General features: G+C 31.4%; 9 protein-coding genes across 9 annotated transcripts; 3 read left to right on the top strand and 6 right to left on the bottom strand.

The window, feature by feature from the left end:
* Window positions 1-3,842: 3,842 nt before the first annotated feature.
* On the bottom strand, window positions 3,843-4,100 carry LOTGIDRAFT_70106 (hypothetical protein; the record flags this gene model as incomplete). The annotated part of the gene is made up of 1 exon (XM_009068147.1): window positions 3,843-4,100. A coding segment is annotated over one exon (258 nt), but the record flags the coding sequence as incomplete, so codon positions are not given.
* Window positions 4,101-45,299: 41,199 nt separating this feature from the next.
* LOTGIDRAFT_184477 (hypothetical protein) lies at window positions 45,300-48,198 on the top strand (the record flags this gene model as incomplete). Its single annotated transcript, XM_009068252.1, has 9 exons — window positions 45,300-45,359; window positions 45,527-45,604; window positions 45,740-45,855; window positions 46,118-46,187; window positions 46,434-46,563; window positions 46,797-46,894; window positions 47,105-47,264; window positions 47,559-47,713; window positions 48,007-48,198. Coding segments are annotated over 9 exons (1,056 nt in total), but the record flags the coding sequence as incomplete, so codon positions are not given.
* Window positions 48,199-55,455: 7,257 nt separating this feature from the next.
* On the bottom strand, window positions 55,456-57,797 carry LOTGIDRAFT_108713 (hypothetical protein; the record flags this gene model as incomplete). The annotated part of the gene is made up of 5 exons (XM_009068251.1): window positions 55,456-55,494; window positions 55,797-55,954; window positions 56,839-56,992; window positions 57,315-57,417; window positions 57,742-57,797. The coding sequence occupies 5 exons, from the start codon at window positions 57,795-57,797 to the stop codon at window positions 55,456-55,458; spliced, it is 510 nt and encodes a 169-aa protein (XP_009066499.1).
* Window positions 57,798-58,752: 955 nt separating this feature from the next.
* On the top strand, window positions 58,753-63,884 carry LOTGIDRAFT_211338 (hypothetical protein; the record flags this gene model as incomplete). The annotated part of the gene is made up of 5 exons (XM_009068250.1): window positions 58,753-58,790; window positions 61,498-61,631; window positions 61,847-61,991; window positions 62,487-62,664; window positions 63,265-63,884. The coding sequence occupies exons 2-5, from the start codon at window positions 61,504-61,506 to the stop codon at window positions 63,882-63,884; spliced, it is 1,071 nt and encodes a 356-aa protein (XP_009066498.1). The 5' UTR covers window positions 58,753-58,790; window positions 61,498-61,503.
* Window positions 63,885-66,177: 2,293 nt separating this feature from the next.
* LOTGIDRAFT_229754 (hypothetical protein) lies at window positions 66,178-67,262 on the top strand. The gene has a single exon (XM_009068249.1). It carries the CDS (start codon window positions 66,247-66,249, stop codon window positions 67,168-67,170), a length of 924 nt encoding a protein of 307 aa, XP_009066497.1. The 5' UTR covers window positions 66,178-66,246; the 3' UTR covers window positions 67,171-67,262.
* A 3,253-nt stretch (window positions 67,263-70,515) lies between these two features.
* On the bottom strand, window positions 70,516-95,028 carry LOTGIDRAFT_211332 (hypothetical protein; the record flags this gene model as incomplete). Its single annotated transcript, XM_009068248.1, has 23 exons — window positions 70,516-70,649; window positions 71,064-71,205; window positions 71,406-71,501; window positions 71,703-71,850; window positions 72,095-72,211; window positions 72,572-72,640; window positions 72,847-73,013; window positions 73,226-73,374; window positions 74,275-74,445; window positions 74,737-74,893; window positions 75,061-75,165; window positions 75,472-75,561; window positions 75,691-75,783; window positions 76,456-76,553; window positions 76,764-76,888; window positions 77,212-77,354; window positions 77,566-77,634; window positions 79,243-79,398; window positions 81,926-82,034; window positions 82,166-82,227; window positions 86,748-86,783; window positions 87,870-87,959; window positions 94,786-95,028. The coding sequence occupies 23 exons, from the start codon at window positions 95,026-95,028 to the stop codon at window positions 70,516-70,518; spliced, it is 2,769 nt and encodes a 922-aa protein (XP_009066496.1).
* Window positions 95,029-101,916: 6,888 nt separating this feature from the next.
* LOTGIDRAFT_211330 (hypothetical protein) lies at window positions 101,917-107,525 on the bottom strand. Its single transcript, XM_009068247.1, has 11 exons — window positions 107,407-107,525; window positions 107,029-107,232; window positions 106,003-106,069; window positions 105,308-105,551; window positions 104,805-104,960; window positions 104,438-104,553; window positions 104,035-104,200; window positions 103,698-103,884; window positions 103,179-103,404; window positions 102,767-102,927; window positions 101,917-102,582 (listed from the first exon to the last, which is right to left on the bottom strand). Exons 4-11 carry the CDS (start codon window positions 105,516-105,518, stop codon window positions 102,399-102,401), a joined length of 1,407 nt encoding a protein of 468 aa, XP_009066495.1. The 5' UTR covers window positions 105,519-105,551; window positions 106,003-106,069; window positions 107,029-107,232; window positions 107,407-107,525; the 3' UTR covers window positions 101,917-102,398.
* A 7,877-nt stretch (window positions 107,526-115,402) lies between these two features.
* On the bottom strand, window positions 115,403-117,943 carry LOTGIDRAFT_108799 (hypothetical protein; the record flags this gene model as incomplete). Its single annotated transcript, XM_009068246.1, has 7 exons — window positions 115,403-115,490; window positions 115,691-115,800; window positions 115,972-116,076; window positions 116,287-116,443; window positions 116,688-116,871; window positions 117,469-117,580; window positions 117,848-117,943. Coding segments are annotated over 7 exons (852 nt in total), but the record flags the coding sequence as incomplete, so codon positions are not given.
* Window positions 117,944-124,947: 7,004 nt separating this feature from the next.
* Window positions 124,948-128,246, bottom strand: LOTGIDRAFT_96385 (hypothetical protein; the record flags this gene model as incomplete). The annotated part of the gene is made up of 5 exons (XM_009068245.1): window positions 124,948-125,016; window positions 125,345-125,432; window positions 127,468-127,574; window positions 127,811-127,869; window positions 128,120-128,246. Coding segments are annotated over 5 exons (450 nt in total), but the record flags the coding sequence as incomplete, so codon positions are not given.
* Window positions 128,247-144,179: the final 15,933 nt, after the last annotated feature.

Genomic DNA, 144,179 nt, shown 5'->3' with positions numbered 1-144,179 from the left:
CAAATACAGTGTTGTTATTGTGAAGAAGTATGGTGATCTCAATGATTTTATAACCAGATTATAATAAGTAATAACTATGTTAAAAATTTACACTTAAAATAGCATTAAAAAAAACATCAGCTTTGTAACAGAACCAATGACTTATCGGTTGTTTCTACCGCCAAATTATAACCACCCTTCATTTCATTATTTTGAAATACTTGTTAAGCTAAATTTAGCAGCTCTTATAGTTATTATTTTGTGCCATAGGACGTTTTATTGGAATTTTATTCTCAAATCACCTTAACACCAACAGCTCTAACATGGCAGTAATGCAAGTCATTGGTCAATTATGAAGATATTCTTATTGGTCTTACCTTCAACAAGGTGCAAGCTGACACACATGTGTATTTGACCTACGAATGTGGTCACTTTTATAAATATGTCATGCCAAAGTACCCCTATGATCAGAAATGGTGACCATTTAGGTAATAGGAGTTAAGATTATGATTATATAAGTAAAAAAGATATTGCCATTGATATTATTAACTTTTAAGGAACGGTTCAGACCATATTTAGCGTAAATTTAAACCTTTATTTAGCATATTTCTAAACCAACCATTTAAAAGATACGATTATGTCGACTCAAGAATACTCACTAACAATTTAACTCTAACGCATGTCATGGCATGTTTCTTAGTTTTTTTTTTATTATTATTTGAATATGTGTGACATAAAAACATAGATACAGTAGAAATCAACCATCATGCCTAATGTTTATAGTTAAACAACCTTGCCTTGCCCTCCAGAAATATTTTATTGTAAAGGATTGCAATTCACAAACAATTGAATGAAATGTCTATTTCATATGTCTTATTCTTACTCAAAACTAATTTCCGATCAAATGTATTTATATAATATTTGGTTGCCGTTTTAAGACAGGTAAGACTGTGCATGTGTTTTTTTTTATCAACCACTGTGTAGTTTGAATAATCTAAACGATTCATTTAAAGATGGGTTTCCTTATTTTTTTATGTCAAATTAAGCAAACCATTTGATAAATTATTGTTTTTAATGAATCATCATGTGTTCTAAATCATATTATGTTCTTGTTGCATATTAGAGTTTTAACTAATCAAGAATATCTATGTGTTTACTGCCTAAAAAAACAAAACAGACTTTTTGACCTTTCTTGATCGGTCACTCATAGGAATTCTTCTAGTAATTCTCTTCTAATTTAGCTAATTATGAATTAATTATGGACATATAAGACAAACTGGTATTTTTCCATGTCACGAGAACACCTCTACTTTCTATTCATATAAGTATTAGCATTTTCATTTTCATAGATGAAAATAAGGGAACCCATCTTAAGACGATTTTGAAAGATACCAGCAATAGAGAATGGGTCCTCTAAATTAACATTTCTAGTATAAAACATATCAGGTCATACAATTCCAAGAATTGTTAACCCACTTATTTTCAGCAATAGAGAATGCATGACAAAGGTTGTTTGAATTTCTGATAAAGTATAGGGATATTGTCGACCAATTCAATCATTATTAATTACGCGTAACACCATGTTACATTAAATGTTTAATTTCAAGTTTAATTATTAACAAATATATACATCTCATGTCAAAACGACAACTTCATACTTTTAACAATAAAACAATGTTCACACGATATCATCATAATGTTCAATAAAAATTTGAATATTACTCGATCAATGAATAGAATTAGTCTATTGAATGCAAATGAGACAGTATATAAATAAACACAATAGGATTGAAGAAATTATATATTTCTACACTGGAATAAATTATGCATAATTCACGGATTCTTCCAGATGGGTATCTGTGCTGTTGTTATTATGCTTTGAATTGTTACTTTTCAAAATGACTCCTCATTGGATCTTGAACCTCGAAGTTCGTCGAATGCCTTGCACCACATTATACTGTCATCCCTTATATATTGGTTAGGAATGATGGTATTGAAATTGGCAGTTATCACAGTAAACCAAATTGAATTATTTAAATATTCAACTTTCATCATTTTCAGAATCTGCAATATGAAAAAATTATCAAATTTAGTTCCAAGCGTTTAAAAACAAGTTTAAATACTTATCATTCTTTTACTGATAGAAATAATCAGTTAACATTGATATGTCAGAAATATTTTTATATATGATCTATCATTACTGTTGAAATTATCATCATAAATATTATTTTAGAGTATAATTACCTGAAGTTTGCTGAGTTTCTGGTCTTTCAGTTTTCAGATTTAAAGCTTCCTCATGTTCGGGGGTTGCTGCGTTGAGTTTTATAGGTGATATGATTTCTTTGGTTGAAATTGAAAACGGTGGTGTGTCTGGTGGGGTATCTAATGTCGGTCGTGATGGCAGTTTTTCCTGATTATAACCTGGTATGTGCATCTGGAGACGAGCACCGTAAGGATCAACAAAACTAGGAAATCTGGAACCGGTATGATGTAAACCATTATAATGTGTAAAGACAGGTTGCTGTGGAACTGGTTTTGGTGTGTCTTTATCGATGATTTGTGAAATTGACCATATTTTAGGTTTTGAAACGCCGTTATTATTGGATGTATTGACAGGTTTATTCACTAAGATATTATCAGGTATTCGTAGTTGTGATGAGGGCAATAATCGACTTTGTAATTTAAAGTTTTTGTTATCGGTTGGTTCATTTTCAGTATCTGATATATCCGATAAATCTAATTGATTATCACTGTCTTCGTCACCGCTCAATCTTTTTTCCAGTCCTTCAACATCTGAAAATACACAGAAAGAAAATATGAAATTTCCATTGAATAAACTGTATTTAAACTTGAATTGTTTTTTATTGATTAGAAGAAAAAAACAGAACATTGATTTTCAGACAAGATATCATAATTACAGACCACAATTATTTATTTATCTTTTTATTTTAGTCTGTAAAACTCTAAATACTAAATTGGAACAATACTCAGAGGTAATATAATTATCTATTTTACAGATAATCTTAGAAAAATAAAGGCATGTGTTGGAAATACAAAACCAGATTGAAATTTACGAGTGTCTCGAATTTCTCAGGAGACAAAATCTGTCGTTTTCCTTGTTTTATTTCATTAAATATTAGGCAGCCGTATCCCAATATGACGTCATAAATAGCAAATTTTATCGTTCATATTCTGTGATATCGTATTACAAACATTGATGAATTATTTCAATTATGATAATAGAATCTTAATTAGTATTCAAATGTAACCAAACTGTTCTTAATTTTAGAAAAGCTTGAAAATACTCAGATACTTTTCAGATCATATAAGATAAGAATAAAAGGAAATTCATGCCATGCTCTTATCAATTTGCTCCACGTGTATACACTGACAATAGTAATGTTTTGTTAAGTGGTTCCTAACGTAATTTTAATGAGATCTCGAGCCTTTTCTAAGTTGGAGGTGGAAATAAGTGGATTATATCAACCAGTTAAAATTTGATAATAGATCTCTCACACTAAACTTTTATTCGTCATTGATTTTTTGAAACTGTTATCTACCTAATGACGCGAAACGAATATTTCAGTCTGAAGTCATTACATGCATGGTTGAAGGTTCAAAATCAAAGTTAAACTTTTAACTTTTATTGTGCGTATTTTTTTTTATTTCATGTGTACATCTCCGGTCTTTAAAATGCGGTCATTGACATTATGATTAAAAAAATTACAACATCAATTTATTCTGGGTGTGTGAAGATATTCTACCCGACTCATGAAATAATGAAAAGTTGAATTACCTATTTCTCTGTCACTATCAAAACCACGTCTAGATTCATCATCAATATTTTTTATATCATCCTCATCATCATCATCTTTATCATCAGCAGAATCCCAACATAACTTATTCTCTTTCTTCAGTCGTCTTCGAGCATTAGCAAACCACGTAGAAACTTGAGTTAAAGTCATTTTGGTGATGATGGCCAACATGATTTTCTCGGCTTTGGTTGGGTAGGGGTTTTTACGGTGTTCACTGAGCCAAGCTTTCAAGGGACTTGTCGTTTCTCGTGTCGCGGCTTTACGGCGTGCAGCACTGTTGAGATCTAGTCCAGCATAACTAAATAAAATATAATTAATTATAATTAATTCTCCCTTTTATATCAAGCTTCATTAACTTGTGTATTGATCAGTAGAATTAAAAGAAATGACAATTTATAGTGAGATGGAACTAAAGGCGATCAAGCAAATGATTTCATTCTAATATCAATCATATAGTCATTCCATTTACCAATTGCCAAGTTCAAAAACATTTGTTAGAAGAAAGGTGACATTAAATAAGGGTCTATTTCAGGGATTTAAGCAAACGACAATAAAATTCAATTGAAATAGAAGAATAAGCACCACATGTCGTGAAGTTCATAATAAGAAATAAAATGACGGTTAGAATGTGTCGCACTGTGTGAACTTATTTAATGAATGAAGGTAACTTGTTTCTAATATTAATACTTTTAATATGTTTAATAAACACTTTTTATATTGAATGAATATCGAGGGTTTGATTGACAGGTATATAGAGGTAACAATAATAACATAACCTGTGTATTCTATCAATATCATTCAATAATTCTTTAAGGAAATGGGTGTGATTTATTGCCACTCACAAAATTTTACCAGATTTTAACCAAAAACCTTTTAAATGAATTTTTAATTTGATACTTTTCAAAGAGAAGGACTTGAAGCCATTGTGACAATCATGACCATAGTCGGCTAAAGCATTATTGCATACTACATTTTCGTTAAGTTCACAGAGTAAGTTTAAAATATTATTCAAAATTTGTTTAATACTTACAAAGTGTTGTAAGGATGGAATGCTAGTGAAGGATCATAAGGATGAGGAGACATAGTTGAGGGTAGCGCTTTCCAAGATTCTGGTCGATCTGCCCTTATTCCACTTAGTCCACAATTCTGAAAAAAAAAATAGAACAAATCATTAAAAGAAAATCTTTTTTAAAAAATCTAAATGGTTTTTTGAGAGTATCCATCTGATAAATATGATCACATTCAATGTAATTTTCTTCAAACTAACCCGAAATGCTTTTTGTAAATATACAATACACAATAATCTAAAATTTCTTGAAATCATATAATTAAATAATATTATTATATATGATATATCAAAGTATTCAGAAATAGTCTAAATTATATCAAATATATAATGTTGTTTTGCTCAGCATTGATCAGTAATTAAATACACTTTAGGCTTTTAAAATTAGAGAATTTCTTTTTACAATATTACACTTCAATATAAATCAAATGGTAATAATGTTATTAAACATTATTGGCGTATTTAATAAAGTAATCAATAATAATGTGATATTTATTGATACCAGTTACACCGCATTATAACAATATTATTATTATTATTGATAATAAATCGGTTATTATTTATAAATTATAGACCAATAAAACCAGTCATTTAATAACTTAATATTTCTATCATAAACCACAATAATTGTAGTTTTATTAATCATAATTTATTGAACAAATTAGATTCATGGAAATCATTACAATTTGCATTAAATAATATTACAATATCATTTATTTATATTTTTTTTGTTTCAAATATGAAAAGAAATTGATTTATTGTTTGAATTAACTTAATTTTTAATGCATTCCACAGTGGAAAAGAAAGAAAGTGTTTGTGAATTATAAAAATCGTGTGAATAATAACTGATCTCAAATAGAAAGGGTTTTTAGAATTTCTGATGGAATAATATGGTAATATTTTACCATGATCTGATAATTATTTTGTTATTATTTAACCATAATTACCAATGGTGATTTGAATGCTGAAGGTTCGGTACCCATTGGTAAACCAGATGGATGCTGCATGTTTCGTACATTTTCTGGACCCCCGGGAACAGTTGAATGAGGTGTGGGATCTCCACTGAGTTGGCATAAACATACTGCTTGTCCTGTACAGGGATCTGTGACGTAGGGGCGACCATTTTCACAAACTGGGCTAGCTGGTAATCTTATCGCTCCTGGATTCTGAAATGCACAATATTTGTAAAATTAAAACTCTGTCTACGTTTAAGTGATACCATTCAACCACAAAAATTTACCGGATATTAAATTTAACTGAACTGTTTGTAACTGGTGTTACTTGATAATATTGAAGCAAGTCATGTATCTTCTTTATTTAAATTTTCATCAAATATTTCTGTAAATTTTTAAACGTTGTAACTGTTATCACTCCAAAATTCTACCACTGTGAAAATTACTAAATGAAGTCATTGGTGCGTTAAAAGATATTTAAAATAACACGATGAAGCCCATTATTTCATAAATATTTCATAAATATTACCACAAGTTGATTTCACACCCCCACTTTACTTGATTTACATTTTAATATTAGCCCTTTATCAATGTTCATAACACACACGATGTAACATCTGAATTTTGAGAGTATAATTAAAGTTAAATTGTAACCTTTGTGAAATGTTTAATAAGTTTAGTCAGTGGAATAATGAACTATTGAATTATGTTGTAGCTTCAACAAGAATTAAAATGGTTCGTGGTTGCGTAAGTTTCATGACAATATAGAGTATACATTTCATAGGTGTCTTTACATGATTTCCCGTGGTAGCATTTATGAAGCTCTCATATAGGCAGTCATTTGATTTTATCTAATAAACGAATGCATAACATTTGCGCCAATAGCATGTATAGCTGATACTATAAACCAAGTTTTGTTATGCTTACTGCAGTTACTTAAACATGTATTTGCAGCCTTTGAATATCATAAGTAACTCTTACCTGTGTAAGAACGGAAACACCATCAGCAGTAATTCCTGCTGGAAATCCACCAAGACCAAACGGTGCTCGAAACATGTTGTTATTGTTTTTGAGCAATATATCCAATAGTTAAACTCAGTAGATTAATTAGTAAAAATATCCTGTATTACAGCTCATTGAAATAATATCATAACTTGAGCGAATATCCTATTTCACTAAACAGATGATGTGCTTGTTTTCCGATGTTTGTCAACTGATGTGATGTCTTAAGATTTTGTGTGTTAATATAGCCTATTTTCACCACCAACCATGTCACTATTACTATAGTACAAATTGTTAGATACTTGTATTTGATTGGCTGAAACTGAACAATAGAAGTCTTGACTTGAGGCATGTAATACGGCTAATGATTGGCTGATAAAGAGTGGGATAACACCCATATACCACAGTTCGTGAATCGATCAACCACTAATAAACCTAGTTAATCTTAATACCTTTTTATTGTCATTACTAAACAAAATGTTATTTTTTCCATTTTAAATTTTGTCACCTTTGTGAAAATCCGTGTTTTGCCTTGGCTGATCTCAATTTAGGAGGAGAGAAAAGTAAATTTGAGGTCTTAGTATGTCACTTGATGCCATGACCTCTGTATTATTAATATTGAGAAATAAATAAAATGGTATAATTGAACTAGATAATTGTAAAAATCTAAATTTTCAGTGTCAGAATATTAGAACAGATTTCTGTCTTGTTTCTACTAATTGACTTCATTTATTTCTTCACGATAAAATATTATTTTGAATTTATTGTCAATTCAAAATATTCTCGAAACAATGTTTTAGAAAGGAATGGACGCAAGAGCTTATGTGTTTTAACATTCAAAAAGCATATTAGTCTACTTCGATATGCAATATTTTTTATGAAAATTTGATTAAATATTGAAAGAATAGTCCTATGTTAATAAATAAAAAGTGATGGTTTCATTTTCTGAAAGTAAAATTGCTTGTCAGTTATATCGTTCTAATGCTCTTAAACATTTTGGGTGCACTAAAAAAATATTGCTAAGGTTTTTTCTACATATAGTCTAAGAAAATATCCTTCCAAAAGAATTATTTCAATATGAATTATGTAATAATTATTGTAAATAATATGTTATTTTAATGTTTCGCGTTTGACATTATTATGAGGAAGACTGCATGGTTCGCAAAAGATGAAGTTATTATCAAGAATGACTTAATATGCGTAAACTGATACGTCATCAAAACTCATATTGTAAAATATGCTTTGTGGCACACGTTTTTAATAATAGGATGGAGTTGAAGAAAGTCCCGTCACACCTGACCCCTCGGGCCTTTCGGTGATACTCACTAGAAAAATTAGGAGTAAAATGGAATGCCGTGAAATATATCTTTCGTTTCGCTTTATAAACAGAATGTAATGTGTACGATGACTAGTCACGTCTGTACAAGAATAATAGAATTCTAATCGAGATTAAGATAGTAGTTTGTGAGTGGAAACATAGAAGAGAATATTATTTTAGCCTCACACGATGATCTTTAGACCTTTTATAGAATTAAATTATTCTTGTAAACAGTTGGAGAATACATGTGGTGATTTGACTAATAATATACTACACAGATGTTCCTCAAATTTAAAAGGATATTAGGCTACCTACAGTATGACACAATCGAGATAAACTTGATCACATAATATATACATATTACGCCTTCTTCATTTTCATCATTAATATTTTTTTATTGTAAGTATAAACATGAATCCCTTCATCAGTACTAGTTGGAGACGGCATAAATCTTTATGTTCAAGATTTGTAAAAGAACATACAGGCCTACGTAGTATTGTTGCGCAATTATTATATACATTTATTCTGACAATCTACAATATAGGTTTGTTCATGTTACAAAGTGCACGACCTCTATCATACCAAGAAACTACAATTGCCTAGCTTCGTATTGATGAAAATCATACAAATCGTTCATCGCATACAACTTTTAAAAACACTATATTTTTGAAGTATGAGGGGGTTAAGTACTGATATTTACTTGAGAACTATTTTGTAACCTGTTCATGTAAATCTTCTATTAATTTGAAGATGATGTGTCAGTGATAGGAATTGTGTTAAAATACTGATATTATCGATTACTGACACGACTTATACCCGCTCTCAAGTGGGCCCTTGGACTCAAATCATCCAAGAGTCACTGTTAGGCAAAATACAAACATCATAATACATTTTTAAGTGTCTTGAAATCATGTTGCTTGGAGCAAAAAATACAAAATTTGAAATTTGACACAAGGAGTTGTTGACATTTAAATAAATTCTGCAAATGGACAAATTTTAATCTATGTATATGATACGTTTATAACTTTTATGGTTCCAAAATAACACCTTGGCACAATAGTGACTACTATATACTCACTTTAGGCTCGAAATAACACTACAATAAACGAAATAAAACAATTATTCTTAATTTTCAATTGATAATTTAATACCTCCTACTAAAAGTGCCTAACAATAATTCTTTCACTTTTTAATGAAAAATTATAATTTTAATCATATAAATGTCGTGTTGTTCACAAATTTAGGAATAAATATAACTCTAAAATCGAAATGTCATTCTCAGCTTGTCAAACAGTTGGTGTGACTTCTAAAGAAATAAGGTATTTATATAATTGTACCAATATATGCTTTTATCTATTTTAATCAAAAACATGTTTTCCAATACTGATGTAATTCTGTTCGTTCTGAATTATTAACGGCGATACCAGCAAATAGTGTCTAAGAGCTGATATTACTGTGAAGCAGTATTCATTGGAGGTCTATGTATCATCATTATTTGATTATCTGTCTCTATTTTATAAAGGTGATCATAATTTCGTAAACAGAACTTCCCATAATTTTCTTGTCCATATTGATAAATGATGACCCTTATCTCACGCCCTTCTCCCCTCCTCTTATATTTATCTCTATCCTTATCCCTCAAGTAGTTTGGTATTAAGATTTGCCATTTTCTAATTAACAGAGCATCAGATAAAATATCATGTCATATCATTATCGCGAGATATCACGAGAATTATAACGGCAAGTGGCATGTTGTTGAAGAGCAATAAACTCTCGTTAAGATAATTCGTTTCATCGAGATTTGGCGAGATTAAGAAATATATCTGACAAAAACCTATGACATTAATCAAAATCATAATCATATAATGATACTTTTAGATTAAATCAAATTTTGGTGCACGTCATAGGGCATTATTACTAATAACGCCCTTACTTATTCAGAAATTTAGCTAAGGGCATCAACTAAGTTATTGTTATCTATGTAACAATAATAAAGTTTATTGTATCCTATTGTTGTTTAGATAAAAAGATAAATCGTGAAAATATGGTTACTCATGTCTCGAATTTCTAAGCAACTCACTGTTAATGAATTTGGTTACTTCCTGCATTGTTGCGGTTTTTTATTCAAGTACTGAAAAAATTAAAGTCCGTCATCTTGAGTTATATATTCTAGCAGAAGTCTAGAAGTATTAGTATGATGAGATTAAATTAAGTTGTTATGACTAAGTTAAATGCTATCTGGAAATGTAAATTGGTGGATTTTTGTAGGAAAAAAAGTTATTGATGGATAAGATAATTCAGTAAGAGATCACCAGAGGAAGAAATAAATGTACATTTTAACTTTTGGACAGTTATTGTTATGATATACATATAATATATAGATATTGTACATAAACCGAAGTTGGTTTTGTCGACCCAATTTGTAAATACATCCTTTCCAAATGAATTCTTCCCAACATCATTTGGGTCGATGCAAGATTTGTGAGTTATATAGTATTGTGGACAATATGAAAATAAATGAAGCACTTATAGATTTATATATCACACATTAATCTGAAAATTAACGTTTTAAGGAGTTATTTGCAATTTTATTTTAAATTGAACCTTGTGTTAACATCTTTACGACTTAATTCTAAATTTCTTAATTTAATCGTCAACGTTTAAAGGTATTATGCACGTGTAGTTCAACTTTTATGGTATTCGTTACGAAATCATTTTGTTGTCGAAAGTTTATTCCTATTCTGTTTTAAATGGGCATTTAACGGTAACGGATTTGACTAATACATAAAACTGGCGGTACTGTATTTGAAGTCAAGACATTTTATATTTTTATACCGTGTAGACCCGGCTTACATCATGTCGCTTCTTCTGTCTAACTAATAAGATTGGTGTATCCCGTTAGGATTCGCCCCACCCCCTGTAGCTCACTAATATACTCCATGTAAAATTATATACGTTATTCCCGAAGGATATGGGCTTGCACCCCGTTAAAATAATATATTCTTCCCAAAGGCTGAACCGATTACTTTAACTATAGTTTATACCTTTGCCTAGGGTGATTGTGTTTAATGCTTTGCCGATTATATACGTATTTTAAATCCTACCCCGTAGAGCGTGCGATTAGTGTGCCGCCATGTTTGAAAGTTAGCCGTCTAGTATTAGCCGCGAGCAAGTATAATGAATCCATTTAAAAGTAATATCTCTAAACTCAAGCCGTGATCCAAACACTCGATTTATAGTCGTTCACTCAACGATAAAACACCGAAACATACGAACAATAATATTGTCGCGAGGCTACCGACCCCCTTGGGAGATTGTCTACAAAACTTGGATTTGACTCCTAAATCATGGTGAAAAACTTGGAAAAGTTTTAGTAGAGTTTTTAAGGAGAGTAATAAAGCGTTGATAAGCTCGTTTAATACCATTGACTTGTTTTAAACGTGTATTTATCTCTTTTTTAAAAAGGTGTTAAGACTATTTTTCAAACTACTGAATTTCATCAATGGAAATAATGCCTTGGCCGTAGGCATTTTAGAAATTGAATTCGATAGCTGATATGCAGCACTGCATGTGATCAGTGTTTTAGTTTAAGAAACTTTGTCGATATAATTGACATCTTTATTGTGTCAACTTCATACAATGATGTCTTTTTATTTCATTTGTTTGGTTGCATGTATTTTGACTTGTATCTTTACTGTTAGTCGTAATTCTGATTTCTGAATAAGGAATTGGTTGTTCGCACTTACGAAATAATTACAATTCCTCCTAACTGCACCCACTTATTACAACTATATTTCATTTTCTTTAAAATGCAAAAACTTTATAAGTTGTATGCGCAAAAGAGCGCAACATAATAAGTTTATGTTTTTTCTAAAATTATTAACCCAAACCTACAACATGCTCGTAATATATAGAGGTAATAGATCTATCTAAAAAAAAATTAGATTGATCAACGATTATAGGTTTCATATACTTTGAATCCGCTTAAAGACAAGAAAATTTGTTAAGAACATTTTCTTATTCCAGATTAGATTAATTTAAGAGTGAACACTTTACCGATATCACCTAAAAATATTAAAACAAATAAACATGCCACTGTTAATATCCTGCGATTGAAAATGTTGTTTTGGCACAGTTAATAACTTAATTATAGTCTTAGTAAAAAAAATAAATAAACAATTATCAGATCACTTCATTATCATTAATAATCATTATTAGTTTATTAATCTTTTTATGGACATGGACAAAATATCAACATAACTAGTAAATAGAACATAACACCGATGTCAGTAGTAGTTGTCTGTTTACCAATCTATTAGATTTCAACAAATCAACGCCATAATAATCAACCTATAATACAGATTATAACAAATAAATGTCATAACGTTTGTCTCGGACAAAGTGAGAAAAGTCGAGAGTTTAAATGTAAAGATAACGTTGGCACCAAGTTGTAAAAGAAATAACATTGAATACTTCGTAAATAATTTCTTAAAATATAATTATCCTCATTTTCTTTCTTAGGGTATTCATACTCAAAATCATCACAGAATTACAATACAATGAATTATTAAAACGCCTTCTTAAATCTTCAAACTAATACGTTATTAAAAGCGCAAAATTCTCCAAGTAAGTAAGGACATTTCGCCCGAACATAGCACTTTTTCCATTACCAACTTCCTAAAGATCATGCAAAGCATATAGAACAATAGACCTTGGTTTGTTGGTCCTCGAAGCCTTTTTAATGTCAATCCCTCCAAAGGTAGCATTTTTTTGGTTACAATGTATATGGCGCGAGGGATTCAAAAAGTTTGGGAGGAAATTACAATGTCTGAAATAAAAGTAATCATGTAACCACTATACATCTTAGGTCACAATATCATAAAATTACGGTATGTTACTGAAGTCTACAAAATTACTGTGCAAATTTCCAAATCAAAATGTTTGACATTATTTTATTTCGGTTCAGTGATTGGAAGAGAGATTAGCAAGAAATGATTCTATGTTATATCTCACAGGGCTACAAAAAGATCGATGTCGATCAACAGATTATATAGACCGTGTTAATCTCTTAAACATTAGATCAATACGTAAACAACAGAAAGTGATGACGTCAACACCAAACTATTAATCCACAATTCAAAACCAATCAAAAGCGAATGAAAGAAATTAACGTCACATTAAACATGGGATATGTTCAGTGTTTTATTAGAAATCATGATAAATGCTGGTTAATTTCGATTACTTGTGGTTGATCAATAACACCCTGGTGTCTGGTCAACAATTCTGCCACATGGACTTACTCAAATAATTCACATTGCATCTCTTTCCGTGCTAAATCACGAAACTCAACCTTTCTAAAGTTCCTAGAAATCAAGCAGAGAGCCTGCGTCACAGGCTGATTCAATGCTTTATAGGCCCTTTCCGGTCAAAACATTAAGGTCTGATGACCACTGATATTATCATGGGTATGTACAAGAAACGATATCACAATGTGTTTTAAAAAACAACAGATACAACAATTTCCTAAAGTGTTTATTTTCGGAATAATGGAAGAAAATGGAAAAATAAGTAATAGAAGTTCTTTAATTATGTGTTTTATCACCTGAAATTGTAGTAACTCGATTTCCCAATTTTCACCAGTTACAACATTTTTGCTCTCAACCAGCGACATGATATATTGTACATGCAAAAGAACGCACATCTCAATCTTGTTGCTAGTTCAGCAAACGTTACTGAAGAAATGCGTTGGTAATATTTCTGGCAGATCATATGAACAACCTAAATGAAAAAATATCAGTAAAGAAGCTATTGACATAACATTTTATTAACAAAATATGTCGTATCTTTACTAATTTCGATAAAAACACAGTCATCATTACAGATTTCTTTTTAGACACACATCAAAGATCATGTCTTGCCATGGGAACATGTTTATTATAAACTTTGATAAGCGCCAACAAACCTTAAAATATTAAATACCCTATTCATGTTTTTCTATCTTGGAACATGGCTGAACTGTGTTTAAACAAATTGTAACTGCCCAGTAATAAGTATGACATGTATTTAATAATTGATAGTTATTGATAGACATGAGGGTAGTTCATCCTACTTTTTATTTTAACTGACATATTTCAACAAACCCCGACCCTAGATTTTGTTAATTTTAACGTTTTTATTGTCCTGACGATGTTTATCATGTGGTCCTTAATCTCCAACTGACATTAGCTGCTCGGTAAAAAGACACAATTACCAATTTGGTACTTTGATCACTATCACCCTCCTTTCAAAACGATGGATTTTGGTGAAACTTAAGACCGAAAAAATATTTCATTGCCCCTCACTTAAACGCATGCCAACACTGTAACGGATTAGCACTGGATCATTTGACCCGCATATCAAGACTGCCTCCACATTGAATTCATCAACATTCTGGTTATTCGAGAGTACAAGGATTAAGGAAGCAGACGTTAGAGGGTTAAGGTCAGATGATATTAGTTTTTATATACGAGGCTTTTGTATTAAGACAAGATTAACAAGTTTCTATAAAATGTATCAATATTTCATGTTATCACTGTGTGAAATCAGAGATTTGAGTTTTACAACCTTTTCTTTCTTTTTAAAGTCTCCATTCTTCCTTTCGCATTGACTGGATATATCTGACACCCATACTTCAAAATATCTACAAAAATATGACACGAAACAAACCTTCTTGATTAAAGAATTCCTGTGATCCGTCAACGCAAACTGTACATTTAGCGCGAAAATGTTAGATTTATGAATGTATGTACTGCATTGTTAACTTTATTTTTTATAACTCGAGACCCAATTTGGTACTCTTATCAATATTCTATTGTATAGAAATTGAATAAAATCAGAAAAAAGAGATGCTACATTGTAACATATTTCAGAATGTACACTTGATGTAAAACCTGTCACTTCCGTGCCTGTGAAAATATCAGAATAGCAGAGAGTCGGCTGTAGTTTATGAATGTTTTTCCTTTGTCTACCAAATGCCGATAAATTGAAATGATAAAAGTCAAACGTTGGTGTTGTGTCAATGCGACATTTCGCACAAGAGATGCAAACAATGCTTGGATATACTATATGATTTGTCCATGAAATAAGATAGAATTTTCGCACGTGATTATAGAATAATTAATGAAATCAGCGAAAGTATCAACCTTCAACACATGTTATAATTGTGTTTGTTCATACATATCATACAAGTTTTTATAGCTTACTTTGTATTAAGCTTGAGAAAACCCACACTTGTGAACTACTAAATGTGTATTCTGCATGTTGTTGAATGTTATCCAAAATGTTTCATCTTTGCTTATGATCTCATGAATAAACAATAAGCTCGATAAAAAAAGAACTCTTATGCTCAAACGACACTTTTTACTTGAAAAATATTTTGCCCATCCAGGACTACATTTACCAGACTTTAGATAATGTATTTTGTTGATATACCTGGTTTTCCAAATCATTTATTGACAATTTCATTAGCTTATTCGGAACCATATATGGTATTTTTGCAAATATAAATATCTTCAAAGTATCAATACTAAATTTACATTATGCTATTGAGTAACAATGGAGTTTTCAGCACACAACCACGTAATAGGCATTTTATTTACTCTTTGGACGTATTGGCAGAAAACAAAAATTCTTTAAATATTCTAATTTAATTATAGACAAGTAGTATCCACATCTATGATTAACTAAGGAAAAGAATTTATAGAATGATGACATCTTGTTGTTGTCAATCAGAACATCTTTGACCATCTTTAAAAACCAATCAAATCATTCCGTGTCATCATATTCAATCTAAACCTTCTTCAAAACCCTCTTACATCGAAATAATAAAACCCAGTCTTAAAGACTTCATACAAAGAGACAAAGTTAATCGCTTCAAACATTAACTATTGTAGTCTTGTTTCACCAGCTTAAAATACTCAAAGCGAAACAATACAGGCACAATAACAATCAATTACTGGATGACCAAACACAATGGCGCCATTTTCAAGATGGCTGCGCATGAGTAATGTCATTCTCACACCGGAAGAGGGGGACAATAGTATCTATCCATAATACTTGAAGATAATTTCCCAGAAAAACAAACAGAATATAACTTGTAAGTTTCAAACAAACCTAATTCAAAACTATTTGAACATTGATAAATAATTTAAATAGCAAGAGCCATAGCATTTGTGTGACAATTTGACAAATCTGAAAAATCAGATCTACCATAATGCATTCAATTGGAGAACATTTATGGAAATTTTTTTGAACTGACTCCCATGATTGAAAAAAATTCATGGATTGAAGCGCATAACTTTGGGCGTGGTTAGGTATTCTTGAAGACCTACGACAAAGAATATTGAAAAATGTTCAGAAAATATTAAGCCACACCAAAAAGGCCCTTTCTAAAACAGTCAACCATTTTCGAAAGTTTGCTTGAGCAAAATAATCAGCCCTCGAATAGATTGTGCTTGTGTCTATAAGTTTGTTCAATGGACAAATGACCGCGGGTTTAAGGAAACAACCTGTGTCCTCTAGGAGAGAGCATGGCACATTTTGCTACATATATATATATTCATAATAATCTTATATAAACTGCCAAAAACACCTTACTAGATACGACAGAATACAACGCAATGGTATGATATAGTCACCTTGCATGTATGTAGTTTATGTTGAAAATTAATATTTTCGTGACAACTTGAGAAATTTACCAATGTAGGCTATTAGAATAAAGACAGATCTGTGAAATAAATGGTCGACGGATGACCTGTGATTAAAAACTCTTTTGATTTGTAAAGCACTTCTTCTATTGATTTACACACGAATTAACCATTAATTTAAACCTTTCAATGGCGTAATATGGACAAACACGTCGTGTTTATGGTTTAATACCAAGGTGGAATTTGTTGTGTGTGGTGAGAAGAACAGAAACCGAAATAAAGGCAGATGTTTAGGTGTGATATATTGAAATAAATGCATCATTTCTTTACAACTGTTTATTTACATTTCAGATTTGCAATCCCTGATGAGCGATTAAAAATCGTTTTATCAAACCGGTCTGAGCCGATAAAGCCAAAAGCCAACACCAACATAGTCTGATCTCAAAATACCATCCACAGAATAATACATCATTACGTTAATAACACGTGTCCCTTGGGAGGGATTTTTATACTTGTACCCAAATTTCATCCGAAAATCCTACACTGACTGGCTCTGAGGATTATCTCCCATCAGCATTCTATTGACAAAACATGCGTCACTTTCCAGTAAACATGTATTTTCAATTTCTTCTAGCTTTAAAGGACAAGAGTTCGAAAATTTGTATATGAGACAATTCGAGAAATCTCACTAATTTCCCAATTTCAACCGATCTTCCATGAAGGTTTAAGATGATAGTTTTATCTTTTTGACAGAATTATTGGTGAAATTTAAATAATTTGGGAAATTTTAATAACGGCAACCATTTTGTTAACCTGAAAGTGAAAATATCTGAAAACAGTATAATTTATTCATCCCTAATATCTACATAATATGAGAAAACCTTCACGCATAAACTTCTAATTCGCGAGTCATTTTCTTTTACATTTTGTAGGACAAAAACTAAATTTCCTGGAGTGTTTTTATTTCCTTAGAATATATTAATAAAGATATGATCAACTAGCTTGAGGAAAGAGGGGTAATATAATGGAAGTTCTACTGTAAAATTTGCATCAAGATCTTGATTACAAAAACACAGTTGTTTAATGAAGAAGAAAACTGGGTTTTGGTTAAGTCATTAGGATAGCTGGTCATTGTGAGTAATAGCAATGGCATTTCTCTATAATTATTATAATACGACTTGGTTGTCGACTGCCAAATATATACAGGATGTTGTCAAATGTATCAAGTTCCAGGGAGATAATTGATACAGGTTTTAATTTAATGAAAATCCCAAGGTAAGCATAATAATTCAGGCTTGTTCGGAGGGGCAATGGGGTATGGTGTTTAGTTGTCAGGATAAAGGTAGGAAGGGGGGGGGGGGGGTTAATCCCCTCTCTGATCATTTGGATATTGTGAAGACCAACTTTTACTGGCACTGGCAGCATTGGATTTCCGGAGGAGTTGGAGTAAATTGTCGGTTTGCTTTTGACTAGAAATGCAAGAGTATGGGGAGTGAGAAAAATACCTATCCGACCAAAAAAAAATCAAAAGGACAAACGTGTGGTGAAAAAACGTTTGACCAGGGTGAGGACCAACCACTTAGCCCACAAAGATCGATTTCTGAGCCATGGCAAATAAGCATGTGGGGGGCACCGCTACTTTCCATCCCCTATATGTGCCCTAAAATGTTAAACTCTGACAGCGGCGAACGCAGCATGTGAAAGTCATCTAGGTAGGCGTCTGCGGCGGGAGGGGGTTTAAATTCCAAGAATGTTTTGAAAATCTGCAACCGATTCGGCAGATTGACGTACATTTTAAGATCAACTACCTGGTCAATGATCCGTGAGAGGTTATTACAGGGACCCATCATTGTTTTACATTGTTAACGGTTTTTGACATTATAGATTTACCACTCAAAATATTCTCAATTTGAAAAATATAAAAAATGGAACACCTTACTAATATAAGGATAATATCTTTAGATATACTAAAGAGTATTTTTTCTGTCACATCATACATACTCTAGAAGTTTCTTTAAACTTATCTGACTAATTTGCTTATTCAATAAAACTTTCAAGTATTTATTAAAATTCTACATCAAATGTTGATTTTAAAATCCAAAAAGGTGTCGTGTAAACTGTTTTACCCATCATCATGTCTATTCGTGTCCTTAATTGTTGAAATTTCATGTCGACATCATGATTTTATTTTCTTACTTTTGTATTTTGTAATGTTTTTAGATTGAAATGAAGGATTGGGCGAGTCAGTATGTATTTATTAAGAAGTATTTTGTACTTAATTTCTTCTACGGATGTTAAGAGATATACTAATTGAAATCTTCATATTGCCTTATTAAATAATCTGGCAAGCATTTTGAATATCAATACTTTAATGGAAGTAATGCAAGAGACACTTGTATAACCAGCAGCTGTTTGAAGGAGCCTGGCGTTTTACATTTACAACGAAAAGTATGCATATTGTTATGGGCATTCTAAAAAAAATTTAAGAAAAAATATAATTCCCTTCGACTGATATCAATTGATTGAGACTCTCAGCGTTATGCTATATTTTGCCTCTAGATATATTTCAATATCGGATATTTCAACTAAAAGAGAATTTACAGATCAGCTGTTGAACATAAGCCTTACATTCGCAACACTATTACAACATATGTGCTTCGCTCCCATTATATCTAAACAAAATTACACGTAAGAAATCTGTATCAATCTTTCTTCTTTTCTGTATCAGTTTTATCGATTTCTGTCGTTAGAAATGTCTTTATTTCTTTCGGTATGTGTCTTAAGATGGATTCGGAGACATATTAATACTTCATTTTTTGTCGACTTAAATCATAATTTCTCTTCATCTTCATCATTTTCACCAGGTGTATCAACATAGAAACAAATTTTTCTCATCTTATATTTACCCATCAAGCAAAACCATGTTACCGAACAACACGTGACAACCCTGAGTTTTCTCTCAAAATATAGGCGACAAAGACATCTATCAGTCTTAGCTTAACCCTTCTCCTTATTCACAATCCTCCAATAATATATCTACAGTATATCAGACTTGTAGGGCCAATATAAGACATTTCCTCTAAATATACATCTTATTACCTACTATTCAAGTGAACTTGGTATATATCTACACACCTGAGCTTTAGAGCAAAGATCAAAGCGAGAGATCAAAGCCCTCTACCGCCCAGAAAGAACATACAGTTGTAGACATATATCTCAGGTGAAACTGATGAGTTAAATTGATTTTTAATCATTCTATTTATTAAGAGGAATTATTTGTTGCTATGTAAAATGTGAAGTGTATAATTATGGCTTGTCACTTCCAGCATTCTATTTCAATGTGCTCATTATTCGCTAGCTTCCTGTATTGATGAGGGGGTTGGACACAGAGGGCGTGGCACCATCTATTACTTACTAATGATAGCGAGTTTTTAATTATCTTACCCCTCTCTGTCGGTCTTCTAATGTCTTTAGAATAATGTAGGATATTGTCTTACAGTGGTAAATTATGTTGTTTTTAGTATTGTGCCTGTAAATTGCACATATCATGAACATAAAGACCAGAAATGAATATTGTTCCACTGAGGTGGTCACTTTCTTCTATTATACAATACAGAAGATTTTTTTTGAAAGAAATTTCTCTTCGAAATGTCGTTCTTTTTCCAAATTATCTTTAAAATACGTTCAAAAAAGTATCTTTTTTCTTTTAAATGTCAATTCAACCATTTAACAATTTTCCCATCGAGTTGAGTATGTTAGATGTTTACTGGATTGCCGTCATATTTTTTAAGAAAAAAACAGAGAAATTTAATGACGAGAATATGGGATTGTGAGGTGTTTACAGGATTGCCGTCACACTTTTTTAAGAAAAGAAAGAGAAATTTAATGCCGAGATATGGGATCGTTCAAGCAACGGATAGATATGGATAATATCTACCGCTTCTAAAGGAACGAAAGTTAAAAGTCTTGAAGAAAGGTTAATATCCATTAGAAAGTTTAAAATCTTGAAGAAAGGTTAATATCCATTAGAAAGTTTAAAATCTTGAAGAAAGGTTAATATCCATTAGAAAGTTTAAAATCTTGAAGAAAGGTTAATATCCATTAGAAAGTTTAAAATCTTGAAGAAAGGTTAATATCCATTAGAAAGTTTAAAATCTTGAAGAAAGGTTAATATCCATTAGAAAGTTTAAAATCTTGAAGAAAGGTTAATATCCATTAGAAAGTTTAAAATCTTGAAGAAAGGTTAATATCCATTAGAAAGTTTAAAATCTTGAAGAAAGGTTAATATCCATTAGAAAGTTTAAAATCTTGAAGAAAGGTTAATATCCATTAGAAAGTTTAAAGTCTTGAAGAAAGGTTAATATCCATTAGAAAGTTTAAAATCTTGAAGAAAGGTTAATATTTATAAGAAAGTTTAAAATCTTGAAGAAAGGTTAATACTTATAAGAAACATAAAAATCTTGAAGAAAGGTTAATACTTATAAGAAACATAAAAATCTTGAAGAAAGGTTAATATTTATAAGAAAGTTAAAAATCTTGAAGAAAGGTTAATATTTATAAGAAACATAAAAATCTTGAAGAAAGGTTAATATTTATAAGAAAGTTTAAAATCTTGAAGAAAGATTAATATCTATAAGAAAGTTAAAAATCTTGAAGAAAGGTTTATACTTATAAGAAAGTTAAAAATCTTGAAGAAAAATTAATATCTATAAGAAAGTTAAAAATCTTGAAGAAAGGTTAATACTTATAAGAAAGTTAAAAATCTTGAAGAAAGATTAATATCTATAAGAAAGTTAAAAATCTTGAAGAAAGGTTAATACTTATAAGAAAGTTAAAAATCTTGAAGAAAGATTAATATCTATAAGAAAGTTAAATATCTTGAAGAAAAATTAATATCTATAAGAAAGTTAAAAAAAATCTAAAAGAAATGTAATTGTAATTGAAAGTTAAAAATCTTGAAGAAAGATTAATATCTATAAGAAAGTTAAAAATCTTGAAGAAAGGTTAATACTTATAAGAAAGTTAAAAATCTTGAAGAAAGATTAATATCTATAAGAAAGTTAAATATCTTGAAGAAAAATTAATATCTATAAGAAAGTTAAAAATCTTGAAGAAAGGTTAATTTCCATTAGAAAGTTTAAAATCTTGAAGAAAGATTAATATCTATAAGAAAGTTAAAAATCTTGAAGAAAGATTAATATCTATAAGAAAGTTTAAAATCTTGAAGAAAGGTTAATACTTATAAGAAAGTTTAAAATCTTGAAGAAAGATTAATATTTATAAGACTGTAAAAATCTTGAAGAAAGGTTAATACTTATAAGAAAGTTAAAAATCTTGAAGAAAGATTAATATCTATAAAAAGGTAAAAATCTTGAAGAAAGGTTAATATTTATAAGAAAGTTAAAAATCTTGAAGAAAGATTAATATCTATAAGAAAGTTAAAAATCTTGAAGAAAGGTTAATACTTATAAGAAAGTTAAAAATCTTGAAGAAAGATTAATATCTATAAGAAAGTTAAAAATCTTGAAGAAAGGTTAATATTTATAAGAAAGTTAAAAATCTTGAAGAAAGGTTAATACTTATAAGAAAGTTAAAAATCTTGAAGAAAGATTAATATCTATAAGAAAGTTAAAAATCTTGAAGAAAGGTTAATATTTATAAGAAAGTTAAAAATCTTGAAGAAAGGTTAATACTTATAAGAAAGTTAAAAATCTTGAAGAAAGATTAATATCTATAAGAAAGTTAAAAATCTTGAAGAAAGATTAATATCTATAAGAAAGTTAAAAATCTTGAAGAAAGGTTAATACTTATAAGAAAGTTAAAAATCTTGAAGAAAGATTAATATCTATAAGAAAGTTAAAAATCTTGAAGAAAGGTTAATACTTATAAGAAAGTTAAAAATCTTGAAGAAAGATTAATATCTATAAGAAAGTTAAAAATCTTGAAGAAAGGTTAATATTTATAAGAAAGTTAAAAATCTTGAAGAAAGGTTAATACTTATAAGAAACATAAAAATCTTGAAGAAAGGTTAATATTTATAAGAAAGTTAAAAATCTTGAAGAAAGGTTAATACTTATAAGAAACATAAAAATCTTGAAGAAAGGTTAATATTTATAAGAAAGTAAAAAAAAAATCTAGAAGAAATGTAATTGTAATTGAATTATCAGTTGAATTATAATAATAACTATGATTGATAATATAATAATATAATTAATAATAACGGTATACTAGTCTATATTTAAAACATGTCATATCTAATTATTACCCATTTAATAACATCAAAGAAAACGTCGGTTGTATAAAAAGAACATTAAGTTTATGTAGTTGATCATTACCAAGTCAATAAACGTGAAGTGAATTAATATATACAGTATATATGACAGGTTTATGATTATATTAAAGACATAGTTAATTATAAAAATGTTAATCCACGTCTAACCTTTATTTTATCTAGCTTTGAAGATCACAATTTCTCGCCTATCATGACGCTTTGTGAATCGGCTCGGACCAAGGTTCGCCCCAAGGTTTATTTATGATTATTAAATCTACATATAGACAAAGGAATAACAATGTAGGAAGAGATTCGGCTTGAGGCGTGGCGCTGCAGTTCTGATTCAGTTTCTAGTTATTTTATCTGCAGGCAAAGGTTCGTCATAATTATGATTCTTTTGAAATTTTATTGTCTTTAGCTCATATTAATTTAAAGACATGTTATACTTTAAGGCGAAATTGGACTGGCCCTATTACTCAAATTTACGGCATTGGGTCGTACAGTCATTCGGTTTTCCATTGTTGCAATTTCACTTTTTAGTATAAGGAGTCTATGAATGACTCTTTATGAATTCAATGCGTGAGGTTCAGACATCTTTTGGCGGAGACATTCAAAGGAGGGAAATACGGGGATTATGATTTTGTATCTGCTTGATAGACACGTAGGCTATCAACATATCCTATGTTTTTTTGTTAAAATATCTATAGAAGACTAATATTTATTTCGGTTCAGAGGTACAAATTGGATTCTTTCTGGTTAACTTTCTGTAAACTATTGAAAAGATGCCTCTAGGAATATTCACCAGTGATAAAGTTAACGGTTTTAATGACAAGTTTAACGTGTTGCCTGTGGGTATAGGTAGTAGGGTAAGGAATAAACCACGGTAACAAAATGAAGAAAGTAGAAATAATTTCAACAATAAAACTGTCATTGTTTAATTAATGTTTCACACTTTTCTTCTTCCTATCTCTTTCATCTTTTTGATATTTACACTTAATTAGACAGTTTTACAGGTTTTTAATGAATTAATCAATCTTCAAATCGACTGTGATATTTTCTTTTGATTTTTTCAAACTGTTATAAAAAAAAAAATCACTATTTTCCAGTTGTATTGATATCAAAAATTTCGTTAAATCAGAATGGGATTCAGATAGTCAGACTTTTCGTTACTTTACCTAATAACTATTTTTTTCATTTATTGAACAAGTGGCAGAACTGTAAAGTTGATGTCTAGAAAAGGCAACGAATACGAAGTTAAGTAATCTTAAATGATATGTACAATATAGCAACCATATCTGAAAACTATCAGGTAGTTAGTAGTTGACAGTTGTTTTTTCGATTTGAATATCCATATAAAATCAATACAAATACTATCTAAAATAAATTATTCCTAAAGGTTCGGGCCTTGGAGAGATAATGGGTAATCTTAATACGATTCTAAAAGGACACGTATTTTCAAAACAAAATTGTTTATGTCAAGCGAAATCTATGCAGTTTCTAGACACTTTTAAATCTGCTTAAAATGCAAACCCCACCTTATTATTAGTCGTATTTCGTGTCTGAAAGATTGTCATTTGAAGTAACTTTCCTGACAAAGGGTTATGTAGTTTTCTTTTAAAAGAATCTCTTCACAAAAGGTAATTATCTATACTGCAATAAAAAAAATATCGATAATAAACATATCGATCACAAGTTTGATCAGTTCAAACTCATTCAAATCAATAAAATCGATGACGTCATCAATTATTGAGCACGACACCTGGCTCTGTTTACTACCTTTGTGCTCCTTTTGATAGGTACAGAGATCAGTCGAATAAAACTGAATCTTTGATTGTACATGTTGGTTCTCTCTTGAGAATATTAATATTATTATTCGACATTCCCACCATTTACTTTAATCTTTACCGCCAAATTTAAAATTGTTTAAAATTGTTCTTCTTTCTTTCATATCATTTCTAAAAGAAATTTCGACTTGTTCGTTTTTTCAAAAAGGTGGAGGGTCTTTGGTTATTCTTAATCTGTGTTTAAAAAGGAAGTACGGTGTCACCTAGTACATAAATAAGGCCTTACTTGTGTGGTGTCACGTGGGAAATGAACAAGTTTAATATCAATGTACATTATATATACATTTCGAGCCATCAAACTTCAATAGAATATGATTGCTAGTATCTTGTTCGACTAAATACATCGCTAAATATAATCCGATTGAAAAGTTTTTTTGGACCTGGTGGCTTTTCGCTCTTTAAATAATTTCTATTGAAATCTATTCATGACACATTGAAGAGCTGTTAGGCGAATAAACGAGAGAACAAGGCTTTAAGAGGATTAATAATGATTCAATTCAAAAGCTACTGATGTTTATAGAAAAAGTGTCTTTTTATCAATTTAATATAATCTAATATGTGCCAGAGTTGACAGTGATTTATTGACAATATTGGGTGGATAACAACAGGGACATGGTCGACGTAAATGTAGCGAACATCACTTATTGAACTGGCTCTTATATCTTTTATTGCAAGAAACCAACTCAAGTTGAACCCATTGCCTACACCAAGTCCAGCCAAATATAACTTGATTAACGCTTTACCCATGAATCAATCAATTTAGCAACATCACAATATTGTACAAAAATACCCCCAATTATGCGACGTGGAGCAACCAAAAAGGTATTGAAAGAGAGGATCGTTTGTTTGTAATTCATTTATAAAGCATTGGCGTAAGGTAAACGAAGATGATAATTATACCATCAATGCCATATTGATTTGAAATCATGCTGGTGTGGATTATGATGATACAACTCTTGAATATTGTTGATGTGTCTGTTGTTACCATCAAGTCTTAATAATACTGTGACTGAGGATAAACTCCTTTATATCATTTTCACACACCTGTCAAAAGAAATTAATAAACCAGAAGATTTCCTCTTTAAAAATACATTTTCAAGGTGTGAATAATAAAACATAATTTAAGGTCACTGAGAACATCTTTAGACCATGTTTGTCATTTTGACTGTCCAGGTAGAAATGTTTCTAGTAGAGGTTGTAATATGTTAAATATGTATTGTATAGTGAATTCTATATCATGTAGTCATTATAAATACCTATATGTATTGAATACATACAATTTATATTATAGACATGTTTACATATATTGTTATATCTTCATTCAAACATTACCAATCACTGAAAATCCGTGTTTTCGTTTTTCAGACTTTAGAGTGTCAAGAACAATAACTCTGTCAGTTCACTTGGTCCATGTATTTGAGTATGATAGGTACAAAATGATCGAGTATATAGAAGAATAGGTTTATAACACGGGTTTGAATAAAAGCCTTTCTTAAGGTATTGTTAAAACTGTTTGAATCTTGTACTCTTTACATGTTAGGTTTCTAGTTCAACTTTTTAATAGTCAATAATAGTACTTTCTAATCCAAATACTATCCATTAATACTATTTATTAAAACTAATATGAAAAAGTCGTTTGAGTTCACTTTATTCATCATTCTCACGGATTCCTGCTCAATAAGAGATAGTCAAATTATTGCCAAGCTTTGAAAATGAATTTATCAATAATCTGAGGGATCGAATGTGACTTGTGTACTTTTATGATAAAAGACACATTTATTAAATATTTGTTTCAATGAGTGTACTTATAATTATATTATCTGCAAAATGATGCATTTAGTTGTGAAGTTAACGTGTTCTGTTTCCATTTTTGTCTCCCTATTATTTAGTTTGGTCACGCTTCTTGACTCTTGCCACTTTTTATCATTAAATGATTCCTCATTGTTTTCATCAGTTATTTCCCTTGAACTATTAAAATTGGCCAGTCAAGTCACTATTTTTTGTGCTTGCCTTAATCTGTGTCGACAAGCAAAGACGGGTGTGGCAACAGGCAGGGTATGCCTACTCTTACAGACACAGCTTTTTTTAACGACTCATTTATGATTGATATATAACAAAAGTTAGGGAATAGTTAATAGTGGAAGCTCTGCTTAACTGTACATTTTAGAACCAAATTTGATTAAGTTACCTGTATTAAGGTAATACATCTACCATTAACTAATAAAAACATATTATAATCCATGTATCGTTGAAACTATGGTGGACGTTTTGCAATGTGACTTATAAATGTTTATTCATATAGTATGTATTAATAATATCGTAGATAATATCGAATAGATCTAAATAAACTGAATCATATTCTATCTTGTGATCACATTATTATAATATATCATTTCCCCAAGCTCGTTTCTCAATGACAAAATCACATCTTGCCCAAATATCATATCACGAAGTACAAAAACCCTCATTGTAAAGTTTAATATGACAAAAACAAGAGTTTAATGATGTTACTATAATACCCTAAAGATAAAGGTTTAATCAAGTATAAGTTATGATAATATGTATTGAAATTCAGAATGTTTAGAAGATAATTATGTAGAAATGACTGATTTTATCATATATTATTGACAATGTTTACATATAACTAACAATACACAACAAATGTACAGATAAATAAATCATTGATCTGTATGATTCCGTCAGAATTTTAGTAATTCAAATTCTTTATAAATATTCATGTAAACATTGTAGAGTATTCAAAATGAGAGAAAGCTACATTTCTACATTAAAAGTTAACTTGTCAGGAAGGTAATATACGCCCACTGGCAGCTTTGATTTTAAATAAAAATATTCAACCTTCAGACATAAACTTCTTTTGAACTTTTTGGGGCGATACTACCAAGTTTCGTCAAATCTGTCAAGAAGAACAGAACAACGGCAAAAACTCATACTTAATATATTTTGATTTTCTGATTTTCAAAAGGGTTTCATCCCTGGGTGATTACAAACACTCACATCAAATTTTCTTAAAATCTGTCAATAATTCAACCTTCTGGAGTGCTTAGGAGCTAAAAATTGAACGCGTTTTTAAGAACAAGGGCAATAACTCATAATAAATATCTTTTTACTTTTCTGATTATCGATTAGGTTCATCCCTGGGTGGTAACGAACATTTACACCAAATTTCGTTAAAATATGTCAATAATTGAACCTTCTAGAGTGATGAGAATTACCAGCAGAATTCCAATGAGTGACCGATCAAGACAGGTCAAAATGTTTTTTTTTTTTTGTTTATCCAGACTGTACATGAATTGACATTAATGATTGGTTAAAACTCTTAATTATATGCAATAAGAACAAAATGATATGATTAAGAATACATAATAATTCTTTAGAAACACTAATTAATCAAATAGTTTGCTTAATTTGACACTAAAAAATAAGGAAAACCACCATTAAAGATCAAGTCAATAATTCATACTAAATATGTTTCGATTTTTCCGATTTTTAATATTTCATATTAAACACTTCATGCGGGCGTATAAAAAGACTCAGTTATGCTAATGCGCTCGGAACCAAACAATATTTCAAATTGCGCAGAATATCGGAGTATTCAGATGACGATGACGCAAGTATGCTGTTCTATTAAATGTTACATCATACATTTTAATCAAGACTAGTAGCAAGGAAATAGGAACATCAACCCATTTTGAATTATAATTCAAAGTCCAAAGATATATTCTTATATTATTAAAAAAAAAGTTTATAAACAATTCTATTATAGTATTATTTCATGCAATTTTGTTATTAAAGTTAAGAGCGACTCCAAATCTGCATACGATTTCCCGTAAACCCAGGCAAAAATTACCGTTGTCAAAGGAATATTTTATTTCAATTCTTATGAGTTTCTCTAAATCATTACGAAATAAAACTTTTAATTATGTTAACGGAATTATGAAATATAATTTTCTTGGAACTAATCAAAAGGGCAATTTATTACCAAATACAAACCTCAACCCCTCATAATGTTATTGTTAATAATATTATTATTATTAAAAGTCAATCTGTTCTGGATTATATTGAAATTTTACGGCTAATAATGAAATTCATCAATAATATTTTGAGGATAATTTTGCGGAAAACATGAAAAAGATCAAAGGGTTCAGAAGTTCTGAATTTGTTCATTTAAAACTTAATCCTATTACGCTTCATTATATTAAATTCAACATTATTTGGTTATTCTGAAACTTGACATATGTCCAATTTGATTTGAATATTTTTCTTTAGAAGTAAGAGAGACAATTGTGTTCAATTAATTGTTAAGGAATAAACCGATTTCTTCCCATTCCTTTGACCAATTTTCAACATATCTGAATTTTGAACAGATCAAATAGATTTTGGCGCTCAGATTACTTGACCTTTGATTATTGTCGAATTTTCCTGGGTTATTATTGCACATTAAAAATGTACAAATATTATTTAATTTAATATTTCATTTAACATTATTTTGTTAAAAAAAATAATTAAATGGAAGTTGTTTCTTTTGCAGTTGATTTTTTACAATTGCAATGGGTAACGATAAAGGATGATATTAAATTTCTGTCTTGTAAGAGGGATTCTTTTTTTGTATCCATGTATAATTTATTTGTTAATGATGTATCATATTAATTATGTGCTACTGTAATATTGAATGAATTTAAATACTACATCATGAGAAATCTTTATCGTTTCAAGTTCTGTACTGTTGATCCTGATGAGGCTGCATATAAGGCTACGATATATCTTATCTGATTGTTGTTCAATAAGGTATGGAATGCTCAATTTTGTTTTTGTCATGACCAAAGCGAGTATTTCCCAGTTTCGACGCATTCGCTTAAACATATAAGAAAGAAACCTCCTTCTAACTTAACTTTCCGAAACACTCGATGTCTCTCTGTGCCTCCATTTTCAAATTCCAAGACTCTACATATCTATAATAAAATTAGATAAGCATTATTTTTAACGGACACGTTAACACAATTTAACAAATACAAAAGTGTTTGACGTATGTATCATTTGATTTGCTGATCCGAATTAGAAACATCGATAAATGATGTCATGTTTCAGTTATTTTCTTGGTCCTGTAAGATTTAAGCGGATTCGTGTCACGGAGAAAATCAATTGAAATCGTCACCTAAGGTCGAACAACATCATGTGTCCCGTCCAAATAAAGGCCGTATCAGCCTAATGTCAAAATGTTATTTGTAAAACATCAACAAAATCAGTCATAATGCATTGCACTACCGTGTTAAACAGGACGTTGCCAGAATAAAAACCAGCTGTCCACCTTTTCTTTTTACCATGTCAATCATGTTGTCAAAATAATACCAGAAGACAAGATGGCGGCATTGTAATTGTGAATGATATTTTGATACAAATGTCGATTTGACGATCACCACAGTCTAAATTAACGATTGTCCAACAAAAGATCTATTTTCTTAATCCTCTTATACTGCTAATAGTCGTTATTTCAACAAACACAACTCGTTTTATCGAGAAACAGCCCATAATGAGATGCAAAACCACGTTTCTTGGACTTAATGGCTATAATGTCCATCTGCAAGTTTCAATTGTCACAAGAAAAATTATATTTATCTAGCAATTTAACCTCACACGATGAAGGAAGAGAATTTGAAATGATAAAATATTGAAATTGTCTAACGCTATTGTTTGCTTGTCAATCAATGCTAGATTCTGTTCACCAAAAGACCGCCAAGATTTTGGGCCTTGCACCGGAAATGGCAGTTGACCTGCTCACCTGTCTTGCAAATGACGTCATACAAATGATGCTCATCCCATTCTTTAGGTTTTTGAATTTAAGATTCAAGGTTCAGTGTTTTGTTTTCAGACAATTCAACATTATAGTTGAAAGTATTCTTTTTATCCTCCCTTTCTAATAAAGATGATCTTTTGACAGTAAAGATGAAAAGAAAGTTTGACTACTTGGTGAGAAACACTTGTTTCGTTTTTCAATTAATTCACAAAATGGCGACTACAACATAAGTAGTTTGCACGACATGTTTTTGTAATTTCGATTACTTATTTGAATGAATAGAAGTACGTGTAAGACTTTCTGTTGTAATATAATGAATAAAAAGATGAGAATGTTTGCTAGAAGTAATAAATAAGGGTATAAAGTGTTTTGGTTTGATAATAATAGGAGAAAGAAAATTAACACAGGTGGTATAACGAGGTATTAATCATATATTTACCTTCAATTCTAAACAAAACATCTCTTTTATTATATAGATATAGAGTTGTGTGACTGGGAATACATTTGTATATTCTAAATTTGAATATGTGCTTGTATAAACAACACAGGAATGATGAGACCTCTTTTAAGAAAATTTTGAGCCATTGACGTCAAGAAAAAAAGGCAACAAATCTTTACGTTCTAGATTAGCTAAACAGGGTCTAAACAACTGCTGCTGATAAACGATTTCTTCCGGATATCTTATTATTCAGTTCATAGAGACCCTTCATATCATTTAAAAGTTGATTTATATGTGGGATATAATTGTATTTCAGTTCAATAGATCTGCACCACTCAGCGACCAAAACATTCTTCAGAAGCCTTGTTTAAAATTTTCAAAGATAAGTAAAAAGACAGAAGCCTATTTTGGGGGTTACCAGCTGTGCATATGTACATAGCGGACGATGTGTGGGTTCTACAAGTTGACAAACATGATTCATCTGCAAATTAAATACTTGTTACAATAACATTTCACTACAATATAATAGCAAACAATACACGATAATTAAACGATGGCAGATCATGTAAAGGGAGATAATTTCTCCAGTGTGTTGCAGGGTCTGAAAAATTAGATTGTATCCAATGCCTAGTTTAGACAGTAAACATGTTAATAAAGGCATTAATTCCTCAGCACGACTAGCCTATTTTCGTATAATTATTGCTCGTTTATCCCACCGCTATTTTATGTACACGGAGCTGGTTGTCCGTATCGCTGTGTGCGGTTAACGACAACATCGAGAAAGTTGTTTGCTGAAATGAATATTAGTCGGTATGATCAAAGAGTTGAGATGTAGTGATGAGGAGTAAGAGAGGTAGTAATTGTTTACTATAAACAAGATAAGGTGAAGCTAGGTCTCACTAGTTATTAATTCTGTCCTTACAAATTATTCCAACCCACGTGGACATGTTTATTCGCAAATCTTCGTCAACTCCTTCATTTCTATTCATTGTATATGGTCAATATTGTTTCATCGTCATGTTGCCTCAAACGGAACACATATTCTCTACTTTCGTTTTTTAATTTACACGCCAACTGACAAATAATACAACGTTAATAAGACGTTAATAATAAACGGAAACGACTTGACGCTATGTCGTCATTGATGTTGGTAGTGTAAAGATGAAATGTAATCAAATCAAAAAATCTCAAGTCAATTGGTAATCATCATGGTTAACAACAAATCTCATTTACATCTTAACTCATCAAGTTCAATCATGGCAACTCCGGAACCAACAATCTCCTAGGCTGATTAATTTCTTACAAAAATTTATTTTTTCAATTACTACTATTTTCTTCACTTCTGTTTTCTCAACAAATTCCAATCAAATAAAATTAATTTCAGATCACCAGGGTCTTACATCAATCGTTATTTAATTTCTTGAAGAACATCAAAGAACATCAGCAATAAAATTACTAGTAAGATGCAGTGTTTTCGTTTTTCCAGCAATTTTGACACATGGTATAATGGTTATCTTGTGACTTCAATCGTATTTCTGTTATTGCTCGTTGATGTGGTTTTTTTGGCAAATAGCAAATTTAGCACGGTTTTGTTAAAATTGGTATGCTTTGGGTAACTTCGTTTAATTTCAAATAGATACTTCCCTCACACACTAAAAACCAATACGAACAAGTATCAGATGTGGAAGCTCCTTATGTAATATATAAATAACTACCACTTTGAATGAGATAAGCAGAATGTTTTACAGTCATATGATGACAATAACTGTTGGATGGCAAATTTGGAACGTATTTTTAAAAGAAATTCGTGTGTAGTACATTTTAGAATTGAATAATTAAGTAAATAAACTAAGTTCGATCCGAACCACAGAACGAAACCCGAAATCCAAGAACAGCATAAAATGGCGAAGCATGGGAGCAGCTAATCAACTTTTCACGTGAGTAATTATATCAATCGTGAGTAAGTATTTCATAATCAGCAGGTGTCTAGAAGAGTAAGCAAACCCTTTTTGGCACGGCACATTACCCACTATTGCTGCTGAACAAAATTAACAATCACAACAAACACAACGCAAAACCATGTTCAAGGAAGGTAACCGATGAAAATATTCTATGCAATTTTATTAGTTCAAGGGAGGGAACTGATCTCTAAAGTTATATTATGACAAGAATTCTTGTTTTAAAACACCATGAGGGAAAATTCGAGTAGGCATACCCTGCCTTGAACCACATCTGCGATTGCTGCACAATGCTACAGACAAAATAGAGAGGCTAAAACAAAGCCTAGTGCTAACTAAAATTATAGCAGAAACAGACATGTTATGTTGATAAGGTCATGAAGACGACCATAAAAACTCTATCCTGTCGGTTTGGAAAATACTCCCGTAGTAGGCCTAGTAGGGACGCCGGTGCGCTCGGGTCCCCTCTCCTTCCGTCAGTAAAATCCTCGCTACGCCACGGGCCCACTGTTATACTAAAAATAATTGCAAAATATAGGCTATCTGTGATAAAAACCATAGGCCTAAAGTTCGTGGGTTTTTTCTCTTTTCACTATATGGAGGTTTTCGTCGATTATAAATATCTGTTATTCAAAAGCATTGCATGAGGTTTATCCTGGAATGTTTTCTGAACAATCTAATTGAAAGTCTTCAAAATTTCCCTGTTTACGTTTTCCAAAAACGGTAATGGCCACCCATAACGTAGACCAAAACCTGCCTCCATTCCAGCCTCTGATAGCTATTTTGGAAGTTGTCGACTGGTGTAGAGAGAGAAAAACTAGGCCCTGATTTGTGGGGATTTTCTGCATCTCCGAAGGTGCGAGGGGTTTAAATCGGATCCGCCAAATCAAGATATATTCGGAAGTATGGATATTTTTGTAGTTCAGTCATACAATCATAATACCCCTATACAACATTTATGTCACGTCTGCGGTTCCATCAAGGTTTTTTTTTCTCATCTCTCGTCGGCCAATTAAAACTGTGCACGCAGCCAAATTTTTCTTTTTCTGACTCTGCTCCAGCTGATAGCTGTCAAAATCCTTAGCAGAGGCTCGTGTTTCGAACTACTCATAATCTAGACTTAAATTTCATTTTCTAACCTCTCGCTTCTTATTGCATTCTAGACATAGGCCTAATGTAATGTGGAAAATCAGATGCATACAATGGTGAAGGAAATAAAATCATGAATAATAACTCTTTGTACATTTATTTAATTAGGCCACTCCAATACTGTATTTGAATAAGCAAAAATCAAAGCAAAATAAATAACATTATAAAACGAGATATTGATATTCAAAAACTCAAATTATTTTACAGTCAAGTTACCTAATTTCGTACAAAACCTAATTTAGTGTATCTCCGGAAATGATAAATAATTTATTCGTGTAATCTCCGCATTTGCATGTTTTGATAAACATTAAACATGGGTTAGGCTTATCTCTATAACGTCAACCTGCAGATTTGTTCTTATCGTTTCAAAGCAAATTCATTATTTATTTCTAACATGTAGAAAATGGCGGATTTCAGTTATTACCAATTGTCACAATTTTTTATCTTTCAAATTTCCTAGCTGTAATCGGAATTCCATGTGTCGCATGCTAGAATATGTTCCAGTGAACAATGTCACGTGACAAACTAGTGGATTCCATGTCAGTAGAAAATTCTATGGAACACAATGTGACCCATATTCTTAATAGGCCTATGTTGTTTTTTTTGACAAATGAATTATTATGAGTTATATATTGTCAGTTTTACTAAATATATATATTTGTTGTTCTGTTTCTATCATTATTATTTTATTCTTGATAAAGATTCCTGTATGTGAATTGAAATGTTGCAGAAATTAAAGAAAGGAGTAAAACATGCATATACATAATAATGTTCTTATTTATTTAATGTTCTATCTATTTCCAAATGTCATTTAGAGATTATATTTAGGGATTATGAATTATTTTGTCAGTCTTTGTAAGTCACTATTTTTTTTTAAATCATTGTTCTCAATTGATAATAGGGAGCCGCGGTGGCTCAGTGAGTTAGACGCTTGCTCGCTAACCTGAGGGTCCAGGGTTCAAACCCGGCATAGGTCGAGATACTACCTTCGGATTTTTCAACCCGGTTTCCCCTGTCAGTGATGTAGGTACGAGGGGCTGACATGGAAAAAGCTAGTCTAGTCGTTCGGATGGAACAATAAACCGAGGCCCCGTGTGCTACAGGCTGTGCACGTTAAAGATCCCTCGACAGTTGGAAATCGAAAAAGAGCAGGCTAATGCCGCTGTCCTAGCAAAATTTCCCTCGTTGCACCCTGCATGATGTTGCCCGTCTTCATTAGCCCACATTGTGCAGAAAAGTAGGACGTAAAACTCCATTCATTTCATTTTTTTAATTGATAATAAATATAATAACTAAGAAATGATAATTATACCACTGGATATCCATACATCATATTTTCTTCACTTATTGATAGATCAAACCTTGTACACGAAAATAGGTGACACCATTTGAAATAGACCTATGGATCAAAGTAAGGGATTCCTAAAGAAAATCGAAACAAATCAATTTTAATTAATTTAATGAAGAAACATTAAAGACATAAAAACTTGTTTCCTTTTTGTAATTTTGTCGATATTCGGTGTTGAATCCTTATTACACGAATATAGGTTACACCACTGTAGTTATAAAATGAGTCAATGAAGATCCAATCACTGTTTGCGGTCAAAGGGAGACAACTCGCTAAGATGTACAAAAAAAGGAGTTATCTCTCCCCTACTCGCTACTTACACATTAATGCGCATGACCGAATTCTCCAAACAAATCTTAAAAAAATAAATTTTGCAATGTAGATATGTGGTGTTTACTCATGATTTTAACCGTGTGGTGATTTTATTACGTCGATGAGGTAATAAATGTATATTTTCTGCTTCTTTTAAGTTTAGTTGCATAGACAAATTTCTTATAGATAACTTGTTTTTGTTGAAATCCTTCTTAAGTTTACCTTGGTTTCACTTGACTTCCTGCAATTTGGTCTTCTTGGATCTTCCTATTCATTACCGGTATGCTCAAATGTCAAGACAAATCCTTGGTCTCGTTTAAATCAAGAAGATGTTTATCTTGTTTCTGATTTGTGGTATTTTATACTATATCAGTTCTGTGTACGAGCATTGTGACCCACTAACCCCAACTATTTATAATTTTACAAATAAAAACTTGTTTCAACATGTTCAATATTTTTGTCCCTATCCCTATGGCCTATCTGTCTTCATACTCTTTGAACTAAATTGAATAACTTACTACATTATAATGTTGATGAATTTGTGTATTGAGTATATCTTTAAAAAACTCAAATTAATTATTTGAATTTGAAAAATTTCAATCTCCAGGTTTAAGCAGTTCTTAATCTGTAAATAGTGAAAATGGCAGACCACGATATGATTCCTGTTCGAGACATGAACAGAGCAGATAAAAATGATCCAGGTATGACTGTTTAACTAAATTATGAATATTTATTACGTTGGTCCCAATATGAAGCATCCCTAGAATAGACTGAAATACTGTGGAAATACCATTTGAAATGTCTTATTAAATATTAAATCAATGCTGAATGCCTTTCTCTTGTGACGTTACTGTTGAGAATACCAGTCATCTCGGTGACATGTCAACTCGGAGACAGTTAACTCAGCGACAACTTCTAGTTAACTCTGTGACAAACTCAAGTTAACTCGGCGACAACTTCTAGTTAACTTGGAGACAAGATGGTTTCTTTCTTTCCGTACAAAATGGCCAAAACTTTCATTTTGGTCAAGTTAATTTCTTATTTAAAGTCTATCAATGTATAAATATATCAATGCCGCTAACATAACTTTGTCAATTGATATTCCTGTAGTTTAAGCCTTCTGCAGACGAGAGGAAAGAGCTGAGCTGCCTGCCTTGAGAAGCTGTCATCTGAGCAACATTCTCACTATTTCTTTCATTGCTTAGAGAGCTCTCTCCTGAGCTATTGTCTCACTAGAAAATTTTCGGCCAATTCTGGATCTCAACGAAAACAACGGTAGAACTTTTGGACTGCATTCGTATCAAGTGATTGATCAAAATGGCCTCATTTCCCTGAATTCCACAGAATCATAGTCCATGTTCAACTAGTTGTTCTTCTAGAAATGTATTGTTTACAAAGTCATCGATGGCCGCACACACTGATTTTCTTGCCTCTCTCAGCAGAAAATATCATACAGGATAGATATTTTTCTCCCAGCCCCTAGAGGCAGAATTTCCTAGGGGAAACAGCTCAGCCCCGTCCTTGTTGAGGTAGTCAGCTCAACTAGTTACTCTTGTCTGTGGCAGATTTTATTTACTTCAAACTAAAGCTGCAAATAGATATGCTAAGCTAAGATTCTGTACTAGTAAAAGTAAGCCTTGAGTTGAAACATATTTTCAGCTGGTCAGATGAGGAGAATGGTGAATAAATGGAATAGAGATGTGTTGGAAGATAAATATTTAAGGAATTATGAAGAAAACATCATATTAAAGAAACATGCAAGAAAACAAGAAGAGAAAATTAAAAAGTAAATATTAATCTATGAAGTTTTATATACCAGTGATCATGCATTGTAGTTTTAATTTTAAAGGGGGATGTTTTTTTTAGATAAAATTCCATTTATTAAATCAAATCATATTTTATAGAATGGCTACCAAGTTATTAAGATTAGTAAATGACAAAAAGAAGAATGGTGGGGATGTTGGTAAGTTTTTTTTTTCTTTTTACAATCCAACAAATAGTGTTGAAACATTTGATATACATGTATTGAGGTCCACTAATGTCTGTCACAAAATGTATTTCACCAGATGTTTATTTTTGGACATTTTAGGTACATATATTTCCCAAGATGATGGTAGTTATGAAAGAATTAAAGAGTTAGAAAAACAGAATCATGTATTAAAAGAGAAACTAGCTGTCATGAAACAACAGATAGTAACTATGAGCCAAAGACCCACTGGCTATGAATATGTACAACCTAGAATTGACACAGTGAGTCTGATCAATCATTCTTACCAAGTAACTTCTTGCTTTCTTGTTGTTATTTTTCAATCTGCATTAAAGTCACATCCAAAATTGTAAGGAGTATTGAATTTAAAGATGACCAATATATAGAAAATATGAGATTTATTTATTGTCTTTTAAAGTGTAAATAAAACAATTTCAAGCTGTATTGCTATTTTGAAATCATTGATATATACAACTATAAAACATATTATTCTTTTGTCTTTAGGGAATTCCACACAGGCCATCAAGTCCCACAGCTCATTTTAGAATAAATCGTAGTGTGAGAGTTGTTGGCCCTTCTCCATCTAAAAGGTGAGTTCTTTGAGTTATTGAAATGTATGTGTCTTATAAATCTAGGTATTATGGTCTAAAATAGTCCGAGTCATTTTTTGGCCCTTACCTGAAATTGGCCAAATATGAAATGTTAGCATAAGGAAAAAAAAAAAACATTGTTTACTAAAGTTCAGATATTCGGATTATGATGATTTATTTATCTGATATTCTGATAACCAGTATATTATTACAGAGTAACACACAGTCCTACCATGTTACAACAACATCATTCCATATTAGAAGAATCTACTAGAGCGAGTAAAAGATTATGGTAGGTGATTTGTATTAAATAAAGGGAAGAGGCTGTAAAAGACTGTAGTTTCTTACTTGCCTTTTGACTATCAAATGCTTGGAAAGGAAATTGTTATTTTTTCTAGAAGTTTAACTATTTACAATGCTCCCAAACTCTAAACTAACATGGAGGCTCAAAGCTGTAACAATAGAGTTTAATGCATAGGTATTTCAGGAATATTTGTAAGATACATGTACTTTTAAAGGAAAGTTAGTTAAAGATGGGTTCCCTTATTTTCATTTATGAAAATGAAAATGCTAATACTTATATGAATAGAAAGTAGAGGTGCTCTAATGACTTAATAATGAGCTAAATTAGAAGAGAATTACCAGCAGAATTCTAATGAGTGGTCAAAAAGTCTTTTTTTATTCAAACTGTACAAACATGGACATTTATGATTGGTTAAAACACCTAATCATATGCAATAAGAAAAGTTTGATATGATTAAGAATACATGGTGATTCATTAGAAACACCAATTAATCAAATAGTTTGCTTAATTTGACTCAAGAAAAACAAGGAAACCCATCTTTGACAATTGTTTTAATTAGGGAAGACAGAAATGAGCAGCAGAAAGAACAACTTCAGTCTAATCAAATAGAAATAAAAAGGTTACAAGAACAGGTAGGCAGTGTTAGATGTATTAGTATGTTGGAAAATCTTTTCTTTGTTTGCAGTATGTTTATAATATTCAAGTAATTGTCGAAGTTCATTCATTTATATTAAGTGAGACATTTTCTCATTCTTGGTATCTTTAGCCATTGTATGTATATTAATTTCTTGTATTTAGATGAGAGTAAGAGAGACAGAATTTCAAGATGATATGGCCAAAATACAACAACAAATGACTGAAGATCATAGGTAAGGGCTAGGTTCTAGTTATGTGTATTTTTGCTCAGATAGTCTTCTGATTGATGTCAAGCATAATTAAACTGCCCAGAAAAGATGAATATCATCACTTATATGAAGAAAACTGTTTTGTTTATATTCATATATGCAATCCTAACTTTAAAATTAAAGTAGTGTAGTACAATAACTTTGCTAGATGATTTGAGATACAAATTGATAAAAAGGCAGTTGTGATGATATTTTTCCTATCTCCAGACAGTTATTGTTCAGAATATAGCATAACAGTTTAGAAATTTAAAACTGAGTTACTTACATAGCTTTTTAGCTTTTCGCAAGTTGGACACGAATGTCGTGTTGACAGCTATTGGTAGCTATATGATGGAGTTGTTGTTGATATTGTAGAATGACTATGAAAGAGAATGTTGATATAATAAAACTACAGCGTGAAATATCTACTAAATCATCTAAACTAATAGAACTAGAATCAAGATATCATACATTAGAAGAGGTATACAATTTTTATATTAAACTTCATATTTTCAAATTTGAAATTTAGGTCACATTCATGTTTTACAATAGGGAAGCACAAAAAATGGTACAGTTTTCTGTTCAGCAAAGATAAAGATAAAATGTTTTGGTGGCATGGTCAGATAATACTACCTCAAAGAAACAGAAGATTTCTCTTGTTTGTTTAAGGGTCTGCATAAACATAGTTGGCATACAATATGGTTGCAAGTGTGTCAAGGCTTGAAATAACTCTAGAAATTGCGTCGGACATTTGAAATTTTGTACCAGACATATAATATGCAATGTTGATATCCCATTCAAAAATTGCATGTAAATACTGTAGTTACGACTGAAATTTGCTGTTTTCTCACCTGCACTATAGAGTTTACAACTAGCTAAGAATAGTTTATTTCATTCAATATATTTCCGATGCCTTTTGTAATGGTATTGATAAAGCCATAAAAATATATGTAATTGATTTAAATCATATCTTGTTGAAAAATTCTTGGACCAGAAAAAAGCCATTGGAAATAATGACTTATTTTGTTAGACAAGAAAAGATGTCTATTTACATCAGCCAATGGATTTCTTACTTTCTCATTTTTTTTTTCTACTTTTGGTTTTGAGAATACTAATCAAAACATCCGGCAGTGTTTTTTTTCCAATGGTGCCTGATAAATTCCTATGGCTCAGAGTATATCTTTGTATCAGATTCTTAAATAATATTTGTAATAAAAGTATTAGAGCGTGATTTTAAATGAAAACTATAATCTACAGTATCATATGAAAGATGATCTATTGTTTGATTAAAATAATTATTGAATTAAGATTATTAAAAAAATTGGACAAACGACTTAAACTAATTGTGTCACTAATCAATTTTTTAGTTACTGGATTATCCACACCTTCCTAGTCTTCTCTAAGTTTCAGTAATCTGGATGATCTAGACTATGTTATTGTCTTTCTGTACTTTTTGCGTCCCAGGGTGAGAAATGACATTCCTTTGTGTGAAAAGGGACACAACCTTGACTTCAGTTAGCAATTTTAATGATTAGAAACGCTGATAATTCACGTTCTTTCCAAGAAGAAAATAATATTTTCATATATTTGGTACCGGACAAAAATGTCTCAAACTAGATTGAACCGGACATATGCCGAAATTGTACTGGACAATGTCCGTTTCAGGACGTTAATTTCAAGCCTTGAAGTGTGTTCTTGATCTTATTAAGCAAAAAAAAAGTCATTTGCAATGAAAAGCAATAAGAGTGACATCAAGAAGACTTATCTTGTTGCCCATGACACACAAGATTTGGGATACAAAATCAAAGGCAAAATGTAAACTAACTAATTGTTTTAGATTCTTGCCTATTTTTTGTTGTCTTGTATCTGTTATTGTCTTAGTTTTGAATACTATAAAAAGCAGTGGTGTTGAAATGAAAGTAAATTTCTTCCAGAAAATCCACATAATAAAAAGTAATCGTGATGAATTATTAATGGAGATGGAAAGTTTAAATGTTCAACTCAAAGAAGAACAAAATAAAGTGCTAACATTACAGAACCAAATCAGAAACTTTAGTGCTAAAGAAAGAAAAATATTTGAAGTAAGTTGTGAAAAAACAATGTGTTACACAGAAAATTACATTATATCTTCATAAATATGGTCTAAGACCCTACAAATTCTTTTGTAATTATTAACAGTATTGAGCACTTGATATACTTTGAACACAATGATAGTTGAATATTTAAATTAATATTTTAGAGTGAAGAAAAAGTGAAAGCAGCTGAGAGAGAAAATGAAATATTGAAAGAAGCCAATGAAAAACTTGTATCAAGGTATGCTAAGAAATGTTATTATTAGATCTGTCTTATCATACTATGAGACTGATTTCAAATTATTGTATGTAATGTTTTTTTCTATCATATTTTTGAGATGCAATGTTAGTAAATACATGTTATTATTATTTCATCATCTTATTCTATATTTTATGTCTACAGTGCCTTTGATTTAGAGAGAGAAAGAGAGTGGCGACAGAGAGAACAAGCATTGAAAGTATATATTGCTCAGTTAGAAGCTACAATAAAGGCTGATCTAGGTGAAAAAGGAAGTATTATAGATAAATACAGTTATGAAAGAGGTATGCTTCTATGTGATTTCTTTTTTTGATGTTTTTCAGCTTGAAGTAAGATCTTCTGAAGGTGATCTTCAATTACTACAAGTATAAGAATCAATTACAGTAATTCTGGTATTATTCTATAAAGAAAGAAATAGGCAAGATAACTTGTATAACCATTTATCTGTTCATAGACATCTATTTAGACTTTAAGACATCTAGTTAAATGTTACAAGGAAAAATATTTGAAATTAAAGAACGTCTCATGTGTACGGATAAAAATATCATTTACCTAATTTTGTGTAAAAAATGTGACAAACAATATGTCGGCGAAACCCAGAACGCGTTGCGAACTCGATTTAGCAGCCATCGCTTTGATATAATTCATAGCAAAAATAGACCAATTTCTCATCATTTTAATTTACCTGACCATTCCATTGAAGACCTTCTTATCATGGCTATTGAATCAATTCCTGACTCTGATCTTGTCAAACCAAAAACCAAACGATTACAGAGAGAAAGCTACTGGATGGACCAACTCCAAACAGTGGCTCCAAATGGACTTAATATCCAGCATGATAATCAAATGATTCCATTTGTTGCCACCTTTAATCATACAGCTGCCAAAACCTCATCCATCGTCAAACAGTATTACAGTGAATTACAGAACAGATTTCCGAACGTATATACCAAACGACTTGTAATTGCCGATAAGCGCAATAAAAACCTTAGTAATTTTCTGGTCCGTGGTAGACTCGATCCCATTGAATCCAATAATACTTGACCCCCCTCTCTATTTTCTAGCTCATTAAGTATAATATATTCTAATCCTTATATATAGATGTTTATCTTTTCAGAACCTATTCATACTCTTTTCTTTTAGAACTGGTAACAAGAAAACTTTCATATTATAGACTTTTGTTTATTGTAGATTACTCGTGGTTGTTTTTTTTAACTTAATACTAACTATGCTAACTTCACCTTATCTTGTATTGAACATTTATCTCTTTATTTGATACCTTGGCCAGTGCTTTACATAGAAGTTTTTAGGAACTTCTTCACTCTTAACACTAGCCTAATTTAATAAATTTATCTGATATGTCTCTATGATGTATGTTACAGATTCTAAAGAGAAACTAGAAAGTGAACTACGAGAATCTCAGATTAATTATTATCAAGTTAAAGAACAATTTGATGATTTACAAGAGAAGATGAAATTTTTTACCAGAGTAAGTTTGTAGTCCACAATTTTTTTTTTCTCCCCAGTTTTCTGTTTGTTTTCATCTTAAAGGCTAGCACACACAAGAGCTGAGCAAAATTTCATTCGTGTCTCCCAGCTCAGCTTGCAGCTTTCGTCAGTTTTCCCCGCACACGCTAAGGTTAGAGCTTTCGTAAACGGGGTGTCGAGTCATAGACGTCTAAAAATAACTAGATCATGTGACATTCTCGCCTGACTTAAATTTTACTTCTTCTTTATGTCGTACAGGCACGGATATTCCGGCCATATGTCCACCAACTTGTCTTCGATAATTGCTTCAGATACAAACTCGCATTCGCCGATGGGCGCAGCCATTTTTGTTTGATCACGTGCTAGTGCATGTGCCCCAGTTCAAAGTTGAAAGCTAAGAGCTTTCGAGTGCCCACCCGGTAAGGTATTTTTCATTCGAGGAAAAAATTATCGAACACGACAGATAATTTCCTTAACGCCTCGAATGAAAAAAACATACGTAAACTGCGCACACAAGAGAGCTACGAGCTGAGCTGAGAGGCACGAATGAAATTTTGCTCAGCTGGTAGTTCTTGTGTGCGCTAGTCTTAATATTAGAGAAGTTTCAGCATGTAGGAGCTTTCTAAAGTTTTAAAGGAATGAAATGAATTAGATTGTTAGTGATGTTTGGTTTCAGATGTTAAAAAATGGTGCAATAAAAATATATAAGGACTATGGCTGTTTTGTGCCAAAGAATTTGCTCATTTAATGAGCAAATGAACCATAACACAAATATTCTTAAGATGGTCACATGAAATGGATATTTGGTTAAAATTATTTGCCTGAAATCCTGGTAGAAATTGAATTGATCTTTTCAAATTAAAAATCAGAGTCTAAAAGTTATTTGAAGTTCTATAAATTTATTTTGAAGGAAAGTGCAGTAGATTTCAGTGAAATTGAAGAAGCCTTAGTTCTAATAAAACAGCGTAAACAGAAAAATATTAAACAACCTGATTTCTTACAACAAGTAGATGATGAGAAAGATAAAGGTTTGTGTGTTTATTTTTATTAATGAATTTAAACTTCCACCAACAATTTTCATGAGGATATCTTACCATGATTACAGAATTTTTATTATTATTTTTATTTTTAATGAAAGTGATATATTTCAGACTATAAAAAGAATCTGTTAGAATTACAAGCAGAATATGCTGAAACTGTACATGAACTAGAGAAAACTAGGAATATGTTAGTTGTACAACATAAGATCAATAAAGATTATCAACAAGAAGTAGATTCATTTAATCAGAAAATGGATGAATTTAAGAAGGAATATGAAATGAAATTAGAAGAATATGCCAGATTATTGGATATCAGAGCTGCCAGAATAAGGGTAAGGTTGTTTATATGGTTTATTTCTCATATTAAATTTAACCTTTGACTCGTTTTGGAATACTTTCATATGACAATCATGGTTAGTTATTTTGAAGTGAGAAATACATCAGTGTAGTTGATGATAAAGGACTAGATTGTCTTATAGAAATATTGTATTATGGATTGTTTTCAGAACAAGAACACTATGTATAATGTTTTATTTGTAAACCACTACTCCAGCAATCAGTTTTTATTCAGAATGTCATAATATACTGAACTTGTCACACATTGTATGTTGTTAACAAACATGTTGTTAAACAATGACCAACTTATCTAATGGCCCTCACCTGTACATCAGGTCATGTCTAAGATAAATGATGTATTATTTTGACAATTATAGAAAATGGAGAACCAAATGAAGGATGTAGCTTATGGAACAAGACAATATAAAATACAAGTTGGAGATGATGATGTAAGATTCAAATTCAAATGAAATTAAGATTATTGTGTTATTGAACATTGAAACAAATATGATTCAGTCAATTTTAAACAACTCTTATTGCTATATTAAATGAATATTTTACAACAGAAAGTTTTTGCTAATATACTTTTATAAACTTTATATATTTTGATTTGCAGGCAGAATCAACTATGGATTTTGATGAGACAGTGGCTTTAGAAAGAGGACAGAATTTGTTTGAAATTCATGTTCATAAGGTAAGTTGTTACAGGAGTTCTCTATTATTCTATTAATTTTATGTTAATACCCATTGCTTACAATCTGAATGTCTATGGTCCCAGCATTTATAAACAGTATAAGTAAAAGATTTCCAAACTTTATTTTCATTCTAGTTGAACCTGTCTCAGGAAGCTTTGAAAATTATTGGTGATGAAGAACCATCCACCTTCTGTACATGGGAATTCTTTGAGTTTGAAACTCAGTCAACACCAGTTTGTAGAGGTCCAAGGTTAGTTTCATCTCCACTGATATAAAAATTTAACTGTTCTCAACTTTCTTTTATGTTGTGTTTATTGTCATAATTCATATATGTTGGACTATTCTTGGTCATTGAGAGCCATAAATATATTTAAAAATAAATTCAAAATTTTAATTTTGAAAAAATTGTGTCTGTACCACTGAGCACCTGCATTTTTTCTGAGAAAAATTATTTTGCTAGTGATCTAAGGGTTTTAAGCCATTATAAACTTATTAATTTATATTAATTTCAGACCTGTTTTTGATTTTACATCACAGTATGTTGTTAAAGTAGATGATTTCTTTTTACATTATCTTCAAAAGGTAAGCATAAAAGAAAGTTCATATTTCACAAGGATAGCAACTTTTATTGGTTCTTAGCATTGGTCACTTTTGAACCAAATATCACAGTAGTAGTATCTCCAAATAATATCAATGGACATGTGGAGAAAAGACAACTTATTTGAGGTCCTCAGATTTTCAATAGATATGTGATCAAATTATATGGATGTAGCTAAAGTTGATGATAGTAAATTGAGTTTACTTAGAACATTCACAATTGTTTTGTAGGAAACTTGTACACTAGAATTACATCAATCATTTGGACAAGATTTCCGTACTATCTCAGCCTGTCAATTGATGTTTAAAGATATATTTGATAAACCACATGGTAGAATTCATGGTGTGGCTTCATTAACAGGTTTGATTAGATCTTTTATAACCTTACATCAGTGCAAATTTTGGTTGAATAGGTACGAATACTGAGACTGGAAACCTCAGTTAGGTTGGAAATTAATATATCTACCGGTATTTTTGCTCAGGAACAATGGACACATTGAAGCATAAAACTAATAATAGATTATTATAAAGAGCTGTTGTAATGTTATAGTTTTAACAGTATTTTTAATAATGAGTTGATTATTGTTTAAAAAGGTATAGAAGATGGTGAAAATCGTGGTATTGGTTATGGAACTGTTGAATATTGGATCAGATTGAGAGTACCTATGGAACAAGCTCTTAGACTCTATAAGGTACACTGGCTTTTCTATCTTTCAATGTTCTGGGCCTTTTGACAATCTGTTAAAGTTTATTTCTGTACGAAAATTATTGAATATTGTAGTGTCTTCCAGGTGAGAAAATCTCTGTCAAATGTACAACCAAAAATGTACTGAAATTTCTTTTACTTAATGACATGAGTAGATAATATTTCATTTAACTTATTATTTAACTACATACTCTAGGAAAGAACCAAAGCTCTAGGTTATATAACACAAAATGATAGAGCTACCAAAGACCAACTACAAGCTCTAGATGAAGCTGCTAGGGGAAGACCTATGGATAATGTTAATGAACTACATGTTAAGATAAGACAATGTTCTAGATTGAAATCCAGAAGAAGTGGTAAGTTGAATTTCTAACACTAATGTTCTTTTCTGAAGCAATAATCATGACATGAAATTCTTCACCTATTTGCATGGAAATGAGACTATTTCATCACAGCATGAGCTTATAAATCAATCCTTAATAACGTGGAATTGTAAAAAGCCAACATAGTCTTTTGTGTTTCATTATGGGAAGAGTAAATCAATTCAATATGGCTCTCATCTCACACAGTATTTCATAAACTTAAGGTGAAGCAAATTAGGACTTCAAACTCATGTGTTTGTCCTTCAATTCATAAGAATTCTTTTCTAGGTGTACAGCCATCACCATACTGTATGTATAGTTTCTTTGATTTCGGTGATCATGATACAAAGATAATAGCTAATTCTAATCAGCCAGTATTTAATGATCACATGACTTATCCTGTACCAATGACACTTGAATTAGATCAATATTTAAGACAAGAGGTACGCTATTTAACTATTTTCATTCAATGGTTTGTTTCAAATTTTTGTGAAGTTTCTCATACACAGATTATATATCTTAAGTGAAAGTTTGATAGATAAATTGGAAACACTGTAGTTTCTTTCTCCACTAGCAATAAACAGTGATAGAACATATGTATCTAGGAGAAATGCTGCTCCATCTTTGAGCATAAGAACTTGCAACTTAAAAAAAGTTAAATCAGATAGACACTAATGTTAAGTTTTGATAATATATCAAAAATTAAATTATGGATAACTTTTGGTTTAATTTACAGCATCTTAAGATATTTGTGTTTGATGACACGGACCCAGATGAAACATCCTATATTGGTGAGGTAGATATACCCTTGTTATCATTGGCTAATGGTAAAAATATAGAGGGACCATTTGACTTGAAGAATGCTGATGGTACTAACAGTGGTATAATAGAACTAGATCTACATTGGCAGTATTCTTATTTACCACCTAAATCACCACGTAGAGTTAAATATCAGGTTAGTTATATACTTTTATTAATTCACATATCTGTTGTTGATAATTTGGTTTAAATTCATTTTATTTTAGGTGTTTTTGTCGGTCGATTTATTTAGTTTAGTGTTGCTAATGCTATTTGTTTCAATATAGATAATAGTATAGATATAGATTATGTCCTGAATTGCTGTTACCAAAACATATTTTATTTGGATTGTTTATAGTCTATGGAAGTAACAGAGGAGAAAGATGAAGCTGATCAGGTATCGCCACCAACACCCCCTAAAGTTAAATCTCGAGTTGCTGCTAAATTTACCTCCTCTACACCCATGCCTAAACAACCTGATATTAGATCAGAACCTGAAATATTTGAGAGTGAAATATCAGTAGTTAAAACTGAATCTTCAGTAAGTACAATTTTAATATAATTTCAATAACGTTAAAGTTACTTAAGACACTGTGTATCAGGACAAATTCAATTCTTTATCACTCTATTCAAATTTCCTGTTAAACATCTGTAGGTTCAGTAATTCTAGGAAAAACTCTACCAGGTTATCTTAAAAGCCATTCAAGCCAAATGGTATACCAGTTTGATATGATATTGATGTCATGATCTAGAAAATATAAACCAGATGATGATCTATGTTGTTATTATTTATAGCCAAAGCCAGTAGCTAGAAGAAGATTAGAAAGTAGTAAACCTGTACATCAATCATCACAAGATTCTATGGTAGATGACACGGTGAATCAAGTTGTATCTGGTTTTATGCCGAATAATACTTGTACGACAGAATCTGTATCATCAGTTACTATGCTACGACATACAGGTAATATCATACAATAGTTCATCTCATAAATAAATCTTACAGTTCTTTTATTTATTCCGTCTGGACACACTTGCTTATCATAATTGTCAACTACAAAGCTCAGAAGGTGGAAGCCAAAGAACATAATTTTTGTCCTATCCATTAAAATAAAGTACAGAAAAAAAGGGTTCATGAAATTCTTTGGCTTTGTCTATCATGACCGGGAACCATCTTTTTAAACAGTTACACTGGCATCAACTTTTATGAATTTGTCCAAAATCTATTAATTGCATATTTTATGATAATGAATAACTAATCAACCTTTAAAACTATTATATGTGTGTTATGGTGTCGATTTCAAATTGTAACCTATTGTCTGAGCAAAGTAAAAGGTTTTTTGATTTTTTTCTATATTTTGTAAGAGAATAGGAATATCAGCTTCAAAATAGTACTGTTAGTCTTAAAATGTCTGATAGAAGTATTATTTTTTTGTAAGTTTACAATGAAAAGAAACAGATTTGCCTCCTAGAAATTTCAAACGAAAAAAGTCACAAATTTGGACTGAAAATTGTCCTCTGTAAAACAATGTTTTGAATTTATAATGTGTGTTCATGTTTATATTTTCATCAAAGCAAAGACATTCTAAGACTAACAGTACTATTTTGAGGCTGCTATTCCTATTCTCAGAAATATAATGTAAAATATTCAAAAAACTTTTCACTTTGTTAAGACATAATACATTTTTATCCGCCCACATGGAAATGTGGACGTATATTGCCGTTGCCCGTGTCCATCGGTCCGTCAACATTTCTTGTGAACACAATAGAGACTACAGGCTTGGACAAATTCGAATTTGATAATATTTTGATGAACGATCTTTGAGTTATTGCCCTTGACTTAGGAAAAACGTGTCAAAATTTGTTTGTGAACACATTAAAGACTACAGTTTTCAATTGATTTTAATGAAACATTTTAATGATCATGTATTTTGATGAGATAATTTGATGTATTTGGGTTATTGATTGATTTTTAAAAATTTGGTGGAATTTCTCAATATAAATAAATGGCAGTAAATATATATATCATTGAATTCAAACTATTAAAATTTCTTTAATATGAAAAAATTCGTACTTTAGTCCCTAAATACTGTTTTATCACTTCTGACAGCTGCCAGTGGGCGTATGTTACCAAGCTATTTTTTTTTTATCAGTAACTGAAGAAGTTACAGTACATAAAACAGAAGCAGAAATACCAGGTAAAAAAACTAACCTATTAATATTGTCTTGTTTCACTGATATATTTTAAATACACATATGATGTGCTACTAAATTTTAGATTTTATATTAAGATTAAAGATGTGAGAATTAAATTTGAGCCAGCCCTTTGTTTGGTGGTGAAGATCGGTTGCCTGTGTGCCATAGGTACATTGGTCCATTTCGTAAAAATTCTAATAACTTATATATTTGGTACACGTACTTAATAACTATAATAAAAGGAGAACTGCAGAAAATGTCATTGTGTTATAAATTGTCAATGACATTCCCTTGCTACTTGCCAATCTATTTTTGAAAAATAATAACATATAAAGCCAGTATGGTCAATGATTGGTTGTAGAATCTGAAGAAGAAGAGGTCATAGAAGAAATATCAGATGAAATAGAAGAGGAAGAGAAAGGATCAGATAATAGATCTATGATAATTCATCCTTCTTCTCCTTCTCAATCATCTAGAAACGAGGGTATAATACTTTATACTCCATCACTGTGTGTTTTTATTAACATCACCTACAGTTTTATTTTACACCTTTTTGATTTAATTACTACAGTTTTATCTCCACCTCAGTTGGGTTCTACTTTCAGTTTTTTGCAATGCTATTTTTCAGCTTATCCCTGTTTATTAATTTATCTGTTGCAAAATTTGCAATTTTTCATGAATACTTTGAATCCCAATCGAGTCAAAACTTGATAGGATATTTATTGAATTTAGGCACATTAAAGGTTATTTAACAATCTTTTGTTTGCATATGATGGATGAAAATTTTCCTTGTCTTACCAAACTCTTACCAAGTGTACACATAATACTGTAGACCACTATCATTAGAATTTAGATTGCTAGAGAATTTCACTTTTTTTTTACTCTGTTTTTTTTCTGTACCAATGATCTTTTTTTATGCAGACAACACAAGTGTGAAGAAACCGAAACCTAAGATGAGATCTTTAAGGTTTTATGGTATGACTTGGTTAATATTGCATGATTTGATAGTTAATAATATTTGGTGATTGGAATGCCTTGTCATATTGATCTCAATATTTATAATCATGTATTATGTCATGTTAATTGTTAATTTGATAATTTTCGTCTATTAATCAAAATTTACCCTCAAACTGGGGACCAGGGCAACCATATACAATTGAAAACATTTATTTGTGCATGCAGCATCATCTCTTCCAAGATGTATTGATTGCTGTAAATAAATCAGAAAAGTAGATTTTGGAGCAGCCTCTCCCCTTAAATTGAAGTGTTGAGTCTAACTGAAGACTTTAGAATTAATTGTTCAGCATAACTGATTCAACTTATACAGCCTTTTGGAAAATGATTGGTCTTTATGTACAGATATCTCTGCAGCTATATGTTTTGTGTCAGTTTATGTTATATATTATTTGTCAGTCAACTATAGATGCATGTAGTCTATTATGAGTATAATATATTAATATATAGTTTTAACAAAAAAAAAACAAAATGTGTTATTGGATAATGTGTCAGCTCCAAAAGTATAGAATGAGTAAGATAACAGTATAGTGCATGATGCATGTGCCTATTAAATTATGAATATTCATATTATACTAATACATATTTATTGTATACAATAAAGATTCGAATTTTGGTGCAGTGGCATTTCTGGAAAACCCTCTTTCCACAAACCACCCCCCCCCCCCTTCTCCTCCTACAAGCACCACTGTTTAGGTGTCATTAATTATAAGTATGCTGTCTTTTCTATGCTTGCCTAATGCTTTGGCTTTTAACATATTTTTTTTTTGTATGTCCTCCTTAGATTTATGTACTTATATTTTTATTTTTTATTTTATATTCTAAACTTATCAATATGAAATATATTCTTCCTAAATACTTTTATCATATTATCCTTCTTATAGGGCCTCAAATAAATGAATTAACATCACTTTTACTTTATATATTATAGAGTCTCCAATGGAAGTTAAGATTAGTCCTAAAGCGAGTCCAAGGGTAGGTGTAACTATTATAAATATGAATCCTACACTGGCTTACTTCTTACTATTATACAACAATTGAACTAAATGTTGTTTATCTGTTAACAGTATCCTATCTTTGCCTCAAGTCAAGAGTATAATTAGATTTTTTATTATAGTCTGTTAGCAGTATGAAAGATACATATTTTGGAGATAAAAAGAGTGAAGATGAAGAAGGTAGGATGTCATCATTATATTTGAAGTTTAAATTATTAATGATCATGTCACAGAACCTTTAACCATTTCAGAACAGATTACTTTTAATAGGAAACAGCTGACATAGATAGGACAATAAACTGTGGTTCAAGATCCCCTGTCCTGGTTTATTTTTTTTTTAATTTCATTGCCCATCTTCATAGACCATTCCTGCATGTCTAAAAAAAACTTTTAACTCAATAAAATGTAAAATTCAACTTCATTCCATTTCATTTCTAGAATCTGTAGTTGAAGAAATAGCTATGGAAAGTGACAGACAATCTAATACATCAGTAAATAAACTAGTATCAGAATCAGAGTCTGATAGAGGTCAACGTGAGTCTGATAGTGAAGGAGTTGTTATGATTAGAACTATGACACAAAGAAGACGAGTAAAAGATGTTAAAAAGGTATTGGAATATATATATATATAAATAGTTCACCTACATTCTATAATTTTAAACCTCAATGACTTATATAATTTTTTTTATTCTAATTGAGAAAAGAGTTAGTAAATATATTGATATATCAAGTAACTTTTAACTTATAGCCTTAAGAGATCTGGGAAGCATGCTACCATTAATGACTATCATGAAACTTTTAATTGGATAGGGATTAACTAAGCAAGTGGTTTTTTTTTATATGTACCAGATGATATTTAGCCCGAAGTGTAATTTTAACCGTATTATGTATTATTTTGTATTTCAGGGTAACATAGTGACTATAGCTATATCTAATTTATCGATAGAACCTGATTCTTCCCTAGCCAAAGATGATAACATTACAAACCTATATGTTGAATATAGTTTCCTTGGTTTACCAACTAAAGAAACTGAAACACCTTATTCCTTACCAAAACCACGACCTGGCAAACAGATAGAATTTAACTTCAGTAAAAGTTAGTATTTGATATTGGATAAACCTTGAACAGTGCACTCAAATCCCAAATTGACACTTTTGAAGTTATTTTGTTTCACTAGAAAATAATTTCAGATTAAGTTGTATGATCTCTATTTTGTTATCTCATCGTAGCTATCCAGGTTGATTTAGATAAACATTATGAAAGAAGACAAGAACTAGCTGCTATGTTACTACCTAAAGCACCTGATGAGGGAAGGTTAGTAACTGTTACAGGTGTATTTAAGATATCAAAAGATGTGTGCTACAATTGATAAGAGCTCATCATAGTGTAAGATTCCTAACAAATAATTAGGTCAGGGTAGTATGAGGTAATCATGTGACCTCAAACAATTCATATTTTTTACATTTTTCTGTGACTAGATGAAAATGGGTGTATGTACACATTATCTCAGAATGATCAATGCCAGGAATTGGTTGGTAGAAATGATGATGTTTCTCATATTTATATTCCTACATTTTTGTAGAATCCGGTTTAATGTAATAAGTGAACCAGCAGAAGGTGTAGATGGAGAATGTGAGGATGTAGGTGTAGCATTTGTTAGTATACCACATATACTCAAATCAAATACTAATGTTAAAGATGAAGATGTTGACAGTAAGTTTTCACTATTTACTATTCGGTATTTACTATTCAGTATTCCCCATGGGACTGCTCACTTTTAAACAAGGTTAATGTGCTCAAATTGGTGTCTGGGATCTTACAAAGACTACAGTTCTTAATAGATTGTAGTTCCTAATGAATTCAGATAAGAAGGGGTAGTGTGATTTTTTGTACCTTTGGTGCTTGAATTAATGAAAACTATTGACCAAAATTTATGTTAATGTTTTCCTTATCTGGAATTTTGACTTAAAGTCACTTTGTTACCATTTGGTGTTGAAAGGATAATGTTTAGATTTAAGCAAAATTAAACACCAAATCGTAGAGAAAAATATTATCTCCTACTTAGTCCAAAGTTTTACTGAAAATATTGAGCTTTTAATGCTCTTAATATGAATGTTTTAAATAATGAACAATTTTTTTATACTGCACCCATTAGAAAATGAACGGAGGGAGAAATAAGATTTTAAATTTTATTTAAAGATATTTTTAAAAGGAAAATATAATTCATGTAAGGATACTTTTACTACAATTAACTGAAAATATAATTAAAGATAAGTTATAGGTTTAGTTATGGTATTATATTTTCTAGTCTATGATGTAAGAGATGAGAAGACAGTTGTTGGTTCAATGAATTTAACAGTAGATTGTTTAGCAGCATTAAAAGCTATAGACAAGGAAATGGTAGAAGGAACCTATTAATTTAGTGATGAAGACTTATTTCATATATTTTATTTTAGTATAGTTTCTTACATATGCTTATGAATTAATTTAACTTTGAGTAGCACATATAGTTCATAACACTCATCTCCTGTGAAACATTTCATTATAAAGATTTAAATAGTTTTAGCCTGTATCTTAAAATTTAGTTTTGTATTTTATAAATTCTAGAGATTTTAACAGAATCTGTGATATATTGTCTAAGTGTATATGTCCGTCCTTTATTGTATTGTCTTATAGATATTTGTTATTTATTTGTATTATGATAATAAATCCATTTAGATAATAATGTGATTATTTCCGCAACTACATATAAATACAAGATTCATAATAATTAGTACATGTAATAATAAAATGTATATGCCACATGTCTATGAACTAGAATTCGGCTAAAACTAGAGTCAAAAATCTTTTAGTTAAAGGGATATCTGTGCCGTAAACAGACTGATTAATATGGCAAATTACCATGGTTATCTTGAAAAGTAAGGAGATTTTGAGCTTGAAGGTCAATATGCAAGTTGAAGATACTGGAAATCTGGCACATATAACCAGTGGACATAAAATCAACTTAAGAATTTTCTATCGGATTAGGCTTGATAAAGAAAAAATACACAGAATTATTAAGTCTTTATTTAGCATTCATACTTTTTTTCAGATGACTCGTGATCATTTATTATTAGCCAGATTTTTACACCTCTCAGCACTTACACTTCATTCATACAGACAGATTTATGATGTACCATATAGGTTAACTTAGTAATATACCACCACCACACCATTCCATTCTCTAAAATAAACATCAAGATATATCATTTCAAAACTCTCTAGAATTCAAAGTGTTGTGTAGAAAACTCTTTCAGTAACCCATTATACAGTCTAACTTTAGTGTATGCCATCTTCATACATCAGTTAACATGTTATCTCTTGGTATCTGACCATTGATACAAAAATAATATGTGAGTTCCCAGAAATTCATGGCGATATTGCATTCAAAGGGTAAGGTGTTAAAACTTTTCATCATTCCCGTATCAACAATATTTCAAAGAATTATTTTGGAATAAAACAATTCAGTCTTAAAATGTAGTTTACCTCTTGTGCTTGTACAAAGGCTAGCCAATCTGATGTATGTGTTGGTAATAAACCCATTACATGACATTTATAAACAGCCATAGCTAAACAAAATACATTCCCCATTATAAATACTAGCTTCTGGAATGGTGCTTGATCACCTTCTATATCTTTAAAAGCTGAAAGAGAAAAATAATCATTTTTTTAATGGATTGTGTTAAAACAAAATACTCATTGGTCTACATATTTTTTAAGATAGTTTTGTGAACATAAATTCATTGTCACTTTCCAGCTTAACCCCATTACTATTATAACTTATTCTTTACATATATAGAGTGATAGGTACAGATGGAATAGGTTTTTATGAGTTTATCCTATACCTGGTATGAAAAATAAAAATTTGTTTTAGATGGGTTTTTTTTCTTATGTACTACGTCTGTGATGCATTCTAGATAAAAAAAAAAATTTCTGACAAAAAATAATATTCTTGTATCCCTGGTATATAGCCTGTGAATAAATATGGTATTCAACCAGTGGTATTTAATGGGTGGTGCCAAATGCTGAAATATTTGTGAGTAATACTCAAGACTGTGTGTGTCCTGTTAACCTCCGTTAACCTGGAAGAAATAATTAAAATCAAACGTAACAAAAACAGATTCGATAAAATCTACCGTAACATGTTCCTTTAGCAATGGTACGATGATAATGATCATCTAGCCATTGCTCTCACAATCCCATATTCTCTTTTACCATTTTCAATCATCGTCCTTTTACTCCAAATATTAAGAGATTCCCGATTGATTGGTTATATCGAATGGTGACGTATGGTCTGCCAAGGGAGGTTATTTGTCTCTTATTAAGAGAAAATGGGATTGTTCAAGCAACGGTTAGATGTGAATAATCATTGCAAATGGAACATGTTCGTAACCATAAGATAACTCTATTTATTCACATTTAATAACTTGAGATAAGGTTGTGGAATTTGTTACAATAACATTGAGAAAAGAGAACTGCTGAGGTCTAAGGGATGCAATGTCTAAATTATAACAAACTATTCACTTACTTTTTTGTAAAGCCAGAATGGCATAAATTGGTCTAATAAACATCATTCCAACCATCATTATGGGAAAGATTGATATTGAGTTACCAGCCATCCACATAATAAACATATTCATTGGCACTTGTTTTACTGGAGCTAATGCAACATCCCATGATCTCTATAAAGAAATTTAATTTAAAAAGATAGATGAAAGTCTTGTGTGGAATTAAAACTAGCTAGATGTTTCCTATTCCTATAATCTATAATGAAGATAGGATGATATACTTTTAAAAAAATGACTCGCTTACTGGACAAATGAATATTTCTGAAAGCTTATCAATATAATCATCAGTAAATTTTTTACATCATATCAATTAAGCATAGGCCTACCAAGATTGCAAAGGTTAGAAGAATAGAGCAGCATCATATTGATAGCTCTGTACAGCTATACCCTGATATGTAGAGCAGGCCCACATCATATGTAATACTTATAGATTTACCTTTACAATTAGATTTGGATCAACATCTTTTGTTCTATCAGACACACAACTTGAGTCCATTAAACCTACTGGTGATACAATTTCATTAGATGCCACTACAGATCTTGATCTGAAAACATAAGTACAGATACCTAGTAACTTTCTTAACAAGCTTCCCTGGTACGAGTAGCCTATAATACTTCATCATTTTTCATCTTTCCTTATATAACAACTACGTAAAGTGCTTTGAAAACAGTAATAAATATCATGATCCTGGCAAAACTATTTTTTTTATTTACAAACACCAGTGCAAGACATTCAATAGTGTTGTAACTTGTGTGAGTCTAGGATAGTGTGGGATTTTCAGGCCTGAGAGCTACTTAAAAAGTAGAAGTTTTCAAAACGAAGAGAAAACGACAATTTGTAGATTTAATATCAAATAACTAACCTTCCAGATCCTGAAAAATCGATAGCCCACTTGTGTTTCTTAGTTCTGGAAGCCATTTTGTTACGGTAATTTAGACTTGATTGTCATAAAAAGATTTTTCAGAATAAATTGTGTCTTGACAAACACGACTAATGACAGCGGCTTATTCTATCTCCCGAAAGAGAGTTGCTTATTTTTATTTTATTCAGACAACAGTTATCTCACTTACGCGTTTCTCTCCCTTATAATCTGCTATAGTCCACTGTGAGATATAAATTATAATATCTTCTGCATATAATTATCGACGTTACAGATATTTTCCCACGGGTTTTTGCTTTGGTCATTTCAGTCACATATTATTTTCACTACTATTTTCAAAAAGCCCGTGTTAGATCAGGTAATAGCCTAATAATAGACTGCCTACCAGGATTCAGATAATTTAATAAATCAAAATATAGTTCCTGTTGGCAATTTATTGAAATATAGAGCGCCGTAATTATTGATGAGTTGGTCGGAAACTTAAGTTTTACCTCGCAGGAGCAAGTAGAGTAAAAAAAATAGAAGTTTGGATAAGCAGAATTTCACAATTTTTAGTCAGGGCTTGTTTATTGCCAAATTCTACGGCCTAAATTTATTTCCAAAACAAATATTTTTCATAATATTAAATATTGGTAAGTTAAAGGAGAACAATCTATAAGAATAGAAAATATGGGTTTCAGACAAGTTCATGAACTGTGTCCCAATTACTAGTAATGTTCAGGGTAATTGATGTGTAACGTATGTAGGATGCTCACCCATCATGTTCATTAATTAGACAATAGCCTGGCGTTTTCCACAAAATGTTTAAATGCAATTTTGAGCAATTTATTTATGAATTAATCACTGGATATATTGATCTTCTATCTAAAAACTATTACAGATATAGTCACGAGGGTAACAGCTGTCATCGCGTGGCAGATTCATATCTGACTCGCATTTACATCTACATAGACTTACATAGTTATATTGTATGTAATATAAAGTGTACATTTGAGAATAAATTGTTCAACAATCATAGAACTATCCAGCAGGTATGATTAACATTTCTTTTTTCTGGTTTATTTTCGGAAATATTAACAGGAAAAGTTGGTGTTCGTTAACTGAAACTAAATAAATACAGCAGAAAAGCAGAAAAAGGCAATTAGGACTATATCTATAATTAAGATCTATATTCAGTAATTTCGAAGTTAATTTTAAAATAATTCTATTATACTATTTACAAGTTATTATCTGTCATTTAAATGTAATGAGAAATGTTAGTTTTGTGCCTGGTTGTGTACACGTAAAACAGCAGGGTGTGGCACAATACTATTCGAGATTCGGCCAGTTTTAAATCGACATTGGTCGTCTCAAGCCATAGTCAGTTTCCTGTCTCTGTTTTTTGTTATTATCTGCCGAGGGATCCTGAACTTGTCGTATCTAAAAAACACTTGCTGACAAACCAAGGAAAGGGAAATGAAAAGTTCAAAATATTAGGGACCTGGGATTTATAGATGGTGCCAAGAAATATATTATATCATACTATTAAAATAACATATTAGCCAATCTTGTACATTACATTTTTTCTCGTAAAAACGTTATAAAAGAATCTTTGTGTTAAAAAAAAAGTAGGAACCCATCTAAAGACTAACCATCCTGGAAAATGGCTTATATATTATTAGAATGATATGATGAGTATAAGATGACACTGTTATGATAACATAAGTATTGTAGGTTATGATGTTCTTTTAGACAGAAAATGTCATACCGGTATAATGGTATAATACATGGATTCATAAAATGCAAAAATAAAATGTGTAAGTTCTTCAAAGCAATTATAAATCCTGTATCGTGTCATCTGCATTTTTGATATTTCTTGTAGTTATGTGTATGTAAACTGTTAACGGAATATACACTGAAGTTTTAATTCGTATTTTTTCCACAAAGTATATTTAGGATCAATATCAAATTGGACATAACAAAAGAGTAAAGACAAATTTAGAAACCACAATTCTCGTTATTGTTTATTTGTACACATGCCAACTTAGAAATCATTGAAATCTGAAAAAAAGTTTTAAGAACTTTAATTGTGTCAGAAGCTAACATTCTGTTCCGGCTTATTGATTAGTATTTTAACTGCAGTAGTCTAAACAGCTATATATATCATACTTGTAACACCTGTTACGACAATTAATAATATAGGTCTTATCAACTCCAGTAGACATACTTTATATGGTAGTGACTTCAGATACAACTGCATTACATGTAGTTGATTTGGAATGTGATGGGAGGATTCTCATTGCTCAAGAAAATCAATCTTCTTTACATATAGCTCCAGTTAGTTCTTGGAGCCGCGTTGGCTCATTGAGTTGACGTCTCCCCGCTAATCTGAAGGTCCAGGGTTCAATACCGGCATAGGTCGAGATGATACCTCCGGATTTTTCAAACCGATTTCCCCCTTTCAGTGATGCAAGGAGGGGCTGGCATGGAAAAAGCGTCCAGGAGTTCAGATGGGACAATAAACCGAGGCCCATGTGTAGGCCTAACAGGCTGTGCACGATCGCTCAACAGGTGGAAATAGAAAAAGAGTAGGCTAATGCCACTGGCCTGGCAAAAGTTCCCTCATTGTACCTTACATGGCATTACCCGTTTTCATTAGTCCACATGGTGCAGAAAAGAAGGAAAACTCCATTCATTTCATTTCATTTCTTGTTAGTTCTTATCCAACCACAAGAAGTAAAATAAACTCTCGACATAAGTTTTGGTACAATTGATTTATCGGGTGTCTCAAAAAAACGTTCCAAAGTTCGACGGGTTGTATCTCAACTGTGGGTAAACTGATGTCTTCTCAATTCTCACAGATAATACTTCAAGATGTCGTCCAAAATTGTACGAGTACTGCACCGAACAAAATAGCATGTCATAAATGAAGTATAAGGCAACTTACCATTTCACCTGGTGACACCATATACCATGATAAGTGATACATACACGACTATTGATTTTGTCTATATAATATCCTGTTCGACACTAAGTCTATCCCAATTTGTATTTCAATCAAACTTATTACATATAAATAGAACATAATTGAAACTGTATGATGAACAGCAAACTGAAAATATCTAAAGACGTTCCCGTTTGACCACAGCTTTATCATTGTCATAACTATTACAATCTGATTTAATGAAGCTATTGTTATTGTATACCAAGATATATATACAATATATTTCACCAAAAGGGCACTTTTATTTATTCTTAACCGCTATATTGCTAAACGGACTTTGCAAAAATTGCAAATTGTAGCTAAATAATGACCAAATCTTAGTAAGTTTACCTAATTCGCTTAAAGATAACTGTTTTTGCGTAATCCTTGAGTCATAATGATTGCCAACAGTTCTATCATTAGAGACCAATGAGATGGATGAAAATAAAGTAAATTCGAAATATATACTTCTACAACAGTTAGGTCGTGTTGATAATCTTCTAATGTGCAGCGCAAACAAAATCGCCGGTTCGATGACATGAAAATTCCTGGAAAATACGCAAAACAATCAGTATTGAGACTACTGTATAGTTTTTGTTGCCGAGCGAATTTATACTGGAAACAATGTTCAATATAGCCTAGAATTCGTTCGGACACGGGCTTTAACATTTCCATTACGATTCTCCTTTAAAACTTCTACATTATACTCTATTTACTTGGCTTCTTATGTCAAATTCATCTGAAAAATTCAATGAAACCCACAATTTCCATTCCAGTCTGTCATGGAGAAATCTTTGTTGCCTAGCAACAAAATGTCTGAGAAGGAGGGTCAGATAGAAGAATTACGAGGAAGACTATCTGATATACCACCTTTAGAAGACGAGAAAGATTTTTTCTTATCGGAAGAAACGTAAGTAGTTAGTCTAAACATTGGGCTCGATCAAACCATCTATTGCAAAAATTCACAAAAAATCGTCTTACAGTATGGTTATACATCCATATAATAGACCTACAAGGAGAAAGGAATCCATTTGCAAATTTGTATTATTTATTGGTAGCCAATTTAATTTTTGTAACTAAATGCCAGTTGTGTTGGTTTGTTTTATCTGTCACATGCTTTTTCAGATTAGCTCGATATCTGAAATCTTGTAATTGGAACGTGGCCGAAGCAGAAAAATATCTTAAAGACACCATTGAATATCGTCGTAAAACAAGACCACTATATGTTGATTGTAAATATTGTCATGAGAGACCAGGTTATCATTCCATGGTAAATATCAATAGAACTTAGTCATCTTATATCTAATTTCTATACCACCATATAATGTTTTAGATTCACTGGCCCGCTTTTTTTAGCTGAGCTAACATAGAAAACATCTTTACGGATTTGATTAAAATAAACGTCTAATTGCAGAGAAATACTTCTCCTACGTATTCTAAAGGTTTCAACTAATAATATCGAGTCATTATGAAGCCAACACATATAAACACTTTATATCGACTCTGGTACTGATGTATCAGATAGGTGCAGCTGAATTCAGTTAACCTGAGCCCATCGGACGAAAGAATTGCGGTAGCGGATATATGCAGAGCGTTCGAAATCTACGACCATTCATTGATCTCAGTCGCTAATAGTCCGCAAACGATTCGCTCAGGTCGACTGCTACGGATCCGATAAGATGCTATTAATTGATAATTAGATATTCAGTTTAGGTAGTTTTTTGATGGTCAGCTAAAAAAAATTGCATTTTTGACTTTACTTCAGAGACAAGTTGGGTTTGATGAGATGGGAAGACCTGTGATATATGCCAATTTCGCTCAAGCATCAACCCACAAATATATGTTGGATGATTCTGTTGCTCATGTCACATACTTAGTAGAAAATGCCAAAAGAACAATGAAAGCTGGCATAACAACCTGGGTATTTGTGATAGATTGTACAGGTATGTATTAGTAATCTTGATAGATTCTTGGTATTTGTGATAGGTTGTACTAGTAAGTACTAGGTATAGGCTACTATTTGTGATATAGTACGGGTATGTACACTGTTTGTGATAGATTGTACAGGTAAGTATTAGTATGTGTGATATGTACGAGTATGTACTACTATTTGTGATAGACTGTACAGGTATGTACTACTATTTGTGAGAGATTGTACAGGTAAGTACTACTATTTGTGATGGTACGGGTATGTACACTATTTCTGATAGATTGTACAGGTAAGTACTAGTATGTGTGATATGTACGGGTATGTACTACTATTTGTGATGGTACGGGTATGTACGCTATTTGTGATAGATTTTACAGGTAAGTACTAGTATGTGTGATAGTACGGGTATGTACACTATTTGTGATAGATTGTACAGGTAAGTACTAGTATGTGTGATAGTACGAGTATGTACTACTATTTGTGATAGATTGTACAGGTAAGTACTACTATTTGTGATGGTACGGGTATGTACAACTATTTGTGATAGATCGCAATAGTTTTTTTAAAAGCGGTGCAATTTTTGTATAATTTATGTCTATACTTTAAATTTCAGGTATGACATTATCAGCCTGCAATCCCAAACTAGGATATGGTGTTACTCAAGCTCTAGCTGACCACTATCCAGAACGTCTAGGATTAGTCTTGTGTATCAATCATAATGCTGTTTTCCACGGAGTATGGCATGCTATTAAAAGTTTTCTTCACCCACAGACAGTGTCCAAAATGAAATTCATACGATCTAAACGGAAAGTGCTTAGTTCTTTCCACAAATATTTCTCAGATGAACTTACTGACTGGTTGATTAAAGAAATAAAAAATAACAAACAAAAACCTATACCGTCAAGCCAAAAGGAATTCTGGAATGGAGCCAAAAATGGCCATGACCCAAGAGGATGCCCGTCATATATAAAGGAATATATAGAACCGTACTTTAAAAATGTTGGTTCTGCCAAGCCTTCACACAAACCTCATCCTAATATAATAGATACTTCCCGGGGGAGGGTACATTCCATTACCTTAACAGCAGAAGAATTGAAAGAGAGAGAACAAGCTCAGGCTCAAGCAGCAGATGATGCGACCGGAAGTGACGATGACGATATACCAGATGGAAGTGGAATAGATATAGATGAAGTCTTCCAAATCCCAAGTGATGCTGCAAAACTATGTACATAAGTATAGTTTGAAATTAGGTCAACATATAAACTTATCACAAAATTTTGTTTACTAAATAATTTATTTAGACTTTTGTCAAAGAGTACTTCTTAAGGAAAAGGTTCAGAGCTTGGGACAACTTTCTTTCGGTCATATTGAGAATGTTGTGTTGAATTTAAAATTTGTGATGAAATGTCAGTCACCGTAGACAGAAAAACTAGAACCGGAAACGACTTATTAAGCCAGAATTCAATCGATAAATGGTTTTTAACTGACGAAGTGTCTTTAAATCATAAGAAATCTTTATTTTAATCTAGTCATCTATTATAAGTCAAGGCAAATCTACGATTTCAGTTTTTCACGAAAAGCATAAAAGATAATCTTTTTTTAAAAAAGTACTCAACTACATACAGCTTCGTGCACTTTACCAAGTCTCAGAATTTTCTCTCATTTTCCTGTAGCATCTGCCGTTGGATGTCCTACACCGCTGCAAAATGAACATGGTTTTCTCCATAAACATTTTGTACGACCATGTCCATACTGAATAGACTATAATATACTATTGAATTATTCCCATATCGTACCATTTTAATATTTCTATTTCTATCTTACCATCTGCAGTATTAATATTCCCTGAAGGATTATAAAGGATTCATAATAAAACAATATCTCCACTAGTTATTATATAATTTATCTCTTACATCAAAGGTGTGCCAAGTTGATTATCTGCGAAGGCTGAAGCATATACCAAAACACTATCGTCACTGTAATTGTCGTGGCATATCACCACAGCAATCTGGAAAGGGTTCAGTATAAGAACTTTCAGAGTGTTTAAAGCGTCAATTTATCACTGTATATAAGCTAAAAAAAAACACCATCTGAAGCTATGTTGTTCAAAAGTTCAAGTATTTGGGGTTGTTTGGCTGTCAGTATTGTAAATGATCTATTTTCCATTGAAATAGATGTTTTTGAAACAAAAATTATATCTCTCGGTTCATTTTAGTAGCCTACGGGATTGGGTCTGACATCAGTAATGGCAGGCTGGCATTCGAAAACTATCAAAAATGTAAAGTTGCAAATTTAACTGCCGGCGCACACCTATCTGAAATTGTAATGCTTCAAATATCAAGTTCCTGTCGTGCATATGTTACTACACTTTTAGTACCGGACACCTCCAGAAATAAGCTTGTGGAGGGTTTTCCTCAAGAAATTAATTTGCTTTAGCGACAAAGTCGACTAACTAACTGTTTCCGGCTGAAACAGACGCTGGACATAATAACAACTACACACCTTGGGTCAATTATGGCAGAGTAATGGCCATTTTAATACGAGATTGGAGTCTAGCCACAACAGTCTATCATCACAGGTTGGACCAAAGCTTTGACCGACTGGCGTACGAAAACTTTCAGAAATGTAAAGATGCAATTGCACTGCGGAGGTGCATCGACCTGTAGTGGTAGCCTGCATGCTACAGCACTTTGAGTAGCCTCCAGACCTCGATCCAGAAATCAGCTTTGGGGAATTTTCCTGTTGAATAAAGGGGTGATACTTCTAATGTGAGATTATAACTTCACGGGTTGGGATTAAGACAAAAAATTGGACAGACTGGAATTTATCGGAGACTTTATATTTCAAGTTGAACTGGCACGCCGATCGGAAGTTATGTTTTAAACTTCTCTTCTCCATGCTCCTCTACTCAAACTGTTTTAGTCTATTCAGCTCATTTTCAATCACATCTTGATTATTGTTCTACAATTTGTGATTCTTGTAGTAAACAGTTCAGGCTATTCAGGAAAATCTTGTTATATCTCTAAGATTACAATTTTCTTAGAGAAGAAATAGCCATTTGGTTTTATATTAGTCACCACAGTTTATCTTCAGGTTGGGATTAAAAAATTTTTTTTTTAAAAAGCTGGTAGAAATGTAGCCTTAAGGTGTATTATAAATTTCAAATTGTAAATTGTGAAGGGTCAGCTGATTTCAAGAGTGAAATACTTTCATGATAATGTAAAATGATTATTCATCCAAACTACCCAGTTTGCAATATCGTCATCTACCAATCGTAGAGTTATAAATAGAATAGCAACCACTGGCATTTCCTTTTTAACACATACGTGGTAAATAGCCACTGCCATAAATTACCGTTTCAGATTTATACCAACGCCTCAGATTATGAAAACAAGCTAAAAGTACAAAATATAATTACAAAGAGTTGGATATAGTAAATTTTGAATCATTTAATCATTTATCAATTATATTTCGTTTTCTCTTTATCTACAGTTATAAAATTTTCTTTTCAAGAAAAGACAACTCCCAGAAACAACACGTGCTAAAAAATAGTAATCAAATACAAAATATTTAGTTTTCTGACAAATACGACAAAATGGTGCTTCAAAGAGTCTCGAAACCAAAAACTCACAAAGGAAGAAAGTTTTTAGAGAACAGAGAACCTAAAATCGAAGAAAATGACAAATCTGCAATGTTTATCAAAGGTGGAAACACAAGTCAAACTGTTACACAAGTTCTGAAAGAAATGTACATGCTGAAGAAACCAACAGGCATCATGATGAAAAGGAAAAATGTTGTTAGACCATTTGAAGATCAATCAACTTTAGAGTACTTTTCAGAAAAAAATGACGCATCACTATTTCTTTTTGGGTCTCATTCCAAAAAGAGACCAAACAATCTTGTGCTTGGCCGATCATTTGATCATGAAATATTTGATATGGTGGAGTTAGGAATAGACAGTTTCAAGTCTATGTTTGACTTTCGAAATGATAAATGTTCACAGGGAACAAAGCCATGTGTTATTATAAGTGGACAAGACTTTGAATCTGATGAAGATTATAGAAAATTAAAGAATTTGTTCATTGATTTCTTCCGGGGTCCAAAAACAGAGAAAATAAGACTTTCTGGATTAGAATTAGTTATTAACATCACAGCAATTGAAGGAAAAATATACCTGAGAACCTACAGAACAGTTTTAAAGAAATCTGGTGCAAAGACACCCAGAGTAGAACTTGACGAAATAGGGCCTTCATTAGATTTAACAGTAAAGAGGACCAAGTATGCGTCTGATGACATGTATAAACGAGCTTGTAAACAACCTTCAGAAGCTAAAGTTTCTAAATCCCAAAAAAACAAATCTCGTACAAACCTTGGAGATCAACTTGGTAGAATTCATATGCAGAAACAAGACATGGATAAATTACAAGTTAGGAAATTAAAGGGTTTAAAGAGAAAGAAGGAATCCAAAGATGAAGAATCCATTGGAAATAGTAAAGTGAAAAGGATGGATGATGAGTGACTGTTGAATATATAACCAATAAAACTAAACATTATATAATGTGTTGTTAATCATGTTACCATTTTACTATCATAAAGTGATGAATCAGTTAACAAGTTTTGTATTTGAGGCAAATGAATGGGTCTGATTTAAGATTATTGGTTTATCTTTCTTAGGGGGGATTATGGGGGGAAGAAAAGGCCCATCCCGTTATCAATATGCTTCTGATCAAAGATGTAGGTGCCATAGAAGGATCAGCTTTTATCCAGTCTCCTTGGCAATGGGTCTGGTTTAAGTTTTATAATACAATTTTGAATTGTGTTTTGTGAACTGTAGACAGATATGTATCACAATAGGTTCAAATATCACAATATTAAACAGTCTGAGATGTAAACAATTTGTACTGTTATAGAGGCAGGAGGCTGTTGACTATTGCCTGCAAATTTAACTGTTAAACGCTAACTTCAAAAGGTGGCATGTTTTTGTTGCATGTGAATTCATGTACATGTTATTATTCCAAACTGGCTTTATAAACTTGAGACACTGCTATTGTGTGATAAGAAATAGTACCTTTGTTTAGGAAACTGATCTGAATAAAATAACTTTGATCAAGTTGGTCAAATTATATTTCAGTTGGATATCTATTAAGGTTATCTACCTTACCATAAATTACAGATGTGACGTCACCCTTTGATCTTGGCTTACCATTGTCCAACATAATGGTACTGAGCAAATTGCCACAAGTCCAATATTGACATTAATAATGGACTCTTGGTCCTTTGCTAAGTAAATGTGACCTGTTTTATAATTTTTAACGATTGACTTGGCTTCGAATGGTATCTGAACACTAGTCCTAATATATAGATGTGGGTTAAAGCGTCAATCTTAGTTTTATTCAATCATATTTAGGGAAAGTTTAACGTGGTTAAAATTAAAATATTATTCTTATGTCAAATTTCAAGACTATTTCCGATAGCCGAATCAGAGTATTTATGCCATTTCAGAAGTAATGCAATAAAATTATCTTCATAAACAACACTAAATTTATTAATTTGATACAGCCAACTAAAGATTAATTCTAATAGCTCCGTCAAAACTGTCATCCTTATCACTAATTGCTAATAATATTTACTAATGCAAAATGTAAATGTTGAAATGATGCCGTATATGCCATGAAAGTGGTGTATTTAGGGGCCATAAAAAAAGATTCTACTTCCACTTTCAAAATCAAGTTGTATGTAACTTCCACCTTCCTATATAAGATAAATTTTCCAAGGGATCCAGAAAGGGGAGTCAGGGTGCTTGGATGCCCCCTCCGTCTATTAAATCCTCGCTACGCCACTGGTATGAATCTCGTAATTTGAGCTCATGTGATGTATGTTATTGCCTGAGTAGATGTCGTTATTGATCAGAACTGTATTTTAAGTTGGTTAATGGTCTCAAGCTAGGAGTATATACTATACTCCAAGGTCTCAAGTATGTCAATACGTCTAATAATGACGTAGTACTCGGACCTTCGGTTTATTATAAGACTTATTTACAAGCTTTCGACCATTAACCTATACTTACACTGAAATAGTATTGACCGAACGAACCTTCCATGTAAGAATGTAGTTATTATCTTTCAGAAGATCAAGATATTAACTAAAGATAACACCAACTTGAGTTTTAAATATTTAAATAATTTCATTTGGATTTTTCTTTAAATATAAAATATTTCATATCATGATCAACATTTTAAAACCATAGTTCTACAATTAAAATGAACAAGTTAAAAATATCTAGAGAACAGATTAATGTTCTATAGCAAACAGTGCACCATAACTGATATACATATACATAAAACCTATTTTCCATATGTACAAACAAGAAGTATATTGCCAGTATCTTTCAAAATATTTATCATCTTGACGTGTTGATGTGCAAATAAATAAATCAGGAACTTGGTCTGTTATGCATTAGTTTGTCTTCTCAAATAAAAAGTACATTTTAAGTGATGTAATACCGAGACATTTACTTGTTGAGAGAATGCATTACTTATTTCTAAGCTATGAAAAATTGGTTTAACTATAATACAATTTGGAAAAATGGAAATACCCAAATAAGGGAACGTTCACAGATTGATATAGTGGCAGTGAAATGTCATAACATAAAGTCATTTACTTAAAATACTCTATTTGAATGTTTTGGCAAAACAATATTTTGTTCAACTTGATGGTTTAACTAAAGGTATGTTATATACATAAAAGACATTCTACTGATAACATTTAAAGAGTAAGAAATGAGAATGGAATGTTAAATTATAAGAAATTCTGTGATTTGAGCATAAGATCAAGATTGCTTAGATAATCCTGACTCAAATATGATTCATCTCGAAAGATATCAAATAATTGGTAAGATCACTTTTACATCATTTGGTGAATTTTTTAGGAAGTTTCAGTTTTGTTACATTATTAACTGCTATAAAATAATTATAATGTATCAGCATTCAGCACTATTAATTTCATTTTATTAATTAGACATGATCATCAAAGAATGGACAATGAATAAAAAGTAATATTTTTACACTGTACAAACCAACACAATATTACAAGTAATGCGATCTTGTTAAATATTGAATTGCACAACCCTCTCATAATGTGATTTATTACAAAAATAGAAGCTCTCCTCTTTCTGTGATAAGGCATTACAACATACAGCTGATAACAAAGACACCATTGGCAACATCTTGATGATTTAACATGCAAATTTTGCAACATCACATTTCAATCAAATAATAGTAAACAATTCAACATAAATTGACTATCTTTTGATCATATTCATTTTTTCTATGCTACAGTGATTTATCATATTGTTTGAACCAAATAGAAACAGACTTCTATTAATTCGTACAAACAGCAGAAAAATAGGTTATCACAATTTCTCTGGGCTCTGTATGTACAAACAATTTTATCAGACTAATATTATATATTTTACACAAAACGTGTTAAATTACAATTATACACGAGACAAAATATTTGAGAAGTTTATTCTTCATTTCTCAGTATTATATATAATATTGACAGACTAGTAGACTAGAAGCAGAACTATCAGTATCGTAATGTAAGTCTTGATGATTCTTTCTAAAATAAATATGCATAGAGGGATCAGTAAGTTTGGAATAATTACTTTTCTATGCAGTGAAACACCAACACTAGATATCCATAACAATATTTGTAAAGAGAATGGATTGACATCCCTTGACTGTTTATGTAGTGTTTATTATCACTGGGGTGTAGATTCTCTACACACATTCACACCATATCACAATAGCACAGTATCATATATACACTATAAAATATATATCATCCTATAGATACTACCAGTCTATACATAGTTATCAGGATAATATTTATTTTCTACCACTAAACGTTTTTTATCCTCACAAGTTCTTTGACGCCATTTTCTTAATTCAGAAGCTATAAACACTGTTGAGGTCAAACTTATTAAAAATACAAAATCTGGAAATAGAAAAACAGACATATTTTTATTGTCACATATGAAATGATATTTGACAAATTCTCTATTCTTTATTCTTTTTAAAACAAATTTAGGCATGGATGTTTCAGGACATAGTCACAATAATATGTTATTATAAAGTCTCATAAATTAATTTCTTAATCTCTAATGAAAAATGCAGTGTGAAATGGAATGACTGCAGCTGCATGGCATCTACTTTGGAATGGAGTTAAAGATTCTATGAGTCATAAGTCAGCAAATTTACAAAACAAAACATTTATTAATTGAATTTATTTATTTGTCCAATACAAGGGGGCTATTAGAACATGTTTGCATAGCAACTGTAGGACAAATTCAATGTATTAATTTCAATATTAGAGTATAAAGAATATGGTTAATGTTCACACAGTACTTACCTACAATACTGAGTGCTTCTGTTTGAAATACAAGTTGTAATGGTGGGAAATAAATAACTAATAATTGACCTAATATAGACCCACCAACAGCTAATAAAAATACTTTATTTGTAAACAACCCTATTTGAAATATAGACTTTGACTGAAAGATAAAAGAAAATCGTCGTTAGAGAAATTCATTACATATAACAATCATTTTAAATCAAAACAGTATGTCCACAAAATATATAGATAAAAGCAGATCAAGAGAATACTTATATGCAGTTTTGCAAATGTTTATGATCTGGCTTAAAAAGTACATGGAGTAAAATTTTCCTTTTAAAAAAAAAGTTGAAGACATACCTGTGATCTACAGCCTAAAGCATTAAACATATCAAAAAATACAAAACAGGTAAAAGTCATAGTAGTATCTCGGGGTGTTATTTTGTTATCACTCATCTAGAAAAACAGAAAAACAGTTCATCATTATTTATGTGCAATGAAGAATGTAATTTTAACATTTTATTCATAATATGTTATTCTTGACAACAAAACATAATAATGGAGGATATACCAATAAGACAATGCTATATTAATGTGGAAAGATTTAAATCTTAAAGCCGTGTTCAGATTAAAGACAAAATTAAAACATCATCTTACCTCTCTCCAGAATACCCATAATGTACCACTAACAATAATAACAGCAGATAATAGAGCATTAAATATGAGTTGTTTAGTTAATATAGGATCTCGTACTTTACGTGGTGGTTGTCTTATCACATCATGATCTACAGGCTCTACACCCAAACTATAACATAAAATAACTTATAAACCTAGAATTCTCAAACTAAAGAACTAATTGGGATAATATAAACAGCAGAAAATTTTCCAGGACAGTAGCATTCAAGAATTTTGAATTGTAAGGGATTTTTAACATGCACAGCCCAGTATATTTTTATAAAAATATTTACAGGTTTTTCCATGTGACACCCTCCAACTTGCACCACTGACAAGTGAAAGCAAGATTGATCAAAATATAAATATTTACTGACCTTTGAGCTGGAGGTCCATCCATTATGATATTAATCCATAATATTTGCATAGCATTTAAAGGATTAGGTAAACTCATAACAGTTGATAAAGCTATTAATGATAAGGCTGCCATACTCCTGCATGATAGAATAATGTATGTTCAAATTATCTTCTACAGAGTTCATCATAATCTGTATAATTTACATTTTTCTATACACATATAAAAGGTAATGATAAGTTAAAATTAAATTAATTATGCTATGCTTTAAAAATTAATGTATGATTTTTGAATAAGTTCACAATAACAAAATACTTTTGTTGTAAAAATGATGCTCAATATATCAATTGTAAAGAGTTCTAGAAAATTTTAAAAATATATATATATATATAAAATGGTAAAGATTGATTAGTAAAATTGTAATATCATATACAAAAAAAAATTCATAATAATATAACAACATCATAATCTGATTATATCTAGTGTAAAATCAACTTACGTGCTCAGTTGAAACCGTACAAAATTTTTAATGTTATAAAATATGCCTTTTCCTTCTTCAATAGCAGATCTAAAATAGAGCAAGATAAAATATATAAATAATTTAAAGTGGTCCGTAGCTTCAGGAAAAAATCTTGTCTTATTCACACGAGAAGCCTTTCTTGGCTTATTTCTCTTTAATCTAAATATTGGAAATGATATCCTTATGATGGATTTATATACAAATGTAAGATAAGCTCTTGTCAATTATGTTCTTCCTATTTCAATCATACTTACAGAATAGTAGAGAAGTCATCATCAACAAGAATCATATCTGCAGCCTCTTTAGATACATCAGTACCAGATTTACCCATAGAGATACCTATTTCTGAAGATTTTAATGCTACAGCATCATTTACACCATCGCCTGTCATTCCAACAACAGCACCATTAGATTGTAGAGCCTATCGCAAAAAATTGTAAAAGTAAATTAAAATCAAATTTCAGGTCTTACTATATTCTTTGGACCATATGTCCACAGTATAATACATATAAATATATCCAATTAACTTATTATGTTATAAATATAAAAAATATTCAAAATTTTCAAATTATTGCTAATAACTAATCCCATATGATAATATTGAAAATCTGTTAATGGTCAAATAAAACTTACTTTGACTATTTTTAATTTATGTCGAGGTGTTACTCTATAAAACACACCAACTTGGTTGATAATTTTGCGTAAATCTTTGATATCCATTTGATCAATTTGATCTCCAGATAATGAGGAGGCTCCAGATGAATATAATCCTAATCTTGCACCTGTAAAAAGACAAAAACTTATGATATAATTCAACATTTATATCATAGTTTTCAAGAATTGGTATATATTTTGATTTTGCTAGTTTTCTAAGTCTCCACAAACTCATTGTGAAATATTTAATATCAACTACTGTACATCAATACAACTTTAAAACATAGGAGAAAGTCCTATCAAAAAGTAATTAATGATTGAATGTAATGTGTGCATTCATTGGTTGATGAACTCAGACTTTTCACATGTAAATTCGAATGAATAGCAAAGCCATTCATGTTAGATTTATCAGGTAAAAATTCGGCATTCATCAACCAATGATCGCAAAAAGAAATCAACATTCAATCTTTATATTTACATTCGGTAGTGTTCAAGAATCTATCATCGTACTTTTAAGGATAAAATTATAACCATAATATAGTTATATTATTATTGTTAGAAACGTGTGAAAAAACAGCAACACAACTCCTGTCAATAAACTTTTAGCCCCGCCCCTACATACCTAGTCTTACAATGATGTATGAATACAAAGCAACACAAATAAAATAGTAAAATAGTACAAGGTAAATTTTTTACAAACGAATGAAAAACACATTTTAGAAAGTTCATCTATAACACAAACAAATAACTTAAATATTCAACACTCGGAAACTCAAATATTATATTCCATCCACTTGTGTATTTCTCGTTGAAAGTTTTTGTGTATTCATAAGCCTCATCTCAAGTTGTTACAGGAGATCACGTCATTATGTTGTCAATACGTCATTACTTAGGAAATTTGTAGTTCATCAGTAAATAAATGCAATAGGTTCACTGTAGTATGTGAGGACGTAAAATGTAAATATTGAGTGATATACTGTTTTAATGTTCTCATACCAATATACATCTATGAAAATACATCAACTTACCAACTGCTTTAGCTGTTTCTTCTGAATCACCAGTTAGCATTTTAATACTAACACCTGAGCTTAATAATGTCCATATAGCTTCTCGTACTCCTTCTCTAGGTGGATCAATGATACCAACCATACCAACAAATATTAACTTGTTCATTTCTTTACCATATGCCATTGATAAAACTATATTATAACCATAAAAATTTATATTCGTAAGTTTTTACAAAAATAAAATAGTACAGAAACATGAGAGCTAAATATATCTTGATCTTTATTCTAATAATGCTCTACAGTATCCTGTCTTACATGTCATCCAGTTGAGCTACTCGAAGTAAGTACTATACTTATATTACTTTGAATGGTCAACGAGTTTCTGAAATGATCATATATATATGTAATTCTTATAATCTACAAAAAACATTCATACATAATCATTGATAAAAATGAAATTGAAAACAGAAAACCAGCACTAACCTCTGAGACCAGCAGAGCCCATACGTGAAGCCTGTTGAGTATATTTCTGTACATTTTTCTCTGTCAATGGTTGTGTTGTACCATTATATAATATATGTGTACACATCTGTAATACTCTTTCTAATGCACCTTTTACAAAATATACTGGTTCATTATCCTATAAAACAATACAAGGGAAATAAGTACACAACAAACACAACAAAATCTAACTAGTTTGGCAATGTGATATTTTCATAACACTGGTAGATAGTGACTATTTCAGACAATGGTCAAAAGGATCTGATGGTAGAAAGTTAAACACTATCCAGGAGACTACACACTTACATTCCCAAATTTAGGTTGACATTTAACAGTCATATATTTAGTTTCTGAACTAAAAGACCATTCTTGTAGCCTAGTATATTTTTCTCGGTAATCTTGCACATGCATCTGAAAATAAATATAATACTATATTATAGAAATTTATTCAGAGATTTCCACATAACTAAAATATGATATTATCGAGGATTTGACACAAGAATAAGTCCAAAAATATCATGTACAGAGTGTTCAGACAAAATGAATAAACTCAAATGAATGAGTTTAATAATTATTGATCTTAAATGATAACAAATTTCGGTGTATGCAGCAAATTCCAAAAGACTGAGAGAATGAAGATCAAATATCAATGTTATAACATGAAAACATGTAGGAATATGATAAAAACAGAAAATCATGTCTTAGTTTAATTTTTACCTTAATTGCTAAAGCTAATAATGATCCTTCAGTAGGTTGACCACGTAAACCTTCATTTGTAATATCTGAATTATTACATACACATCCAACCTGTAAAATTATAATTTTTCAATAAATAAACTTGACATAATCAATAAAAAATGATCTATGTTATAATTTGCTACTTTTCTAGATTTGACATATAGATAGATATTATTGATAATAAATATATTAACTTACCTCAACTACTTTAGATAATGTTGATGCTCCACCTTTAGATGCTTCACCTCCAGATATAACTTGACCATCTCCATTATAACCTACCCCAGTAACCTGGAGATAAATTTCACATCTTGTATTCAAGTAATTTTGCACTTACATTTCAAATATAGGATCAAATAACATTTTTGATACATTAACGATTTTGAGTCAGTTACCCTTGCTGTTTGGGTAAACAAGACTGTAAAAAGTGATCTTGAAGACAAGCAATACCATGCAGTGAACAATGAGTGGAATTTTTCCAGGGCCATGGGCCTTATTTCATTTCATTTTTGAGGGGTGGAAATGAGATGGGTGGCATCTAAATCTGATCTATCAAACTGGTAGAAGAGAAAGAAAAAGAGGTTATGTAAACAAAACACAACACCGCTTTGCCGCCGCTTGTTTGAAGAGATAAGAACACATTCTTTCCAAGTAAATATTCCAAAGTAAGGTTTTACTTTCTCAATTCTTTAACAAAAACCTTCCTCAGTTCTGTACCATTGTCTACGTATTCATCAAAATATGTAATGGCACACTGCTTTCATTTTGTTTACGTTCGCAAACAAAGTGATTTATGAATACGTAATTTTTCTCACGTGTATTACCATGGCTCCGAGGAAGCATGATAAATAATAATAAATGGTTTGGACACAATGGTTAATGAGCATGCCCTAAACTGTTATGGAGTATATAAGCTTATACTGGCAGCACCATGAGAATCTTGATGATTGTATGAACACCTACCTCAGCTTGTTGATCATCTGATGTATATATCTGTGTAACTGTCATTTCATTCTTAGTTAATGTACCTGTTTTATCTGAACATACAACAGTCACACATCCTGAAATAAAATGTACAGAAAATTAAACTAGTAGATTTGTCTAGTTGATTTTTATTGTCAAGATAATAAGCCATTTTGTCAGATATTTATGTAATTGCAGTGTAAGTTTATACAATAAGTATATTATATATATAATATAAGCATATAATAGATCATCAATAAATAACTATTATATTTTTGGAAGAAAAATATATTTTATCATGTTCTTACCAAGAGTTTCCACGATAGGTAGTTTCTTTATGATAGCTTTCTGTTTAGCCATTCTGATAACTCCAATAGCTAATGTTACTGTTACTACAATAGGTAAACCTTCAGGAATTGCTGCTACTGCCAAACTTTAAATAAACAAGATATAACATTAGATATTGAAATGAGATATTAGGTTTGTCACTGCAGTCAAATAAGGGAACATATATCTAAAGCGACGGGTTCGCCATCCATTTGACCAAATGAACCTTATTCGCAGAAACTGGAATTTTTTGGCCAAGCTAATCAGCAACAGTGTTAACATCTCACCAAAAGTAACAAGTACATATTTAAAACTATTGATTATACAGATATATGGATTTGATTTTATTTTTAATTCACCATGAAAGTGAAATATTGTGCTCTCAAGTGAACAAATTAGTAAATAAATAAATTAGTAATAAAGACCTACCTAACACCAATAGTAAACATATCTAATAATCCTCTACCCTGAATCCATCCTATCAACATTATAACACCAATAATACAGAAGGAATAAAATGATAGTTGTTTTCCAAGAGTATCCATACTCTTCTGTAAGGGAGTTTTGGGTGCCTGAAAAAATATATATATATTTACATATTCATTAGGCAAGGTAAACAGCATAAATTGGTGCACTCTTTTTGGATCTAAAACATATGTCCAGTATTATGTACAGTGTTAAATCTCCTGACACATGTTGCATCTCATCACATAATCATAAGTAGAAATAAGATAATTAGTGTCATAACTGCCTCCACAGTGCTAGATAGAAATATAATCTCACATCTTCAGCATTCATCATTTTAAAAATTTCACCAAATTCTGAACTTTCGCCTGTACCAATAACTACACCCTGAAAAATATAACAATAATATATTCTAGAGTAGAATGTTTAATTCAAAATTACTCTCTCACAGGACTTTTTTTATGGAAAAATGCTTCAATAGTCCGGATCAAGCCAAATATACAAAGTTTTATGAAATCCTCTTGCATTCATATCTCTCATGGATTTATGGTGGTGAACTTAATTTGGAATGCAACTAAGACAAGGTTAAAGATAGCTTGCCAGGCAAGGTAATATACGCCCACTGGTAGCTTTGATTTTGAACATAAATATTTAGCAGTACAGTAACAATCACCAGTATGAAATATTCAACCTTCAGTCATACACTTTTTTTGAACTCTTAAGGGCGATACTGAATAATATTGAGTATGAGTTATTGCCCTTGTTCTTGAAAACGTGTTCAATCTTTAGCTCATGAAAACTCTAGAAGACAAATATTCAATTTTCAGCGCAATAATGAATAATAAAACCAAGTTTTGTCAAAATTCGGCAAGAATCATGCCTTATAGAGTTTTTATGAGCTACAAATTGAACGATTTTTCAAGATCAGGGGCAATAACTCGTACTAAATATTTTTCTGATTTTCGATAGGGTTTATCCTTGGGTGATTACCAACACTCACACCAAGATTCGTCAAAATCCATCAAGAATTGTGCCTTCTAGAGTGTTTACAAACTAAAAATTGAATGCGTTTTCAAGAACAAGGGCAATAACTAATACTAAATATTTTTCAATTCTTCTGATTTTCGATAGGGTTCATCCTTGGGTGATTACCAACACTCACACCAAGTTTCGTCAAAATCCATCAATAATTGTGCCTTCTAGAGTGTTTACGAGCTAAAATTGCAAGCGTTTTCAAGAACAAGGGCAACAACTCGTACTAAATATTTTTCAATTTTTCTGATTTTCGATAGGGTTTATCCTTGGGTAATTACGAACACTTATACCAAGTTTCATCAAAATCCATCAAGAATTGTGCCTTCTATAGTGTTTACGAGCGTTTCACGAACAAGGGCAATAACTCATAGTAAATATTTTTCGATTTGTCTGATTTTCAATAGGGTTCATCCTTTTCATCCAATTCATGTGGGCGTATAAAAATTGGTAAGAAAGCCTCTAGGGGTTGTATTAGTTCCTGTAATGTAATTAAATCATCTTCTTCACTTGCCATTTTCAAGATAGTGGACCACAGCCATATACGCCCACCATGGCATGCAGATGGTAAATATTCAAGATTTTGGGGCAAGGGCAATAACTCTGCTTCTAACGGTCGCAAATAGCTCAAATTCGAACTTGATCTTTTATAATATGTATACACATACCGAATTTCATTTGATTCCATCAAAAAAACTAGTTTTTAGAGCATTTACAAGCCAATGTTGACGGACGGACGGACAGGGGTGCCGACAATATACGTCCACATAGAGAGATGTGGGCGTATAAAAATCAGACAAAATTCAGATTAAAGACAGAGCTACTTAAAATGCCATCATCATGGTAATACTTGTTACAATCATGTATATTTCATAACTGCTGACATAGCAATACTACAATATTCAAACAAACAACAAACACAATATACACATTTTCACATAAAAGAAGAGAAAAAGCTCTTACCTTGCCCCTGCCACATCGTATTAGAGTACCCATAAAAGCTATATTCGTTCTACTAGATATACCATTAGTAGAACCTTTATTTAATATGTTGGTCTGTTTATTGACTGGCTCAGTTTCACCAGTAAAACTTGATTCATCAATAGACATATCTACTGCCTAAAATATAATGTTTCCACTATTTATAATCATGAATCTATAAGGTAATCATAATGTATAATATTATAGTGGAGATATAATATAAAACTTCATGCTTCGTGAGTCAACCATATAAAAACCAAGATTGACTATGTCTTAATACTAAAAATTATCACAAGAATGCAGAAATCACATCTTCACAAAATGATTGCACTCTAATATAATATGTTTATGATGCCTGAGGAACTTGGTTGGCCATAGTTATTGGGCTAGCTAGAAGTGTGCAGATTACTGATCAATCTTCTTGAACAAAACATAAAATTAACAATAAAACATGTGATAACTGTAGCAATAAAACATAAGTACTCTTTGAATTGTTACAAGTAAGATATGAAACCATAAATTCTACTGGTGGGCCCTACTTTTAGACTTGAAAATCATGACACTTTTTAATAATGACTAAATTTCATGATAAATCATAAGATAGCTTGCCAGACAATGTAATATACGCATACTGGCAGCTTTGATTTTAAATAGAAATATTCGACAGTACAGTAACAATTACCAGTATGAAATATTCAACCTTCAGACATACACTTCTTTTGAACTTTTTGAGGTGATACTGATTAATATTACCAAATGTCATCAAAATCTGTCAAGAATTGGGCCTTCTAGAGTTTTTACAGGCTGAAACTTGAACACATTTCTTAGAACATGGGCAATAACTCATACTAAATATTTTTCGATTTTTCTGATTTTCAATAGGGTTCATCTTTGGGTGATTACATACACTCACACCAAGATTCGTCAAAATCCACCAAGAATTGTGCCTTCTAGAGTGTGTACGTGCTACAAATTTAACGCATTTTCAAGGGCAATAACTGATACTTATTATTTTTTAGAATAGAATTTAAAGAATTTTGCTAAATCAAACATTTTGTTCAGCATGAAGGATCTTAACAACTTAATATTACCAGTTAAAATCAATTGAAATATGAACAAAATTATAGAGCATTACATATCACAAACTCAAATCACTGATCTACAACAAGTCAATCAGTTATATTTGTCAATCAAACTGGGTCAAAGCAAATGCAATTTGTATTCAAAAATCAAATCAAAACAGGAAGAATTACTTGGAAATATTTTAAAACATTTATAGAATCAATGATTGTTCTTAAATATATCTAATAATTGGTCAAATTAAATTGGTGAATTAAAGCAAACACATTATTTAGATATTCTTTAAAGTAAAACTACGTCTTAGAATAAACATAAAATTTAAGAATTTTAAACTTGGCCAATATATTCATCAGTAAATATACCTGGTGTCATAAATAACATAACAAGATGAAAATAATCAGATAAATCCAAAAAACTTAGTAATTATTCATTTATCGATAAATATGCAATTAACTACTGAAAAACGCTTAGCCTAATATTAAGATTAAGCTTTTTTCAATAATTACTTAGTTTTATGAATTTTCCAGATTTTACAGGGATTCTGTGGTAACTTTATGACACCAGGTAAATTTACTGATGAATATAATATACTCATATTGACCTTTTCGAGAACTTAAATTTTATGTTCATTCTAAGACGTAGGATCACTTTAAATGACATTTAGAAGTAGTTGTAATATTACAAAATAAACACATTTATGGACATACTAAAGATTTTGGTATGTGAATTAAAACATTTTTATCAGAAAAGATAGATGTATTATATATATATATATATACAAATGAATGTGAGCCAGCAAAGTAGGTCATGTAAACAAAGCTGAGTTTATTTCTATATTCTATAAAAAGATCTACATTTCTTTTTAATACCACAGCTACATATTAGCTGATCCAGGACATATACCTGTAATATTTTATTGATTATATTGATGTGTTTGATCGAACATGAATCTTATGAGCAAAAAAAACAGCTGAATTCAGAATTTAAGATAGCTTGCCAGGCAATGTAACATATCGTTGGTGACTGCTTGAAACCTTGTAATGACATATTTGGTCCTTTTTTACTGTTCGAAAGCTTGCAGAAGAGCACATCTTGTGATCAAAACCTCACATTCCTAGCTTGTTTGTAAATAAACCAAAATCACTAAATAAAACATATATCAATATTTGTTACAAAAGATTGTAAATTATCATATTCAAGGTTTCATGTTAGTTGTCTTAGTTCAAAATTAATGATTTGCCAAGTTTCTTTCAAAACTGTTATGAACTGTGGCTATTAGAGTGGTCACAAGCTAAAATCAAATACATTAACTCATATCAAACAGTGTAATTGTATATGTTGGGCTATCTTTAACTGTTAAAGAACTCATAAATATATTTCATTAATAAAAGTGGTTTCTACATTGAAAAATGCTTATGTCATATTTGCATATAGCATAATCTATTATACAACTTAGTAAATACCACCACAGCCTTAGAAAAGTTAAATCTATTATGCAGCTTAACATATCACCAGACCCTTCCGGTCTCTCTCACTAGCAACTAGCTTAATGTATTAATGAATCATAAATAAATAATTGGCTTACCTCAAATAAGCGAAGATCAGCTGGGACACGATCTCCTACACTTAAATATACTATATCACCAGGTACTAAATCACGGGCAAAAAATGTTTCGACTTTACCATTCCGTAAACTAAAAAAATATAAATGCAATGAATGGAATCAGCACCTGGACTGTGGCTTTATACTTTGATAATCAAATAGTTTTTACCCAATTTCTGTACTGATTATTATGTAACTTATAATATATCTATTATTACTTACCAATGGCATTTTGGTGGTACCAATTTTGATAATGCTTCTAAAGATTTTTCAGATCTATATTCCTAAAAAAAGAACAGTCACATCAAAAATGTATAAGATCTCCAACTTACACATTCATAACATGATTTTTAAGTTTGAAGTTTAAGAAAACCATTGGAAACTTAAGTAATAGCTGTGTGTGACAAATTCATAATTCAATCTATTAACATGTTGTTGATAAATATTGTTTCCATGGTAACAAACACATCACCTTAACTAATACTCTCCTAAATATTTTACTGTACTGTTTCAACAATCTTAGTCAATAAGCTTACTCATCCATAGCACACAAAATCAACCTTTCAGTGAAGCTCTTTTATAACAGAAAGGGCCTGCTCTTCTATTGTTGAACACATGATATTATTTCAAGATCAAATTTCTTATTCAAACACTTTATTTCTATATATCACAGGGTATCTTAAATAGATGAGTCATCATTTTAACATTCAAACGCATGGACACACATGGATTTGAAGTTTCGAATTACGAGGGTGAGCTGCGAACACTATTACTGATCAGCTTAGCTAAAAAATTCATGTTTCTGAGACTAAGGTAAGATAGCTGGCAAGGCAAGGTAATATACGCAACTGGCGTTTTGATTTTGAATAAAAATTTTACAGTAACAATTACCAGTATGAAATATTCAACCTTCAGTCATACACCTCTTTTGAACTTTTTTTGGGGCGATACTGAATATTATTACCAAGTTTTGTCAAAGATCTGTCAAAATTTGTGCCTTCTGGAGTGTTTGCATTCTAAAAATTAAATGTGTTTTCAAAAGGGTGATAGCAAACTCTCGCACCAAGTTTTGTCAAAATCTGTCGAGAATTGTGACTTCTAGAATGTTTACAAGCTAAAAATTCAATATGTTTTCAAGAACACTAACACCAAGTTTTATCAAAATCCCTCAAGATTTGTTCCTTCTGGAGCTAAAAATTGAACGCGTTCAAGAACAAGGGCAAGAACTCATACTGAATATATTTCAATCTATCTGATTCTTGGGTGATTACAAACACTCACACCAAGATAGGAAACACCTATAACCACGTTTTGTCGAAATCTGTCAAGAATTGTGCCTTCCAGAATGTTAACAGACTAAAATTGATCGCGTTTTCAAGAACAAGGGCAATAACTCATGCTAAATGTATTTTGATTTTTTCTGATTTTCAATAGGGTTCATCCTTGGGTAATAATAAAAATTCACAACAAATTTCGTCAAAATCTGTCAATAATAAACCTTCTTTGACAAGCTAAAATTAGTAAAATCAAACGTGCTTTCAAGAACAAGGGCAATAACCGATACTAATTATTTTTAGATATTTCAATAGGGTTCATCCTTAGGTGAATACAAACACTCACACCAAGCTTTGTCAAAATCCGCCAAGATTTAAGCCTTTTAGAGTGTTTACGAGCACTTCAAGAACATGGGCAATAATTCATACTAAATATTGTTTGATTTTTTCTGATTTTCAATAGGGTTCATCCTTGAGTGAATACAAACAATCATACGAGTTTTTCATCAAAATCAGTAAAGAATTGTGCCTACTAGAGTGTTTACGAGCAATATCAGTTGGAGGGACGGACAGAGATTGGTAGCAGCAATATACACCCCCCATTTAAAAATTGGTTGAACACGTGACGAATCTGTTCCCTTACTGAAAGAAAATATTGCAACATAAACATATTCCTGTCAGAACACTATTTTTATTATGTACATCATTGTCACTATAGCCTACATTGTCATGGCTGTCGATTATAGCAACAAGTATAAACAAGACTTTACACTTGTTGAGTTGTTTCTATATTAAAAGTACCTGTACTGTACTAGAATATTGTTGAAATTATTGATCAATAAGTTGATTGGTTTCAAACATCAACCATATTGAAGCAATAATATAAGTGAGAGAAAACAAATTAGGTCAGGCAAATAACATAAAGATAGCTTGCCAGACAGGGCAATATATGCCCACTACAAGCAAATTTTAACATGTTTATCGTAAGTCAAGGGCAATAACTCTGAAACCCCTTAACTGATGTTTACTAATTTTGAACTTGAATGAGATCTTATCAATATATAAATGGTTTCATCAGGATCAGATAGAAATTGTAGCCTCTATCATGCCTACAAGCACTTTTTACTAGGTTAAGGACATTCTAAAATGGTTCGTTGGATTATTACTGATTTCAAACTTGACTGAGATCTCATCAATATATAATACCAAGTTTCATCAAGATTGTATAAAAACTGCAGTCCCTATTGCACATACAAGCCAATAACTTCCATCCCATCATTACCAAATTTGAACTTGCCCGGGAGCTGATCAATGTATACATACCAAGTGTCATTAAGATCGGATAAACACTGATAGCCTCCATCATGTCTACAAGAAATGTGGACGTACAAGGAGGATAGCAATATATGTCCATATTTCCATGTTTTGAAAAATTGTGTAATCATTTAAAGCTAGCATGAAGTCACTTTAAATAGCAATTTATTTCACATGTTTAAAGTCGCTATAAGTTAACATCAAACTTAGGCGGTATAGTAGGATATATGGGAAAAAGGAATTACAAAATGGTAACAGAAATTCAGTATGGTTGCAAGCACCCATAATAAAAAAATTGCCCAAGGACAAGTTTTGTTGAGTTAAGAAAGCACCAGAAAGAGAGTGGCTAAACGTAAAAATAAATACCTGTATGCACTTTTGTCAAATTTGGCATGAAGATACGATAACTTGCAAACTTAACTGTTTATCTGATTTTGATGAAACTTGGTATGCATATTTGCGATATATCGCTGATGCTTGAATTGGCCATAATTAAACCATTTTTGTAATTTTGCCCTTGTGAATTTTTGATGTGGCTTAGTGATGTGATTGAAGCTACACATTTTATCAAATGGAACTTGGTAGGCATTTGAATATTATTTGAAAATGAAATTTAAAATTGGCTATTATTTATTGGAAAGTTTTAGAATTATTAACCTTGACTCATTGAAATGTGTTACATGTTTAATATTATCCTGGACTTAACTTAGACTATGAACACCATGTAGAGACATAAATATGTTATCCATTTTGACAAATTTAACAAATGGACTATCCATAGGATTGAAATAACCCCAGAAAGTGGGTCGAACATTTTGTCCAGTACAATTCAATTTTTGTCGGACATTTGAAATTTTGTACCAGACATAAAAAAATATGGTATTTTTAATTGAAAAATTGCATTTAAAACCCATCAATTTAGGACTGAAATTCACCGTATTCTCACCTGCAAGTGCAATACAGGTTAAACATAGTTTATGCAATTCAAATAGGCCATAAGGATTATTTATATTCCCAGTGACTCTCAGGGAACGATAAGGCTGTAATTAAATTAAATCGTATCTTGTTCAAAAGTTCTAGGAACATAAAAAAAAAACCATCGGAAGTAATAACTTCTGATTGGACATTATTTTTCTACTTTCGGTTTTAAGAATACTCGCGCTAATCATAACATCTGGCGGTGTTTATTTCACATGGTGCTTGACAATTTCCTCCTGCTCAGTGCATAATATTTGAAATCAAAGAGTGATTAGACTTCATGTAGTCTTCATATAATATATACAGTATACTCTAGGTAATCCGACATACACTGGGACCGCAAAATAATGTCGCATTAGCGAGAGTATTGGAGTACTCAGAGTTTCGACAACAAAAGACAATTCAGTTGTATACGTTACTATTATTTAATTGTTCATATTTTGAGCTACTGTACATACGTTTTTTATTGGAATTATTATTGTTGGCAAACTTTTTTAAAAATTCTTTTTTGTTTTAAAATGCTGCTTATTGTTGTTCGACGTTAACCGAATTTCATACCTAAATATTTCTGCGAAGAGCAGAATAATTCTCCAATAATTTGCTGTTTCATATCCAGAGACATATCAGTACAGGCACGCTTTGCAGGAAGAAAATTGTTAGCTTGAAAAATTTGAAAAAACATGTAAAAAAAGAATGGTCAAGTTGCATATTTCTGTTTATATGGTGTAATGAATGATACGAGTACCCATGCCATTTGGTCTAAAGAGTACACCGTTCATTAATGTTTTGACTTGATCATCCAGACCTTGCATGTCTTCTCTAGGTGCTAGTAATCTGGATGATCTAGACTATGTTATTGCCGTTCCGAACTCTTTAGTGAGGCGAGAAATGTCAATCTGTTATGCAAAAAAGAACATTTGTCAAGAACACACAACCTTGACGTCTTTTGGAATATTAACAGTCAGAATCGCGATAATTCATGAAAAACTATATTTTTTCATAGATTTGGTACCGGACAAAAATGTCCGGCTCAAACTAGATTGTACCGGACATTTGCCGAAATTGTACCGGGCAATGTCCGTGTCTGGACGCTTATTTCGAGCCTTGGACTATCCACGGGCCACCAGTGAACTGTAAACCAATTTCTATTCTAGTCAGAAAATTTACTGCATACATCTACTGTAGAGATTCCTACAATCCCCAAACCCTCAAAATAAGCCATTGCAACTATGTCTTACCTGTATAAATGCTACTGTAACAACAATTGTAATAGCCTGAAACATAAACAGAGAGACAATGATAAGAGATATTTAACGTCAAACAGTATTACAGTGAATTACAGAACAGATTTCCGAATGTATATACCAAACGACTTGTAATTGCCTATAAGCGCAATAAAAACCTTAGTAATTTTCTGGTCCGTAGTAGACTCGATCCCATTGAATCCAATAATACTTAACCCCCCTCTCTATTTTCTAGCTCATTAAGTATAATATATTCTAATCCTTATATATAGATGTTTATCTTTTCAGAACCTATTCATACTCTTTTCTTTTAGAACTGGTAACAAGAAAACTTTCATATTATAGACTTTTGTTTATTGTAGATTACTCGTGGTTTTTTTTTTAACTTAATACTAACTATGCTAACTTCACCTTATCTTGTATTGAACATTTATCTCTTTATTTGTGACCTTGGCCAGTGCTTTACATCGAAGTTTTTAGGAACTTCTTCACTCTTAACACTAGGTTGTAGAAGAATGGAGAAGAACAGATTATAGAGTAGAGAAAATAGCATACAACATAGTAGAGTGGAGGAGAATAGATTATAGAGTAGAGAAAATAGAATAGAACATAGTAGAGTGGAGGAGAATAGATCATAGAGTAGAGAAAATAGAATACAGCATAGTAGAGTGGAGGAGAATAGATTATAGAGTAGAGAAATAGACTACAACATAGTAGGGTTGAGGAGAATAGATCATAGAGTAGAGAAAATAGAATACAACATAGTAGAGTAGAGGAGAAAAGATCATAGAATAGAGAAAATAGAATACAACGTAGTAGAGTGGAGGAGAATAGATTATAGAATAGAGAAAATAGAATACAACGTAGTAGGGTGGAGGAGAATAGATCATAGAATAGAGAAAATAGAATACAACGTAGTAGGGTGGAGGAGAATAGATTATAGAATAGAGAAAATAGAATACAACATAGTAGAGTGGAGGAGAATAGATCAGAGAGAAGAGAAATAGAATACAATATAGTAGAGTAGAGGAGAATAGATCAGAGAGTAGAGAAATAAAATACAAGATAGTAGAGGAGAATAGATCAGAGAGAAGAGAAATATATGTTGATACTTACCACTGTTATACTAACAGCATCATCAAACTGTTTCATAAAAACACTTACTACTGCTGATGCCAATAAGAGTAATATTAATGGATCTTTAAACTGAAATATTGAAATACATCATTTTAATACACTGTCTTTTTTTTGTATTCATCATAAAATATTTGAATAAAAACACAATAGAAAGAAAACAATCTGATGCAAATGCAGTCTACCTTGTTAAATTTATGTTTTTTTTTTCAGGAATTATTCCTGAATATGCTTAATATGCCGCCCATCTATGCTCTAACCAAATTCTTCTTTGAGTTTAATTTATCAAAATTCTAATTTTATAAGACACCATTTAATATAGACTGTATATCAATGTTTATGTTGATAATGAATATAAATTCCTCGTTTTTAGTCAGTCAATCTGTTTTTTCAACAAAGAATTTCATTAGTAAATATTTAAATGAAGTATAACATTTGTTGCCTCATAATTCAAATCAGCATTTTAATCAGATCATTAACAGCAAACATCACTATATTAAATAAACCATTTCTATCATGGGGAAGTGTCACGTTTTATATTGAATATTTTTACAATCACTTTTGATAAGTCTTTAATACAGATACCTTGACTACATAAATAAACAAATAAATGTAGCACTCTCTGTATATGCTCCCAATCATGATACAATTCTTGAGATACTTAGCAAAACATATTTGATTAATTAAAAATTGTCAGTTTTTTTGCTTTGTGTACATGAATTTAAAAGAATTTACACGAATTTTTAGACATGTATATCCTAACTTAACTTGAAATATCACTTTTATTGTTTCTGGGCAAATTTAGTCCCATATATTTCACTAACTAAAAGTTGTAGTAATTAACCTTTACCTGACAGTTCTATAAATGTTCCTAACCTAGCCAATAGAAGATCAATAAATTCTTCATTTCTTTTGGCCTTGCTCTAGTAAAAATACAATATGTTGAATCCTAAATCAATAACTGATGAATGAAGGAAGGATACTACTTGGCAATCTTTATAAGATGCAGTCAAGACTTATAAGCCTAACTTCCTTATAGTGAAATCATATCATAACACAATAACAATCAATCAACTAATGAAGTAAGTCATAATTAACTTCAATATCAAAGATGGGTTACCCTATTTTAATTTATAATATAAGCTTATTGAAATTTTCAAATGGTCCGCTGTCAAGCCGATTTGAGTTTTTTGTTTTCTTAAAGACTTTCTTCATACACAATCATTTCTTTAGATTCAGAATACATGGATAATTCATTATAAACAACAATAGTCAAAAAGTTTCTGCTCCACCTTACTGTAAAATTACATAAAGCCATCTTTAATAAACAGTTTTCATAAGGCCATTTTGTTTTTATTACTTGGTTTACAGATTTTTTTTTTGTTAACCATGGATGTCGGAGGACGAAATAAATAAAATTAAAAAATGGACCACCTGAAATTTATTTTATATTATTCTATACTACCTAAAAATATCAGTAGCTATGGAGGGAATAAAAAAAAAATTTAAAATCGGAAAGCCATGGTTAAAGTTTTAAAAAAGATTTTCATGTTGGACTAGAACGTTTTGACCATATGTACTTGCTGTGAAATAGGCCTACAGCATTTTAAATGAGTGTTTATGTAATATGAAATTTGCCAAAGATATTCTAAGACTAACAATACTACTTTGAATCTTCTCTTCTACTTCTACATATATGGCAAAAATTCAAAAACCGTTTAACTTGCACAGAAAATAATTCTACTTTCGTTTATATATCGAGATATAAACAAGGCAGTCTATGATGAGTATGACTCATCCAGCAATAGAAAATAAGTATTCATTGCATTTTCAGTTATTAATGCAGACCCTTAAAGTTTGTTAAAATTTATAAATTATGAATAAATATTGCTTAAATAAAATACTATTTTTTAATTAATCCAGGAGTGAGTCTAGATAATAAAAATCCGTACAAGACAAGCAAAACAATTCCAATTGCCTACATATTTTTCAATAAAGTGAGTCCCCAAGTACTGCAGTTTGAGCACGTTAAAGATCCCTTGACAATTGAAAAAATCGAAAATAAGAATCGCCAACTGAAAACTGCAGGACGTTTGCATGTCCTACTCATGCTACTGTCTATGGTCAGAGTTGTTTTGTATTCAAGGGAGATAATATACCTGTCTGTGTCAAGGTCATAACACGAGAAATATTGGAAAGATAGAACAAAACCCAGAGGAATCGTGTCAGAAGATTTGTAGTCTAGTTACACGAAAATAAAAGGGGTTTTTGTATTTTTATTTCCACAACATACATGTATGGAAACGTTACTGGTCAGTGGGAACTACACCAATAAAAAAAAAACTTGCAAATAAAAATTTTTATTTTCATTTTACAAAAAGTAACGTTGGCGGATCCGTAAACCAAATAATAAAAAAAAATGGCCTTATCAATATTTCTATGCTAAATAGATTAATCTAAACTTCCCCCATTTCCTCCACTTGAAATTGTGGCTTGAAATCACCACTAATCCTCAATGGTTTTTATCTAAAACAGGTCAAAGGAATGGTTCATGCCCATGAAGTCACCGCTTGGATCTTAATTAACCATGTAGAAACCAAAGATAGCTTGCGAGGCAAGGTAACATACGCCCACTGGCAGCTGTCAGAAATAATAAAACAGTCTTTAGTGACTAAAGTACAAATTTTCTCATATTGAAGAAATTTTATTAGTTTGAATTCAATGATATATATATATATATATACCAGTTATTTATCCTTAGTAATTCTACAAAATTTTTAAAGATAGCTTGCCATGCAAAGTAACATACGCCCACTGGCAGCTGTCAGAAATAATAAAACAGTCTTTAGTGACTAAAGTACGTATTTTCTCATATTGAAGAAATTATTTATGCTGAATAATTCCACGAAATTTTTTAAAATCAATATCAATAACCCAAATACAACAAACAATTAAATCACACAGCTCTAATCAAGGGCAAAAAACAACTTTTGATGTGTGTTTACCAAGTCAAGAGCAATAACTCAAAAAATGTTCATAAAAAATATCTCTTGTTAGAACTTGTCCGAGATCTTATCAATTCCAATGATCACAACAAGTTTCATCAAAATCGGTTGAAAACTGTAGCTTCTATTGTGCTCACAAACAAAGTTTGACGCCTTTTTCGTAAGTTAATGGCAATAACTCAAAAACATTTCATCGCAAAATGCGTCAAGTTAGAACTTGTCCGAGATCTTATCAATTTCAATGATCACACTAAGTTTCATCAGAATCAGTTGAAAACAGCTTCAATCCTGCTCATGGACTATTTTTAACAAATTTCGACGCGTTTAACAAAGTCAAGGGCAACAACTCAAAAACCATTCATCGCAAATGCGTCAAGTTAGAACTTGTCCGAGATCTTATGAATTCCAAAGATCACAACAAGTTTCATCAGAATCAGATGAAAACTGTAGCTTCTATTGTGCTCACAAACAAAGTTTGGCGCGTTTTTCGTAAGTTAATGGCAATAACTCAAAAACATTTCATCGCAAAATGCGTCAAGTTAGAACTGTCCGAGATCTTATCAATTTCAATGATCACACTAAGTTTCATCAGAATCGGTCGAAAACTGTAGCTTCAATCCTGCTCATGGACTATTTTTAACAAATTTCGACACGTTTTACAAAGTCAAGGGCAATATCTCAAAAAACGTTCAAATTCAAAAATATGTCAAATTCGAACCAAGTTTTATCAAAATCAGATGAAAACTGTAGTCTCTATAGTGCTCACAAGAAATGTTGACGGACGGACCGACGGACAGGGGCGACAACAATATACAACCACATATTCATGTGGGCGTATAAAAACGGTGACATAGTGGGAATTTTGTCAAAAAAATGGATTTTGAGAACAATAGGATTACTGGATGTTATCATAGTACGCTTAAGCCGATGTAATCGGGTTGTAGCCAATTAACAATATTCTTTAACTAATTCATTTATTTACAACATTTACTATTTCAGTTTTAACAAATGTGTTACAGAATCTGCAAACTTGTATACATTTAGTACGTTATTTCTATACTGTTCTATGTTATTGGTAAGTCTTGATTCAAGTGTCTTGTATTTTCGTTTTTTGGGAGGTTGCTGCTGATCGGCTGCATACTGCACCATCCTTATTTCCATGGCATCTTGCTCTTCTTTCAAGAAATTAATGATTTCGAATATGTTGGTGTTGGCTTTTCCTACAAGTTTCTTTACACGGCTATGCCAGTCTTCTAAGTTGTTGTTGATTCTTGGGGTGTCCGAACCATAATGGTTCCATTCATGTAATCCATAAACCCCCTCCAACCATTGACTTGTAACGTAGTCTGCAAGTTCTACTAATCTGAGGTCGTCTGGCATATCACCCATGGCATTGATAAAAACATCCCACACCATATCGTATGGAACCATTGGTAATACCAAAGATGCCAAACAATGAGTGACACTGATAATTAGTCATGTTAATAAATAGTGAACGATTGTCATGAATTTATGTCACCGTTAATGAGCTCTTAACAACTTTAATCCCGTAGCGGCATAACTGTAAACCATCAAAGAAAATAAAATGGTGACTTAGTGGGAATTTGTAATTTTCTAGCAATGACTTTGTGGGAAGGCACCAAAGGAATAAAGTAATAGGCATTTTAGTATTTATTTTAACACTTGATAGAGCTCAACTCAACCATAACACTGAACAATAGCGTAAATGTGCAGACTAGACAGATCTGAAAACAGGTCATCTGATTATTACCAAATTCAAATTTGACTACAATAAAACCCATATATATATATAAATATAATGCATAAGCTTACCAATGAATACTTAGTTTCATCAAGATTGGTTATAGTTTGTAATCACTATCATATCTATGCACTAAAATTGAAATCTTTTAGTACCGGTAAGCAAAGGGCAATAACTTAAAACATCTAATAATTGCCAAATTCAAATTTACTGAGATCTCATCAATATACACACATTTCCGTGTAAGCATTTAAAAATGATAAACAGAAACCTGAACTTAAGCTGTCAGATGCTTAATTAAATATTTAGAGTACTTTACTATTCCAAGGAATTTATTTCATATTCCTTACTTTACAACACAATCGTGATATATTTCTTTACAATCCACAGAAGTTTGTACACATATATTATATCATGTTTATATAACATGCAACTCAACTCTACATTAATCTCTTTTCAAGCAGAATAATAATAAAGATTTATTTTATTGAAATAAAATCCAGTATGTGCATTTTTCATTCATCAGTAAAAGAAAATCTGTTAAGGAGAATATAACTTCACATTGTCACCAACGAAATACCAACCTAGATTGATCAGTAATTCAAAATACCTCCTTTGTGTACAGCAATCCTTTTCATTTCTACCCTACAAATGCTTTTAGCAATTCAAAGACGTGAAATCTTTTGTCCAATCTTTTAATATCATATTTCACCCCTCTACCTTAAAGATTGTCATCATAACAAGAGTTCACTCAAGCTTGTTACATAACTACCACAAATTGAAGAATATTGTCCCTGAATCTTAAATGGAAGGTCATTCAAAAAACTGAACTTTTCGGATGAATAATATAAAAATACGTAATTTACTGGTGGCTTCACAGCAAACAGAATGCAAACTTTTACAGCATAAACTAACAATGTTTCAGCATGCATAAAATAAAAAAAAACGAAAACAACATCTGAATAAACCGCAGATGTCAACTGTTCATGTATGAACATCTGGAGCACCTTTACGTTCATTAATATTTATCAACTTTACAAGAATCTTATCTTCTTTGCTTTTAGACATTTTGCATACCTTCTTTTGTCTAGATTCGGCTTTTGCCAGGTATTAAAATTTCAGATGATGAAAATATGAATATTTTTACAAAATGAAGGGTATTAGAGAAAGTGGCCATCAGAAGAAGGATACAGGCCACTCTTTAACATCCAGCAATACAATGGTTTACTGTACATGGAATAATTTTCAAGCTTCCATTAGAATCTTTAACAATATGTTAGATGTTATTGTTGGTTGAATCATTAACAACATTTGAATTATTGGAGTAACTAACTGCTAATTCTAAATCACATAGAGTTATCTCCCATTCAAAACCTGACATTGTTGAAGTTATATGTAATACATGTCATAAATTGTACAGAAGGAATCCATTATTAGTATTAATACATCTTGAAAGTTGTCAACAATCATACATGTCCAAATTCATTTTGACACCTAAGTTGTTTAAAATATTTACCCAGAAACCCAGTCAGAACAAGTTTGGCCTTATTATTACCACTAAAAAATATATTTATGGTTGGTCCTATCCTTGAATATGTATATATAGATTCATAAAAAATCATATTTAACTTTGGTCATAACTTAGTTATAGTTGACAATTATTTACATTTGTTCTAGTGGCTAAAGTCACATGAAAACATTTGCTATCATAACAAATATGTACCTATTCCAATTTTCTATAAATGAATATTAATGAAGGTAATATGATTTGCGTCATAGCCAATCAGAACTCGTTTCTTGAACTTGTGGTTACCTCATCATTCGGGAACCGTGTGCAGAAACTTTTATTCTGCACGGCTTGACTCCTATCAGAGTGTTTGGCATAATTTAGTATTTGTTAAGCCCAACTGGAATATGAGTTAAGGGCTATTGTTATTATTTAGATATATGTAGACTCATATTTCAATACTTTTAATCTTTAATAAAAGATCTTCACACCAACCATTTCTTCTCATTGTGTTAAGGGAGTTGGAGGGGACGCAAATGAATTTTACTGGATATACAAGCTTATACCAACAAATACTTCCTTTTTAAAGCAAAAAAGTATAAATAAATAATAATAAGTCCTTACCTGTCCAAGGTATTTTTTCCATAATGGTTCATCTTGTGATATTTCAAAATCATTGACACCATACAACTTTAATCTTTGTTTAGCTTCTGTTTCAGTGAGGCCATGATCCAGGCTTGTCTTTAAGATATCCGCTATTTCTTCATAATCTAAGAGACAAGCCCTTTCTGATTTAAAACTGGCCATCATGTCTTCTTTTTTGTCCTCACACTGCAAAAAAAAATAGTCTGTAAATTGATAACACATGAAGCTATTCTAAAAGAACACAGAAATGATAAATTTATCACATCTCATTGCCAGAGCACTCTATTATCTATTTCTTTATTAAAATAAGACAAAGCTTTTGTCCATTCTTTTATTTTTAAGTAGCCACTACAGTTAGGGTCTTAAGGCTAACTTTTTTTTCTTGTATCAATGACATTTGACCCATGATTACATTTGCAAACACATCTTGTACTCTAATCAACTTTTCAAACCTATAAAATATATCATTTAATTAAAAATTCTTAATTTAATGCAAATGTGATGGGCAATAAATAATCTAGACCAATTTCATTCAATTGTTCAAAACATCATTTTGCACATCAAAATACAGCTTTCGATAAGTTAATTCATATCATTTTTTTTTTAGGCCAATTAACTTTATCAAATGCATTAGAGCACTGTCAAATATGTAGAGCAATGTATACATGATTAGAATCCTATCAGAAGCTCACCTGTCATGTGTTCAACTAAATAATATAAACATAAAACAGCATTATTGGCATCTTTCAGATAGTAAAAACTAGAAAATAACATTTCCAATCAGCTCTGAAGTTAGGTATTCAGATGCCAAAAATTCGAGACAAATAAACAATAGATTACAATTAAGCTTATACCTGACACACGATACAGACCAAGTAACAATGAAACCAATTTGGTAAAAAATAAATAGATAATTATTAACTGTATATGGAATAATATTCATCCCAATATATCTCAGTAAAAAACCAATATCAATAATAATACAATAATGCATGGTTGACCAAAAGATAAATGATATAATGAATATATATATGGAAATGAGTAAAATCATTAAAACGTGTCAAATTCTTTCTAAAACATATCTGATTAAGCTCTGTATGTTTACCAAGTTTCACATTCACAGAATATACATTCACAACAATCAACAAGGCCATAGGCATATTAAAAGCATGAAAAATGGACTATATACATCATACTAAATTAATCCAGATTTAATCTCCATTGCATTCACAAGCCAATTTTAGTTGCAATTGCAAATATAGTTGGATTGCTACTAATACAGATAATCCAAAAAAGCCAATAAAAAAAATGATACATTATGGATAAATAATAAAAACACAAAAACAGAGTCATAACTCTATCTACCTGTTTTCTTTTAAATATTGTTAAAAAAGATTTCACTTTGTTTGTTAAGGACTCCATATTGTCCAAGATAAATCCAATGACTAACTATGAAGTTGAGAGGTTACTGTAGGTTAAAGTGATGTGATTTTGTAGCCTGAAGGCATGTCATATATCTATTGTTTCTCCTACAATACACCCAGTAGTTTTATTACACTTTAAAGTTGGCACATATCAATATACTGTATGATTGATTGGTATATATGACAATCTGTTAAGTCATATTTATGCCTAGATAATTTATATACTGGTAATATCAAATAAATAGGTCAGGTAATTCTGTAACAAATGCTCCAGACAATTAATTACACTTCTTCTTTACCTTTTAACAAATTCAAATGTTCTTTAACACAAGTCTCTGTTAGATTATTGGAAGTAAATTTTCACTCTATCCAGCGGAAACAGTTACAGCCAGTATACTGAACCATGGTATGAAGAACATATGTTGCTTCTATTTGAGTGAAAAGTGTACAAAATAAAAGTGATATAGTTTTGAAAAAGACAATTAAAAATATCAGATCATATCTCTGGGACTTTAATTCAAATGTCATAATAATCAAACTTTCTGTAAATAGTGTCTAATGATGACATTATGTCAATCACAATATGATTATATAAAACATTTAGAATGACAAAATTAGCTTAATCAAATGTTGTGAGTATTGTAACATCTCTTTGTTGTTTTGTTGGTGTTGGAAATCTTATTGTAACAAAATAATCCATCAAATTGTAGAGATCTATTTCTTCTTATTCTGAAAGTTTCAACAAAAAATATCAACTGAAGCCATTATAATGTACAACTAGTATAGATCACACTGCTTAATTAAAAAATGTTTTTAATCACCCTCTTTAAAACTAATTCAGGTTGATCAAGTGTATATATGGAAGAAAATAGCACATTTTAGAAATCTTTTTATGTATAATTCATTAAATTATTACAAAAATTGTGTATACTGCCCCTTTAATATCCCTAGTATATATTATTTCAATTACAAACATAATTCTAATATTAGACAGAGGCATCAATATCAAACATTAAACAGATTAGTATTAGCATCTAAAACAATATTACTACAGAATTCTTGAAAATATATCATAGTTTGACTACCTAGAACATTCAATGTCATTACATGAAATATCTACTTGTTTATCAATGGTTCTATTTAAATACTGTAATCAAATGGAAAAATATGAAAAGAAAAGTTGAATGCTACATAAAATGATAAGAAATGTTGAGTATTCAAAAATAAACATATTGTTTTTAATGTAAGAATAACATTCCTGAATAGGTATGGTCTATACAAGTCAATAAGGTTGGTCGTTTACAGGCTCATTAAAGCATAGCTTACTGCATTAATTTTAGTAGCGCATCAATAAACTTCAGATTTACAATATTTATGAATACATTACACCTGAGGCATTGATTTTATTGACTGTGCCTGCTGGATTCAACATAGCTTCCTATGGGGTAAATATTTTAATCTCATTAATACATAAATAATATAGATTCTAAATTAAAATCTATTACAATCAAAAGAAAGACAAAATGTACAGAGAAATGTGAAAGCTAATTTACATAGAACATGATCATAGAGAACATGATTTTATCTATTTTTATACAAAAAATCTGTCAAAATGTCAAATAAGTATATTCAAGATCACAAGGTGTCATTAATATGATAGATGAGGGACAAAATTTGGAGGGAAAGTAAAAAAAAAATAAAACAAGTCACATTATCTAATCAATCAATCATTCAGATGTAAAGATACTCTTTTCAATGGTTTATAGAGAAATGACATCTTTATACATTAATACCTCATGTTTGGCTTATGCAGCTTTACAAGTGTTTTTATGATTTCCATGAATACAAATTCTCTTAATATGTGTACGCTTAAGCTTATTGCCTTTATTATTTCTGAGAAAAAAGACCTTTAAAGTTTAACATATATTTCGAAAACCATGTGAGTAGGCCAATAACCTCCTAACTGTTAGAAATCTTAAAAGATAGCATGCCAAGCAAAATAATATGTGCCCACTGGCACCTTTGATTTTGAATTAAAATATTTGGCAGTACAGTATCAGTAACCAGTATTAAATATTCAACCTTCAGTCTTACACTTCTTTTTGGGGCTGTAATGAAGGTGCCTCCTAGAATGTTAACATGCTAAAAATTTATCATGTTTTGAAGAACAAGGGCAGTAACTCATATCAAAGGGACAGTTGTGCAGTTTTGAGGGGTTGATTTGAATCTTGAATATATATGTAAATAGTCTTCAGAATTACTAGAATTTTGATTTATCGGATTTTCTATAGGGTTCATCCTCGGTTGAAACAAATACTCACACCAAGTTTTATCAAAATCCCTCAAGAATTGTGCCTTCAAGAGCTAAAAACGCGTTTACAAGAACAAAGGCTATTACTCATATCAAATAGTTTCAATATTGACAGATTTTCAATAAAGTTCATTTGGGTGACTAACACTAAGTTTTGTCAAAATCAGGCAAGAATTATGCCTTCTAAAGTACGAGTCAAAGTCATGTTTTTAAGAACAAGGGCAATAATTTTCAATAGGGTTCATCCTAGGGTTAAAAACACTTCACACCAAGTTTTGTCAAAACTGTCAAGAATGGTGCCTTACAGGCAATTGTGGATGGACCGAAGGATTGACATTTCATGAGGGCAAAAAAAGAATCAAACATGGTAAGCTTATTTAAGACATTTTTGTAACTTAAGTACCAGTCTTATTTTATTATAAAGAAGAAAGCTAATCTCTATTTCACCCTCTGATAGATATTTTGACAGTCAGACAAACTGAGCCCTGTTTCATAGAAAGCCTACTTTCGAAGATTATATGTAACATATTATCTACCTTTACAATAACTGTAAATTAGTGTTGAGTGTCACCAATATATAGAAAAGAAATAAGTAGAAATAGTGAGTAAAATTCCTAGTTTGAAGTATCTTTAAAGAAATCAACGTGTAATTTTCGAACATTTTAGTTCTTTTGCAGACTATTTACATACATTCAAGGCTAAAATCCCCCCCCTCCCCCCCAAAAGGCACACCTCTCCCACTAAGGCTGCTATTTCATTCCTAATAAAAAATAATGAACACAATTCAATCAACTTTTTTTTTAATAGGCTCAGACAACATAGACATTTAAACCTCTGTCAAAATGAATCTCAATTTGACCATAAATCATAAAAATACAATATTTTCATAATTCATGTTGAGAATGTCATGGTAGAATTTGCTGAATGAAGTATAGTTACATTCACTCTAGTCTTGACTGTATGTGAGTTTACGTCCCAAATAGAATGGCTTGAGTGCCGTCAGTCATTCCAGTATCACAGACACGTTCGTTTCCGGTGGCAAACAAATATATTTCATACATACCGTTACTTTTTCATAACAAAATCTGTCATCAAATATATTCTTTTTAATGAATGGAGTATGGATGCTCAATTTGGACATCTTTCATCCATTTTAAAAAGTAAATTTAACAATATATCTTCAGTTTATGTTTTTAATCTGTCAACGAAATTAATTTTCTAAATAAAACACCGTTCAGATCTTTTTTGAAAGGAAATCCAGCTAAGGGGAATAACTATTAACACTTGAAACTGTATCAGACAACAAACTAACATTCATGTGCATTAACCCAACTCCGATTGTTTATTACGTTGCCTTCGGCAATGTCTCTGGTACAGAGATAAAATCTTTTCATTTAAATGTAATATAGAATATATTATAATTACAAAAATCCATGTTATGTTTGGCATAACATTTTGACAAGAATGACAAATGTCTTCTGTGAATCAAGATCCCATAAACCCATATTTGTCATAAAAATAAGGCCCATAAGTGCCAAGAACAAGAACTTCTCAATATCTTTTGACCTAAAATAGTTAACTACATATAACTATAAGATAGCTTGCCAGGCAAAGTAATATACGCCCACTGGCAGCTTTGATTTTAAAGCATTTTAAACATTTGGAAGTACAGTAACAATTACCAGTATGATATATTCAACCTTCAGACATACACTTCTTTTGAACTTTTTGAGGCGATGCTGAATAATATTACCAAGTTTCGTCAAAATCCGTCATGAACTGTGCCTTCTGTAGTGCTACTAATTGAACGTGTTTTCAAGAACAAGGGCAATAACTCATACTAAATATTTTTCGATTTTTCTGATTTTCAATAGGGTTCATCCTTGGGTGATTATAAACACTCACACCAGATTTTGTCAAAATCCATCAAGAATTGTGCCATCTAGAGTGTTTATGAGCTAAAAATTGAACGCGTTTTAAAGAACAAGGGCAATAACTCATACTAAATATTTTTTGATTCTTCTGATTTGAAATAGGGTTCATCCTAGAGTGATTACGAACACTCACACCAAGTTTCGTCAAAATCCATTGAGAATTGTGCCTTCTAGAGTGTTTACGAGCTAGAAATTGAACGTGTCTTAAAGAACAAGGGCAATAACTCATACTAAATATTTTTCGATTCTTCTGATTTTTAATTGGGTTCATCCTTGGGTCAAAATCCGTCAAGAATTGCGTCTTGTAAAGTGTTTACGAGCAATAGTGGACGGACCGACGGACATGGGTGACGGCAATATACGCCCTCCATTTCATGTGGGCGTATAAAAATGATCATTTATATTTTTTTATGGCCTAGGCCTTCTTCTTGGCATGAATTTTTGCAAAGGCCACATCGTTTTTAAGTAGATGCTTCTTCATTAACCTGAATGTCAAAGGTTCGATTCCTTCATGGGTTGTTATATTATCTTTCTTTTATATTGTTTCATTAGTAATATTATCTTTCTTTTAAATTGTTTCATTAGTAATATTATCTTTCTTTTAAATTGTTTCATTAGTAATATTATCTTTCTTTTATATTGTTTCATTAGTAATATTATCTTTCTTGTAAATTGTTTCATTAGTAATATTATCTTTCTTTTATATTGTTTCATTAGTAATATTATCTTTCTTTTAAATTGTTTCATTAGTAATATTATCTTTCTTTTATATTGTTTCATTAGTAATATTATCTTTCTTTTAAATTGTTTCATTAGTAATATTATCTTTCTTTTAAATTGTTTCATTAGTAATATTATCTTTCTTTTAAATTGTTTCATTAGTAATATTATCTTTCTTTTAAATTGTTTCATTAGTAATATTATCTTTCTTTTATATTGTTTCATTAGTAATATTATCTTTCTTTTAAATTGTTTCATTAGTAATATTATCTTTCTTTTAAATTGTTTCATCAGTAAGCAGTAAAGGAAATGTGTCTAAATTTTGGATAGGAACATAATCTGAATACCATGAGCATGTTAAAGAATCCTCGATAGCTGGAAATCAGATCAGATTACAATAATCAGATGGCAATATTTCCATCTTAGAACAATGCATGGTGATGCCTGTGTCCCAATCAGGAGCAGAATATAAAGCTTCAACTCAATTTCCAAGTCAAATGTAGGCTACAATTTCAAATAGTTTGTTACATCTTTGCAAACTTTATAATCAATGTGTGAGCTTTAAGTCAATGGTCCTATATTCCAGTGTTAGACAATGCAAGCATAGAACAAAGTTCAAAGTGTTAATTTTTTCACAAAAAGTATTTTAGATTCTGATGTAATATTTTTATATTTCAATTCATAAGAGTTTTGTAGTTTGGAATAAAACAATATATATTTTGACCTTGCATACATTTTATTTTCATTTTTTTCTCATTTTTGGAAAATAAAATACAAAGTAATATCCTTTATACAAATATCATTTAAAAAATTAGACAATTGGATTACAGATCTAAGTTTTTGATAGCACAGACTAACTGCAATATGGTTTTATGCCAAAAAATAATTAAAAATAAACATGGTTTATACATTAATATTCTACATTTTCGTTGTAATGAAAAAAAAAGGGAAAACAGACCCTGCTGTTCAAAGTATCATTCCAACAATATCATGTAATTGGATTGGATTAATAACAAAAAAGGAATTATTTTACTATAGAATAATAATGCGTAATAAAAATAAACAGAAAAAGACATATTTTGGCACATGCTTTCGCCCATTCTTCTCTTCATTTCAAATGACTGAATACATATGCCTTATGTTTCACTTTTTTTTTTGAAAATATCAAAATACGGGAAAAGTATTTTCTTAAGAGCACTGTATTTATGATGATAAAAGTGATTGTGTAGCCAACTGTAACATTTTAACAGATCTGGAAACTGGGTCGTTAGGTCGGGAAGGTGTAAAGGTTCTGAGTTTATTTAATAAAGTATATAAAACTGATTTCATATGCTCTCTGGTTACTGGATTTTTGGTATCAAGATTCATTATAGCTTCTCCTAAATATCTGGAATAAAAAAATATTTTCATGATGAAATTCAAAGACATTTAGTTCCACACTATTCAATTTTTTCTACAAAAATATATTTGTCACTGTCAAGTTCATAAATCCTAAGACTGAGGTTTCAATGAACCCACAAAGAAACATTTTCTATGAAGTTTGAACAAGTATGTATTTAATGCATACTTACTTGATTTTAAGATCTGCATGTGAATGTAAATCAGCTGATAACTGTTGTACGAGTGATAACAATACAGGCTGATCTAGAACATTAGGTGTACTAAATACTACACTGGTATTAGCTTTCTGACAAACAAATACAACTAGCTCTAAATTACTAGCTGATAATGCCTGAAACAAGTGTAAAAGTTATTTGACAGAAATTCAGGAAACACACAAATATCAATACAAAAAAGAATTATACATTGTAGTATTCAATCAGTCTGGTATCTAAAAGTTTTTTTCAAAGCTCGCAACAATAAATAACATTTTACATAATATACATTATTCAAATATATCAAACAATTTGACTTCTTCTTGATGTTGTTTGACAAGCTTATATTTCAATTTCACTTATTTTCCTTAACTGTTAGAGATCTTACCTGTTGAAAGGCTTCATTGATTTTACCATTGTGTAGTAAATTAGACACACTAGCTTGTGTAGGGACGGTAGAAACAAATTCTGGAGAGACTTGAATTGGAGTAGCAGCACCAGATCGTAAATGGTTCATCAATTGACTATTAATAGATGCACTTTGTTCACGAATTGCCAAACTCACTTCTTCTTTTACAGCTGTTCTTATGTGCTGTAGTAATCTCTCTTGCATGCTGTAATAATGATAATAAAGAACATTGGAATACAACAATAAAGTCATGTGGGCTTGTTCAAAGCTCCTATAGATGTCTATTTGAAGCAATCCTGTTACTTATGATATTCAAACTTAAACTCATTTGGTAAAGTTAAGCATGTGTTTATAATGGTAAATTATTTTCTTTGAAGAAAACATACTTTCAGAAGATCTATTTCTGAAAAATATGTTTTGATTGCTACGTCAAGACATATTTGTCAGAAAAAGATCTTACAGGATACGAGATAAGCATAAAAGAAAACAATATCTTACGTTTCTGTTGATGTTTGAAGATGAGATTGTAATTCTGTTTGAACTGTTGATAATACTTGAGATTTATAAGATTCAGATGAACTACGGAAGGAATCAACCATTGATTGTAATTGTGATAACAATGGATCTCGACATTCTGATTGACGTTTACGAACTTGTTCAAGATGACTTTCTAAATGATTAGTATCTGGAAAAGAAAATATACAACATCAAATATCTTTTGTACTCTTGTGTTGTAATGGTGGTCAAAGGTGATTTGAATTACATACATGATAACTCAACTGTATATCAATGCTATTTGCTTTAAGAAAAGGAGAAAGGTAGAAAATATACATACATTCCCTTGTACCCTTGAAAAATGTATCATTCATTTGTTTAAACAGGTTTTGACTGGCTCTTTCAAAGGATGGTACCACCATATTTTGAAAAGCCTCTCTATAAGCAGCTTGTATTGGTGCCTGTATAGCATTACCAGCTGCCTGTCCTATAGCTTCCACAGTTTGCTGGAAAATACACAATCATAAAAGGAATTCAAAAAAAGTTTTGTAAAAACCAATGGAATGGAAATCAGCATAGTGGAATCAAATGCTTTCAGTGTCCTCAACACACACATGCAACAGCATCATTTGGAATCCTTTCAAGACAAAGTCTGATACAGTAAACACATTATGTATAAGTTCAGTTTTTCTGCGAACATAAAATGACAATATCATTTCCAATATGAATGCCATTAATCTTACCTTGGAGCGAACCATTTTAGCTATATTATCTTTTAATAAAGAATCTGTGGCTGACAGTTTCTGAGCTAACTCATGGTGATGTTGTTCTTTTATAGGTTCAAGAGTACGACTCACACCTGTTTGAATAAAAATACTGATTAGAAATAAGCATAGAAAGATTTTAATTCACTATCATTCCTATTGAAGATAACTTTTGAACACTGATTTTTTCTTAAGTTCTCAGGAACCATGATAACAAAAGTCATAAAGAAGTCGCACTGATCATGATAAGCACAAGACCAGCACGAAAGGTATTCAGTCTCAAAGTTGTAATTTGATCCATCAGAAATATATGAATTTATACTCGGGAAACTTTAATGAAACTTACATGGTAAAACAGTCTGTTTGATTTCAGCTCTAACTGATTTATCTAATCCTTTAGTAACAGATGAACCCACTGTTTCTATTATAGATCCATGTAATAACTTTTGTTCTCTTTTATGTCTATTATCCATCTCACTTATTAAATCTTTCAATCTCTGGTGTATGAAAGTTAAAGAACAACAAGAATGAAAGTATAACAGTAGATAATGTCAGTGTCACTTTGACATTTTAATACATATCAACACTACTGAAATCTTTGATTTGAAATATTAGTTGATCTTTGACAATCTTAATTATTTCTGAGATAACTGACAGAAACAACGAAAAAATATAAAATATTAACAATATCGTCATTTGATTGATGATACTGTCATTTTATTAAGTCAATCATATGCATATCAGTAATCTTCATAATTTCCACAGAAATGTGCCTTTGTTTGCAACACACATAAGTGGAAACCTGCAGATATACGAAAGAAATGCAATCAATGAAATTGCAAAGGATATTTTCATTTTGAAGATGTGTAGATATGGCACGTTCCACTCTAGAAGTAACAACATCTTCAACTTTGCCAAGATGTTCTTCTAAATTAGCTGGTGCTCCTTGTTGTGTTAACTGGACATGTTCTAATTGTTGATGTTGTAGGTTAATCTGTATATCATGTTGATTTATCAATTGTTTTTGTAACTCAGTAATCTGCTCTTGTTGAGCCTTCATAGCTTGTACTATTAAGTTGATGTTGTTGTGCAGCTAAAAAATTTAATAGACAAAAATTGAACTCTTTTCAATTACTAAATTCTGTGGATGCCGCTATTAAATGCAAGGGCTTCTCAGTATTGCATCAGACGTAATAATTCTATTCTTGTTCAATTTAGATTGAAAAATTTGATAAGCAATTCATCACATCAAATTTCAGTTTTGGCTAATCAAGTTAAATTTTGAATTGCAATTTTTCGGTAACAATTCAAAATCGATCTTGCCAATGACAAGTTCCTTACAGTTTGAGTCTACCTAGCTGTTTCTTCTGTAGACTTCACAGAAGATTTTTATGAAAATTATAATTTGCAGATTATCATGATAAATTTAAATTTTGGCTTATCAAAGGAGATATTAGATCACAAAAGAAGGCATTTTGATAATGTTTACATTGAACCCTGGATTTTATACAAACAAGGTTTTTTAATTCAAAGGAGTATCTTACATCTTTTAAAGCAGTTTGATCTACAACTTCTCTTGTTTCATGTATAACTTCTCTTATTATCTTCTCTCTGAAGATAAAATTTGTGTCCAATTCATTTCTTACATTGAAGAGTTAGTCAATTGATCTTTATTACAGATGATATAAGGATGATGTTTGGAATTTCCTATCAGTGTATATAAAGTTCACGGGTGCAAGACACAATATAAAAAAAAAAAAATTAGAAATAAGTTAGAAATGAAGCATAATGATATTAATTCAAAATTCTAAACTGTATATCTTTAAAGATAGTGGACCACAGCCATATACACCCACCATGGCATGCAGATGGTAAATATTCAAGATTTTGGGGCCAGGGCAATAACTCTGCTTCTAATGGTCGAAAATAGTTCGAACTTGATCTTCATTTTATGAATATGTATACACATACCGAATTTAATTTGATTCCATCAAAAAATCGAGCCCTTAGAGTGTTTACAACGGACTGAAGGATCTTCGTTTCATGAATATGTATGCACATATCGAATTTCATTTGATTCCTTCAAACACTCTAGTTTTTAGAGTGTTTACAAGCAATTGATGTTGATAGAAGCACTTACTGTATAGAGGTTAAAGGGTGATAACTCCTCAAAACTGAGGTAAGAGTCCTAAATCTTGAAAAAGCCTTAAATTTAATCAGAAGTAAACTAAGCTTTCTCAAACCTTTCGATTTAGGTCCAATAACATCCATTTTAAGTTTCATCAAAATCTGTTGAAAACTAAGAGAGTAATAGCATATTCAAGATTTTGGGGCAAGGGCAATAACTCTGCTTCTAACTGTCAAAAATAGCTCAAATTCGAACTTGATCTTTGTTTTAAGAATATATATACACATACCAAATTTCATTTGATTCCATCAAAAAATATAGTTTTTAGAGCGTTTACAAGCAAATGTTGACGGACGGACAGGGGTGCCGACAATATACGTCCACATAGAGAGATGTGGGCATATAAAAAGTTGTAATGTTACAATGAAGTACACAAACTTACTGTGGCTTTGAGTCTAGCCTATATGTATCACTACTGTCCTGTCTTAGTTCTTCATTACTGGTATCTCTTGTAGAGTTTATAGGCGAATCTTCAGTCTTAATTTCTTCTTCTATTTCTACTTCATCATCTTCATCCTCATTATCATCATCATCATCATCATCATCATTATCATCTTCATCATTATCATCATCACCATCATTTTGACTGAAAATAATTACAAGTACAGTATAATTTACTCATATAAACTTTTAGCTAATTAAGAAATGAAATTAAAAAATTATTGTATGTAAAATTCTCATTTTGGTTGTTTGAATCATTATTGTTATTTCTGACATATTGAATGATTTTATTATCCTATTTTAAAGATCTGAAACTTACACTTGCTGTATGGTATCAACTACTAATCTTTTAGCTTCAGCACTAACATCAGGGGGTTGTGGCCAAGCTGTTGGTATGGGGTTTTCTTCTGATACTTCCTCTTGTTGAGAAAATTCTCCAGTTTCTCCAATAGAAGCTTCAGTGTTTCCATGTATTCCAAGAACTTCAGCAACTTCTTGATCATCTTCATCATAAGCATCAGTCTTTCTTGTTGATTTAACCTTAATTTCTGCTTCATACCCACTTGTACTGGAAGTTGATTCAAATGACTGAAGGGTTCTGGTGCTGCTACCTTTAGTGTTGAAAAACTCCTCAAGGGCAGCCAATTGTGGGTTTGTAGGTTGGGGGTTCTCTGCTATATCACTCTTGATGGATCCTTTAGGTGTGGCTAAATCATCTTCTTCACAAGATGTTACAGGTGGTAATGGTACACTACTTGGAGTTAATTCTTGACTTCTGTTTAAGTTACTATCATGTACTGAGTTAGGTGTATTGATAAGAGTGCTACCAGGTGATATCATTGATATATCAGTTGAACTACGTGGTGAAACTAGATCATCATTCATAGTAACGTGAGTAAAAGTACTGGTATCAGATAAAGAACCTCTTACATTAACATCAACAGATGCTTTACTGAAAAAGATATCAACTCACTGTACTATGTAAATGTATGAAACAATTTTTTACATTAGATCTGAGACATAAAATTTGGAAATTTTTAAAGTATTCAGAAAATGAATCATGCTGATATAAAAACCTACCTTGGACTAGGAAGACTGGTAAAGGCCTCTGGTGTTAATAAGACATGTTTGGATATATCATTATTTACATCCCCTTCTGCTAGACTATTACTGTTACCATCAATACTCATACTAATATCAGATAATGTATCACGTAAACCTACAATACAATAAAGGATCAGGTCTGACTTCTCAGTGGACTTGATCACATGAAAGTCATGAGGTTACATACATGTGTAATCTACCGATGTTGTCGGGTTTCTACCGCTTTTGCATGTTGTCCACCGCTCTAACGGCGGGATACCCGATTCTATCAATTTTGTTTTTTTTCCTGATCAAATTTTCACGGGACCTACCAATGTTCAAATTCTCTACCATAAATCAACAAAATATCTATCATTACTTGTATCTTAATTGGCGGTAACATGCATTAATCTCATCACGTAATATCATCATTGCCTGATTAATTAATCCCCCAATTAAGATGGTAATTTGATCTATTTTCACCCGATAATGTGTATTTTAAGCCCACATTACGTGACACACTTTTTATAACAACATCCGGTAGATTCTACTTTCACTTTTACAATAATTTTTACGGTAGCCCTACTTTTACTAAAAAAAGAAATCTTGAAGTCTTCTCAGTGTCAATCTGTGAGGTCTATATTAGGCCTATATAACATAAGACGTCGTTTCAGAATTCTTTTTCATTATCGGTAGATTATCATACGCGACCGGATGTCTAATTCTTATGTGAACTCAAACTTCGTTTCATAACATCGTTTTGTAATTTTACTCACTTTCCATATCATATCTGAAGAATGTCAAAATGGAAACGGCAAATTTGGTTCAATACTTCGTGAGGGTATTGCAGGAAAAGTATTTAATGATTGGACTGGAGATATTTTAGATGTCATGAATTACACCTTTAGAAAAGGTAACATTGCCAGTACATATTATTTACTAAATATTGCTTTCAGAACATACTGATTTTTTTAATATGGCATTACAAATATGATGTAGGACTACCGGTACCATTTAATTTAGAGGGCTGGGATCGTGCTTGATTTCTTGTTTTCAAACATCAGTTCACCTTGACATTATTTTTTATTCAATCAATACTGAAGAATGACAATATCAAATTGTTTCTTGGGCCCCTAAATTTGAAATATCAGGCACTATTTCTAGAATTATCCCTCATTATAGATTGTTAATTTTTACTGTGTCATGTAGGCCTATGATCAATTTAATTAATTTACAATGCTTAAAGCTTATTTTTAAAAAAAAAAATGAAAAAAAGAATCAATTTGGTGTTTCCATGATGTCAAGGTGAAGGCATTTTTCTCTATATTCATAACTTCCTAAAGTAGTAAATACGAGAAAAACCTAATATCGAATGGAAATTCACAACATTAACCCTGTGAACACGGTAATCACGAGAGGTATCGAACGCAGCATTAGTCATGGACAATAACTCAAAAACCTTCAACGAAAAATCTACAGATTTCAACTTAACCAAGATCTCATCATGACAAATGATAACACCAAATTTCATTAAAATCGGATGAAAACTGTACTCTTTATCACGTTCACAAGCGAATTGTGATGGACTGACGACAATATACGACCACATTATAATGGGGGCGTATAAAAAATTAAAGAAAGAACTTACCTGTATCATCGTGAGATACAGAACTAACAGAGGGAGGTGATGATATAGGAACAGAACTCTCTGGTTTATATCTTATCAATAATTCTTGTAATGATCTAAACAGAATTAAACAGAAAATCTTAAATTTGGATAGAAGAAGTCTTTCAGGTGGCCATTGAGGACAACCATAATAACTATTCAAATCCATAACAATCAACATTAAAGTATTGTAGAAGTAAAATGGAAATACCTGGTATGGACAGAATAGAGACGAACTTGAACACCATAACATGCTGATGATATACCATCTTCTAACTCTTCATCTTCACCACCTAGTTCACCTGATAATATACATGATATTGTATCTTATACATCTAGTTCAACTGATAATATACATTATATTATATCTTATATATCTAGTTCAACTGATCTTACTGTTTCTTACTGTAAACCGGTCTTTTATTAAGCTTGTAGACTTCTTGACCACCATATATAAGAGTCTAAAAAATTCACGTACTATCCTGAGTTACGAATGTCATATGGAGTGCGCATTTTTATACATGTAATTAATTGTGTTCATTTCACAGGTTATAGTCTATAGATGAAATTTTTCAGGGTCGTTTTTCCATGCCAAGATTAGATTAGATTTAAAATTGTTTAAAGATTTTGAATTGACCACATAGCTAGGTAATGAGTTCCAACTGTCAATGGCACGAACTGAAAAGTAGTTTTTTCTGACATCCAATCTTGTGTGTGGCTTGTTCAGTTTAAGATTATGGCCTCTGGTGTTACTGTAGGTTGATATCGAGAACATGTTTTTGTCTACCAGTGTATCTATGTTGTTTAAAAATCTGTATATCTGGATACCATCAGCGCGTTTTCTTCTGTATTTAAGAGTGGGTAAACCTAGAGCTTTGAGTCTTTCAGGGTAGGTAAGATCTCTTAAGTGGGGAAGTATCTTTGTCGCTCTTCGTTGGACATTTTCAACAGATAGGCTGTCTTTTTTTAACATTGGGCACCAAACTGTTGCATCATATTCCAGATGTGGTCTGATTAGGCTTTTGTACAGGGGCAAAAATATATCTTTGTCCATGTTAATGAAGGTTCTTCTTGTCAGTCCTATTAACCTGTTAGCTTTCTTTACACAATGAGATACATGTTCACTGAATTTAAGAGTGTTGTCTATTGTGATACCAAGGTCCTTTTCTGTACTGTCTTGTTGTAGTGGTTCAAATATGGTATTGTTTTTCATGTGGTATTGGTGTCTTGAATTATTATATCCAAAATGGATTGATTTGCATTTGTCGATGTTAAATTGCATTTGCCAGGTTTCTGTCCATTCAACCAAATTGTCTAAATCATCTTGTAATTGCTCTCTATCGTGTATTGTCACACTAGGGCCAAATAGTTTGGTATCGTCAGCAAACAGTTTCACAAAGGATCTAACAGCACTGGGGATGTCGTTGATAAAGATGATAAATAATACTGGACCAAGGACACTACCTTGTGGTACTCCACTTTCAACACTTGACCAGGTAGATGCTACGTTGTTTAAAACTACACGTTGTTTTCTATTGCTTAGGAAGTTTTCAATCCATTTAATGAGGTTTCCTCCTATACCTATCTTCTGTAGTTTCATCAATAATCGTTGGTGCGGTACTTTGTCGAAAGCTTTAGAAAAGTCTAAATATATCACGTCTGTAGGTGTTTGTTTGTCCATGGTATCAGTTAAATAGTCTAGGAATTCTAGTAACTGTGTTGTAGTAGATCGGCCTCTTCTAAAACCATACTGTTCATCACAAAGAAGATTGTTGTTCTCTAGATGTTCCATAAGTTTGTCCTTTACTATCGATTTTAAAGTCTTGACAATCAAACTGGTGAGGCTAATTGGTCTGTAATTTGATGCAAATTTTTTATCACCTTTTTTAAAGATTGGGGTTATGTTTCCTTCTTTCCATTGATCAGGAAGTAAACCTTCTTGTAGTGAGCTGTTGAAAATGATTTCTAATGGTGTTCCACGTTCACAGCTGAGCTCTTTAAGGACATTAGGGTGTGTTCCGTCCGGGCCAGCAGATTTGGTGATCTTTAGTTTTTCGAGTTTAGCAGATACCTGTTCCTTAGTTACGGTAACATCATTTAGTTTGGGTCCATTGTCGTTGGTTTGATAAGCAGTTGGTCTATTGGTGTCTTCGACTGTGAATACACTGGTGAAGAGAGAATTTAGTTCTGTTGCCTTGTTCATATCATCGGTAAGTGTCTCGCCACTTTCTGTAGTAATAGATACGATTTGGTTACGAGTTTTGGTCTTAGAGTTTACATATCTCCAGAAATTCTTTGGGTTGTGTCGTATATCCGAGGCTATTTCTCTTTCAAATTTATGTCGGGATTTGATCTGAATAGCAGAGGCTTTGTTCCTGGCAATTCTATAATTCTCGTAATTGCTAGTGGTTTTGTTTCTACAGTATTTGTTCCATGTCTTTCTTTTGATTTTAAGGGCGTTTATAACATCTCTGCTAAACCATAGCTTGTTACTTTTTCTGTTTGATAGATTGCGGGTTTTTGGTACATACTGTGTGATCAAGGAATCAAAGATGTTTTTGAAGTAGGTCCATTTTTCGCATGTTGTTGTTAGGTTCATCATTTCATTCCAGTTGATTTTACCTGTAGTAAGTCTCAATTGATCATAGTTACCAGCATAGTATCTATATCTAGTTTGGGAAGGGTTGTCTATTGATGCTTTAGTCTTCATGTCAAAAATAAACACCATGTGGTCACTTTTACCTAGGGGAGGGTGGCTTACTACATTGTGGATATCATCTTCATTCTTGGAAAAAACTAGATCAAGAATTGAGGGTCTATCGTTGTTTCTGATTCTGGTAGGTTCGGTAATATGTTGGTAGAGGAAATTGTCTTGTATACATTTTAAGAACTTGTAGGTAGTGGATCTGGGTTGACAGGATGTGGATCCATCAGACCAGTTGATGTCTCGATTGTTAAAATCTCCCAGTAATAGTAAATTATTATATTTATCACAGGCGTCAGTTATTAATGTGTTTAGCTTTGAGGAGTTTTCTGGGCTGCTGTGGGGACTTCTATAGAGGCATCCAATTACCAGAGGGTCGTCGTTGGCTACGCTGATCTTGCACCATACCATTTCTTCAAACTCTGTATTGTCAAAGTCATCTACCCTATCCGCTTTCAGTTTGGTCTTTGTGTACTGTAGAACTCCTCTGCCATGAGTTAATCTGCTGTAATGTACATCATAGTTGTCTAGTTTGAATTCGACTTCATCCAATTCCCCTTTGTTAAACTTTGGCAGGACTTCAGTTACGGCAATGACATCGGCTTCTGTTTCATTAATCAATACATCTAGTTCCAATCGTTTGTTTAAAAGGCTGTCGACATTGGTATATACAATTTTAAGCTCGTCGGTATCTGTGTTATGTACATGTGTGTGCTGAATAAAACTAGTTTCTCATTTTTGGTAGACTTCATCCATAATATAGCTTTCACTGTATATCATGGTCTCTTCATCTGTATTTACTGAATCATTATTAAGGTCCCCACTGTAAGAAATCAGTCTCTTTCTCTCCTGCATAATGGGATGTTTATTTTTACTTCTGGTAGCCAGTGGTGTGCTTGTTGTAGAGGGATTACTCAAGGATGGAGTTTGTATGATACGCTTTGGGTGTTGTATGGGATTCTGTACTTCTTCTGTGGGTCTTGCAGATCGCGCCTCACGTAAGTTTGCATACACAATCTTTCCGCCTCTGATCATGACATTTTCTCCAGTTTCGAGTCTTCTAGTTAATTCACTTCTTAGTTTCTTATAGTCATCACGCTGCTTAGGAGTATAGTCCCTTGACAGTGTCACATTGTTGAACAATCTGTGTTTACTTAAGATGTCCCTTCTATTACGATAGCCATTGAAGATTTCTCTTCGTTCTTTTGAGCTGTTTAGAATAACTTTGATTGGTCTAGTGTGGTTTGTAGCTGGTTTTCCGAATGATAATATACATTATATTATATCTTATACATCTAGTTCAACTGATATTATACATTATATTATATCTTATACATCTAGTTCAACTGATAATATACATTATATTATATCTTATATATCTAGTTCACCTGATAATATACATTATTTTATAACTTATATATCTAGATCACCTGATAATATACAGTATATTATATCTTATACATCTAGTTCAACTGATAATATACATTATATTATATCGAATATATCTAGTTCAACTGATAACTTGAATATCTATTTCAACTGATAATATACATTACTTATATATATATAGTTCAACTGATAGCATACATTATATTCTATATACCTAGTCTACCTGATAATACAATATAACTAATGCACCTAGCTATTTTCCTAATGTTTCAAAGTGGTTCTCACACGAATCCCTGAATTTTGTTGTAATTGTTGCCTTCAGTTCACTATGTTAATGAATTACAATTCCTGTTGTTTTTCTAGACATATAGTTTAATGAAAATATAATTTACCTGTAGTAATTTCATCAAAGTGTGTGTCATTGGCTGATCGTTTAAATCGTTTTTTACTGGCATCTAATATAGTTAATGATAAACATGGTTGAGCCAACATGAATTCTGATATAGAACTAACATGAGCTGTTAAAGTTGACGTATCCTGGTGTACTTGTAAAATATATAAAACCTGTAAAATGAAACCAAGAATATGAAAAGGTTGCTCCCTTATTTTTCTGATATAAATCTGAAATATTTACTATAAACAAAAATAAAAATTGAGAAGGACTTGTAAGAATGCATTTGTGTACTTATATCTGTTGGATTGGCAGGATGGAACTTGGCTCTTCATTACAGTTTGTGATCAGAAGTGTCACTTCACATAATAGCTAACTTGATAAATGATCACTGTTAAAGACTGAATTAAGTTTGTTTTCACCTTTTTATTAATATCAGATAAAGCTAAATAATGACCACTCAAATCAAATGTAGCTTTTAAACTCAATTCTTGGTTTATACTGGGTGGATTTAGAAATCTGTAATAAAAAAAAAAGGTTAATTTCAAAAATTACTCTACTCATCTTTAAAACTGAAAGTGTAAAGTCTTGTTTAATCAACAGGTTTATTGTAGATCACAATTCAAAGTTTCTATAAACTACTTCAACACAAGTTTAGATTTGTTGTCTAATATAATTTTCTAATAGTGCGAATGTTGTCTATATCTAAACTAAGTCACTCTTATAATTTTCATAAACTGAAAACTATACTCCCAAATTAGTACCTGATAGTTTGAAGACAATTCCAAGTTTCACAACTCCAAACTTTTAATTCTTGATTCTTATCAGCACCAGTTATAGCAAATTTCCAAAGCTGAGCACTGAAAAAGCAAGAGATGATTTTATAAAGTGAGTCATTTAAAATAAGATTTTAACAGAATGGATGTTTCATGATTAATCAAGAAAATTAAATTAATCTTTTCAAACTAAACTCATTACATGTTTTGTAAACAGAACACATTATTTCTCTTTCCAAATTGCATCAAATAATCAAGGTACAAATGGGGAGAATTTAATATATGACTGTTTATGACGTCAAAAACTCACTCCATATTGAAATTCTTATGATCATCTAAGAAATGTAAACAAGACAGAGGTTTGCCATCATGTGGTTTCCATTGGTGTAAACATCTGAAATATAATTTAGACAAAAAAATATACTGTCAAAGAATGTGTGTACATTTATACTGCATCCACTTTAAACTATTTTCAACTTTAAAACAATTTGTTTTGAAATTCCACTACATAATCCAAGGCAAGAAATCATAATAAAGCTTACTCTAGCATTTTCATTCTGAATCTAGCTGGTAAAGAGTCTCATAACATTTTACCTGGGTGAAGTACCCTCATAAAGGTACACCTGGAAAAATTTTACTTCACCATTTAAACTAGCAGTAGCTAGAGCTGAACCATCAGGAGAAAAGGCAGCATCAATAATTGGCTAGAATATATATTGAAATAATAATAAATACAATCAAATTATGTCAATCAATTTATATAATGTTTATTCTCCTAAATCTCAAATGATATAAAGAAAATTGAGACTTCAGATAAATTTATACTGTAAAATCAACTGTACTATTAATATCAACTTTATGTAAAAAGTCCGAACCTGATCATGACTATCTATAGATATCATACCAAGATCTATATTTCTAGGATCAATAGGACCACTACCATGTTCTCTAATTATCATATCTATATTCCAGATTTCAGCCTACAATATATTATATTGATTATATAAAAATACAAATACTAACGTATATAAATCCTCCTTTATAAAACTAAAGCAAATCTTTCAAAAAATGAAATTTACTAAATAGTGAAATAAACTGACTATCCATCATTGGCTGAACAAAATTTTATCTTTTTAAATTCCCCATCAGATATCATATCTTGAGTTAGAAAAAAGATGAGAAATTCTTACCCTTTCACTGTGTGTCAAGACTAAAACTTTTGAAGAGTCAATATTTTCTGAGATAGTATCATCTGTATCATCAGGTATATAAGGACACCATATAATACGGTGATATTCACAAGCTACAGTATTATCTGGTCTCTGTATATTCAATATCAGTGTATTTCTATTAGGTGTTCAGGAAATATAAAGAACAATTCTTGATGTAAATAGATTACCTAAAACATCAGATTCAAAACGTAGTCAATTTCCAATTATTCAAAATGCTATGAAAACAAATCTCAAGCCGATTCATTATAGTTGCTTACAAAGGAATTTAACTGCATTTTCATTTCATGACATCCAAAATCAAGCATAACTCAAACCACAAAGTATCACTCGAAAAATAATCATTATATAATAAAGGATACACAGTCTGTCCTTCTATCTCTTGCATTTCATGAACCAATAAGTTTCCAATTTCATCTACAGAGGCTAAAATAACAGCATCTGAATGAGCAAATGCTATATCAACAATTCTTCCACTTGTACATTTTATTAACCATCTTACTGCAGTTTTACGATTAATAATTCGAACATTTCCACCAGTTTTACCTATAGAAGATTGAAATAGATTTCTGTATAATTTTTGTACAGATGAGAAGAAGTTATCTCTTGTTGGTTTTTCTTCATCTGAGAGAAAATAAAATACAATAATTAATAAAAATATCAAATTAAATAGAACAATTCATACCAATGTACATGATCATTCTACAAGACACAAGTGGTTGAAAAGGCTATTGCTCAAGACAAAAAAGATAGCGCATTGAAAAACTTGACTAATGAAAACAGGCTCAAAATCACTTTCACAAAGAAAGTGAGCTCAGGTCAGCCTTGTGACCAATCTAATTAAAATTAGATTACAATTTCATTTCGTTAATATTTTTCATAGGTTTCCACTATAGATCGTCCAAGAATTGTAAACTGATTTTAATCAGATTGTCTTGTAACTGGTTAGATTTTCAACAATTGCTAGCAACTGGTAAAATAGGCTAATGGAGAATCTGATCAATTGTTTCATTAAGACAAGAGCACTGGAAAGTTGTTAATATTCAATACTATATAAAAATGGGTGTGAGTTTCCAAAACCAGTATCAATGACTCTATTGTCAATGTTTCCTATTAACAGTAACTTATGATGGGAATTGATACACATACCTTTAAGAACATAAGCCATAAATACATTGTCTCTATGTACAGCGACTAAGTTACCAATATAATATTTAGGATCCCAATCGAAATTAACTACTGGTGTGATTTTAACCTACAAATGGAGATTAAAGTTCAACCATATTTCACTACTACAATAATTTACAAAATAAGTTTTGTGCACACTGCACTATGTCTAGAACACACGGGTCCATTATTTTTATGTTAACCCGTACTATCTTGCAGTACAACAAGATTAAAATTTTAGACTTCAAAGTAAGTGAAGAAGCAACATATATTTTCTACTTTAAAGAGATATGTTTTAAAAAGCAATGATGTTCATGGTAAGATATGGGTGAATATAATTAAGTGATACCAATACCTTATTACTACCAGCAGAAGACTGGTTAGAACTTGTAAATATATCAACTTCTTTACCATAAACACTAAAACTATTAGCTGCATCATTTCCTTGTAACACTCTTAAATAAAATAACCAAATTCATGTCACAAACAATAAGATCAAATGTAAAGACGTAACATACAGCTTCAATATAGTAGTCTCTAAATTTTGATGCAAGGGTAATAACTCAAATTCCGTTCAGTTAAAAATCATCAAGTTCAAACCAAGATCTAGATGTAATAGATGATCAAACCAAATTTCATTCAAATCAGATGAAAACTGTATCCCTTTAGTGTTCACAAGCAAATTTTGACACGTTTTTTCCAATTCATGGGCTATAACTCAATTCTGGACTGAGGGACTGACAGGGGCAATGACACATCATAATGTGGGCATATAATAATCATGTTAAGATTCATCATATAGATACATGTTGACATGAATCATACATACATTTGTTGTCTAGGAGCTGAATTATACATGGTCTTCATCAACTGGGTCAATGTTTGAGCTCTACTACCTTCACCAGACATTTTCATATCACTGCAAATATAATATAGAGTTTTCAGTTTCTAGACCAATAGAGTGTGAAAAATTAACAGACTTATCATCCTTTTTGATCCAAATCATCTAAACACATTATTTATTTAAGAAAATCTTATATAAATATCAATATTTTATCCATAATATCAAGTGAGGTTGTGCTTGTGAAAGATCAAATTTAAAGGGACATGGGGAATTTCCAGGAGTGAAACATAAATGGTCTCAGAAATGTAATCAGTAGGTTAATAATGTCTACCAGTGTATCCATGAACATACATATGAAAGTTATCTAACATGTAGTCATTATAAGATACTGTTTATTATAAATATCCACTGACGTCATGTGTATACAGTAGACTCAATCGTCTTGTCCCACTTCAACTAGGCACAGCTGTGACAGAAAATGTCTTGGCGTCAGAACAGGGCTTGAAATGTCTACCTATCTACCTGCTGCCGATAGGTATATATTCCACTTAGAAACAAGTAGAAAAAAAAGAGTCTAAATAACTCAGTAACGTATGTGTTTTTATCAGTATATTTAATTTTTCATATTCAGAATGAACATAAATCCATGATCAACATCAACATGAGCAATAGGCCTCGTAATCATGTACCTTCGTTTCGCTTTCTCTGCGAATTGTTTACGTCGGAAGTAGGTCATTTCTGAATAGTCTCGCTTGACCATCACACTGGTGTTCTAATTAATCGAACTGTATGGATGCGTAATTCCCTCTCTGCTATTTGAATTCTGCCTTCAACTGTTATTTTTTCGACACACATGGAAAGTGTTCTGAACTCTGTTCAAACTTGTTTTATTGAACGTCCAGTTGATTCCGGGAATCCTTAACTTGCAGAACACATCAATCGAGTGACCCCCACTTCAAGGTCTAAAATACTGCGCATGTGTCATATTTACCATGAACAAAAAGGTGTTTTAGAAACAACGGAAAGCCAAGAGAATTTCTAGAAGGATTTAATTGTCATGTTAAATTTAATGCATCAGTAATTTTGGTCATATTGTACTCTGGGGAGTAGTCCTGCTAAGATTCGGTACCATATGATATAATTTCAAAGATATATGTTCAATAAAAGTTAGGTAAGAGGACAGGCAAAAAATCTAGGTGACACTGTATGAAGACCTTTTTCCAAACATTTCAAGCCCAGTATCAGAGACTATATCAACAAGGCCTTCAACTCTCTGATGCTTCAATTTCAGAGAAAAGATAAGCTTATGAACGAAATATACAGTTTAACTTCTTGTTTGAGTTCTATTTGAAGGAATTATGCAATTTTCGTACATTTTTGGGTACTTCTTAAGATTATTTACATATTCAAAGCTTAAATCAATTCTGGAAATGCAGCACCTCTCCCTTTAAAGGAGCACCGTCACTATCCGTTTGAACAGTCTTGCCTTCAAATCCATGTGTATCCATAATTATTTGTGTTTGAAAGATAAAAATTCAACTCGAAGTTCAGTGAGACTATGCCATATATAGAAAAAAAATATATAGGAATAGACAGTGAAATTTATAGTTTGAGGCGTTCTAGTACTTCTCAAGACCCAAATCAATCCCGAAAATGCTGACTGTTCCCCTTTACGCTTTATAGTGTACCACCATTGTCAATAAACAGAAATAGTGTGGTTTGGATATAATTATTTTACCTATCAGACGAGTTCTGTAAACCAGGATAACCATCAACTGAGGAGTCTGAAAAAGAAATTTCCGCTAGTAGTGGTAAGATCATCTAAGTTTAGAAGCAACAGTTGATAATTCAAAGTTTTCAACCATAGACATAATAATTAAGGATGAGCATCTTACCGAAACAATTTGTCAACCATAGACATAATAATTAATGATGAGCATCTTACCAAAACAATTTGTCAAGAAAATAGCATCCATAGAAAGTAAGGTGGAATAACTTGAAGTGACCGACAAAATGTAATTTCGAATACAAAAACTGGTACGGTCTGACTTTACTGAGCTTTGAATTGAATATTTTCTTTTATTTCATAAACATTCAAAATAATATTTTCCACTTTATGCCATTTGTCCTAGAATGTCTTTGAGTCCATGGAAATACAAGGTTCAGAGAAATTACATTTTGTAGTTGATATTTCAGTTCATTTGAAAATGATTGCCTACAGAAAGCAGTGTAGCATGAGAGTAGATCTACCGGTACTTTCTAGTGATGTGGTAGTCAGGATTGCACAGTGATGTCAATGCATGAAACATTATTAGAGAGGGTGACTCGATGGTTGCATGTTAGGAGCTCAGTGCTGGGAGTAATTGTAGAAAAGAAAATGTACCAACCATTAGATTGGTTTAATTGAACATTCAACTCTCGCATGAGCCGACTTGCATCGGACGTGTTTAGAGTAGATTTACTCGTGTCGCGGCCGTCCATTTCCCTTAAATGTATGTTTAAAGATAGGGAAAAAGATTTTTAGTAAAGGAGGGTCAAAAGATATTCTTGTATGTATGTTATCGTGGTAAATGAACAGTTTTTGACATAATTCACATGTTGACCGGCAAATTTTCTTCTGAAAATGGCGGCTTCCGTTTTACAAAAGCACCTGCGCAATTAATCCGAAATGTTTCGACTTCACAAAGATATTATTCTTAATCCGAAAGTTGTCCTTAAAGCTGACATGAAACAGTGTTTGAAAAATTCCTGTTAACAGTAATTAATGAGTTAAAACTCTTATTCTGGAAAAATAATAAATGTAAATTTATTTTTATTTATTTATATCAATAACAATGAATTTTCACGCTTTTCCATCAACAAACACACATAAATAGCTCTGGTAGGCGTCTATACTTTTTTTGCAAATTTGACTAAGTAATAGTATTCAATGGCATAAAAAAGTTTATAGGTCAGCTACCTACGGATTTATTTCAAGGTTGAAGATGCCTACCACCCACGCTGGAGTTAAAATTTTTCCGTTTTAAAACATATTATAATACTGTCAAATGGGTGAATAGCCTAGCCTACTTTTCAAGCCTTGGTTATTGGTTTTAATCTTTTATCATTAGGCCTATAGTCTGAACATCTGCATCCAACTCTGATAGCCATTTTGACAGTTGTCGGCTACATATAGGGTTAAAAAAAAAAGCTTGTTTTATGGGATTTTTCCACACCTCCGAAAGTGCTGGAATTTAACACATTCATTCATTGAAACCAGCACACTCCTATTTATTCGGAAAGATAAATAGTCCTGTAGTTCAGTGATACCATCAATATCCCCTACATCATTTCTTAATGATGGTTTTCCATATTTTTCAGTGTTAAATTAAGAAAACTATTTAATTAACTGGTGTTTCTAATGAATTAGGCTATCATGTATTTTTCATATTATTATGTTCTTATTGCATATAATTAAACCAATCATAAATATCCATGTATGTACGTACAGTCTTGATAAACAAAAACATAAGTTTTGACCATTCTTGAACAGTCACTCATTGGAACTCTGCTAGTAATTATCTTCTAATTTAGCTAATTATGCATTAATTAAGGACATGTGAGACAAACTTATGTTTTGTAAGTCATTAGAACACCTCTACTTTCTATTCATATAAGTATATTAGCATTTTCATTTTCATAAATGAAAATAAGGGAACTCATCTTTAAGAACTAAACTAATCTCTTATCGGCCTGCATACGCATTTTAATGTGCTGAAACACGAGCGAGTGAAATGAGAATTTAACTCATAGAAAGCACGGGCCTAGGCCCGAAGCAAGGACTATTCATTTACAAGTGCTTGTTAGCTTTGTTAGTTTTAACAATGATGACAAAATTCTTTGGTGGTACCGAATTGTCCTGTGCTATAATAAAGAAAAAGCTGCTTTGTATAAATATGTTCTTTTACCCACTCGGCTTACTGTCGTACCAGATACCAAAAGATAATTTTTTCCATTAAAATCAAAGTCATTTCACGTTAAACATATTTCTAAGAGTTATTAAATGTCCTTGTCAGATCTTTCCGCGCATGGATTATATTCAAAGGCTTTTCGGACTGCGTTTAAACCGGTATTTTGTTATCGATATTTGTATACAATGAAGTAACGCCCAATGTAATGAACACGGCATTAGGAGGTACGTTTAATATTTTCATTTTTTCAACAAAGTCGGTAGTATCTTTCAGGTAAGAAGGATGTTTGCATGCAAATGGTAATGATAAAAAATGGCCAATGTATGCGCAAACTCTGCAAGATTCACTAACACAATCTGAAGAGATTGGTCGTCCCTTTGGAATTTTATCCACTTTCCGGATTCTTGTTGTTTTTTTGGTAAAGTATACAAATGACGTTGTCGAATATTAATTTGCCTGTAGTAGGCCTAAAGGAAAAAAATATAGCCCGGAGACTTTTGTCGCCGATTAGAGTCTTGTCTTGACACGGGCACACGAGAAGACAAAAATCCCCAGTAGGTCGTTTTCCATTTTCGATAATCTCGTGCGGTACATGCAATTGAAAGGAAAAGGAAAATGATTGGATAATGACGGCCTGTCTTACAGGCCATAAAACTATCGGAGACAATTTTCAAACTTGTTTGATATTATAAATCCTATCGCCGACGCGATAATCTTGCGTGGAAGGACGGGCACACGCAAGGTTTTTACTAAGATTCGAGTTGAGACAAAAATCTACGACCAAGACCGCTCGTGTTCCCGCATCTTTAGGATTAAGGGTCACGTGATACTAACAATACGAAACTACCTCAGCATTTTGGTTTGGTAGATGCGAGGTGAATAAATATAGGCCTATGTCTAAGAAAACCTCTTCTGGTTTTTTCTCACCTTACTCCAGCCAACAACTTTTACAATTGCTATCAGAGGTTTGAATGAAGGCAGATGTTGCAGATCATCCAAATTGATAAATAACTGGCAAATTTCCATTCTCAAGTGGTCGGAGAGCAATCCAATTTAATGTACACGAACTTAAGTTTGAGGACATTGTGCCAATGTAAATTGGAAATCGATGTGCAAATAAGAAACTTGTCACTTAGAATTTCTGTGTTTTTGGGGGGTGGGGGTGGGGTTGCCACCTTAGAACCCATTCAAAGAGTGTTGATGGCGATATTCACATATTTGGGCGAATGGAATTCACATTGAGGGTTATGTGAAAATTGTGATCATTTATAGATATGTCCCAAGAGCGCTGTTCTTGAAATCAACGTCTAATTTCCGTCTTAACATAAATTAATGATAATAGAAGAAAATATTTGTTCATAAATCATGGCCCCAGTACGCTTATACGTACACGCCTAATTTTTAATAATTATTCCAATCCATATCTGTGTAATATATTCCTTATTGAATTTTTATCATAATTTGAAGGTATCTATAAAGATGTGCATGTATTGGCACATGAAAAGAGATATCCAGTCCTGTTTTGTCAGAGACCAGAAAAGGAACAACAGAAAAGCAAAATAATTTTACAATTTTATTTACTTTTCTATATTTACATATTTTTTTATTCATACACCTTTTTTAATGATCATTTTTTTTTTAAATTCTTGTAATTTTTTTTGTCAGATAAAATTGAAAAGGAGCTGAAATAAAAAGATAATGATTAGTGACAAAACTAAGGCAAGACAAGACCTTTTTTAAACAATCATGCTTTAAACCCATCAAATAATTTAGGTTCCCTCTTCCCTCTCCCAAGTTACTACAAATATTTTTCTAAGCCCTCCCCTAAAAAAGACTAGAATTTTTTTTGTTGCCATAGATACTGGTTTAAATGTAAAAAATGTCATTTTTAGAAATGACTCAATGTAATGGATTATCATAATACATGTATATGATTTTTATGACTTCATTTTTACTCAACCAATAAATTGGTTAAAATCTAAAATATTGTACATGCGACATCTTGTTATGTGATGAATTGGATTGTGAATGAATAATAAAATCATGGATAAACAAATATAAAATTGTAACAACTTTTAAAATGGCAACATTTTAGTCAATATTTTGGTTTTCTGCATTTAGGTATTGTGTAGTATTCTTTTAGGTTTTACCCATTTTGAAATAGTGTTTTCAAGAACGCACAAAATAGGTAAATTGGGTAAACTATAAAAATGACCTGACTGGATTCAATATGGAGAATAATAAGCCACCCTTCTAGTTCTTCTGAAACATAAAAAATAACGGTCAATCAACGTGAACACTTGTTTCAAATAGCAACATTCACATATCTTAGAAGGAAATCAACTTAAGTGACCATAGCTGCCACCACAGGAATATTAGCAAATTAACATATGCAATATTATGCTGATTGAAATTTTGTTAAGAACAGTCGACTTTCAATCAGAAAATATTTCTACCAGTGCAACATTACAAAATAAAGTCAAGACACAACCTTTTTTTACCTATTTAATAGAATGTTTCATAAAAAAAAGGTGATAGTGTAACAGAGTCAATGATGTTTTTACTGAGTCCATCAATAAATCTTTAATGACAGCATTATGGTATAACTTATACTTACGGAAATCTAGGTCTCCGAGAGGGAAAACCACCAAATCTACCTCTACCTCGTGCTCTTCTAGGTGGACGATTTGTTGAACTTATACCAGGTCTGTTGGTTCTTTTGGGGCTTACCTGAAAATCAACAATCATAAAATTATTACTTTTCTTCTCAGTGATTCTTAATAGATTAACACTTAAAAGATTACAGATTTTGAGGGTTACGATGCCAATACTGTGAAATGAATTAACTTGCACCTCACAGGACTATCATAGATAAATATAATTTCTCTATTTATTTAATTAAAAAGCAAAGCTACAGTCTTTGATAAAAAAAAAAAACCTGGCATTTAGCTGGGAACTAAAAATCTGAAAGTTATCGAACTATCATCTCTAACTTCACAGAAACAAGCTACCAAAAACAGTCTAGCAACTAAAATATGTCATCATGTTTAACCTTTACCTTAATTTGTCTTCCCCTAAATAGAGAATCATCTAATGCCATTGCAGTTGTTATAGAATCTTTGTCAGCAAATTCAACATAGGCAAATCTGTAAGAAAACATGATAGGCAAATCTGTAAGAAAACATCATATATCAATGTCAGGCAATCATTCTTCAACCTATCATCTTTAAGCATTTAGTTTGAGACTTGAATTTGGACTAAAAAAGTTTGTGGCTGGCGTCACCAAAATACTTATACAATATAATACTTAAAAAATTGAGAAATATATTAATATAAATAATTGACACTTAACAACAAAGTGTTTCTTTTGATCTATTTCCTCATATTGTAATACATATTTTATTGTAGCCTTGAGCCTATTGTGGGAACCCAGGGCCCACCAGTCTAATTTTGGTCTTAAATCTGAGATTTGGAATTAAGACCCGAGTTTTGCTTAAATTTAGAATCAAGAAAAAACTTAAGTCAAGACTTAAAGACATTTTGCTTAAATATATAAGACAGGTAAGAGGCTGTCTTAAGTCCAAAAAGAACAAAGATGGATGATATACTTGAATACAATACCGCCTGCAAAGAAGAAATGACTGTTACACATTTATTACAGGGTAAATTATTTCTTTACAAAAGATAAGGCAAGGTAATATATGCCCACTGGCAGCTTTGATTTTGAATAAAAATATTTAGCAGTACAGTAACAATCACCAAAATGAAATATTCAACCTTCAGTCATACACTTCTTTTGAACTCTTCAGGGCGATACTGAATAATATTGAGTATGAGTTATTACCCTTGTTCTTGAAAACGTGTTCAATCTTTAGCTCGTGAAATTTCTAGAAGACAAATATTCAATTTTCAGTGCGGTACTGAATAAATAAAGTTTTGTCAAAATCCAGCAAGAATCATGCCTTCTAGAGTTTTTACGAGCCACAAATTGAACGTGTTTTCAAGAACAAGGGCAATAACTCATACTAAATATTTTTTGATTTTTTTTTATTTTTAATAGGCTTTATCCTTTGGTGATAACAAACACACACACCAAGTTTCGCCAAAACCGTCAAGAATTGTGCCTTCTAGAGTGTTCACAAGCTAAAAATTGAACGCGTTTTCAAGAACAAGGGCAATAACTCATACTAAATATTTTTCTGATTTTCAATAGGGTTTATCCATGGGTGATAACCAACACTCACACCAAGTTTCGTCAAAATCCATCAAGAATTGTGCTTTCTAGAGTGTTTACAAGCTAAAATTGAATGCATTTTCAAGAACAAGGGCAATAACTCATACTATTTATTTTTCGATCTTTCTGATTTTAAATAGGGTTCATTCTTTGGTGATTATAAACACTCACACCAAGTTTCATCAAAATCCTTCATGAATTGTACCTTCTAGAGTGTTTACAAGCGTTTCAAGAACAAGGGCAATAACTCATACCGGTACTAAATATTTTTCAATTTTTCTGATTTTCAATAGGGTTCATTCTTGGGTGATTACAAACATCCATACTAAGTTTCGTCTAAAAGTCAAGAATTGAGCCTTGACGAGTGTTTACGAGCAATTGTGGACGGACGGAACAACGGACATGGGTGACGGCAATATACGCCCCCCCATTTCATGTGGGCGTATAAAAAATGGTAATAATGCAGAGGCATGATAGCCTTACCACATATCCGCAAATATAGAACATTATAACTTAGATCTAGTTCTTCAGAAAATTGTGTATTTTTACATTTTTCCAGATTTATATTTTCTCTATATGCCTAGTTTTATCTAATAAATGACCAAAACCACGAAGGCAGGCACTAAAAATATTAATATAGATTTATATGCCAATATTTTACATTATGACAAGACACTACTTTAGTCATTTTTAGAAGCCAAATGACAAATAGAAGCTGATGTAACGTCATAAAAGTGCATGTTACATCATATCACAAGATGCATACATTACAAAAATAGACTAAAGTCATTGCTTAGCTATGATTTGCTTAACTTGTTTAGCTGAGACAAATGACAATTCTTAAAACCTAAACTTGGACTTAAGTTTTTTTCTTGATCCTGGGCCAAGGAGTTTGTGGTGTAACCACATTAAAATGTGGATGTCTAAAACTAGCCAGGAATAATTACCCTTTGGGATGTCCAGTAAATTTATCACATAATATAGTAACCCTGTTAATTGAACCACACCCATGAAAATGTTGTTCCAACTCTTCAGCTGTTGCAGCATAGTCTACCTACAACATAGAACAACATAACATAATTATATAGTATCTTAAGAATCACCTTATCGCAATAATCAAACACTAAACATCACAAGCTTACTATCTAAAAATGTACGTTTATGTGTCCAAAACTAGATTTTTGATGTATCATTAGATGTTTTGTGAAATGTTGCTGTGAGACATAGATCTATGCAATTAAAATACATGAACCATTATTTACTTTAACATTGAAAAGAAATAAAACTTACATTTCCCACATAAACTGATTTTGAATCTGCATCAACTTTTTCTTCAATGGTAGGGAAGGCTGCTGAAATAAAAGGATATACACACATAAGGTATAGGTTAATCAAACCACACAGGTATGCAATTATTTTTCCCTTAAAATCTGATACATTTATTGGCTACTATTTTATCAATCCTTTGGCTCTTTAAACAAAATGATTTTCCCATTGGAATGTTTGGAATTGTCATAAACAAAAAGTATGGGTGTCATTCTAAAAATTCTAGCAAATAAGTTGTACACAAAGGTCATTCGCTATATAATTCTACAAAACTTAAGTTGAACTTACAAACACTAGAGGAAGACATATTCATTTGTTTCTCAACCTCACTTTGCATCTCCTTTAATTTTTCAGCCTCTTCTTCCATTTCTTTTACTCTGGCTTTGATAGCCTCCAATTCCTGTAATTATTCATAACAAGTCTATGGTGATAGTAGTCCTACTATAATCAGTCAAGACATTTGGCTCCTAAACTGGAGCCAATACATAATGTACTACCAAAGGAAGTTTTTAAGCTTCAGATCAGGTGCTTGCCTGGCCATATTCAGACTCTACACATGACAAGACTCTGAACATTTTTTTCAGTTTATCGATGTTTAAACAGAAAAAACCTGTTCATGAACTGATACATCTGTTTTCTGTTTATACATCGATAAACTGAAAAAATGTTCAGGTCATTCCTTAAGTACACAATTTGATGACTTGATAAATCATATAACCTGATGAAGTAAGGGGAGGCATAAGCTATATAGGTTTGCGCAACAAGACAAAAAACCTTTTCTTCTAAATAACAGGGTATAAAATAAATGAAAGGGAACATGGTCTATTTAGGTCTATTATTGATACCAAACGTTTACTTCCTTAATTTTGTAAATTGTTTTGTTAATTTGTGAATGGTAATGAATTCAATGAAGAGGATGCAAATTGAACTGGAATAACTGCAAAAAATACAAATAAACAGAAAGAAGACTGTCGAGATAAAATAAATTAAATTAATAAAAGGGTAATAAAAACACACTGGATCTTCAACTCCCATATCTTCTCCTGTCGTTATTGACGTGTCAACTTCTGTCGTTTCTTGGTCAAACTGTTCATTTTCCTCTTCTTGAAAACTTTCGTTTTCTAAATCAGCCATATTACCAAAAATACAGATTCTGTAAGAAAAATTGACTGCGTACAATCAAATTAAAAAATTCACTTAAGGATGGAGAAAAACTATATTATAGGTAGATGTGTTCTCAGATTAGGATGGTGATGGATTCTTTGTTCTCGACAAATAATATTTAGAGTAATGGAAACCAAAGTAAATCAACATCCGGTTTATGGAGCAAAGTTACTTCCCTTTCTCATTAAGGTGTCCGCTATTAATAAACTAAGATTCTGATTAGCAAGTCCACCGTGAATGTTCTGCAACATATTACAATATATCTAACGTAGCCAACATCAATAAGCAGATTGTCACATTAACATGGCATACTTTTGGTGGGTTATGGCACCAAACTGTCCCTAATTTTGTCAAAATGATTCCACGAAAAGCGATCGATTAAGACAATGAGTTTTAATCCATTCTCTTTTAAAAAAAAAGTAATCTACTTCAGATCTGGCCAAACTTCTAAAAGTCTTACATGGATGCTCATACATACCAAGACCCATACTTGCTACAGAGGAATTTTCTGTGGTCACTTTTATTAGTTTCGGCATTATCACGTTTAATGCAACACGTCGAATAAACCATTTCAAGACTATTATATAATGAATTTCGTGCTAAGAGGGTATAAAACAAACCGTGCGAAAAGTAAAATTAAATTTAATAAAATTGGATATAGGGCCATTCATTATTAATAGATGTGGGCTAACAAAACTGCATTATTTATCAATATCAGTTTACCGGAAGTCAATTTTCTGAAAATATCCGAAAAGGCTTCGGTTTAAGAAAAACAATTAATTTATATAGATTAATACGGGTCGTCAATGTTTGATAACGTATCATTATTGAGAGTTATTGTAAAGACGATAACAATGTCTGAATAAGATACACTGAAGCACAGACTCAGAAATATACAAAGGTCTACGAATTCACATTCGGTTTTCAAAATAGTCTTCATAAGCTAAATGAAATCAAATTAATTTTTCTAAATTGACATCTTTTATAATGAATCTCAAAACAACACAATGTAGTAGGTTTTGGAATCCAGTTTAATGAAAGGATACAATTAAAAGACAATTGAGCCTGTCGATCGATACAAGTTTCTGCATGACAATCGAGTCTATATTATAATTTTGTCGTCTATCACTAGTTGTTTGCTTTTCAGTTCTTTCTTTAACTTCGCTGAGATGAGCATTGAAGTTCAAAAGACATAAGGGAATATACTCTTGTGTATAAGAGTTTTAAATGTTAATAAAAGACTACATAATTATTTTTTCTTCCATTGTAATTCCTGGTAAGTATTTTTTTTCTCTTTCAATTTTTTTCAATTTCACCGAAATGGAAGAGAAGTTTTTTTTCAAATGATACCTTATCAAATTATTATAGGTATCAGATGTGTTTTTTTTAAATATTGTGTTATTGGTATTATGTGTCGGTTTTGGCTATGTTATGTTTAAATGGATAAACCATATAATTATTTAATTGTCAACTTTATTAGATATCAATTTATATACACACGTCGTTTTTTTGTTGTTATGTAAATACAAACGTACCATTATTAAGAAACCCACATAGCCAGTACATAGACGTATATTGGTACAACTAATGTATGTCCGCCTGTTTCCTTGTAAACAACTGGTAGGTAAAGGTATGAAATGAAAATCAAATTTTTTTTTTTTTTTTGGTGATAAAAGCGAGGTCATTGTCTTTGTAACAAGAAGGTACATTATAAATATTAAAATTGTCGTAAATTTTGAAATTAAAAACAGAATTATAGTCACCCTTGAAACCGCAGATGCTCTTTTTGCGTTCAACCGATTATCAAGGGTAGATTTGGATCTTGAATATATTTAAATAGTCGCCAAAAGCATTAAAACCACACGAACATCATGTTATCCCTTCAAACATACATCAAACTAGAAATTTCCCTTCCTATTTCTATATATGTCTATACATGGCTGAGTCTCAGGAAAAGACAAGTGGTCATTTTATATTTAAACGCGGATAATTCTCGACACATGAATTTGATTGTTAACATTTAGACGCTGTGAACACTTTTACTAATTAGTTTAGCTAAAAATAATCTCGCTTAATATAAGGCCCGATTTGATTTAAACAGTAGTTGTCAAAAGGATGACGAATCTGTCTCTTTAAACTTTATATGTATCCATACTGTTCAAGATAATTTGGGCGTTTTATTTTTTAATTTGGTGTTGTTTTGTTTGTTTCTCATTTTACAAAGCGCCTGCCGATGTTGGTGCTCCTGTCGTCAGTTGGTTCGTTAGTTACTTATGGTCAGTAGATGGTTAGTTTCCTATCGTCAGACGGTAGTTCTATTACTATCGTCATTTGATGGTAAGTTTCCCAACCTCAGACGGTAGTTAGATTACAATCGTTAGTTATTTCTTATATACCGTCAGTAGGTGGGTAGATGACTGTCGTCAGTAGATGGATAGATGACTATCGACAGAAGATGGTTAGTTTCCTATCGACAGTATGGTTAGCCTATATTACTATCGTCAGTAGGTGGTTACTTTCCTATCGACAGTAGGTTATATTACTATCGCCAGTAGGTGGTTAGTCTCCTATCGCCAGTCGGTAGTTAGATTACTATAGTCAGCTGATGGTTAGTTTTCTATGGTTAGTATAGGTGATTAGATTACTATGGTCAGAATATTGGTTAGTTTTTTGTCTTTAGTTGGCTGATTTCTACTGTCTGTAGAATAGGTAGTTAGATGCGAATCGTCGATAGAGTGGAGAGTTCCCTATCGTCAGTGATTGGCATTTTTGTATCGTCAAAAGGTAATTGTTTTCCTATCTTGAGTAGCCATATATAGCCCTAGATAGTTAGACGCGAATCGAAGATAGGTTGGTTATTTTTGAGTACCTTTCATGGGATAGTAGGAAAAAATCTATAGCGAGGTGAGGCATTGGTAACTTGTCTGCAATCTCAACCATGTATGAAAGGTTATCGATTAGTCCAGCGCAGGGTTACCTCCCTTGATGTATCATTTTCGATTAAAAAATATTAAAGATTGGTTCCTTTATTTTCATTTATAAAAATGAAAATGCTAACACTTAAACGAATAGAAAGTAGAGGTGTTCTAATGACCTGGAAAAATACCAGTTTGTCTTATGTCCATAATTAATTCATAATTAGCTAAATTAGAAGAGAATTACCAGCAGAATTCCAGTGAGTGGCCGATCAAGAAAGGTCAAAAAGTCTTTTTTTTGTGTATCCAGACTGTACATACATGGACATTTATGATTGGTTAAAAATCTTAATTATATGCAATAATAAAATAATGATATGATTAAGAATACTTGATAATTCATTAGAAACACCAATTAATCAAATAGTTAGCTTAATTCATAATGATATGATTAAGAATACTTGATAATTCATTAGAAACACCAATTAATCAAATAGTTAGCTTAATTCATAATGATATGATTAAGAATACTTGATAATTCATTAGAAACACCAATTAATCAAATAGTTAGCTTAATTCATAATGATATGATTAAGAATACTTGATAATTCATTAGAAACACCAATTAATCAAATAGTTAGCTTAATTCATAATGATATGATTAAGAATACTTGATAATTCATTAGAAACACCAATTAATCAAATAGTTAGCTTAATTCATAATGATATGATTGAGAATACTTGATAATTCATTAGAAACACCAATTAATCAAATAGTTAGCTTGATTCATAATGATATGATTAAGAATACTTGATAATTCATTAGAAACACCAATTAATCAAATAGTTAGCTTAATTCATAATGATATGATTAAGAATACTTGATAATTCATTAGAAACACCAATTAATCAAATAGTTAGCTTAATTCATAATGATATGATTAAGAATACTTGATAATTCATTAGAAACACCAATTAATCAAATAGTTAGCTTAATTCATAATGATATGATTGAGAATACTTGATAATTCATTAGAAACACCAATTAATCAAATAGTTAGCTTAATTCATAATGATATGATTAAGAATACTTGATAATTCATTAGAAACACCAATTAATCAAATAGTTAGCTTAATTCATAATGATATGATTAAGAATACTTGATAATTCATTAGAAACACCAATTAATCAAATAGTTAGCTTAATTCATAATGATATGATTAGGAATACTTGATAATTCATTAGAAACACCAATTAATCAAATAGTTAGCTTAATTCATAATGATATGATTAAGAATACTTGATAATTCATTAGAAACACCAATTAATCAAATAGTTAGCTTAATTCATAATGATATGATTGAGAATACTTGATAATTTATTAGAAACACCAATTAATCAAATAGTTAGCTTAATTCATAATGATATGATTAAGAATACTTGATAATTCATTAGAAACACCAATTAATCAAATAGTTAGCTTAATTCATAATGATATGATTAAGAATACTTGATAATTCTTAGAAACACCAATTAATCAAATAGTTAGCTTAATTCATAATGATATGATTAAGAATACTTGATAATTCATTAGAAACACCAATTAATCAAATAGTTAGCTTAATTCATAATGATATGATTAAGAATACTTGATAATTCATTAGAAACACCAATTAATCAAATAGTTAGCTTAATTCATAATGATATGATTGAGAATACTTGATAATTCATTAGAAACACCAATTAATCAAATAGTTAGCTTAATTCATAATGATATGATTAAGAATACTTGATAATTCATTAGAAACACCAATTAATCAAATAGTTAGCTTAATTCATAATGATATGATTAAGAATACTTGATAATTCATTAGAAACACCAATTAATCAAATAGTTAGCTTAATTCATAATGATATGATTAAGAATACTTGATAAAACATTAGAAACACCAATTAATCAAATAGTTAGCTTAATTCATAATGATATGATTAATCAAATAGTTAGCTTAATTCATAATGATATGATTAATCAAATAGTTAGCTTAATTCATAATGATATGATTAATCAAATAGTTAGCTTAATTCATAATGATATGATTAATCAAATAGTTAGCTTAATTCATAATGATATGATTAATCAAATAGTTAGCTTAATTCATAATGATATGATTAATCAAATAGTTAGCTTAATTTGATACTACAAAATAAGGAAAAGCATCTTTAAGGCTTCTGTTCATTATAAGTGTTGTTATTAGACTTGTTTCATATATGAAGAAGTAGGTCTACTTTTAATCATTAATTTAGCTATTGACATTAACTATGTATGAATATTAGAGGTGACGGGATAAACATGCGCTATGGGCCAATAGGGAATCATTATCAGGGAAATCTATTAGTTTTCAAAAGTACACGAGCACGATTTTTTGGTGACCTTCTCAATTGTCTGTTGGTGTTCTGGCCTATTTTTATTTTAATTTTCGATAATGAAATCAAATAAAGTTTAAAAATGCCGTGGATATTGTGATATTATCATTGAAATTGTGAAATATATATTGGAAACTGTACAACATATCGAATATAACACATATTTATTATCATGTATATCAGCAATATCGTTGATTAAATCATGTCTGGTGTAGGTTCACTTCTATATTATCTAATTTCAGCAAAATGAATTTGTTTCCGATTTATTTTCAATGTCGCTTTGATTTATTACGAGTAAACAATCCCGTTTTTATTGGCAAAGTAAATCTATCTACATCTAATTTTTCTCGAAATGCTTTCAAATAGTAGGCCTACTTGATATAATTGAGAGATATATAATGTGTAATGTTTAGTTCATGGTGCGATTTGTAGCGTCAACCTTAGCTCTATTCACCAATCAATATGCTTTATTACGGTCTGAGAAAGCTTAGAAGATCAACCTTAAGTAAAAAAAAAAATAAACTGACATTAACGGTTGCGGTCCTTGTACCCCAATTTGATTCTGTGTAGGCGGGTTCGGATTCATGCACGTGAATGCAACTCTAAACTGTATCCCTTAGTTACTTCTTAGTCAAAATATTGAAATTGAGGCTAAAAGAGATTAAAATATCAGAGATGTAGGAATATCCAAATTTAGAATGAAACCTGTCGTTGAGTTAATCAAACGCATGCATCTCCGCATTGAGATATTATATGGTCCAGGTTGGATCATTTCAAAGCTTTTCCAAACAGCAATCTATCTGTGAAGAGACATTGCAATTTAAATTCACACGTCTTTGTCCTTCTGAAGATTATGGAAAGCTTGATTGTCATCACCCAATGATGAACCCTATCATGAACACTCTAGATTTTTTCTTAATATTTCGTGTTCACTGTGCTAATTTATTATGATACCGTCTATGAATTGATATTTTTGATTTTTAATAACTCAGAAACCCTTCATCCCATTGTTAACAATTACGAACTCGAAATGAAATGAAATGAATGGAGTTTTTACGTCCTACTTTTCTGCACCATGTGGGCTAATGAAGACGGGCAACGCCATGCAGGGTGAAATGAGGGAAATTTTGCCAGGACAGCGGCATTAGCCTGCTCTTTTTCGATTTCCAACTGTCGAGGGATCTTTAACGTGCACAGCCTGTAGCACACGGGGCCTCGGTTTATTGTCCCATCCGAACGACTAGACACTTTTTCCATGTCAGCCCCTCTCACCTGCATCACTTACAGGGGGAAACCGGGTTGAAAAATCCGAACGTATTATCTCGACCTATGCCGGGATTGAACCCTGGACCTTCAGGTTAACGAGCAAGCGTCTAACTCACTGAGCCACCGCTGCTCCAATTACGACCTCGAGTGAGATCTCATCAATATATACATGCATACCTAGTTTCATCTAGGTTGGATAAAAACTGTAATCTCTATCGTGCCTACAATCAAAATTGGGCGCATTTTTACTAAGTCAATGGCACTAACTCTGAAACCGTTCATTCGAATATTACCAATTCCGAACTTGACCGAGGTCTCATCAATATATAGATGCATACCAAGTTTCATCAAAATCGGATAAAAACTGTAGTCTCCATCATGCCTACAAGCCAAATTTGACGCATTTTTACTAAGTCAAGGGCAATATCTCTGAAAAAGTTCATCCGATTATTACCAATTTAGAACTTGACTGAGATCTCATCAATACATACATGCATACCAAGTTTCATGAAGATCGGATAAAAACCGTAGTCTCTATCATGCCTACAAGGCATATTTGATGTGTTTTTACTAAGTCAGGGGCAATAAATCTGAAACAGTTCATCCGATAATTACCAATTTCGAACTTGACTGAGATCTCACCATTACATACATGCAAACCAAGTTTCATGAAGATCAGATAAAAATTTCTATCGTGCCTACAAGCCAAATTTGACGCGTTTTTACTAAGTCAAGGACAAGAACTTTGTAACTGTTCTTCCGATTATTACTAATTTCGAACTTGACCTAAATCTCATCAATATATACATGCATACCAAGTTTCATCAAGATCGAATAAAGATTGTAGCTTCTGTCGCGCCTACAAGAAATGTGAGACGACGGACCGACGGACAAAGGCGACGGCAATATACGTCCACATTTTCATGTGGGCGTATAAAAAAGGTTAGTCTTTAAGCATGGTTTATTTATTTCATACTTTGACTGCAATCTAAGCACTTAGCTACAGATACAAACTTCTATGATACAAGAATAAGGTGTCAATTGCAGTCAAGGGTTGAAACACTGTGATAGAGGGGGAGGGGCAGGGGGCATCTTTATACTCCCTGCACGTTAGCCTGTTCCCATCATTCACATTGGCATCAAACTTTGTGACTTGGAATGGGAAGACGCCTTCGATCACAGAAAACAAAAAGTGTCCATTGAATAATAGCGATTATATTTATTAAAAATCAAAAATATAAATTCATAGACAGCATTATTATAAACTTGCACGGTGTACACGAAAAATATAAAAAGAAATTGTGATAAGACCAAATGAAAGCTTTTAAAAATATTCGTTTTTTGATGTAAAATGTTTTGATTGCCGAATTGGTGCACGCCCTTTGGCGCAAATTTAGATTCGATTTTTTTTTACCCAATTCGGATAGTTCGGGAATTCGGAATTTTACACCCACCGGGACTGATGTCTTTTATATTGCTCCGAAACATTTGTTTCTCTGATCACGATTTCAAATGTCGCAAAAGATAAAAAGTTTCTAAAATTCCCGTACTTGGGAACGCAGGTTGATAGGGCTCGTCGAGAGTAGGGGCAGATCATCTTAAGCGAGTACCTTTATCTTACACCTTACATTTGCAAGTACGTATTACATGTCGCTATATGATGTTGAATTGCCCCAACAACGTTTTGCTATTTTCCTACTGTTCATTTATGTAACTGTGAACTAATAGGACATCAAATTCAAAGTCTAATTAACAAGTAATTGACACAAATTTAATCTTGACTATATCTTTGTGAAATAGTTGACCTTGCCAGCGGAGAAAGAGAAGTGGTGACTAAAGACTTCAATAGAAAGTCACTTCTGGTTACTGTCCTCCATTTACCACGAGGACCATTTACCATGTCTTGGAGACAACTAAAGAAAAATAAAGATTTGAATGAAGGAACTTGTCTATTTAGTTTAACGGATCAGTTCTTACTTTTCTCTTCCTGATAATATCTTCGGTTTCTACAGCTTCCTGGCAATTCCATATTGTAATCTGATATATTGATATGGAAAGGGATTTGAGAAAAGTGAAAATGACAGGAGGCGGTAACAGATTCCTCTTGTCAGTAATGAATAAACACTTGTAGTATAGCAGTTTCTCCGAAAAGCATGCCGAATTGAGAAAGTCGTTTGCAAAACAACATCGGGAACAAAAAACAAAAATATGCCAACTAGATTAAAGGTTAACATTTGGTTACAATCAAACCCAATCAAGCGACAGTAAAACTAAACGGGGTTTAAATTTGAAAACCACGAAGGCCTAGCAAATTCTGGAATTAATATGATACTTTTTACCATGTGCACCATCGTTATTATATTATTACCTGCCAATTATGTTTTTATCTTTCAGGATTCCACATTAAAAATGTAAAGAAAAAGACCAGTTAAAAACGACGGAATATTGTCAATGAATTTGTTACAGATTGTGATTTGATGTCATCAGAATGGGTCGTTCATTACTGGGATTTTTATTATTGGTTATAATAATTATTTCTATTAAGTTAGGTAAGGTTTTTACTGTAATTTTATGATGCTAGTAACGATTATTATTCTTTAAACGATGATTTAATTTGCAACGATTTCTGTCCTTAACAAAACGATACAAGTCAACGGTCTTAATGGAGTAACCTAGTTTGTAACTCGAAATCTAAACAAAAATGTGGATCAATTACGGTGAAAAACGTTTAAAAATCTCCGAAATTACAGAAATGATGTAGAGTTGAATTTTATTTTGGCTAGTTAGCAAACTATGGCACTGAAACATGCCATAACATGCTACGAATAAATAAACTTGTCGCACAACATCCGCTACTACTAGTCTAACAATATCTCTTAACATCAGCCCAACAACACCTCCTACTACCATTCCAACAACATCTCATATTGATGGAGTGAAATATTGTAGGACTGGCTATAGGCGATGTTGATGGACTGGTAGTATGTGATGTTGTAGGACTAGGTTTTGGGGGAATTTGGTGGACTAAGAGGAATGGTTAGACTGGTAGTGGGAATGTTTTTGGTCTGGTTTGTGAGGGATGGTATAGGACTGGTTGTACGAGATGTTAATGAACTGGTAGTGAGGGATGATTTTGGACTAGTAGTTGGTGATCTTGTAGGCCTAGGTATTTGGGGAGGTTGGTGGACTAGAACTAGGAGAAATGGTTAGACTGGTAGTGGGGATGTTGTAGGACTGGTTTGTGATGGATGTTTTTGGACTGGTTGTAGGAGATATTGATGGACTGGTAGTGAGGGATGTTTTGGAACGTTAGTGGGTGATGTTGTTGGTCTGGTGGTAGGATATTCTATATCGGACCTGAAATTTAAGATGGTATAGGACTGGTAGGAAAAGTTGTAGGACTAGTGTTTTGATATGCCTATGGATTGATAGTAGGACTTGCAGTGGGAGATATTGTTAGACTAATATTGGGAGACTTTGCGGGACTGTATTAGTTGATGTTGTTGGACTGTTTATTATAATAACATTTTTTTTGGACAACTTTACTTATATGCCTGAATTTGTCACAACTTTTGACGATAGGCGATTCTTATTAAGGAATGAAAATTTTAATCTAATTTTATTTTTACGATATAAACTTGTCCACAAGGAGTAAAACCCACCATTAGTGAATTCCATGACCATGACCCAAACTGTGTCTATTGGTGCCCTAGAAGTAAAGTTATGACTGAAATAGTACCAGTATTCGGAATATCGAGGATGGTGGCAATCTTTAATTTGGTCCACTTTGTGAGTTAGGTGGAAATGTGTTCAGAAGAGTTTCTGAAGCAAAAAAAAGCCCAATTAAACAAATTGTATGTTCTAAAAAACATACTTTCATTACAATCTGGTGTTTGGCCACCTGGCTAGACGCCAAACTTTTACTTGGGATTGCGCCGACCTCGCGAATAGCGATAATATGTGTGCGACTAGATTAATCTCGACAGCAACAATAGTATCTATTTATTCAAGGTTCACTAAACATGAATATCTTCTTATCAACTATAAATTGATCTGGGGATCAGTCTTAATTTTGGTCCCCAAAAGGGCATCCCAACTGTCTGCACTATGTCGCGTGTGTTTAATCAATTTAAATAAATTAAATAATATGTTAAGAAGACACTCAATACTAAGATGCAAATTGGAATGATAAGCAATCATTGAATATCAGCTTTTTGACATTTTTTGGCAGAAATTTAACAATATCACGAGATCATTGTGAAGGCTGGAGAAGTGTTTTTTGGAATATAGAATAAAGACACAATTAATGTGAAATAACCTTATTAAATGTAACTTAATATATCAATAATGTTTAAGCAATCGTTTATTCAATACACGTTTAATATTTATAACATCCATATCATAAACCTATCTTATTTCACACGTTTCGTTTATTAATTATCTGCATTTCTACACAATGAATATTTTAGAAAAATACTGGTCAAATAGGTAGTCAGATGAGGAACCAATTCAGCAAACAACCTGTAAACTATTATACTCCGTCCTGGTCGACTTTATCCCAATCAAAGTGTTATTCGGTAAGAAAGGTATACCTACACTTTTTGGCCATTTAAATGTGGTCATTAATAACCTATTAATATATGAATTCTCTCAACTGAGTAAGAAACGGTTTTGTTCCGCAGCAGTAAAAGAGGATTGACATTTCAGTCTAAATATATTACAGGGTCTGATTAGTTTGCGCATATGCTCATCCAGAAACGTGAGAACATTATTGCAGTTTCAGTTCAAATTGTCAATGTTAAACATATTGTTTCAAGCACATCTTTCATTTCTAAACTTAGCATTCAGAAACACGGAACAAAACATATTGTTCTGCACTGTATCAGACTGGGTTTAGCCGACAGAGTAACCTTAGGACATATTAGATACATATTGATAACACAAACGAATAATTCCCATGAAAAAGCTGATTTAAATCTGAAACATCCAGACATTGTTATACATAATATATGACTATTCAGAGGAAATCTTTCGATTTCCATTGCAAATTGGAAACTTTGGGTTTTTCGTAATGAGACATAGTCTTGTAAACAACTAAATATGAGTTTGCTTCGTTATATTACACATTATATCACATTAATTCAGGTTATAGATCTCGCTCGTATCAAGTATAACGAGACAATATTTTTCTTCATGATGCTTGAAATAAGGGTGTTTTTAAAGTCATTCTTTTGTGAAAAAGTGAGTGAAGTGGTGCGACGATGTAATATGAAGCGTAAACTAAATAGGACTAAGCTTCAAAGACTGTTGTAAGAAGAACGCTAATTGGCAGCAAATCTTAACCAAGTGAACGGATTTAACAACTTGTTTTTAGCAAATCACCTGCGGCTATTAATTTCTAGTTAGACGCCAATTCTTCAAACGTTCTCTTGAGTATATTGGTCATTTACAATGTCTGCTCTGACTTGTATAGTTTTCATTTCAAAGGAAAAGACTAAAATGTTATTGGCAGTTAATTTATTGTAAAATATAAAAGTGTATTTTTCTTTAAAAATCCTTGACACGTTTGCTGTTCTTCTAACACGAATGACGTCAAACAAAGTTTGCTGACTTCCTTTGTTGCTCCTTTTATAAATTTCATCAATGAATTTAAGTTCATTTACACGCCCACCTAAATATTTTCGTCAACACTACAGTTATCTAACTCTTCTCGAAGCCACAATTTTTTAAAGGTTTTTTCATGTCCTTGATGCGTATCCATTTTAGCTAATTTTCATTCGATCATCACCGCTTAGTACTGAATACTTCGACTTTCGGTCGATTGTTTCACATTCGGTAGAAGAAATGGCAGATACGTACATCATAGAATTTAGAAGAAATCGGCAAATGTTATTCAAATATTTGCATCTTAAAGGGACATTCCGCTTTTTATACGTCCACATGCATAAAAATTTCGTCGTATATTGCCTTCGAATTCGATATTGAGTTATTGCTCTTGACTTAGTAAAATCGTGTCAAAATTTGTCTGTTTATCAACAAAATAAACTACTATTTTCAATGGATTTTGATGAAACTTCGCGTGAGCATTGGAACTGATAAGATCTCGGCCAAGTTCGAATTTGATGATTTTTCATTAAACGGTTTTTGAGTTATTGCCCTTGACTTAGTCAAAACGTGTAAAATTTGTTTGTGAGACTGCAGCTTCCATCTGATTAAAGTTAAACTTGGCGTGACGATATATCTTGATGAGATCTTGGACAGTTCGAATTTAAGGATTTTTTTGTTGAACAGTAATGTTAACCGGGTGAGTTGTTGCCCTTGACTAATTCCAAACGTATCAAAAACACATAAAATTTTGTATGATCATGATATATTACATATTTGATATATTGGAAATATTAGTTTGCATTTGACTAAAAGTTTCTGAGTTATTGCCCTTGACTTAAACATGTCAAATTTGATCATGCGTTCAATAGTGTCCAATTTTCATTCCATTTTGTGGGATCATTGGAATTGATAAGGTCTTGAGTATAGGGAGTTGATTGCTTTTCTGAGTATTGAATAAAAACTTGACAGATTATAGTTCATGTTGCTCTTTATTGAGTCTAAAAATTTAACAAAGCTGCTGTGTGGACGTATGGCTACCTTTCTTGGCAAGCTATTTTTTTGTAGGTCGAATAATTGTTTTTGACTCAAATTTGTGAAAACTGTACACCAAAATCTAGATAAATGCGCCCTTTATCGTATCTGAAAGTTTTAACTAAAAGAAATCCAGACGGAAAGTTTTTAACGCCAAACTATTAAAGACGGATTCCCTTATTTTCATTTATAAAAATGAAAATGCTAATACTTATATGAATAGAAAGTAGATGTGTTCTAATGACTTGGAAAAATACCAATTTGTCTCACATGTCCATAATTAATTCATAATTAGCTAAATTAGAAGAGAATTATCAGCAGAATTCCAATGAGTGGCCGATCAAGAAAGGTCAAAAAGTCTTTTTTTGTTGATCTAAACTGTACATACATGGACATTTATGATTGGATAAAACTCTTATAATGATAAGATTAAAATAATAATTCATTAGAAACATCAATTAATAATAGTTTGCTCAATTTGACCCTAAGAAATAAGGAAACCCATCTTTAATCAAAAACATTAGGTAACATTACGTAAACTTTTAAAATTCGTTATGCTTTTAGGAAGCTGTTCAAAAACTTCTGTACGAATTTCAGTAAATTAAACGCCTTATTGTAAAGAAATGTGTCTCTACTATTATACGTATTCTACAGGTTTCAAATAATAATATCGAGCCATTATAAAGATTCGCCACATTATCTTCAAATCCTTTTGAAACGATATGCCCCCACCAGAACTCTTAGATCCAAGAATCAAAATTTGCTTGTTCAACCTGTGATGAAATCATCCCATGACAAGAGATCTTTCTCATACACTGCACCATTACTATTGAACCATCTTCCACCAGAAATCAAGAAATGTGAAACATTAACCAATTTTAAAGATTATTAAAAACAGAACTTTTTTACGGAGCCCCTAAGGCGCAATTGTAAACATATTTATTTATTATTAATTATTTCGTTAAAACGAATTAAGTTTTTCGTCTATTTCGTTTAAACGAAATAATTAACCATCTTTTTATTTCGTTTAAACGAAATAATTATTTCGTTTAAATGAAATAATAAATAAATATGTTTACAATTGCGCTTTAGGGGCTCCGTACTTTTTAAACAACGTTTTATATACTTGATATCTTTTTAGATATTATTCAGTGTGTTAAAAGGATTTTTGTTAACAATTTATTGGGACATTATGTTTTCAATGTGACCAATCTATTTATTTTCTCTTTTTGTCTTTTAGACCATTATTTTATGTATTATGTATATTTCACAAAATGTAATAGCACCACGCAGCAGTATTATTTATTGGATTGAAGACGTGCAGTATATTATTATATTATATTATATTATATTATATTATATTATATTATATTATATTATATTATATTATATTATTAAAGCCTAATATCAAAACTGGGTCAATTTGCTTCGTAAACAACTAGTAGGACTATTATCCATTTTTAATTAACCCTTTTAAAACAAATTTAGTTCGATCAAGTAGAGAAATAAATGTACATAGCATACTTTAGAAATATTTTCAGATGTAATTTACGACGTTTTTTGATAATGAAAACTTAAAACAAAGCGGAATGTCCCTTTAAGCTTTCTGCTGTCACAAGTTATTGTTAGAATAAATACAATTTGTCAACCATTAAGAAATATTTGTAGTAATGAAATAACAATATTTAGACAAAGAAACAAGTAAAACACAGAATAACTAATTTTTTTATGCCTGTCAAATATTTTCACAAATTCTGCGATTTTATACACAAGGGAGGGAATTACACTATTAGCATTTAATTTCTAAACAAATCAGATTAAAGTTAAGGTTAAAGAGAAATCTTTCAAGCACACATATTGTCGTAATAAATAGTGTGATGGTACGTTCTAACCCTTACCTTTCTATTGTCCTATCAGCAGTATA

The sequence above is a fragment of the Lottia gigantea genome, assembly GCF_000327385.1.
Source record: "Lottia gigantea unplaced genomic scaffold LOTGIsca_9, whole genome shotgun sequence".
Lineage (NCBI taxonomy): Eukaryota > Metazoa > Mollusca > Gastropoda > Lottiidae > Lottia > Lottia gigantea.
This window is presented reverse-complemented; position numbering and strand designations above follow the sequence as displayed.

Coding starts and splice junctions, on each gene's coding strand:
- LOTGIDRAFT_229754 (XM_009068249.1), top strand. CDS start 66,247: ATGGTGCTTCAAAGAGTCTCGAAACCAAAAACTCACAAAGGAAGAAAG.
- LOTGIDRAFT_211330 (XM_009068247.1), bottom strand. CDS start 105,518: ATGAAGGCTCAACAAGAGCAGATTACTGAGTTACAAAAACAATTGATA. Junction 104,554..104,804: donor CAAACAGACTGTTTTACCAT/GTAAGTTTCATT, acceptor TTATTCAAACAG/GTGTGAGTCGTACTCTTGAA. Junction 104,201..104,437: donor CTAAAATGGTTCGCTCCAAG/GTAAGATTAATG, acceptor TGTATTTTCCAG/CAAACTGTGGAAGCTATAGG.